General features: G+C 45.9%; 1 protein-coding gene across 1 annotated transcript; it reads left to right on the forward strand.

Annotated features, from left to right (window-relative positions):
- Nucleotides 1-8,091: 8,091 nt before the first annotated feature.
- Nucleotides 8,092-114,009, forward strand: COPS6 (COP9 signalosome subunit 6). Its single transcript, XM_085638510.1, has 10 exons — nt 8,092-8,230; nt 24,024-24,149; nt 31,457-31,588; nt 33,030-33,118; nt 63,309-63,371; nt 65,579-65,626; nt 92,284-92,398; nt 99,187-99,279; nt 100,323-100,423; nt 113,031-114,009. The coding sequence occupies exons 1-10, from the start codon at nt 8,149-8,151 to the stop codon at nt 113,169-113,171; spliced, it is 990 nt and encodes a 329-aa protein (XP_085494636.1). The 5' UTR covers nt 8,092-8,148; the 3' UTR covers nt 113,172-114,009.
- The last annotated feature ends 30,170 nt before the right edge of the window (nt 114,010-144,179 follow it).

Below are 144,179 nucleotides of genomic sequence, written 5' to 3' on the forward strand. Positions count from 1 at the left end.
GGGACCCGTCACATAGACACGATGGAGAATCTTAAGCTGGACCAGACGGAGACGGGCCGGGATGGCAACCTCCTTAGGGGATGACAGCGCAGACTGCCAGTCCTCGTCATCCAACTCAACCCCATCCCCTGTCCACGCCTCCCGAAGACGCACCAAGAGATCAGCCCGATTATTTATTAGTTTTTTATAAATCAGGGAGATAGTACTGTCGGGCACGTGTCCGTCTAGTATACGGTCCTCGAGAGGCGAAGCAACAGGGACCGTGGTCCCCTCCCCAAAGACAGAGAGTAGGGCGTGCCGAACCTGGGCATAGCGGAAGAACTCCCTTTCACTAAGCTTGTACTCGCTCTGAAGCGCCGCGAAGGATTTAACCGCGCCTTTAACCCATAGGTCCCCCACTCTGCTAATGCCGATCGTATCCCAGTGCTCAAAGCCTTTCGTTGTCCAGAGGCTTCCCAAGCGCTCTGAGGCGAACAAAGGAGTAGCACACGTTAAACGCTCACTCCAGCCCACAGCTACATTCGCCGCCTTCCACACACGTACCGCAATCCTAGTAGGGCCCGTGAGGGTCCTCCCGGCAGATCGGGAGTAAAGCGCTCTGTTATAGTTACCGCCGGGAAGCAGGAATTTATCCATCTCCTATGCCGGGTTCGAACCAGGAGCGTACGTAGCATGGTTAATGGCAGACAGCTGGGAGGCCCAATAGTACCTTCTAATGTCAGGAAGCGCGATGCCCCCGTCATACCAGGGAAGAGTCAGCTTTGCCAAAGCGATACGCGCCCGACCGTCCCAAACCAGTCTCCTCTGCAAACTCTCCACTTCCCTAAAGTAGGCCGCCGGAATGACATCGAAGGAGTTCTGGAGTGCGTAAAGAAATCTGGGGAGGGACATCATTTTAAACAGTGCTGCGCGACCAAGTGGAGACAAGGGCAACTTACACCACCGAGCCGTATCCACCCTCAAACGCCGGAGGGGAGACAGGAGATTCTGCTCGTAGCGGACCGCCGGATCCAACGAAACGTACACCCCCAAGTATTTAAAGCCGGATTGAGATGTTTGAATCGGAAGCCGAGGCGGTAAGAGAGGAAGGCCACCGGAGATAGGATACACGCAAGATTTGGACCAGTTAATTATCAACCCCGAATTCCTCCCGAAGGAAGTAAGGACATCAAAAAGCACATTGAGCGACTTCCGCTGCGAGGTGAGGTACAAAAGAATGTCGTCCACGTACAACGAGACCCGATCCTCGAAGCCCGGGGCCCACCAGATCCCTCTGATCGAGGGCGCCCAGCGGAGCCAGGCAGCGAGCGGTTCCAAGGCGAGAGCAAAGAGCAGAGGGGACAACGGACACCCCTGCCTAGTACCCCTCCCGAGAGCGAAGAGCCGAGAAACCCGCCCATTGACAACAACCTGAGACATTGGTCCAGCATAGAGGAGCTTAACCCAACTAATAAATCCCTCCCCAAAGCCAAACTTCGCCAAGACGGCCCAAAGGAATGGCCACTCGATGGTATCAAAGGCCATCGTGGCGTCTAAGGAAACCAATATGGCCGGTTCAGAGAGGTACTCCGCCCTAGCGAGGACGCCGTGTAGACGCCGCAAGTTGAGAGCGGTATTCCGATGAGGGATAAAGCCGCATTGATCCGGATGTATCAAATCACATATAACTCTCAGCAAGCGATTAGCGAGGACCTTGGCGAGGATTTTCGGTTCGGCATTTAGTAGGGAAATAGGCCTATATGAGGCACAACGGTCTCGTGGCTTACCGTCCTTGGGAATCACAACTATAGTAGCCAGACGCTGGTCGTCGGGGAGGGAACCCCGCTCGAGCGACTCCAGAAACATACGACGGAGGAAGGGCGCGATTTTATCCGGGCGTAGTTTATACAGTTCAATCGGCAGTCCGTTGGGGCCCATAGCCTTGCCCGAGCGAAGGGAACGAATCGCGGTAGCAATCTCGTCGACAGACAGTGAGGCCTCCATCTGCTCACGGTCCTCGACGGATAAGCCGGGCAAGGCAATATCCCGCAGCAAGAGACGAGAGTCATCCTCATCTCTATCAGACACCGGGGAGTACACCGCCCGGAGGTGGTCAGCAAAACACTCCACAATCTCAACAGGGTCAGTCACACACACTCCATCCAAACTCCGAAGCTCCGGGACCACACGATTCACTCTCTCCTTCTTATCCAACCAAGCAATCAGTTTACCCGCCTTGTCCCCGGCATCATACAACCTACCCTGCTGCTCCTTATACATGGTCTTGGCAGCGTCCATAACAAGAGACCTATATTCAAACTGCTTCAAGCTGAGGGCATGAAGCCCATCCTGAGTGACACCCGTCTCCAAAGCTGCCTCCAGCCCCGATATTTCAGTCTCCAGCTTCACCACCGCCTCATTCTTGACCTTCTTAGCCTCCACTATCTGGGATAGGGCATGCTCGCGGTATTGTCTTTGTTTAAACTATATATTAATTACATTGCCTTAATCCTACTGTGCATTTAATTATAAAACCCTCTTGCACCGTTCGGGAGCCATATTCAATGATCCCGCCCAGCAAAGCTTTTGCTTTTTCTAAAACAAACTTCAAAAGCATGAATTTATTTTTGAACAAGAACAAACTGTCACTGGCACACTCACTGGGAGTTTTCTCCAAGTGTGAGTAGGTTGTCTATTTGTTTCCTGTTGGGGACTGCCAGACTTTTCCGTGCTGTCCAATACAGAAAACAATATGTCAGACCACCCGCCATAAATAGGATGGTCTGAGGTGCTCATAGTCAGTCGGGCTGTTGATTAAATGCTTTCACTCTACATAGGGAGGGGAAACTGAGTTTGGTTGACAGGTACCCCACCACATTCGTGTCAGAGTACCCTGTTCAACAAACTCCAAATAAAACCCTTAGTTTTTAATGCCTCACTTCTTTAATTAGTTTGTGTTTGTATATGATTGGGTCCATGGATATCAGCTCACCTGAATCAGGTAGGAGACTGACGATTTTTTAATAAAAAGTGTTTTTATTTTACCTTTCTCCTGCCTAAAATTGCCTCAATTGAAAAAGCAAGTTAATGGGGGGGAAAATCACTATATATTTGTTTTATTATCCCGTTTGTTTTCAACTGTTGGTGAGTACAGGGGCTATTATTTTGGATCATGGTGACAAATGGGGTTATGGTTTGACAAATACAGAATGACCATAACAAGACACAGATGAACTCAAGTCAGTCCTCAAGTCTTTGTGCGATGAAGGTGTCATTGCTCCTTGCAACTCCTCTGAATGTGTCTCCCCCATCGTTATTGTCCGTAAACAATCTGGAGAGGTCAGATTATGTGTGGACTTGCGCACCTTGAATAAAAACACCTTGATTGATAGACACCCCCTTCCCAAAATTCACGAACTTTGGCCAACTTAGGGGGGGGGCAAAAAAAATGTCAATCATTGACCTGCGGTCAGCTTACCACCAGATACCTTTAACTGAAGATTCTCACGAGTTCACCACTTTCGTTACACCATTTGGCGTTTACAAATACCTCAGACTTCCCTTTGGCCTGGCCTCCGCGGCCAGTGTTTTTCAGAAGATTAGGGATAATCTTTTTCGAAACATGATGGGGGTCCAGGCTTACCAAGACGGTATTTTGTTTTTTTCTGACGATTGGAAAACACACTTGGCTAACTTGTTTTCTGTTTTGACTAAGTTAGATAAGGCAAGAATGACAATCAGGGCTGACAAATGTAAATTTGCCACACAGCAATTGGATTACATGGGTCATACTTTGTCTCCAGAAGGAATTAAGCCTAAGGTGTCACTCATCAAAGCTATCAGCCACGCTACCCCTCCCAAAGACAAAGACTCACTTCGATCGTTTTTGGGCCAAGCAAAATACTACGCCCGTTTTGTTAAAGGATATGCACAAACTGTTGAGCCATTGCGTGCCCTTCTACGGAAAGGCTCAAAGTTTGATTGGTCTGAAGAAGTCTCTTCTTCATTTGATCGAGTTAAAAAACTCATTGTCGAAGCTCCTGCCCTACATCCCTTCCATGACTCTTCAAAGTGTTTTATAATGGTGGACGCCAGTCTCACGGGATTGGGGGCGGTCCTTGGCCAATGGGTCTCAGGAAAAGAACACACCATAGCTTTCTCTTCAAGAATGCTTAAACCATCTGAGACCCATTACAGCACCATTGAACGCGAGGCCCTTGCATGTGTTTGGGCCATCGAAACATTTTAAAATTACATTTGGGGGCGTGAGTTTGAACTGTTTACAGACCACGAGCCCCTTACGCAGTTACTCAATGGTAATGGGCTTGGTAAAGCCTCAGCCAGACTTGTTAGACTCCTTTCAAAGTTACAAGAGTTCCACTTCTCCATTAAACATATTTCTGGAGGGAGAAACCTCATGGCGGATTGTCTTTCACGTATGGCTTTCACGATCCTTCAGAAGTTGAGGATTTAGAAGATACAGAATGCGTGTATGCTGCTATAGATGCTGTTAAATTATGTCCCAGCATTACTGAACAATCCTGGCTGGAAGCTCATAACAAGGATGAAAACCTCAAACTTGTCTCTGATTATATTATTAAGGGTTGGCCAGAAAATAGGAAACTTTCCAATGAGTTGAAAACCTTCGCCATGGTAGCATCTGAATCATCCCTAGTTAATGGCATGGTCATGAGACATGATTCTTTTGTTCCCCCTGCCAGTCTCAGAAATGACATCATTAAATTTGCACACCAAGGACATGTAGGAATTTCAAAGACCTCACAACTCATTAAGTTGTACTATTGGTGGCCATCCCTAGAATCTCAGGTCAAGTTTTATGTTGATGCATGCCCTGAATGTCTTTTATCTGATAAAAAATGGAAGGTTACGAACACACCTTTACATCCTGTGCCTTTTCCCATTAAACCTTGGAACAAAGTTGGTTTAGACTTTGCTGGACTTTATGATCTCTTGCCACATGACCTTAAATATCTTATTTTGTTGACTGATTATCACTCCAAATGGGTTTTTACCATATGTTCTGTGACTCTGCTAATTCCACCAATGCCATTAAAGTTTTGAAGAAGATATTTTCGGTGGAAGGCTCACCCTCTGTTATAGTCACAGACACTGGCACGCATTTTATTTCCCAAAAGTTCAGATCATTTTTATGTGAATGTGATGTCAAACATTATAAAGTCGCTCTGTTCTCACCAACCTCAAACGGTTTGGTTGAAAGGGCAAACAGGTTAGTCAAGGATGCTATTCAAACAGCTCTCTCCTCTCATCAAGATGTACAAGATTTTCTCGAAGCCAAGCTGTGGTCTTATGATATTTCTCCTCATTGCACCACAGGTGTTTCCTCATTTTCTCTTTTAAGGGGTAGGACTGCTCACACTAGTTTGTGTCCACATTGGTTATTTAATAAGAACAACAAGAGCATTCATGGCAATCAAGACTTGGCATCTAGAGTTTTACAAAAACAAAATCTCATGAAGTCTATGCATGATTCTGCATAAAAAGTTCAACACACTAGAATTGAGAGTAGGTGATTGGGTCCTCATTAAAAATCCCAAAAAAGTATCAAAGGGTTTATCCAAATTCTCCCTGCCGGTGCAAGTCACCGGTGTCAGCAGAGGTTCAGCTTTACTTTGAAATAAGGGATGGTGGAACCAGAGATAGCTGGTACACCTTTTGGAGTCACATGCTGGTTCCTTACTCAAATTAACCAAACAGGAAGTGGAGCATTCTGATTGGTCTGATTGGTTACACCATCCAGCATTTGATGTTGAAAGTCCCTCCACCTATCGGTACCTCATGGTACATTCCAGCCCGGTATGTGCATCTGCCCCCGGCCCTGTGTTGACATCTGAAGTTGAAAGTCCCTCCACCTCTCGGTGTCCCAATGTACATTCCAGCCTGGTTGGTGCATCTGCCTCTGGCTCTGTTGTGGTCACTGCTGACACCTATTCCTTACCACCGGAATTGGGAGTTTGTTGTAGAAAATTACCTGTCAAGTTGAATGACTATGTTTTGTCTTGATTTTGTATTTTATGACAATGCTGTCTATTCATTTTCTTTAATTGCCATTGCATCATCCTTTCTTAAGGTTCTTGGTTTTATGTTTTTGCCTTTCCACTTTGTTCCTTGTGGAGAGGGAGAAGTAGTAGTGTGTAGCTACTGCGGGCACCGGGCATCCTCGTGCCGGCACCCCGGCTCGAGGATGCCTCGCTCTTGTGATGTTTTATTTTAAAATGATTCCACGTTCGGGCACTGCACGGCGTGTTCCAGGGTTCTGACAACGTTAATCAGTTGTCGGTGATAGAGCGCCACGTTATTCAGAAAATTGTAGGGGTGCATCATATTCACTGTTAGTCCGCACCCACATATTAATCAAAATTGTATTAAGATGTGACTTAGAAATGTATTATTCAAATCTGCTTATAATAGTATGATCAGATATGTAATCATGCCTTTCGTGAAGAGCAATGTCGTAGTTCACTGCAAATGCATTTAGTCAACTTATAATAATCAGTTTTCATGTAATATGATGTACTAAGTTTAAACGTGCACCATATTAAAGTCTGCACATGTAGTTTGCTTATTCATATATAAAGTGTAATGAGGTTAATGCTTGTAGTGTGATTTTAGAAGTGTGGGTTTAAACTGTGTAAAGGCCTGATCACATATATGTTTAAAGAGAAGGGCCTGTTCATTTCTTATGTTAGCTAAATATTGTAGGCTGAAAATGATTTCCCTTGGTAAGGCTTTGGGGTTTCAGGACGATAGAAAATCTCGGAGAAGTGGAAAGTTTCTCGTTCTCATGTTTCTGTTGCAGGTGCAAGGACACTTAGCTCGTTAGAGAGACTAGGCCTTTGTTTTAGGAGTTAGGATGGTACGAGAAGCCAATATGGGAGTATACCGGAATGTAGGGATGATACTTTCGGCAGAGAAGGTGCCTGGGACCCAAGGTCAAACTAACCGTCGTTGGATGGGATACAAGTTTCACTGGAAAATTACTGGAAGAAGACCTGGCTGAAGAGGTGTGCCGGAGGGCGTGTTCTATGTTTTTGGGATTTTGTATTAGGGACAGTGCCCCGAGTGTTGAGGAGTTGAGGCTTAGATGGAAAGCTAGAAGGAGCATCTTAGAGCGAGCTCTGACTAAGTGAGTGCACTTCTAAGGAAGTCTTCACTTCTGGCACCTTTTACTCTCTTGCCTGGGAGGGAAAATGCTAAGTAGGGATGTCACCGCAGAGAGAGAGTAGGGATAGACTAACTGATTTTCCTTTAGGCTAATGACTTCTAATGTAGAGACTGGAGTAATTATCGCATTTCTGATGTTATTGGAATTGATTATTCTTCTTATTCTGAGTCGGGTGAGACTGCTGCATAGAATCTCATTTGTATTAGTGCCCATTTATTTTCTTCACCTTGTATTGAGGTGTTTGTATGTGCAGTTATTCTTGGTTGTAATAAATTCCTAACATTTTAGATTTGGAGTCAGTGGTCCTTTCAAAGAATAAATTCAATTATTGATTATGTGTTAAAGTTTGACTTCCTCCCCTCTACACTGTTTAGCAGATAAAAAGATCCTGGCGACCTGAGAGGATTCTTGGTGATGGTAAGGTAGATAAGAATCCGGCGTCATCATCGGCAATCCTGGTGCGCGGCGGGGGTGTCTGGTTGTGGGTGCTGTTTTCCTGGAAATAAAGAACAGCTTTCTTACCTGCAAAAGCTCTTGATTCTCATTACTACACCCGCCCCCTTCCAGTTATACAATAATGTAATACTGACGTGACTAAAATGTACAAGTATTCTGTATTTTATTTACTATGACATATAATCTCTGTATCATGTACTGAAATAAAGAAAGGCACTGGTCACTGGTCCCCGGTTGTGTGGTTTGCAGCTTGAAGTGATTTGCATTCCATTGAGTGGATTATTAAAATCAAGTGCTTAGCCTTAGCCTAAGCTTCATAACCGAGTGAACGTTACTTTACTTATGCATCAACGCTGCTGCCTGTCTCTCAAATGGCCGCCACCTGTTTGCCCATGCGCAGTAGGAATGCCTGACCTGTCATGAGGAAATGGTAGCGACATTATTGAATATGACGCTCCCTTGCCGCAGTTCATCTTCCGTCGCTCGCGTACGCGTCATAGCACAGAAAGATGGCGGCGGTGGCGGGTGCAGCTGATGCCGCTGCGGGAGCGACTGCTAACGGTGGCGGTGGGATGGAGGTGGACGCCGCAGGTATTCGACCGGGGGACTGGGCGGTAGTTAAACGCTAAATTGTAATATCTTTGAGAAATAAGTGAGATCCACGGTGAGTTTGCCATAGCTTGCTGTTACATAGCGAAGGCAGTATAACTATCTTCAAAAAATATCACCTAAACAAGCCACGCCCGCACAAGGAGATTGCATGTTCGAAGGCATGACTGAGTGCAGAAACTACTCGCCTTGTGTCATGAAAAATTCGTTCGTTTTCTTCTGTCATACTGGGGTTTTAAGTTGGGTCTCTGAAAAGGTCATGGCTTAGGAAGCATAACTAGAAAACCTTTTCAATAGGTTTAGCCTATATAATTAAGGGTGTGGCTTAAGACATGTAAACTAAATTTTTGCTCACGTATATCTACTACCATACCGGTATTTTGGTGTGAGCTTGCATCAATTACATGCCACAAAGTAACTAACATGCACATAAAACAAGCCAAACCTATTGTGTTTCCTAGTGCTTGTTACCTGTTTCGGATAAACGAGTAACAACAAAGGGCTTGGAACGAGTAATTAGAATTGAAAGTGTCTCGATTTTAAAAATGTGAGGTAAGCATTGTGGTTTGTGGAAGTGGTTGTAGTCTTCAGAGTGTCTCAAACACTCGTGTTATTCCGTTTACACTACTTTACTCTGTAGTCACTCTGACACACACATACTGTCTTCTCCCCACACCCCTCTGGAACCCTTCATCTGCATATTGGATTCCTCATCTCTTTCCTCTTCAACACCCTCTTTTAAATCTTCCCTACATGTACTTCATTGCATCTCCTTCACTTCCCCCACCCCCCTACTCACACAGTACACCCACTTATTTGCAGGCACTGCTTTTTTCTTTTACTCTGTCCATATTTAGATAGTTTTGTACCTCCTTAATACACGTTTGCATAGAATTATAATTGGCACAATGAACGTTGCTCTGCGCAGTATGTAGCGAGACCAACGTTTGGTTGAGCGTGGATTCTGAACACCTATATGACCCATTGACCTTCACTCCCTTCAGCATCAACTGTGCCCTACCGGGCCCACCCGATTCCCACCCTGAGCTCACTCAGACACCAAGAGGATACTCAGTTCACATAAAGCACTGTTTCACAAGGTTAGGGATCCCAGGTGGGAACCCTAGGAGGGTAGAGGGGTCCTCAAAGAAGAGGATGGAAGGGATTGTCCTCCGTGTCATATACTCAAAAAACCAAATGGTATCCCCTCTGGAGCCAAAATAGTTCCTATAGAAGAGGTGAAGAGACTGGGATGAACCGTACACCAAGTGATAGCTGACCCACTATTGTGGGTAGGAAGGGAAAGAGACCCTCACTCTAATAGCGACAAGCTTTATCATCGGGTTCAACCCAACTCCTAAAGGTCGGGGTGGGCTCAACCATGTTTCAGGGAGCACTTATGAAGACTAGGTGTATGGGTGTGTAACTTTAAAGATAAAATTCCTCTCCCACTTCAAAAGTAACGTTTATTCGTGGGGTGGGAGGGAAGGTTAAAAACAAATGTAGGGCTAGACGATGTAATGGTCCTAAGACCCTAGAACATCAACATGGTTCAGCCCTTCCTAATGGCCCATATGAGGTCCTGGGCTTTCGTCAGGGTGGGTAGTGATGAAGTCACTTCCCCCAAAGAAGTGACTGACGTGAGCATGCAATTTGCATGTGAAAGAAATTAAAGAAAGGCATGTACTTGCCGCTGCTCCTTAGAGGAACTACCCCAATTTAACTGCCCCTACCCCTTTTACACTGCCTAACACGTGCCTGGCCACTGAGGAACACATTGTTACAGCGTCCTGAAGTCTTGAAACGGGCTCACCAAGCGATCACTGACTAACTTGCTCTGGATGACATCGCTGAAATCTTGGTTGCCATGCTCTGGGAGGCCCTTAAGGCGGTCATCCCCTGAGAAATCATTGCCATTTTAGCAGCAGACAATAAAATGCTCAAGGAAAAGAGACCATTAATCCAGACATGTGAAAGAGCTAGAAGGCATACACCAACACACAGGATCGCCGAGTATTTGGCATCAGTTGCCAGCCGTACGCACACGGTTGGCAAGCATTGGCCTAGACAGGGCCAAGTATGCAACAGTTCGTCTGCGCCATGCTTTTAATGTAGGGGAAGATAAGGTTGGCCACCTCTTGGCTAACAAACTGCGCATCCAGCTGGAAAACCTGGGAGTGCACTCACCCCAAGATGTGACAGGGACGCGAATCACAGATGACAATTCTATTGCTGACTTATTCAGAAACTTTTACGCAGAGTTATATACTAGCCAATAGTTAGAGCCCACAGATAGCGCTTCATATCTTGGCGAAGCCCACACGTCACTGCTATCCCCAGACCAAGAAGATTCTCTAGAACACGAAATTTGGATGGAGGAGGTAATTTCAGCGATTTACTGACAAAAAGACCTCGAAATCCCCGGGCTGGGCGGATTCTCATCTGTCTTTTTATAAAAACGTTTTAGCATGCACTCGCTCCTAACTTAACTCTGTTATACAACTCCTTCTGTGCCCCAGGGGCCACCCCCCCTTCAATGCTGACAGCTTTGGTGGCAGTTATTCCCGTGGCAGTTATTCCCAAGACCAGCAAAGACAGATAACCGTGCCCAATATCTCTCACAAATGTGGACCCCAAGCTGTTCACTAGCATCTTAGCAGCTAGACTGGGCTCGCACATACCATCTATTGTACGCCCAGATGAGCGGGCTTTATTCCCCTACGCCAGATTAGTGACAACAGTAAGCGCGTCTTGCACATCATAGAAAAGGCCTCGCGCACGTCGGATGAGTTTGCTTTTTGCAATTGACGCAGAAAAGGCCTTTGACAAGATTCATTGGCATTTTTTTAAACAAGCTCTGGTCCATTTGTGGAATAGCGGGGTGTTCAATTGATACCAGTTCCCCCTCCGCGTCTGTCAGGGTAAACGGCTGTGTGTCTGCTCCCTTCTCCATTAGAAGGGGTGCCTACTGTCACCCCTGCTGTTGGTTCTTTATATGGAGCCCTTGGCTCAGAAAGTTAAAGATAACCACTGGATTACCGGAACCATATTTGGTGGGGGGGGGCCTCACACATGATTAGTCTTTACGCCGATTACGTGCTGATGACCCTAGACAAACCGACCGAGGCACTGCCAACTTTCTTGTCCGAGCTGGAGGCGTTTGGCCTCGACCTTCCGAGTCAATGTTGCTAAATCCCTGGGCCTGAACTTATCCCTATCCCCGAGCTGGAAGCACAACTCTCAGCACAATATCCCATCCAATGGATCGATACTGCAGTCCCCTACTTTGGAATCCGGCTGGCTTCCTCTATACAAACAACCTCCTCAATTAATTACAAGTGCCTACATAAGCACATCAAACTTGAGCTCATTTGGATACGTCACCCAATATCTTGCAGAAATTCCACCCCTCTGGCAGAAAATCACGAGCCTCTCCGATTGCTGTGATAAGGTATTTTTAATACGGCAGAGAAAAAGTAACTTGTTTCGACCACACCAGAGGTCTTTGTCACATGACCAACTAATTCAGTTGAATCCTTTTGAAGCAACTTACGCGCCACACACAACACGACAACAATAGACATAGTGAAAATATGTACATGTGAAAATACTTTATTGGTTGAAAACAAAACAATTTCAATAAATTGCATAAACTGTTACAAACTTCCCAGAATCTCAGTATAGTACTTGCATCGATCATGTGTCAATGCAACATGTCAATCAATGGTACAATCCAACTAGTTTCAAAGTAGGCTAATGGTTATTCCTATGTGATCAGCTGTAATCTTACTGCTACTAAATCTGTGTTACTGAAATCTGTGTAACATATTATTTGTGACATAATTTAAGTATTCGTTACTCCTAACAACAATTCAGTGTGATAGTGTTCATTCATATATATGTTAATAGCATAACATTTGCTTAATACTTGGCCTCTTGGCACTTTTTGTGGTGTGTGCAACTGGGTTTATTAATTGGGTGGGGAGGGGTCGCCATAGAGAGTGTGGGGTGCAGGCTGAATATCTGGACAGAGTGGCTTTAAGTTCCCTGCTCTCTGTGGTCTCGTTCACCCTTGTCTCTGAAGGCAGCTTATTACTTTTCTACTAGATTTCGCTTCTGATGGTCACAATCCACAGCTTTTTTTGTTCAAGTAATTTCTGTCCTCCGACTGTCCTGGTCCGAGTCTCCTTGAGCCACTCTCTTAGAAATTACTTAGTTGTCTTGTTTCTTCTTGTCATAAATCCTTTTCTCCGAGACTTACTGAGGTCATGTGAGATGAAAAATATGCCATTATCCTCTTGATGGGAAATTTCAAGATCAGCCGAACATGCTCAGCCATATCAAAAACAGCAGACTTTCTGCCTTCTCTCAACTTACCTGTAGCCGCAGAAGCCCACCCCTCGAGGGCAGATAGTGTTGCTATTAAACAGACAGCATACTTGGCACCTCAAACTTCACATTATTTTCTGCCTACCAGTCAACGAACTGGCCCGCTGCAGGCTCCTCCTGCTGCCCAGTGAAGTCTCCCAATCCCGTCTGCTAACATTTCAGCGGGTGTTTTCATGTGACAGGAGGGAAGCGAGACCTGACATTTCCAATGTGATACAGTGGCGGATGGTCCATTAGGGGCGCTGGGGCGGCGCCCTACAAACCCAATCCCGTCTGCTAACATTTCAGCGGGTGTTTTCATGTGACGGGAGGGAAGCGAGACCTGACATTTCCAATGTGATACAGTGGCGGATGGTCCATTAGGGGCGCTGGGGCGGCGCCCTACAAAAGAAACTGCTCACAGTTGCAGCAGCAGTTCGGCCAACAGGAATGTAAGCAGACGAATTGACAGCTTTTACAGTTCGTCTGTTTACATTTCCGGGCCGGCCTGTGCTTCAGGGGTGAAGTGCGCATGTGTCAAGGCACAGCGCACGCAGGCGATAGCAGGAGTCTACATGGACTGTCTGCGCATGTGAGAGAGGAGCAAAGCCCCTCACTCACATTAACAAAGCATTAGGCATGCTGCGCATGCCTACTGTAGTGCAGGAGTCTGGAGATAGGCTCCTGCTCGGGCGGTGACGTGTTTTTCGTCAAGTCACCCCATGCCCTATCAAATGCTAGCCGCCCGGCCCCCCGTCGCATCCAGTCTCCCGATTTGGCAGTTGGTATTTCCTGTTGAGCGGCAAAAGAAAGAGCTGGGAGAAGTTTGTTCCACGGTCCACCACGTTGCAGAGGGGACGTGATGCAACTTGGGACTGGACTCACTGGAGGAGGAGGAGATGCCTGGTAAGTTTTATCATTAAATTAAACCCCCGCCCCCCGCCCCCAGTCATGCCCGCCACCCGCAATTGTTGTGTGGTGCTCGATGTGTATGGTGTTGGCACGCTTGAGGCCGGCACCGTAAATACATTCATTATTATTTCCCAAGCGAGAGACACTCATTTTAACGACTTCGCGCGGATGAAAGGCTGTGACTGCTTGCGTGGATTCCTCTCTGAAATTCACAGGTTTGCTGAAAGGTCGCTTCAGCAGGCACAACAGCCTCGACAAATCTCACAGGGGTGGCATGGTAGCTTTACACAGAGATGTCTGCAGCGGGGCACCAACCTGCCGAGGTGTCTTAATAGACTTTATCACTTTTATCTGCCGGAAAAAGGACCCGGTGTATTGGAAAATAATGTGATGCCACTGTTGGCCCAGTGGGGAAGTCGGGGTTCGTTTTTTGTGCCAAAGCTTGGCAGAATGCCCGTGTGTAAACCCTGCCCCTCGGCGTGCTCCAATGGGAACAGAACAGCCTGTTTCAAATGGCACACACACACAGGAGTCAGCGTGGGGTCGGGCACACTGGGTAAAAAGTGATCTGCCTGAGATCACACGAAACGCCAGCTCTTTAATTATACACGCGGGTCTACACGCATCAGAATGCCAGGAGCCCGCCTCACGCAGCGCAGCGTTGATTCCGTAGAGACACAAAGTACTCTGCCAGCGATCACACACAGTGCCAGCTCTGATTATTAATGCAGAACTACACGTGCCACCAGCAGCCAGCCTTTGCCTTATAGAAGCGCTGATGTTGACTGTCTTTGATCCTAATAAACACAGGCTTTCAATAAGAGGAGGGCAACCATTTGTCTGTTGGTAATTTTTAAATGCTGATAAACTGAATTTTATGGGAATAGCTCAGTGGTTTACTGCGTCTGTCTCAGAGATACTTGTTACTTGTAGTTCAGAAGTTACTATCCTAACATAGGACAGTGACCAGTGAACTGTCATCAAAGAGCTGCCTACAAACTTCATTTTTTTGTGTTATGATATAGTTAGAACTTCTCCATTCTTTCATTATTCTACTAAAAAGAGTTTGTTCGGGCAAATATACATTTATATCAGTAAAGCCAACCACTGGAGTACTCTTTAAATCCTGAGTTTAGGGTTTTGCCAGATCAAACCCCCGTAAAATATATTGCCCACCAGTATGTATGACGTGATTTCTACACCTTGTTATCCTCATTTGTTTATGTGACATTCCGCGTAAACAGATTTGTCTCTGTATAATGTGTGCTGTTATGTAACGTACTGTGACACCCTACACTCGTATGAGTAGCGCTATACAAATAATGGAATGGATATGAGAGAGGGGCAACACAGAGATGAGGGGCACTAGTGGAGGGTGGCAGTGAGGGAATCTGAGGAGAAGGTCATGGATTGTGGGGGAGCTACGGAGAGATGAGGGGCACTGGTGGAGGGTGGTTGTTAAGTTATCTACAGAGAAAGAGGTCAGAAAGACTTTTGCACCAGCACTAAAGCCGGCCCTGTCATGGCCTTTCTGTTTTTGTTTATTTAATTAATAGTCAGGTGATTAGGACAACTGTGGAGCATACTTTAGCATGCATGCTAATAACATTTACTGCTATATTCAATGTTTCAAGTTTGAAGGTGACTTTACTATTGTTTTTTACTGGGAATAATGAAAGTGAATGATATGGGGCTGGGGCCCAAGGTCAGCTGTGAGATAAGGTGTAATGTAGAGGGGTGGTAGAAAAGTGGATAATCAAGCCTGTAACGGAGTGCACTGCAGAGTCGGGGGTCAGGTGGAGGTAGTAATGAAGAGGCTTTCTCCCTGAAGGCTCGCACAGAGGGAGCCCGAGTAGAGTAACTTGCTAGATACTCCCACCTTAGAAACCTCCTCTTCCCATCAAAGGGACATTACATGGAAGAAAAGCACTTTTTGAGAGTGATAACATTTAGAAAGAGACTGTATTGCATTATTAACCTTCCTGCTTCCTCATATTTGCTTGAAAATGCTACATTTATTCACAATCTTTTCAAAATTTTCTCGGGGGAGAACCCCCGAACCCCCCGTAGGTTGTTTAGGCTCGCTCACTCGCCTCAGTGCAGTACTGCGATAATTTTACGCCTCACCACTTTCAAATGTCACCAGCCGCCACTGGTCAGTACAAAGGTGCATGGTTCAGGACACTGGCCACCAGCAGATGGAGGCAGCTTTTGTAGAGACTGATATTGTAGGTCAGAGAGCATGAGTGATTTGTGCTTACCTTTGCTTCTTGCATTGTGTCCCTTCTCGAGATATCCCTCAGGTAGCCAAATGTGATGTGCAACTCTTTGCAAAGTCCAAAATAGATATACGCTTGTTTCTAACCAACATGTATGTATGTATATAGGCATGGGGGTGGGAGGTGTGTGTGTCTGTGCAGATGCTCAGTATGCATTATATTCTATTTTATTACCGTTGATTAATGTAGGGGCACACGTGCTAGGACTCGCGCAAGGCGATATTTCTAGTGAGTCATGGTGCCCCTCCCCCATATTATACTTTGCATGTATGGTATAAGGCATGACATTTTTTACACATGTCCTTGTTTTAACAAGATATTTAACTAAAACCAGGATGCAAGGGGTTGACAGTGCAATATGGTAAAATCACATTGACTAAGACTTGTTTCCTTGTAAATTGTTACATGCAATGTTACAATGTTGTAAATCTTGTTTTACTCATATTAGTTTTGCTGTAGTGTGGTAATCCATTCGAATTTGTCCTGCGCACTGTAGTAATAAATGTGACTGAGTTTTTATTAGTACAGTTGCTCTAAACGTCTTATTGGGCCACATTTCTTTTCACTGACCTGGATATAAAATACATGTTACTTGTTTTTCTGTTGCTTGTGGATTCTTCTATAGGAGAAATTAGTTGTGTTGGTGCAATATGGAGTGGTTACTATTAACCTGTCTACAATAAACAAAACCTTTTCTTTAAAAAGTTGAGAACAGTTTTGCAGCACCGTGATAATGTGAATTTAACAATTACAAATGTTTAGTCCTACACCAGGAAATGACATAGGGTTCTGCAAAGCTGAAAAGAAAATGGGAACATTTTGAATAAAAATGCAAATCTTAAATTCATATCGCAATAAAATACTTCTAGAACCTTCTAGACCCCAAGAGGGAAAGAAAACAGAGTGTGTACCTATGAGGAAGAGGTACACAAGTTCTACCGGTGAACCAGGGGCATTAGTTGGAAAGGAAAGAAAAACAGTTGCATCAGAAAAGGCAAGATAAAAAAAAAAAGAAGACTTCAAAATGTTCCTAAAAACTAAAAGGTTCGATATTGGGCTGATTCCATTAAGCATGATCATTACTGCTAAGGAGCGACTCTGTAAAAGACTTGGTTATAATATATATATTTTTATATTTTGATCTACCAGTTTAATGGTACTAAATATCTCCACCTAGGTAGGCTAGGTGGGTCTGCTGGTATTCAACCATGTGAAATTCAGGTCCATACAGGTATGTCAACTGATTTGTTATGTTGTCATAATAAAACTCATCTGTTACTCATTGGGTGTTCTGGTCCTAGCAATAGATCTGACTACTGATGCCAGTTATTTGGGTTTTGAAATACATGTTTTGTTCTGTCATTATGGAAGCTGAAACACACATAAGGTGATGGGAAGCTGCTTGCAAGCTTCCCGTCACCTTGCGATGAGAATCCATCTCATCCTAAGGTTAAATCTAACCAGTGGCAATCGCTCGGGTTAACACTCCACCCATCATTCCTTTGCTCACCCTACTACCTGAGTTTGGAACCAGCCGTAATTAAATCAGTCCTGACCTTGTTTCCCATGGCCTGAACTGCCCAGTCAGGTCCTACCGGAATACAAGCAACCCAAGACCCGTTTCACCCTAGTTATGGGCTCATCAGCCAGGGACAGCTTGGTTCCAGTGACACAGTGAGGATGGAACCCACATCTGGGCATATCCATGCCACTTGGGGTGGTACATGAACCGCACAAAAAGGTGGTGGGAGACTGCTTGCAATAAGTCTAACCAATGGCAATAGCTCAAAGTATCACTCCAACCAATGTGTACCAGCTGTGCAGCTGCACAGGTAGACAGACTGACAGATGACTACATAGGTAAGTGGGTAGACTGACTGGCAGTGTCAGGCGGGTAGACTGACTGGCAGTGTCAGGCGGGTGGACTAAGACTGACAGACGGGTGGACTGACCAACAGACTGGGAGGTAGACAAAGATAGAACAGAAAATTGGAATAGATGGCACATGTTCAGTTAGTAATATTATAGTTAAATGTCTATATTCTAGCACGGCAAGCAAGTGCACTGAAATCAGACTAGAAAGCCATACAAGTAGGACTAAATTGATTAAAAAAGGAGTCTTCTATTAAATGCATACCAACATGACACATGGGAGTGCAGTTATAAATGCACTTAATTGTGTGCATACGAAAGAGGACACCTTTTTATAACGAACAGTTTCAAATTGACTCAATCTGGTGGTATTCTATGAAATGGCAGTATTCAGTTAAACTAAGGCCATTCCAAACCGAATTTACATTTTCTGCAGGTAGTGTGGTCTGCATTGATAAAGTGCCAGATTAGTAAGGCAGATACTTTTAGCAGTATTCTTTTTCTTATATAAACGAGTGTAATTTTGTCAGGTATGATGAAATATGACCACATCTGGGAAACACAAATATAGGTGATAAATTCTGTATTTGTTACAGTTTAAGAAATGATTTGTTGGACGCTTCCCAAAGAAGGTAATTACGGTAGTCTAATCTGCCTGTGTTGCCAGTTTTCTGCATTTTTGTGAGGAAAATGGTGGTGGGAATCACTTTATTCAGGCATGTTTTAAAACTCTAATCAAGTATTGGCCAAGCCACTAGGTCTCGCCTTCTGGACCTATTGGCTTTGGCAAAGATGTTTAGTGATGCTGTGCCCCATGGGTACTCACAAACATTTTCCCTGGGTCCAAAAAGTATAATCTGTGGTGTGCCAAGGGCTCCATTGATGCCATCAGGGTGGGGCCATAGGGGAGGCCAGGGGACTGGTGGATATAAGATGGGCATAGGTGGAGCATAGCATATACATGGTGTGGACTAAGACATGGAGTGATTGCGAGGGTTTGATTCCATACTGTCCTCTAAGTAAATGTCACTTGTTTCTAGAACGGACACAGATTTGACAGTGCTCTGCTGTGTTTGCGTCGCTGTTCCACTACCACACCCTGAAGTAACTCTTGTCTGCTTGCTATTGCTATCTTTAGCAAGTCATGTGTGCAAAGCATAATGCAGTGCAGGTGCAGCCGACGCTTTTCACCCTGAATAGGGCTTCCTCGGGGCTGCAAAAATAAATACAGTCAAACAACAATAAATGACAAGACATACAGGTCAAAACACAAACATAAAATTTCCCAAACATGCCAAGATTCTTTTATACTTTTATAAGTAGAATAAATATCTCTACTCAATACTCTTGGACAAAGGCATTTACATATTCAATTATGTGCAGTATTTTCATAAAACGATGGTTCAAAATACAAAAGTATCTGTAAGCAACATGAGCTGGAAAGAGAAGAAAGATACCAACCACCAAGCAAGAATACAAAGAATTTCAGGGAAGAGCCACAACAAGAGACCCGTGTCAAGAAAAGAACCCAAAAGTCAAATCCACCTAATATAATCAAAAGCTTTTGGACAGATAATTTAAAATTCGAATAAATCATCAGACGCACACACTTGTGTATTGTACGCACCCACAAGTGTCTGTCATTAAGTCGAAACCACAACTCAAATTATTTACTCACTAATAATGTACTGTACTCTGGAATGTACGCAGATTGTTGAGAAGTCCGTGATCACTATAAAAGAACACACCCAATATCAATGATATGGCCTAACTCCATTAAAAGGCATGACAAACTTTTTTTGCGCGCGCATTTCAGCGTGAAAAAGACAGCGAAAGGTAGTGCTTATTTCCTCAAATTGATGTTAATTTCCAGATTGTAAAAATCAAATTCATTTCCTGATCCTTAAATAATGGAATAGAATTGTAATATTCATTTATAGAATAAGGTTTCATTTGCAGGCTCAATTTGACAATGTAGTATATGTCTAATTGTCCTTTTGGAAATATTCATTGGGAAATAACAGCTCGAGTTTGGCAGGTAAACCGACGTGATGTGATGTTTGACACGGAGTAATTTAATAAAGTTGATTGTGGTGAAGTTTAGCCAGACACGCTCACACTGGAGTATCAATGACAAAGTAGCAAAGTTGTTGTGGAGCGGCAAACTTCCGGGGCACGGACGTGAAACGAGTACGTAGTGAGATAGCAACGAATAATTGGCTTGAATAGCCATGTGATCAGCTGCGACTGCCTTTAGCCATCGTTCGAAATGTGCTCACTGTGCACTTTGCAATAGGATAACGAACGTAAGTAGATGCCTGAAATGTGTATATTAGATGTTAGTGGGAGCGTATACGGCTACTTTGTTGCATCTTTAGTAGCACTTAATTATACACGAGGTGGTTTCACGCGGTGCTCATACTGGTTTATGTGAGCGCGCGTGTAAACTTTGTTTTGTTCTAGCAAAGTATGGGCCTTTCATCACAACTTTTGATAACTATACGTGAGGAACCTATACGCGGTGCTCATACTAGACTATGTGAGCGTGCGTGTAAACTGGGTTCTGTTTTAGGAAAGCATGGGTCTTTATCATCCGGCAAAGACCGGAGATGTTTGTCTGTTGGTTATATCGAGGCCGTTTATGAGCCTGTGCATGTACTATTAGTGATGTTTTGTTTTATTTAACCTTATGGCGGTTTGCTTACAATATATAGCGGTTGTCCAAAAAAACGGACACTTAAGAAATATACTGTGTGATAGTAACAGTTTGCAGTGTATGATTTACGTGACATAAACCACGAGTTAAATATGAGCAGTGTTGCGTCATGTTGGTACTGTGTGATACTATCAGTTTGCAGTGCATGATTTACTTGACACAAACCGCGAGTTAAATATGGGTTATGTCATGTAACTCATATACTGCAAACTGTTACTATAACACAGTATATTTTTTAAGTGTCCATTTTTTTGGACAACCGCTATATATTGTAAGCAAACAATGATAATGCGCCCGTAATGGTGTATGCACTGCCTCCAGGGCAGCTGCGACCTCGCGCTGTTCTGGGGGCAGCGCATTCATGTGAAAACACGGAGCAGCTGCCCTGTTTTCACTGTGCAGGCGGCACCCACCTTCACTTTCAAAGGGGATGTCTGTTGGCCCTTTTGCCCCCTGCAGAGGGCTGCTCTCGGGGCGCACTGACAGTGCGCCACCTTTTAAATGGCGCACTGTTAGTGTGCCTTGTGAGGGCTTGTCTGACTCTGCGTCTGTAATATGGCGCGGGCGCAGAGTCAAATTAATTCCCTCATTTGCGTAGGGCAGTTTCCTAGGAAAATGAGGGAACACCCTCTGAAGGTGGCGCTGGCGCTTTAAATGCGCCAGAGCTATTGGTATTATAGAAAGGGATGCACAAGCATCTGCGCCCCCTTCTATAATGCCAACGTGCCCTGGGGGTGCGCCCCCAGAGCACCTCTGTAATACGGTCCATGTTGTCAACCACCTCCAGAATGGGCCTGCACCAGCTCCACATCCATAACAGAAACCCTACTGATCAGGTAGGGAGAATGAAATGATAAATGAGAAGGAAGGGAGTTAAAGCAATGTTTAATCGCCACAAAATTGTGTTTTGGCATATTTTTAAAGCTCCTGCTGTTCAGGCTCAACGTCTGAGGTCTCTGCCAAACATCTATTTTTCTTATAGTTTTTCTGTAAATGTGGCTACCAGGGTATTGCTATGTTTATCTGTTTGGTTTTCTGTTAGATGACTTTGGTTGCATTCACTTCTAATCTAATCCGTGTCATCTCACCAACGATAGTTTGAACAACCCTTTTTACTGTCTTAGCTAAAACAGTTCTATCTAGTACAAAAGAAAGGAACAAAAATGTATATTTGTAAGAACATTTGTGAAGGGAGAATTTCAATATGTTGCTAATGAAGAGACTTGCACCCAAGTGGAGTCAGAAACTGTACTCCTACAACAGAATGAAAAGGAACTTGAGCAGGCTGACAGAAAATGTTCTCACCCACTAACCAACTGCAAATTTCGACAAGTGAGATCTAGAATTTCCCATGATTTTGAGTGGAGACCATACCAAGTTGCTTTGCAGTTGAAAACTGTGCCAATATGGTTTTGTTATGACAGAGGTGCAACTCACACACAGTTACTCCAACCAATAGGATTTATCAGGTTGGATCTCTAGAAGCCTGTTACCAAATCTATAGCGATGAGAGGTTCTTGTTCGACAACTTGGTGCTGTGCCACGTTTTATATAAAAGAATCTCAAACTTTATCCTCTAACAACCATTTTGTGTCATGAAGCATCTGCTGCTGCTTGTATTTGACTTGTGCTGACTGAGAAAAGGTTCACTGCTGTCCTTTTACACTTGTCTTAGAGGGAGGCATGCATCACTGATGCTCGCCACCTTAGCTCCGTGTTGGAGAATCCTTTACTGTTACTACTTGTTCCGTGCACTCCGGCAGAGGCTTGCTATGCAGTTTCCTGGGCTTTATTTGATACATTCTCTAGAGACACTAACGTCTGTTTTCTAGACCCCTTGGCACTAGGGACTCTGTCAATGTGCCAGCCTGACTCAGAAAACCAGTCCTACTGCAGCCATTCCATAACCCAACCAGCCCTATTTGAGCAAGATGTGTATCCTATAACCATGTATTCCTGTGACTTTATAATTAATGGAACTCCCAAACCTTGCTTGGCATTAAGGAATAACACTACAGAACACGAAGGATACATTCGTTTTATTTTCAATCAAAATCCTAGTCAAGTGCACACTATGTAAATTGTCACTACAATGAAGACCAAGTGGCAGCAGCTGTTATACGGTTCTTTCAAATTAAGTAGGAATGTGAATCTGGTCAACATAAACTAAAGAATATGGGGACTGTTGGGCCAATTCCTAGGTAGGTCTCAGCTCCCCACCGAACCCCTAACCTGACCACTGCACCAGAGGATCTTGGCAACTTTGAAAACAACCACTCTTATTCCCCAAAGAAATAGTGGAAACTGATCTACCCTTTCATGGTTTACTTTTAAATGCCCAAGCTAAACACCAGAACGATGCAAATGGTTTTTTTGTGTGAAAGAAACCATTGTAATCTTGTATAAAAGGCGTGCGCTGCAATTGTTAGGCAGATTAAACCAAGTATTGTAACCAACATAATTCAAATTGTGAAAAAGAGAAACTGTTCAATCATGAGTGTTATTTTGTGATTACATAATTCTACTCGCACCTAACACTCGCACCTAACACTACCCATAGAGAGAAACCCATAGAGAGAGCATAGTGGAAGTACCCTCTGCCAGATCCATTGGGATAACCTTACCCCCCCCCCCCATACTTGTGCATGATGTAGGAGGAAGCTGGTCTGTTGTAGAGCAGCCTACCGTCCTTTGCAGGAAAGAGGTCAGAGTCAGCAAGGCTGCATCTCGATCACAGTGCTTCTCGTTCCAGGATAATTCCAGCCAAATGTGGCGCAGAGGCTTGTTTATATCCTAAAAGCACAGTTCTAGTCGCACTGTCGCCAATGTGATGGTTAGTCTAGAAGCCTATAGCTGTCTCCAACCGGACAACATAAATTCAAGGGTAATGCGCATTCTATGTGCCTAGCCTTGGGCAGGGTGTACGAATAACATGTGACAATACTAAGAAATGTGCTGCATGTATAATCATTTCTCAGTACAGTGTCGTGTAAGTGCAAAGCATGTAAAAAAACACTATTTGAAAAGATGTCAAGCTAAAACATGAAACTAAAATGAAGACTCGGAGGAGGCCATTTTTTTTTTCTTCAACCTTAGTTAGTTGTCACAAACTCTTGGCATAGACAATTAACAGAAAGTGACCTGTTTCCCTTCCTCTTATTTTCATTATGACACTATGTTCTTCTGAATAACCACTGTAAACAAGTCAAAAAATTGTCAACCTTCTAGAAACTTTTGAAAATGAATACTAAAAGAAAACCGTTAGCATTTGGATTAAATACTGTGAATATATTCACGTAAGCTTGATTAATGTATTGCAAACCATAATTATCATATTGCAAAACATTCTAAAACAAAGTAAATTGGCGTCAAATTAAGCATAATTTTTGCTTTTGATTGATTGGCATATGCAACTCAAACAAAGGCGTATCCGGAAAAGACAAGCTTCATAACAGTATGTATGTAGTAGGATTTTTATAGGACGAACCAAGAGGAACGTGTGTGTGAAGGGAACCTTCTTCACTGATACATTTCTCACTTTTCATTCTCAAGCAGAAGCCTGTGGTGACAGATTTTCCTGGAGCTTCAATTCTTATGTTATTTTTTATTCTCTTCTTTTTCTGTTCAGTTCTTCCCACCGTCATGGCCTCGGGCGTCACCGGCAGTGTCTCTGTGGCACTGCACCCTTTGGTTATTCTCAACATCTCAGACCACTGGATCCGTATACGATCCCAGGAGGGGCGCCCCATGCAAGGTATGAGCTAAATAGAAAAGACATCCTCCCCATTTATGTTTTAATGAGAAATATTGTACCAGAGGATGGGCATGGAGTGTAAGATTTTGGGATTGAGAACATAACATAAATTCCAAAGTATATTTAATGTCAAGACTTAATTGTGCATGTTAATTTTCTTCCTACCAAACTAAATGGTATCTGGATTTTAAATGTTTCTGGGGAGTGAGCTGAAAGCATTGTTTCCTTGATAGCTTGTTGAAATTACATCCTAAAAATATCCCTTTAATTAGACCAAGCATAGGAAAATAGAGATAGATATTTGGTTGACAAATGCAGGCCTTGCCGGAGTGCCCAAGTCTGCTACTGTCCAAGGCTGCTGCATGTAATCGCATGCTTGGATATGCTCCATCCTAATTTATTGACTAAGCCACCCCCAAGCTTAACAGTACTCCAGAAGTGAGTTAAAAATGTCAGGACTCTCGTAGCTGCACAGGAGATGCAGTCCCATGAGGATGCAAGCCTCTCAAAACCATTAGATGTTACCAGGCCTACAGGTTTAGTGACCTGAATAATCTACTTGACCTAACTGTAATACGTTTTAACCAATAAGCTGATCTTATATTTCCATGACTTGCCTTTTGTTTCATTAGAACAGGAGAGCATCTTCAAGTATGTGAAATCAGCATGCCTGCTGTATAAACATGTTTGTTTAATTTATTAGGCTAAATGTTTTCTCCATGTATAATAAGAATCTAGCCCACATATAGATTACACATGATCTCTGACTTGCCTGTTAGTTTTCTAATAGCATTGGCTTTGTGGGGGCAGGGATGTTTCTCAGTTCATTTTTAAAAACAAACCCACTTTTTAATGCACATATTACTAAAGCATGATGTGCTACTGCACTGTCATTTACAGACAGCATATTTTCTTGAAATGGCTATAAACCTTCCCACTGACATACAGTTTTACAGATAAAACCAAATAGCATACAAACGATAATGTGTGGAAAGCGTGCTTCAGAAAATATTTATGATTTGCTCATCACCATGTAAAGTGCTCTGATTTGTTTTAATCTGTTAAAATATTTGCTTCCCTCGCACTTCATAATTACCAAAATAATGTGCTTTCTTAACTGCTTATTTTTTCAATATTTGTGCAGTCCATTTACAAACTATTGAAATGTGTGTTTAAGATAAAACTTATATACCAAAAACGGGGTCCCTGCTCCTAATGGGGATAGGAAGGAGGACTCTAGGTGCTAGACAGATTGTAAGTAACAGTCAAGAAGATATGTCTTTTTCTTGTTGCCCACACACATCCCTAGGGATCTCATGCTTCATCATCGTCGGCTCGGTGCTGCAATGCCCTACGGGTCCCCCGAAGGGTCACTTTAGTGGAGATCTTTTAGTTTTTCTTGCCTTTTGATGAGTGTGAGAGTGTCCTAGTGGTTTGGTGAGTGATGTGTGTAAAACACATTAGGTAAAACTGGCTAGGGGATATATAAAACTAGTTTTAATGTATAGATTCCTCTGTCGGATTAAAAAACCTGTTAGGGTGGTGCCACTGTGGGAGTAGCATTTTCCCCTTGTACCTAAATGTGGGGTCTGTGGTCAGGTAAACAAAACTGGTCAAAACGATCCTTGGTGCTTCTTCAGGACCAAAACTGAGGGATGGGAGTAATCCAAGCCCACGTGAAAAAAGAAGGAAAGAAACGAAGACCAAGTACAACAATGTTGAAGTTGTTTCTGGCATAAGGCCTCCTTATTGACCAGAAGGTCCCTTAGCGTAGACCACTGTGTGTGTCTGGAGCTGGAGTAATCACCAGACGTAGACGGGTATGTCTACAACACAACATAACAACACAAACACAATTGTTACTATAATCAGTATGGCGTCATCATTTGATAATGTGTCAAAACATTCATCAGTTATTAATTGTTCATTATTCCCGGTAGTATCGTCATGTTTCAGGGTGCCATACACAGGACAGGGTACACTCAACACATGCCCTGTGGGTAATCGTTAGTACATTCAGTGCTGTGTGGCATGCTAATATTGCCACATAAATCATTGTAGGACTTAAAATATTAGAGGTACTATAGTCTTATCTAGTTGTGATTGTAATCAAATCTCATAGGTTAATGTAAAGTGATACACTCAATCACGGACTAGGATTTGATGACAGCCCAGAAATTAATGCTAAAACACGTATGTTTTTGCTAGCGCGGGCGGCGGTAACTTACAACACCTATCCCATGCGTTGTGGTTAACTTTGTGAGTTCTACTCACGATTTCGATGAGTGCGCTTCTCGTGGCACATACACTTGTCCCTGTATAACCGAGTGGTGGCCGTGTGGGAGACCGGCGCTAGCTATGTATTTTCTGTCAGCTGCCGTACTTCTCGACACAGGGCTATTGCGCATGACTCGCCACCCATCTTGCAGCGGACAAATTAATGTGAGTTCTTCAGATACAATGTGCTGATAGTAGATGCTTTGTAAAACTTATGTTCATTTGATATGTATAATCTCATGCTGCCGATGTGCCCGATATTGCAGTCAATGGATATCTTGACCAGAGTGGTCTAATTATAGCGGGTGTAGCGTATTGGTGGCTCCCTCTTGTCTGAGTATAAGCCTTAATTCATTGATACATTGGGGTCATGTTAGACATGTGCAATATGGATACCTGTATAGGTCACAGCGGTGTATTGCTTATATACTGGGCTCCTTATTTTGGTGGCAATTGTCAGACTCACTGGGGTGAGGACTGCCTTACACCTGTGGGTTTATTTTTGTGAGGGAGGTATATGCCTAAATTAATTGATGCGTAGGGGGCATTTGGCACGTGCAATATGGATACCTGTACAAGTCACAGCAGTGTATTGCTCATATAATCGGCTCCCTACATAGGTAGCAGTTGTCCGACTCCTAGGGGTTAGGACTGACTTGCACTGGTGGGTTCATTTTAGTAAGGGAGGTACTCTTGAAAATGTTAAAAAAAAAAAAACGGTGTTTTCGTTTTTCTTTTGGAATCCCAGAGTCTATATTAGAACAAACTAGTGGTGAGAGACTGAGGTGGACACAAGCTGGTTACAGTTCAGTCCACTCCTGTGCGTTTGAAGGCGAAACACCCAGTGTTGTTCCCTTCTGAATTATGTGGTAGCACTTCATGATGGACTGGCCTCTAGAACAGTCCATGTTACATCCTCTGCGGAGTGTTTTAATTCAGTGAAGTGGGTAAACATCCTCAGACAAGAGGTAGCCACTATCACTCCACACCCTCTATAATTAGACCACCCCGGTCAAGATATCCATTCACTGCACTATCCGGCATATCGTCCGCATTAGAGGATAAATATATCAAATTAACGTATGTCTTACGAAGCAACTACTATCAGCACATAGTCTTTTTGAAGAACTCACATTAACTTGAAAACTACACGATGGCGATGAGTCGTGCGCAATAGCCCCGTGTCGGAACAACCTAAAAGTACAGCATGCAACAGAAACTACATAGCCTGCGCCAATCTCCTGCACCGCTACCACTCTGGTATTCAGGGGCGAGGGTAGGTGCCTCGAGACGCGCACACATCGAACCCCGAGTAGAACTCCTAATGTTAACCGCAACGCATGGGCGACGTGTCATCAGTTACCACCGCCCGCGCTACCAAAAACCTATTATTTTATTTTAACATGAATTTCTTGTCTGTCATTAAATCCTATTCCACTACAGTGCGTATCGCTCTGCATTAACCCATGAGATTCGATTACAATCACACTGGGTAAGACTATAATACCTCTAATATTTTAAGTGAATCAATGATTCATGTAGCAACATTAGCATGCCACCTCGCACTGAATGTACTAACGATTACCCACGGGCCATACGGTGAGTGTATCTTGTCCTATATACGGCACCCTGAAACATGACTATAGTACTGAGAATAATGAACAATTAATAACTGATGAATGTTATGAAACATTATCAAGTGATGACACATTCTGATTACAGTAAAAATTGTGTTTGTGTTATGTTGTAGACGTTCCTGTCTTTACGTCTGGTGACTACTCCAGCTCCAGACACACACAGTGGTCCACGCTAAGGGACCTTCTGGTCAATAAGGAGATCTTCTGCCAGAAACAACTTAACATTGTTCTTCTGTGTCTTAGTTTCTTTCCTTATTTTTTCTTGTTCTCTAGGTCGGACAACCAGTGACCTTAGTCATGAGTCGGTACCACCCTATTAAAGGGGTACCACTCACCCTAAGATTACACGTGGGGTCGGTTTACCACCGTCCCTCGGTTTTGGTCCTGAAGAAGCGCCAAGGATCTTTTTGACCAATAGGGGCACGAAACATGTTGAGCCGTGGTGTTATTTTTTTTTTATTTTTTTTTTTTACCTCACTACAGAAATGAGATTTAGCTACAAGGGGACATTGCTACCCCCACAGTAGCACCAACCTACCAGGTCTTTTAATCTGACAAGGGAATCTAAATGTTTAAACTAGTTTGATATCCCCTATCCCGTTTAACTCACTTTTTTACACACATCACTCACCACCCCACTAGGACACTCCCGCTCATCAAAAGGCGAGAAAAATTAAAAGATCTTTACTAAAGGGCTCTTTCGGGGACCCGTTGGGCATTGCATCGCCGGTCCGACGAGGAGAACCTGCCCGATGACGAAGCATGACATCCCGAGGGATGTGTGAGGGCAACAAGAAACAGTCTTGTTGACTGTCCCTTGCAATCTGTCTAGCACCTGGAGTCGTCCTTCCTATTGGGAACAGTGACCGCCTTTTTGGAATATATGATTTTTGGAGCACGGGCACTGGACCTTCATGAGCTCCTAGTCCCCCGTCTTCCTTTTTGCTACACATTTAAGATAAAACTGACATCATATAGCCTTTTATTGTATACTCTCTTGTCAGTCAGTTCACTTTACAAAATCCTCTAACTTTACAGTTCGAAAAAGAAAAGTAAACGCCTATCTCCAGGACTGACTAAGCCACATTTTGTAAGACGACATAACTTGGCATGTGATCTGCTTTAGAATATAGGACGAATGTGACAAGATTAACATAAGATTTAAATACATCTTTATTGCTCATTCACTTTCTGAATTAACAGACACCTATCGGTCTGCTCAAGCTCACTCGCCAGAAAGGACAAGTAGGCTTTAAAAATTGTTCGACCTGATAAAATCTGACTCTCCATAATGAGTAGATTTTTCAAGGCCTGTAATGACCATTTTAACCAGCACCATAGATGTGATTAAGGCAATCTAAAAGTGGATAGTCTAGTCAAGCCTGGTAGATCTACCACATTCTGTAAACCTCACCCCAATCATGCCCCCTCACATGGCAACACCCTCCATACCCTGTTAATCACTGTACAGCTAAGTCTATGTTGAAACTACACCTCCATCCAACTACAAGAAATGCCAAGAAAAGATTTGAAAACCATCATTTGCAGGATAATTGTAATCCACCCATAACTGGTTACAATAGTAGGAGATCTTGGTTACCCTGTGGCCCCATGCTCACCAAATGGGCCCCGCTGGGAAATAAACAAAGCTCAGAAAATGAGGCATGCTAGTGTATGCTTTTTCAACACCAGCACTGGCATGATCCAAGCCATTGAGTACAACCTGGAACAGTTTAATGTATTAAAACATCTGTAGGTTCAGAATTCCCAATCCTCCTTCAAACTGTTAAAATGCAGGGTACAGCTAATCACTATCGGAAGGCTTTCCTCCTGACTTATTTTGTAGCTATAAATGAATCTGCATCCCCTAGAATGTGGGATCTGAAACAGAACATGTAGGGAGAATGTTTCTCTAAGGCTAGGTTCCTCCTATTCTCACACAGCATTTTACATAATTATAAATGACGCAATACTTGGCAGACGTTAGGATCTAATGATTTTAGGGTCTTTTAATATTTTATTTTTTTAGTTAAGGTTTCACTCTGTTCGCTTGCATAATTTAAGTACTGATCCTGGGTCAAAGAAATAATAAAATTGTGCGGAATTTGTTCATTGAAGAGTGGTGTAAGGAATGACTAAGGAGAGGAGTATTTATATTTGTCCATGGCCAGGCCTTCCAGTTAGAGATGGCTGCACTTTTTAAATGACTAAATTACTCCTGTTTTGAGTAAACATTCTTAAGCTTTGTGGCCTGAATTTATGGGATTTCTGCTGGCCTCTCCCTCTGAACAGAGACGTTTTAAGGCATGGGCATCGTGAGTTCTGGCCCAGGGCTCCACCTTTCAAAGTTGTCCCTTATTTGGTCAGGACAGAGCCCCTCATTAATTTATTTGAATCGTCAAGCTGTAGTAACTACCTATAACTCTTTTGATCATAGAATGTTTTCAAATATATCACAGCCTCATACAGGGCTGCCCCTTAGTCCTCTTCCAAGCCAATCTGTGTGCTGTAGGTGGATCAAGGCAATCAAAGGACAACTTGAGAAAAGGAGGGATGTCAAAGAGTACCGGTGTTGATTTTAAATAAGCCGTTGATCATTTGTTTTTTTTCTTATACTGATGTTCAACTTTTAAGATATGATCAATGGGCGTGTTTTACCTTAAGATGGGTCATAAATCCAAAGGTGTTGGGAACAGGGATCCTAAAATCGGTTTGGCCCAGGACTCCCAAAATCATTATGATGTCCCTGTTCTTGGGACCTGTTTAGGTTAGCTCACAGGGACATTTAATGGTCTCTTCTTGCAAACCATAGCATAGTCATGAAAAGAAAAAGGGGATGGAAGAGTGAGCTTCACTCTGGCAGGAGAGGCCAGGCCATTTCAAAGGAGAGTGACCTGAATATCGCTTCAGGCTTACCTAGTTTCAGGAAGAGAGAACAGTAATGTGTACGTAAATAGACTGGCACTTACAAAAAACACCATTCCTGTTCTATGGTGCCCACCATCTCGGACAGCTCTTATAAGTAGAGTGCAGTGGACTCCAGTAGTCACCAGTCTTCTCATAACCGGGTCAAGTCATGCAAGCTCCATATCCAGAACAGGCAGTCTTCATACATGTCCCAGATATGATAATGGCATGGGACCCCGGTTATAGGAGACTGAGCCAACCTTGGTAGGAGGGAGACCTTTTACAGGCCCCTGCCCTGGTCTACAAAATATGCCACCACGATACAGCTCCTCATGACCTGTTATACGAAGACCGTAGTCACTCCAATGGAAAGAGGGTGCGCTTTGGATGCCCATTTGTTGTCACTGCTGAGCATATTTCTGGTAACCTTGGTGCTTTCGCCCCTTTCCCTCTCACCTCCAAATCCTTCCTTTTCTATCCCCACAGTAATAGGAGCCCTTATTGGAAAACAGGAGGGACGCAACATTGAAGTAATGAATTCTTTTGAGCTTCTCTTCAGCACGGTGCAGGACAAGATTGTGATCAACAAAGAATATTACTACACCAAAGAGGAGCAGTGTAAGTATGAGAAACAGGATAGTGCCACTAATGTGCAGTATTTGATATTTGCAAGAAGTGGATGAGTAAGCAAAACGATTGTGCATGGTAAAAAGCATGGTTCAAAAAAGGGTGGTGAATAATGCAATTAGGAAAGGTGGTTGTTTGATGGACATTAGAGAGGATCAAACTGAGAACTACCCGTGTGAATAAGGAATGCATGCTCCAAGGGTAGCTGTAAAACACTGTGCACCAAATGGGATTACTGTGACCCCAAAGAAAGGGTATCTGGAACTACCTAATTTACGGAGGCTTTAACAATCGGAGAGAAGTGCAGTAGCAAGAATGGTGTTTGCTTCTAGCCAGTATTCTAATATTTCAAAGAGACTGATATTCAAACAAAACACTATGGCCCTCCTAACAAGTAGGCTGGAGTGGTTTCTTTTAGGTGGTGCCATGCTTGACAGTTCTGAGAGGCTACGCGCTCTCACACCCTAAATAGGAGTGCAGGGCAAACATCAGTTTTACCATCTGTGAAGCCACACTCAGTTAAACCAATGGGGATGCAGGGCAAGCAGACGGCATAGACACAGCCTTGTCCCCACACAATTCCCTTCAACAGCAAAGGAAAGCATAAAGTGCTTCCCCCAACCGCCCCTGAGCCTGCTCTAACAGCCTTCGCACCCCCCTGCTCACACATATACACACATGCACACTTTGCTGCAGCCCCCAGCCAAATTTACCTGTTTAGACCAGGTGGTAAAAAGGAATGAAACTCTGTGGAATTGGGGAAATAACCTGCAGTTTTTGATCACATAATACCATAATTTTGGGTCATATGGATTACTGCCCATTGCCAAATTGGCTTCGTAGTGAGGTTGAAAGGAGGATGAAGACTGGTGCCCACTTCTAACTGGCTCCGTATAGGGAAGCTAGTGCACCTGGAGAAAACAGTCAAGGTGTGACGAGCGGGTTTTTGATCATAAGCCAGCAGTAGAGAGAGGGTTTAATACTCTAAGCAGGAGCATTGTAAATTTAAAGACTGCTTTCTACCCATCCTAATCTGTTTTTAAATGAACACATATTGTAGTAGTTAGCGGTCCAAGAGTTGGTTTCTGCTGAGTTATCGAACTAAAGGGAATTTCTTTATCCTGTAACACCTTTGTGGTTGCGTGCTATTGGGGGAGGGTCCAAAAGCATATTGACAAACAATCCAGAAAAATGGGTGTTTTAAGGGTATGACCAGATCTGTAATAGTATCCGTACCAGATGGGTAAGTGCTCACCACCATAGGAAGTATCAGTGTTAGAATAAGCAAACAATCCTTTATTTGTTTCTGCCCCAGCGGAAACAAAGTGAGTAGTCGGGCAGGGGCTTCTGCATGGTTTGTAGAAGGAGCTGTGACATAACTTTAAAATTGACTATTTCCTTTTATTGTTTTACTCCATTTTATACTTTACAGTCAAGCAAGTCTTCAAGGAGATGGAGTTCCTCGGCTGGTACACTACAGGTGGACCCCCAGATCAATCTGACATCCATGTCCACAAACAGGTGAGGTATGAAAGGGGGCTTCAAGCATGCTAACAGCACTGGCACATACATCTCCTGTGCATGTCACCAGAATGATAATAAATAGAGAACATTCTGCTTTGGTTCTGTTCATGAACTCAAGAACATGCATTTGGAAAAGTTCCTTGTCTGGCGCAAAAGAGAAACTCTAGAGAGAGTGCAGTCTTAAAATTAAACACTCTCAGCTGTAAAATAAGTGCATAACATGTGATCGTAGTATAAAATTGTGCATGTCTTCTTCGGGTTCAGATTCTTGGGGGGAATATGTTCATACGTTAGGAGGATCCAAAGACCTGGTTTTAAAATGGCTTCTGTCAGGCCAATCCACATCTAAGGCTATAAACAAAAAACGCCCCCCACGCCTCCTGCCAACCTGTAACTTTTTTATTTTACCTTTCAGAGTTTGATTCTTTTTCTATCTATGGCAATTTGCGAGCCGTCAATTTCTAGGTGCCAGACGATAGCTTTTGTGTCATTCATGGCCAGCTACTGTATCCAATATGCAAAGAAGGGATTTCGGAGTGGCAGGCGACTATCTGTAGAGCCGAAGCATCCTCACCCCTCCCAGCTTGCCTGTAAAAGGATAGCATCAGGGATATTTGTGCTGCAGTGTGGCTGAAGAGCAGACTTTAAGGGTTGTATTTATTTTATCCCTTGCATACTACACATTCCATGAAAGTGCATGCTTTGGCACACAGACGGTTGTGGCATTGAGGATAGCTAGCTGCTGCACTCATATAGCTGGCATCTGAGGCAGAAGGTTTACTTGCCACAATAATTCTTGAGGCCCATATATTTGAACCGGGGTTACCACAAAGGAACAAATTAAGGCCTTGGCAGGCATTTCCCTTTACGTTCTGGTTCTTCTTTGTTTTTAAATTCTGTTCAAAGTTTCCTGAATAAAACCTATTTAAAACTAAACTATGATGTTTATATAGATTGAAAACATTGAATTAAATGGATAGTTTTTATGTACCATACAAATGTGTTTGCTTTTGCTCTTTTACTTGGAAATGCTTTTTTCTATGACTTTAAAAAAAAAAAAAAAAAAAATCTTTTTTTTTTTTAGTACTATTTTAGAGGCAGAGATCGTCAAAGCCAACAGCTTGGCACACTCACTGTAGGGGCAAGGCGTACTGTCTCTGACAGTGCTTGTTTATAGGTAGTTTTCTCCTTGTATATTGGACACCATGTTCTTGGTCCATAGCTTCCTTGTAACAAACTATTGAATTGTGGAGATTGTAGTCTTCTTTTACTTAAATTAGGCTACACATTTAGTAACAATGGTTTGTAAAGAGATCTATGTATACCTGTGTGTATATATATATGGATGACTAGCTTCTCAAAGCCAGCAACCCACCCAAATTAAAAAAGACCTTCAAGTCACAATGTCCCTACTTCTCCTGAGTCTGCAGACCAACAGTCAAACGTGGACCAAAACACCAGTTCAAATCTAGTTTTATTTGGGATCGATTCTAGATGCAACAAAAGTTTCTTTTGAAGGACAGTGTCATTATTTTGGTAGAAATGCATGTGTAAGAAATTGGATTATTATTTGGGGTGAGTAACTACCCACCTCAAGGAATATACATGACCCTTGTCAGACTGAACCTTCAAGTCCCCTAATTTAATCTGAGCTCATCCGCCGGTTGCTATGAGACAGAGTAGACAGGCTTAATTTACAGCAATGTGTATTGTATTTACGTAGTATCCAAACAGTAATAAAGTTTAGTGCAAAACAATACAAATCTGAAACCCAAATTCAAAAAATTGATTAAAGTTTAATAAACAAAATAAGCACCAACATCCAGCAAGGGGGACTGGAGATACGAATTTTGTAAACTTTTAAGTAAAAATAACGCCAAAAAGCACAAATTGCCAATCATAGTCAACGATTGCCGTTGACCGCGACTTAGGTGCAATTTGAGGCTGACCACAATGGAGCGCGGGTCGGGTACACCAACCAGGTTTGTCCTGGTCAAAGAATGTACCGTCTGACTTAGTCCTTTAAGTCTCAGTTCCCCACTAGAGACCACTTCTGAAGTTCCCCAGGACCTCGGGTGAAACACTGAAAGAGGCTCACATTGTGTAAGGCAGAGGCCAGCAACCGGGTCCAGTCCAAGTCCAGTTGCCACTGGTCATCTGGGTTCTTCCAGGAAAAAAGCCTCTTGTAGCTTCTTGGGTCCCTGTAGCTTCAAAAGGAGGTCAGCCTCATGACCTTTTGGTCACTCCTTTGTCTTGTACCAGAGGTAGCAGGGCCAGTCCTCTTCTGATCTTCTGCAGGTCCAGAAGCTGTTCTGAAGTGGGTGCCTGAAGGTACCAGTTTATACCTGGAACTAGCTAGTGTGTGGGAATGATTCCTGGGCTCATCTTAACCAATGGTCTAAAAGAACCCAGGACCAAGTCTACCCACTTTGGGCATTTTTAACATGGCCAAAGTCTATGGCCACTCTAAATGTGGGCACTGGACTGTATGGGGTGTGTGTGTGTGTCGGGGGGAGGGTAGTGTACTATGGTCATCCTAGTGTCCTCCCACATCCAACAATGACATCCAGTTTGAGGCAGCCACTATACCCACAACCGGCCAAAAGACAAGAGTCTGGTAGGACAAACGCAGCATACTTCTGCAAACAGACAGTGGATTTATAAGAACTGTTCTAGCATAATGTTCTCTCCCCTTTCTAGTTTGCCTCAAGTGTTACATATGAACCTAGCAGACCTGTCGAGCAGGATATGAAACTCAAGCAGGTTTGACACTTGAGTATTAAAACGGATACTCCCAGCCACCACATATTCTGCTGAGTTCGGTAGAGTCAACTCTGCCACTTCAGGTCAGCCTATTTTTGCCCTGGGAGGCATTCCCATCTATTCAAGGTTAATTACTGGCTGGGAGATGCTTGAGAACCATTGCATAGTAGTATCCAGGAACCGCAGGCAGGGAAACTGTATGAAAGGTACTTTTTCTTTACATTGATTGAAAATGTGACTTCGTCATTGAATTGGATTTTGAATAACCATTAAATAACTTTTTTTTCTTCTTCTAGCGGGTTCCATTCCCGAGATACAGTATTGGTATTTTAATCTGTACTCTAGTTTTTGACATAGGACAGCTAGGCCTGCCACAGTGGGGATAGATTTTGGTTGCTAGTTGCTGTAAGAATGTCCTACTTTCAAATACCATGCACTCTGTCTTGTGGGCTACAAGATCTACTTGGAGGTGACTTTTAATATTTAAATTGGGGGGGGAGGAGCCTAGCGCTTGACCAAGATGGCCGCGTGAGCTTAGAGCTCCCGAGACCCTCGCGCCCTCCGTCGACTATCCTGTCTCTAATCCTGATGGTATGCATGGCACCGTGTTGCTGAGTTGTCAGGGAGGCGATTGATGCTACCCACGGTCGGATCGCCCATCGGGAACCGGACTTACGACTGGCGGAAGATTGCGGCCTAACTCCCGGGGATGCCAGGGGCTAGAGTTGGCAGGATGCCCGACTCCTAGTGGATCAACAACGGCCTGGCGAGGTGTGAACTGTCGGACGGAGGTCCTCGCTCTTTCACTTTCGGTTTCGTTCCCTTTGTCTGCCCGGACACTGTAGAGCTCTGGGTGGCTTTATTACCCCAAGGACGCTCGGCGGGCTACTCTGGCAGCACACGGCAGGCCTGCTCACTCCTTATTCCTCTCTCTGAGAGGGAACAGTCTTAACTGCATTGGACTGCCTGGAGTCCATTATGTCGGGCAAAGCAGAAGGGGATCGGCTGAAGACTAAGTCCACCAGGCGGGGAACGTATTCCCAAGTCAACAGTATGGACCGCTACGCCCTCCTGAAAGCATCGCCGAGTGGATCGAGCCAGGCGCCGGATGCCCAGAAGGAGGACTCGCCTGGGACACCGGAGCTCTCCCTACAGGATGTCATGGGCGCGCTCGACGGGATGCAGTCCTCGATGGGGAGACAGTTCGAGGCCCTGGCGCATAAGGTGGATGCCATCCTGGTGGATGTCAATCTGATCCGCTCGGACCTGGGCAAGACGAACGAACGCGTTAAGAACCTGGACCACAAGACCACGGGTCTCACTGATGATGTAGCGGATCTGCAGACCGAGGTTCGGAAGTTGAGGGCCGAGAGTGACCTAGCCGCCCGCCAGCTGGAGGACTTCGAGAGCCGGGCCAGGCGCAACAACGTGCGCGTCATCGGGGTCCCGGAGTCCTCGGATGCGGCTTCGGCGGACCTGCTGGTGGAGGATTTGGTCCTCAATCATTTGAAGCCTAAGGGCCTTGGAAAGTTTTTTGCGGTGGAAAGGGCCCATAGGGTGCCGGGCGGGCGGCCCAAGGCGGGTGCCCCGCCGTGGCCGATTGTCGCCCGGCTCTTTCATTTTCGAGATCGGGACGCTATCCTGCAAGCTTCGAGGGTGACGGGCCCAGTCCCCTTCCAGAATGCGTCGGTGAATTTTTATCCGGATTTCACCCAGCAGGTGCAGAGACAGAGACAGAGCTTCCTGGGGGTGAAGCGGAGACTTCGGGAACTGGATCTGAAGTATGCCATGCTTTTCCCTGCCAGACTACGGGTGGTGCATGAAGATCGGACATTCTTTTTTGACTTTCCTGTTATGGCCGACGAATGGCTGGACGCTTTGCCCCGGCGACGGACGGGGGACGACACAGCCGAGCATGGAGACAGTGGCCGGGATGGACAGGGCTGATATCCCAGAGCCGGCCTGACTTGATTTGACCATCCTTGAAGATTTGAACAGAGTGCAGTAACTGTGGAGGGTTGCGGGAGGGCGAGGGGTGCTCTTTTCCTCCCTTAGGGTACTTTTTGTAGATTTTTTGTTTTTGTAGGGCGACAGGCACACTGCAAGTTGGGGGGGCTTTGTAAGCTGCAGCAGGGGTGCAGGGTGGGGGGGAGTTTTTGGGATTTTGAGTTTGTTGTTGGGGGGTTTATTTTTGCAAGGCATGATGATTATCCTCAGGGCTGTTCCATGGTGGCTCCTCGGGTGTGGGGTGGGCCTCTTTCCGTTTGAGGATGGGGGGTAGAGGCTTAAGTGTTATAAGCTGGAATGTTAATGGTTTGGGGGATCGCATCAAGAGGGGGATTGTTTTGCAATTTTTGAAACGCTCAATGCCAGATGTTGTCCTGCTGCAGGAAACTCATCTCATAGGTAATACGTGCTATGCCCTGAATAGGAAGGGGTATAAATTCATTGCACACTCGGGATTCTCTTCTGGGTCCCGGGGTGTGGGCATCCTCGTTAGAGCATCGTTGCCTTTTGAGGTGGACTCCACCATTGTTGACGACAGGGGGAGGTTCGTGGCGGTGGCGGGGCGGTGGGAAGGAAGGACTTTGGTTTTGGTTTCGGTTTATGTCCCGCCGGCCCTGCAGGCCTCCACATTTGCTGAACTGGGCAGGGCTTTGCTCACTCTCCCGGGGGGAATGCTGGTAGTGGGAGGGGATTTCAACGCTGTGGGCTCCGGACTGTTGGATAGATACCCGCCCAGGGACACAGGGGGGGCTCAGAAATGGCTTCCAGACTTCCTGGATACGTTTGGTCTGATAGACTGCTGGAGGCTCCGGCACCCCACACAGAGTCAATACACGTTTCACTCCGGGGCGCATGGTAGCCTCTCCAGGATAGTTTACCTGCTCACTCTGGCCGCGCATGCCTCGTTGATATCCGAGGCGAGGCACATGGCACGCGGTATCTCTGACCATTCGCCAGTGTGGATCCGGCTGGATCTAGGTCGGGAGGGAGGAGGGAGGGTGGCCCCCATCAACCCATGGTATTTCCGAGACCCCAAGATGCGCAGCGCCCTGGTAAAGAAGGTAGATAATTACTTTAAGGACAATCTGGGAACCGTGGACTCGGCGGTGTCGCTGTGGGAAGCTTTTAAGACCGTCCTTTGGGGGGAAGCCCTCTCCCTGGTGGTGGCTGCCAAGAATCGGAGGGATGGCGAGGTGCGGCAAGTGGAGGAGGAGATCGCGGCCCTTGAGGGGGCTATGGAGGAGGAGGTTACAGAGTCCTCACTGCATGACCTTTGCTTGAAGCAGGCGGAGTATAGGGACCTGGTGACGAACGCCGCTAAGACCCTCAGTAGGGAACAACAGGGCCGCCTGTATGACGTTGGTGATAAGGCAGGGAAACTCCTGGCGTGGTTGGACAGGAAAGAACGGGTCAATAGAGTGGTGCCAGAGTTGACGGGAGAGTGGGGAGAGGCGATTGTGGAACCTGAGGGGATTGTGAAGTGTTTCGCGGAGTATTTTCGTAGGGTTTATTCCTCGGTGTCGGACAGGCCGCTCGAGGACTCGTCTGATCTCCTCCGTGATATCGAGTTGCCCTGCCTTTCTGACATAGATAGAGACGATTTGGATGGTGACATAACGGTTGACGAGGTGGCGGGGGCGATTCGCGCTTTAAACTCGGGTAAGGCCTCTGGACCGAATGGACTGCCGATCGACCTGTACAAACTGTTCCCGGATAGGGTCGCCCCTCACCTGCGCGCCATGTTTTTGGAGGCGCGGGGGGATGGGATCCTTCCGTTGGATCAGCGGCTGGCGCCGATCGTGGCCATACATAAAGAGGGTAAACCCCGAGATAGGTGCGCCTCCTACCGGCCCATTTCACTCCTCAACGCTGAGCCGAAAATTCTGGCCAAACTCCTGGCTACCCGTTTGATCAGGGTACTTGGCGATTTGGTCCACCCGGATCAATCTGGCTTCATCCCGCACCGAAACACAGCATTAAACCTTAGGCGTCTTCATGGCGTCATCGCCAGGGCGGGCACGCTGCGTGAGCCGGCTATTGTGGCATCTCTTGATGCCACGATGGCCTTTGACACGGTGGAGTGGGCATACTTATGGGCCGTGCTGGCCAAGTTTGGTTTCGGTCGCGGTTTTGTGAGTTTGGTTCGGTTGCTGTACGAGGGGCCACTAGCGAATGTTGTGGTGAATGGTCGGGCATCTACTCAGTTTCAGCTTGGTAGGGGTACTCGGCAGGGTTGCCCCCTGTCGCCTCTGTTGTTCGCCCTCGCCCTTGAACCGTTGGCTGCGTGGATACGTTGGCACCCGGATATACGGGGCCTTCGGTGGTCGCCTGATCACGAGGACCGTATTTCGCTTTATGCCGATGATATCCTGCTGTATCTTGCCTCACCTAAGAAGTCACTTATAGTGGTCTGTGATGTACTCGCATCGTTCGGTAGGAACTCGGGGCTTGTGATTAATTGGGGCAAATCGTACTTGTACGTTCTTAGTGGCGAGGTCCCACCGATCCCTAGAACATGTTCGATACAGGTCGCCCAGCAGGGCTTCGTGTATTTGGGGATTTTTATATCCATGGATCCTGCTGTGCGCTATTAGAAGAATCTGCTCCCCCCCTTGGCACGCTTGAGGCGAGATGTTGAAGGTTGGCGGAGGCTGCCGCTCTCCCTGGTTGGGCGTGCGGCCCTGTTCAAAATGATGTCTCTTCCCCGCTTCCTCTACGCCCTCCAGAACACCTTGGACTGGGTACCGGCCAAATACTTTCGGGAGGTCGAAGGCCTCCAACGGACGTTGCTGTGGGATGGGCGGCCGCGAATAGCTATTTCAAAGTTGACGCTCCCATGGTACGATGGGGGCATTGCGCTCCCAGACATCCGACGGTACTATTGGGCCACGCAGCTGAGCGCGATCAACCATGGGTTTTATGGCCCTGCCCTCAGCCCTGGGTATGCCATGGATAGGTGGCGGCAACTACTACAGGGCGTTGTATTCGCGGTCCTTAGACTCGTCCCTCACGGGGCCCACAGGTGTGGCGATGCGTGTATGGAAGATGGCGACTGACTCGTTGGGCTGGAGGGATAGGCTCACCCTCGCTACCCCATTGTTTGAATCGGAAAGATTGGGAAGGCTCTGGCCTACGAAGGGCTTTGATAAGTGGGACCTGATAGGTATATCCAAGGTGGGAGATGTGCTGCATAAGGGGAGGGTGAAGTCCTTCGAAGAGTTGCAGACTGAGTATGAGCTAGGGCCCTCAGAGTACTTCAGGTATATCCAGCTGCGTCACGCCCTCCGATCAGTCCTCGTGGAGGGTGAGAAGGTGCCGGAGTCCTCTCCCCTTGAGGACCGAGTCCTTGATGGTCATATGCCCGAGAGCACGATCTCGCTCATATATAAGAAGTTGATTAATGTCCGGGCAGATATGCTTTTGGGGCTGAGAGAACAGTGGACTAGGGATGGCCTTGAATTGGATAATGAGGACTGGCAGTCAGTGGTTTCTTCTCCTAAGGAGGTTGCGATCCCGTCGCGTCTGAGGCTGGTGCAGCTTAAAATACTGCACCGGGTGTATGTGACGGGGCCACGGCTGGTCCACATGGGATTCTCGGAGGACGGCCTGTGCAGAAGGGGATGTGGTATGGTGGGTACTTTCCTGCACATCATCTGGGAATGTTGTGTCATTGTGGAGTTCTGGAGGAGAGTCCAGGCAGTTATGGGGGAGGTGACGGGCACTGCGCTACAGCCGGAGGCGCGGTGTTGCCTCCTGAACGTCTGGGGGCCCACTGACCTCGATGAGGCGCAGACCCAATGGGTGACTCTGGGTAACATGGTTGCTTAAAGGGACATCGCGCGATTGTGGGGCTCCTCGGGGCCCCCTACCCTGACCGCGTGGAAGGAGAACATGGACTGGAGCATGTTTAGGGAGAAGACGGTCTACTGCTCTAGAGGTCGCCCCCGGAAGTGGCATGCCATCTGGGGGCGGTGGAACCAATACAGGGGGGGAATATGTCTTGCCCCGGATCTGGAACCTCCCGAGGAACAGCTTTCCCCCTGACCTACTTTCCAGCGCAGTTGGGTTCTAGGAACCGTTTTGGGCCTCTGCTGTCCCCCTTCTTCCTCCGTACACAGTCTTGTAACTAGTAGATGAGTGGGGTCCGGCCTCCCCTGGGGGCTTTCGCCATGGGCTTTCAATGTCCTTGCCTTGCTGGGGTTTGTTGTGAGTTTTTTCTGTATTTACTAAAAATTGGACCTTTGCATTACTCTTTGAACTGTATTGGGGACACGTCACTGTATCCAACTCTCAATGCTGCCGAACCTCCGGGCTGTCGGCTGAATAGCTGTGTCCTGAATTTTGAAATAAAGGTTTTCAAAAAAAAAAAAAATATTTAAATTGGATGTTTTGCCTGTCAAAAGGGTCTATTTGGGCAGGTCAAATTGCAGTTTTTACACTACTACAAGCAGGCTACAATTGTACACCTGAAGCAGTTTCTGCACTGCCAGTGTATTGGATGGCACAATAGATGCTGCAGTCCTCTAGTGGCATGAACTTCCAGGCCCTGGGTACACTGTACCATATACTAGGGAACTATAGGCAAGTTAAATAAGCCAATTAGAATGATGCCACTTCAACCATGTCAAAAGGGGGAGCAGTGACACTTTACTACTGGATAGCAGGGCTGAAGTCCACAGTGTTCTAAATCTAGATAAACTTTAAGGTGCATCACGAGGCGACAAATCTGGGGTAACCACGCAGAAAAGGTGGATTTCTTAGAGTGATCTTGGAAAGTCACCAAAGCCAATAGTCCACCAGAGTTTATTACTTCTGTGGTCGATGGACTCCTGCATCGCTGTAGTAACAAATGCAAGACTCCGCATGAAACTTCAACAGTGCCTAGAAGAATAATGGTTGCAGGGAGATGACAGATTAACTTAAGTTGTCACTGTGCAGCCAGACAATATGTACCCTCATGGTAACATAATGCAGCTAGCAACATTCCTTTAGAATCATCCTGACTAATCAGTTGAATCAGATGCCGCCTCCCGTATGTTTGGGCACACTCCTAAGAGAACTAACAGTAAAGACTTATGGAATCCAAAAGATGGGGGGCTTGTTGAGAGACAGAGTGCCTCTTGGATAGCTTTTGGGAAGGAAGATGGCGGGTTGTCTCCGCCCTTGAGAGCACCTCCGCCCACTCCCGGCTGAATGGCCGCTACCTACCGGCTCCCGCTCCCGCTTACCTCCGCAGCTAGACCGATGAGTTGATACCAGGGATTACTATGGAAGAATAGGGAGAGCTACTTTGGAAAAGAATTGTAAACGAAAGGACTTCGTGCATCACTCATACCGCTCCTTGGATATCCCAGCCGCTAACTGCCGCCACCGATGTGCCGGGTAACCGAGATCAGCTGCGCGGTGTTTGGGATCCGCGCAGCAAACTGGTTCGCATTTGGGACGCCACGAAAGGCTCTCCTGACACTTTCTCCCCGACGACCCTTCGCTTTGTTGGACGGATGTTTGCGTGGCTGTGAGGAGAATTCTGGCTTTCACAAGGGCTCGCCTGGCAGTTCAGGAGCTGGGTGCAGGCAGTGGTCAGCAGTGGCGCCCCCACGAGCGACTCTCCGTCAGCGAAGACATCAATGGCTCAACCCAACCCGGCAGGAGGAGCAGGAGTGGCAGAAGCGGTCAGGTCAGTTCATTCAAGTCCTGGGGGAGCATTAGAAGCGACATGCAACATCAATGGGGCACAAGGGGGGGACTGCAACTCTAAACCCACAGTTGGGGAAGCCTATGCTAAAGTTGCTCCGATCTGGCAAGGTATCCGCGCTGCTGCGCTCCTGTGAGTCGGATTCGATCGCTCCTACTAATCAAATGGCTGACGTACTCAATGCTGCAGTAAATGAGGGCTGGGGTGAAGTGGAGGAGTTAGCCGAAACATTTATTCCTTTTGAGGAGAACGTCAATGGATGCAATAACCACCCTGCTCTTTGTAAGGAAACCTCTTCTCTGGCTGTCACAGTCCTTCAGATTCAACCTAAGGAGCCACTCAATGAGGTTCAAGATATCAGTCGAATATATAGTACCATCCCCCTCTAATGTAAATTGTGGAGGCTCGTCTTTTTCACCGGAACAGTCTAGCGTCGCTCTTGCCCAACTTGGCTCTGACCCCGGCCCTAGTTTTGTGAGCCTGGAGTCTCCACATGACAAGGCCCTAACTGGGATCAGTGGTAGACCCACTATTGGAATGAAGAAGATTAATGAGTGCTCCACAAGTCATCCGATGCTGCCCCCTAGTCCTAATCTATTTATGGATATTGTAGAGTCAGGCCGTGGCGTTACTAACTCTACTACTGAGAGTTGGAGGATTCAGAAAGGGAAACACCACAAACCATGCAGGACGGGAAAAGGCGGCAGAGGACGGGGGGTGCGAGTGGGGCTAACACCAAGGCCCATCTATCAGAGACACTTGAGCGGTTGAAAGGGACAGCTAGCAACACAAAATCAAGTTTGGAGCTGAGCCCTCTTCGGAAATGGGTATCCACAAAGGGGGAAGTCAGATCAATTGTCTCAAGGTTATCTAACTCAGGAATTTCTGCCCCTCTCCCTACCATAACCAAAACCACTCCGATTCTAAAAGATCAAACGGATCACGTCTCAGCTGGTCCAGTTGGCCTTTTTTCTGTTATACCAAAGATTATGTCTGCAACGGAGCCAGCTTGTCCACTCTCTGATAGTTTGGTAATAGTGGACAGTCTTCAGGATAGTCTTCAGGACGGAATTCAGACCTTGTACTGAGACTTGTGTGCCGAAGCTGAAATTGCAACAGAGAAACTTCTTGTGGAATGTCCTCAGGATAGTACTTCTGATGAGGAACCATCTCTATCTAGGATTATGCTAGCACTTAAGACCCAAAGATTTGAAGCCCAGCAACACTACCAACAAGTTAGGCCTGATCGTTCTGAAATCAAAAAGTCACTGGCCGAAGTTATCGGTAAAGTATCTCACCTAACTGCAGAGGTTTCCCATCTTCAAGATAGGGTGGCTGTTGTTGAGGAGGAAAATTCTCTTACTATGAAACAGGTTGGCATACATGAGTCACAGTTGACTAGTGTCCAATTAAAGCTGGAAGACCTTGAGAATCGCCAGAGGCGCATGAACTTGAGAGTTTTTGGAATTCCGGAAGGCAGCGAAGGGAATGATCAAAGAGCATTTATTGTCGGTCTTTTCCAAAAAGCATTTCCCGATTTAGAGGACTGGGACATGGACACTCAAATCCAAAGAGCACACAGGCTACCACTTTTTCTTTCACGAGATACTCAGTCCAAAAGAAATTTTGCTAGGCCTATCCTAGTTTTTTTGGGTAATTTTTTGTTACGGCAGGCCATATTTTTGAAGGCTCGTTCAACAGTGCCTGTCAAAGTGGGCCCTCTTTCAATATTTGTACGCTCTGATCTTTCAAAACCTACTATGGATAGGCGCTGGCTTTTGCGCCAACTTATGGATCCCCTTAAAGCCATCTGTTCTCAGGTCATACTACAGGAACCTGCTCGTCTGAAAGTTATTAAAGACGGCCATACTCCTTCTTTTTTTTTTTTACGGAGCAGGAGGCAAAAAAAGCTCTCCATAAATGGCAATCTTTAGCAACGGCCTGAGAAGTATTCTTTGGTTTTCTTATTTTCCCTTGACGATGCATGTTTGTTTTTTTTGTTGTCTGTGGTCTGGCTGGGGGGTTGGTGGGATTGGGGGGGTTCGCATCCAGGAGGAGGGCGTTTGGTGTTCTCTTTTCGCTGTCATTTAGGACAGCTTAGTGTAAGGGTTGATTCCTTTCTTTGGACACGGGGTGGAAGTTGCATTTGGGTGGGGTGGGTAGGGAGATGGGGGGGTTAAATAGTCACAGTACACAAAGTAAAATAATTAAAGTTTGGTTGCAAATTCACTGTCAGTTTGTTTACAGTTGGATTTAGTAATTGTGGAATTAAGATGAATTTATTTTATGACAAGCAGAAAACTTAAAATTATGAGTTGGAATGTATGTGGACTGAACCAAGCTAATTAAAGAAGACTGGTTGCGGAAGAGTTGAAGGTTTTTAAACCGGATATAATTGGCCTCGTGGAAACACATGTGGCTTATAAAGACAAACTATTTTAAACAACTTGGTTATGACTTAATTATCTGCACATCACAGGCAGTGTCTATTCGTGGGGTAGCATTAATGAAAGCCAAGCATTCTCCGTTTAAAATTTTACGGACCTTGGCTGATCCTAATGGGAGATGGGTTATAGCTCAGATATCTGTTTTTAATCGTAAAATGACAATTTGTACAATATATGGCCCGAACAATGATTCTCCTGATATTTTTACTTTTCTTAGCTCGGAATTATTAGACTGGTCTGGGGACCTGGTGGTGATGGGCGACTTAAACTGTATAATGGATAAGAAAGTTGACACTACAAACACTAAAATTAGGAGTAGAATGAGTCGAGTGAGGTCAGCAATTCAAGATCTGCTTTACTTACACCAATTAGAGGATGCTTGGAGAGTGCTATATTCTATACAGCCCGGCTTTACCTATTTTTCATATCCGCATAAACATTACTCGTGGATAGATATGATATTTGTTAAATACAAGCTGTTGTAGAATGCTAGTATGGCTGTATGTCCCAAGATCACCTCGGATCATAACCCTATAATGCTTATATTCGCTTTGGGCAAGGTCGAGGGTGCTAAGATCAGAGATTTTTCATTTCCAAAGCATCTGCTCAACAACTCTGACTATATAGTATGTTCGAGGCATATGAGCTGCAGATTGTACACTTAGCATAGGTCGCCATCTGGTGTTGGGCCCGGATGTTTGCAGTTTGTTTTTCTTCTTGGACAGTCTTTGGAAGTCACGAGTTTGGTGACTCCTCCTTCGGTCCGTACTGCGCATGGGCTTCGGCTCCATCCTCAGATTGTTTTTTTCCGCCATCGGGCTCGGATGTGATACTTCGTGCTCCGGCTTCGAACTTCTACGGTTCCAGCCTCGACGGAAAATCCTCGATTCTTCGAGTTCCTTCATCATCTTCATCTCTCGAAGCGGCACTTTTCTCCATCCCGTACATCGACACCGGCCTTCGGGCCATCCGCGACTCCGGTCCCGGCCGATGGAAAGGACTCCGTTCAAAAAGTGCCCAAAATGTGGGTCTAAATTTCCCCACACCGACCTCCATCAGGTGTGTAACCTTTGCCTCTCTCCGGAACACGAGGCTAGAGACTGCCCCGCCTGCAAGTCTTTTCGATCGAAGAAGACCATCCGAGATCGAAGAGCTCGACGCACCATGGCGCACTCATCCTCGGCAGCTCCACCGGACATCTTCGGAGACGACGCCGAAGCTTCGGGGCAAACACACACCGAGCAGGAGGAAGACGTCGTCAGCGCTTCCGAGGCTGACGACTCCGACGTGGAGGACGTTACACCAGCGCAGCGGGCCGTGAGTACTATGCCCCCTCCCACCCCCGCGCCGAAAACCAAAGAGACTCAGGTTACTCCCTCGCCTGCCGGCCTGGGCAAAACCAAAACTTCGATCACCCCACCTTCGGGCCCGGTGTCGAAGCACCCAAAGTCTCATGGCAGCTCGGGATCGAGCCAGCCGACACCCGGTGCCGAAAAACAGCATCCGGCACCGAAGACTGCAAAATCCAGCTCGACTCCGAAACCACCGGTGCCGAAGCCTGGACACTCGGTGCCGACCAAACACAAATCTGTCGGCACCGACGCTCCGGCGCCGAAACATCATTCGACGCCGAAACACCCGGAGACCTCAAAAAAGCATGGCGCACACAGACCATCGAAACCCCCGGTTCCGAAATCACCGGTGCCGACAGACGACTCGACACCGTTGGCTCTGTTTACACCAGACCCTTTACAAAAGACTTTGTCCAAAGATCCAAAGACTGGGCTTTTGACTTTAACTACCAAGAAAAGACGCCTTGATGCTCCGGCTCCTCCTCCTCCACCCAAAAGGAAGGACTCTGCTACTTCTCCCCTCAGAGTGCCCTCCCCACCACCGCCTCCCCTACCCACTCCACCTCCTCCACCGCCTCCACCTCACAGGTCTCCGCCACCTTTACCTCACTACGATCCGGCCCCATCCCCAGATCCGGATGATGGGGATCCGGACAATTACCCGGCGGACGCCCCAATGGATCCCACTCCACCAGGGACCCCAGATCCATGGGAGGATTACAATAACCCTGATATACCCAATGTACCTCAGGACGACCTATACCCATCAAGGCCGTCTCCTCCAGAGGACTCCTTAGGGTTTCATCATTTAGTGCAGAGATCAGCACACTACCATGGGGTGGACATGCACAGTGAACCAGTAGAAGAAGACTTCCTACTGGATACATTTGATATACAAGACAAATCTACTTCCATTTTACCCATGCTTAAGGGTGTCACCAAGCACGCTACAGAGGTGTTCAAAGACCCTGTCAGAGCCAGAGTACTGAACCCTAGAATAGAGAAGAAGTACAAGGCGGCACCCACAGACCCTGCTTACATCAAGGGCCCTGCTCCCCTAGATTCCCTAGTTGTCTCCACAGCTAGAAAGCGGGCTAACTCCCAATCCTCAGGAGATGCCCCACCGCCAGACAAAGAATCTAAACTTCTGGACGCGTCTGGTAAACGCACCGCCTCCCAAGCTGCAAACATGTGGCGCATTGCAAACACACAAGCACTGCTTGCGCGATATGATAGAGCACACTATGACGAACTAGAGGCTCTTATGCAGCACCTTCCAGAAAAATACAAGCACAAGGCTCATGACCTCATACAGGAGGGTAAACTAATCACAAACACCTCCATTAAGTGTGCCCTCGATGCAGCCGACACTGCTTCTAGGGCCATAAATACCAGTGTCCTGCTTCGTCGCCACGCCTGGCTCAGGATCTCAGGGTTCAAACCTGAAGTCCAGGCATCCATACTCAATCACCCCTTTGACCAGGAAACACTCTTTGGGCCAAAGGTAGACGAAGCGCTCGAAAAGATGAAGAAAGACACAGACACAGCAAAGTCTATGGGGGCACTCCAAACACAAGCCTCCAAACGTTCCTTTCGACGCTCGTCCTTTCGTGGCACAGGTAGAGGCTCCTCCACCGATAACGCCTCTACCTCCTACAAGTCCCCTCCTCAAAATACCTTTTCAAAGGGCAATCAGAGAGGTGGTTACAGGGGTAACCACAATAAGGGCAGGGGCAAAACCAACAACACCCGTTCTGCCACCCCCCCCCCCCCCCCCCCCCCCCGCACAATGACTCCCCTCCGCTCCCCCCAGACCATTCCACTCCGGTCGGGGGCAGACTACAAAACTTTATCCACGTATGGGAGTCCAACACATCGGACAAATGGGTGACCCAAATTATTCGGTCAGGGTACTGTCTAGAGCTAACATCTACCCCACCCAATATCCCACCAAGGCACCGTCCAATGTCTCCAGAACATTCCACACTGCTCAAACAAGAGGTACTTTCACTCCTGCAAAAACATGCTATAGAGCAGGTCCCCGTCAACCAACGAAATCTAGGGGTCTACTCTCTATATTTCTTAATACCAAAGAGAGACGAGACCCTCAGACCCATTCTGGACCTCCGGCCTCTAAATGCCTACATACACTCAGACCATTTTCACATGGTCACTCTACAACAAGTCCTCCCACTCCTCTGCCAGGGAGACTTTCTCACAACCTTGGATCTGAAAGACGCATACTTTCACATTCCAATACACCCCTCTCACAGGAAATACCTCAGGTTCGTGGTGGACGGGCAACATTACCAATTCACGGTTCTCCCCTTCGGGGTCACCACGGGTGTTTACCAAATGCCTAGCAGTAGTAGCAGCACACCTCAGACGTCCACATATTCACGTCTTCCCTTACCTAGACGACTGGCTGATAAAAGCCGCGTCCTACGACCAATGTGTGCAGCATACAAACAGCACCATCCAACTGCTCCACCAGCTAGGCTTCACGGTGAACTACCAAAAGTCCCACCTCATACCATCTCACACAAAGCAATACCTCGGGGCCACTATAGACACCTCCAAGGGTATTGCCTATCCAAACTCAGCCAGAATCACAAGCATTCAAGCCTTACGCAAAACATTCCTTCCTCAGCACTCTCTTCCAGCAAGAGTGTTTATGAAGCTCATAGGAATGATGGCGTCTTGCATTTTCATAGTGCCCCATGCAAGACTCCACATGCGTCCACTTCAAGAGTGCCTAGCACAACAGTGGAACCAGGCCCAGGGTCAGCTGACGGATCTGGTGTTGGTGGACGGCCGCACACATCACTCTCTGCAGTGGTGGAACACCACAAACCTTTCCAAAGGGCGGCCGTTCCTGGACCCGGTTCCTCAAGTGACTCTAACAGCGGACGCATCGCTCTCCGGCTGGGGAGCGCACCTTCTACACCTCACCATGCAAGGTCTATGGACGCCACAGCAAAAATCGCTCCACATCAACCATCTGGAGCTCTTGGCGATCTTTCTAGCCCTAAAATCTTTCCAAAAACAGATTTCGGGCAAAGCAGTCCTCATTCGCACAGACAATATGACTGCAATGTATTATATCCAAAAACAGGGGGGGACACACTCTCCCCAGCTCTCCCGCTTAGCCCAGAGCATATGGAGATGGGCAATTCCTCAAAACATCTTTCTCCTGGCACAGCACGTTCCAGGCGTACAAAACACCATGGCAGATCTGCTCAGCAGACAAACGCAACAAATACACGAATGGGAACTGCATCCACAAGTTCTTCACCCATTCTTCCAACAGTGGGGGCATCCTCAGATAGACCTCTTCGCCACCCACGAAAACAAAAAATGCCCAAGCTTCGCCGCCAGATACCCACACCCATTGTCCAAGGGCAATGCGATATGGATGAACTGGTCAGGCAGATTTGCATACGCCTTTCCACCTCTCCCACTAATTCCATTAGTGGTCAGGAAGCTACAACAGCACTCCCTCACACTCATTCTGGTAGCTCCGACGTGGGCCAGGCAGCCGTGGTACACCACGCTACTACAACTGTCAGTGGTACCACATCAAAAACTGCATCTATCCCCATGCCTCCTAACCCAGAACCATGGAGAAATCAGGCACCCGGACCCAGCTCAGCTCAACCTGGCGATCTGGCTCCTGAAATCCTAGAATTCGGATACCTTAACCTTCCCCCTGATTGTATGAACATCATCATGGAAGCCAGACGTCCTACCACTAGAGCATGCTATGCCGCAAAGTGGAAAAGATTTGTAATTTACTGCCGCAACAATACAATCAACCCTCTAGATGCATCCATACAGCACATCATATGCTATCTGCTCCATCTTCACAGGTGTAACCTGGCATATTCATCCATACGCCTACACCTAGCAGCGATCGCTGCTTATCTACAAAACAGGCAGCATTTATCACTCTTCAGAGTGCCCGCTATTAAAGCCTTCATGGAAGGCCTTAAACGAGTAATTCCTCCCAGGGCACCACCTTCCCCTGTATGGAATCTAAATTTAGTTCTTACACGACTAATGGGTCCGCCCTTCGAACCAATGCACAAATGTGAGCTACAGTTTCTCACCTGGAAAACAGCTTTCCTTGTAGCTATCACTTCCCTTAGAAGGGTTGGTGAAATACAAGCGTTCACCATACAGGAACCCTACATACAAATGCATCACAGCAAGGTCATACTTCGCACAAATCCGAAGTTTCTGCCCAAAGTCATTTCCCCCTTCCACCTCAATCAATCAGTGGAATTACCTGTCTTCTTCTCGCAACCCCAATCTGTTGCAGAAAGGGCCTTACACACACTTGATGTAAAAAGGGCATTACTATACTACATACAAAGAACGTAACCCTTCAGGAAGACTAAACAATTGTTCGTTTCCTTCTCTCCACCACATAAAGGCAACCCCATTTCAAAATCAGGGATAGCTAGGTGGATTGTAAAATGCATACAAATTTGCTATCAAAAGGCAAAGAGAACATTATCTGTTCCCCCTAAAGCCCACTCTACAAGAAAGTTAGGGGCTTCTATGGCTTTTCTAGGGAATATACCCTTAGATGACATCTGCAAGGCAGCCACATGGTCTACACCGCACACCTTCACAAAACACTACTGTGTAGATGTGCATTCCAAGCAGCAAGCTAGGGTGGGCCAGGCTGTACTAAAGACACTTTTTCAAACAGCTGCAACGGATACCGGTGGTCGCCGCTAAGGTTGGGTACTGCTATATAATCTATGCTAAGTGTACAATCTGCAGCTCATATGCCTCGAACGGAATATGCTACTTACCAGTATGCATCTGTTCTTGGCATGTAGAGCTGCAGAGTTGTACACGCCCACCCGCCTCCCCGGCTACCTGTATCCGTTCCAGTACATCTTATTTAGATACAACACATGGGTTTCTCACTGTTATTACTACGCTCCATCATTTCCCTGTTGGCGAAAAATCTGAGGATGGAGCCGAAGCCCATGCGCAGTACGGACCGAAGGAGGAGTCACCAAACTCGTGACTTCCAAAGACTGTCCAAGAAGAAAAACAAACTGCAAACATCCGGGCCCAACACCAGATGGCGACCTATGCTAAGTGTACAACTCTGCAGCTCTACATGCCAAGAACAGATGCATACTGGTAAGTAGCATATTCCTTATGCAAGATGCTCTTAAGGAATACCTTGCTAACAACTTACACTCTACATCTCTGGCAGTTGTGTGGGACTGCCTGAAGGCATATGTAAGGGGGTCCACACTACAATATATAGTTAAAATCGATCTCATTTTAATCTAATGGATAGTGATCACAGGAAATATATGGAGCTAGAACAGCAACACGCCCAATCTATTATTCTAAAAAAAGCTGAGGAACATCAAATATATTTACAGGTTATGGATTTGAGAGCAAAGCTTGGTAGAAGGCTTAAAGATAAAGTGGGTACTGATTTTATTAAGTTCAAAACACGGCAGTACGAGTACGGCGAACAGGTTGGACAGGTACTGGCATACCAGTTAGCAGATCAAAAAGCTAAGGTTTATATAAAAAAGTTATGGGGCTTAATGGCAACATTTTCTCAAAACTGCAGGAGATTGTGGAACAATTTTGCTTATTCTATACTGAATTGTATAGAGAGGAAACCAGTCCTAATACACAGTTAGCTATTACTTACATACAGGAGAGTGATCTGCCTTTATTGGACTCATCTCAGATTTTAAGTTTAGAGAGAAACGCTGATCTTGCAGAGCTCAATTTTGCAATTGGGGCGCTGCCCGCAGGTAAAGCAGTTGGGGAAGATACTTTACCACTTGAATTTTATAAAGTATTCAGGGACCTTTTAGCTCCAATTTTTTTAACGAAAGAGGAAGGTGCACCAGTAAGAAGTCCAAACATAATAGAAAGTCCTTTTACGTTTCTTTAATTCTTGTATGTATTCTTAAAAACAGACATCAGCCAACGCGTTTCGTTCTAAAAGACAAGAACTTCTTCAGGGCTGAAACAAGTAACAAACAAATATACAGACATAACTACATTGATATAAAGAATATATAGTCATACACAATGATGCAAACGACAATAAAACACATAGGACCATACGAAACGACATTGATATATACACAAATATTATTACAATACATATATTTATATACAAATATACATCAGACCATTGTACTATAAAAACATAAAAATACATTCAAATATCATGAATAGTATAAAATCCAATAGAAACCATTAATTCAAAAAATAAAGTGCATTGTGAATACTACTAAGCCATTTTGGACACTCATATATTTATATTTTTCAAGAGTATATATAGTGAAATTGATTACCCATAGAATTAATTGGTGTGCAGCCTATCGAATATGCCCCAAAAGTAAGGATTAAATGGGGGAAGAAGTTTATAGTAAAAGGGGTCTCACCTCTACTATGACGATGTGGGATACCTGCGAATATCAATCTGGTTCCACACGATCAATAGATCAGTATTGTCATACGATTCAGTATAGAATTCAATGATGTGTATTCGAATGAGTAATAAGAGTATCTTTCAGAGGTCTGACATATAGTAAACGAGAGAAAAAGGAAGAAAAATGAAAAATTTCTAATAGAAAAAGCGTAAATACGAAAAATAAACAAGAACAATAAAGTTTGCTTGAAGGTATTCAACAAAATAGTTGTCAATGATCAACAAAAAATAATGAGCAACAAGACTAACATATGTTAGATCAATTAAACATTACCGGCGACTCAATTTATATGAAGCATGCCAAAGTCATGTATATTTTGAAAGAGATGTCAAGTTAATTAGAACATATAATGGTCATACTAAACCATAGTATCAAATAATATCTCACCTAAAATGTTTTGGGAATTCAGTTGAAAAATATAAATGAGACCGTCGATATGAAATACGAATATGTCCTTTTAGTCATGACGCCAAGTGGCATAAATCTTAGTGTTGTATGAACATTCCAAAGTGCTAGAATGTAAACAAAGCAAGAGGAAAGCGGTGAACGAAGGAAAAGCACAAGAGAGTAAAAAGCAGCAACAAACGAGAAAGCAGAAAAAAAATTCTCAAACTAAAATAAATAACTATAAGTATAAGAGTTTGCATATCCACAGCGCTAGTAGTCACAAGTAAAATAGGTCCTCCTGGAGTTTGATAAAGCTTAATCTCCAAACACTGCTGAAGCGCTTGATCATAGGACACAATCGCGATTTTAAAATACTTCAACCTGTCAACCCTATAAATACTAGTAATCTCGAATAGCATAAATCCCCATGAAGCATGATATAAACTTATCTCCAAAGGATACTGAAACGCTGATTCACAGACCCAAATTAAGACGAAACATGCTTCTGCCTGTCAATCCGTATTAATATTTAGCCAGAAATGCAGGTAGCAAGTAAATTAAACAGAATTACCAAACACCAAGATTCAAAAACCCGTGATGCAGGTAAAAAACAGCTTACCTTTTCCAAATACGAAAAGCGGAGAAAAGAGTAACGAGGTCAGACAGCACACCTGTGTGTTCACAGGTTACCGCGGAACTGCTATTTGAATCAATCACCGGAAATGTGGTGACGCCTCCCAAACCATTAGTAAGGGGGCATGTAAACAAAGACGCCATATTGGAATGGCGTAAAACAAGCATCGATGTGTATAAACATCAAGGAACGGTTTGGAATATATAAAAGGAATATAAAGAAAACTCTAAAGAGTTACGTGAAACAAATCACTAAGATATTACCTCCTGCCAGTATGTAGACAAAAAGGAAAAGATACCAAAAAATATAACACGAGAAGATATACATAATTGTATATATATCGCGTCCCACATTTACCCAGAGCTCAAAGAAATAATACACTTCGTCACAAGGCTGAAGGCGAATCGCAAGGCCGGGATAATACTAGTGGACCGGATATCTGAAAACACGGGCGCATATAACACGAAGTCGAGCGCAATGCGCCATATTTAAGTGATGTATAAATCGGACATTGTTGTATATGCAGTATTTAAGGAACCAACAAAAGTAATAGATTCAAGACTGAAAGAGAAATGTTGATGTTGTATATATCATAATTGATTGGAGGTAATATATCTCCACCTGTATTGACGAGATAGATGTCTTTATAGAAAAAAATATATATATTATTTGTGCCACATCCTAAATATATACTAAAAGTGAGAAAATAGACAATAGCACTATGGACATACACAAAAGAAAAATAGAAAAATAAAATCAAAAAGTATATATGTAAGGGACGCATCAGACAGGTATGAACTGATCCCAGATCATATCTAAATGATTATATACAAATATTAATGATGACAGTGTATCACCACAAACATAAAGCAGAGGCTCAGCTTGGATGAAAAATTAAATAGTTCAATCATCATAAAAAATAATGCATCTCAGTATCAGAATTATGTCCCAAGGTGGCAGCTCGTAGACGACAAATCCATTTAGATTCACATTGTCTCAGTATCAATTCTCTATTTTGTCCTCTTTTGCCTCCAGGAATATGTTCAATTCCATGGAACCAAAAAGAAGAAGGGCAGTCTGTATGTTTCATCCTATAATGTTCAGTAATGGGATATCTTGTATCATTATTTAATAGGGCTCTCCTATGTTCTTGTATACGTGTTTTTAAAGGGCGAATGGTACTACCCACGTAAATGATGTCGCAATCACATCCCAGGATATACAACATGGGTAGTATTACAATTGATGAATTGGTTGATGTTAAATGTTCGTACACAGTTGTAAGAGAAACTTTTAGTTTTATTTTTACCCATGGGGCATACATTACAGCTACCGCAAACAAAGAATCCTTTAGGTTTTTTTGGAAGCCAAGTACCACTTGTTTGTGGAGTGGTAATATAACTGGGACACAGTTCATTTCTCAAGGAGACGCCTATTTTGTATGTAATACTAGGCATTATGGAAATACTGTCTTTGAGTCCATCAACGGAAGTCAGAAGATGCCAATTCTTCCTTAAAGCTCTAAATATACCATCACTGTGTGTAGTATATTGAGTAATAAATCTTGCCATATTATTAGATTTGTCACCAGTTTTGCATTTGTCCAGAAGGGTCGCATCCCTGGTTGAGGACAAAATTCTTTTTTCAGCGTTATCTAGAATCTTCTTACTGTAGCCTCTGGTTTGAAATCTTTTTTTTAGTTTCACTGACATTTGAGAGAAAATTATTCTCCTCACTGCAATTCCTTCTAATGCGTACAAATTCCCCAAAGGGGATGTTCTTAATTACTGAACTTGCATGGGCACTAGAGGCATGTAAAACTGAATTGCATGCAGTCTCCTTTCTATAGAGTTTACTTTGGATCTTATTATTTTCAACATAAAAGTTGATATCAAGAAAATTAATACTGCTATTATGATAAGACATAGTCAGTTTTACATTGAACACATTATCATTTAGATATGTGTGGTATTGCTCCAATTTCTCAACAGAACCGGACCAGAGACAGATGATATCGTCTATGTACCTCCCCCAGAATACAATGTATTCGGTCCAGGGGGAGGCACATCGGGCCCAGGCATGCTCCTTCTCGTACCACCCCATAAAGAGGCAGGCGTACGAAGGAGCAAACCTGGAACCCATCGCAGCGCCCTTGATCTGTTGATACCAGTGGTTATCATGCAGGAAAAAATTGTTCATGAGTATAATATTGACCATCTCAATGACCATCTCGTTATGTTCGTAGCGCTCAGCACCTTCCCGGTCCAAAAAAGAGCGTAGTGCCATTATACCAAATTTTTGGTCAATACACGTGTAAAGACTCTCAACATCAAATGTTACAAAAAGTAATTCCTCAGACCATTGAAAGTCTTTGAGTTTGACAAGAATGTCTTTACTATCCTTGACGTAGGATGGTAAGTCCAATACATATTTGCATATTTGAAGATCTACAAAGTGTGAGAGTTTTTCTGTGGGTGAACCAACCCCCGAAATAATAGGTCTTCCTGGGGGGAATGGTCCCACCTTGTGTATTTTCGGTAGAATATATATATACAAGGGAAAGATGGACATTCAACCTTTAAAAATCTATATTCATCCTCTGATAATAATGAGATATCCCTCCATTCGACCAGTGTGGAATTGATCATAGTAGAGAGAGCAGGTATTGGATTATTTTTAACCTGCCTATAACATGTGTTGTCATTTAGTTGTCTGTTGATTTCATCAAGATATTCTGTGCGGTTCATAATGACGACATTTCCCCCTTTATCTGCCTCGCGTATCACTATGGTATCATCATCTTTTAAACGCTGCAGGGCCTGTCTTTCTTTAAGGGAAATGTTCTGCGTTTTACGTGGTTTATATTTATTAGGTGTTTCGAGTGCATAGAATTCTTCAGTCATTTTTTTATAGAAGATATCAATATTTGGATCGTATCCAAATGTAGGTACAAATTTGGATTTAGGACGCAAACCACTATCATTATGGGCATCTTGACAAACATTAAATTCATTCAACAGAGAGGGTATATCACTTGGACAATCATCACAAATAGACAGAAGACATTGGATATTCTTAATGTCCGCAATTGTATGAGAACTTGACTCAGTAGTTGTTACATTAGTGTCCTTTTCATGTGGTTTGTTCTGCTATCTTTGATTAATGGGATACTTATGGGCGGGGACCTCCCCCCCCTCCTGGAATAAGACTAATTGTTGTATTTCTTAAAGATAAGCCGCCCGACAAGCTTGGCTCATATAGACCTATTTCTTTAATTAATTCAGACTCTAAAATATTTTCTAAACTTTTAGCATCTCGCCTTGCCCCTTTGATGCATTACTTAGTGTCTGAGGTACAACATGGTTTCATTCCTGGTAGGGATACTACTGCGCATATTAACACGGCTATAGTCGCATTTGACGTTGCAAATCAGCTGGATCAACAGATTGGGATGATCATGTTGGATGCCGAGAAGGCCTTCGACTGCGTGGCCTGGGGCCCCTTGTGGTGCACGTTGGGCTCTTTCGGCCTCGGTCGGAGGTTTATCTCGGCTATTCAGAAACTTTACTACAAACCTACTGCCACGATCAAGAATAGCGGTTTTGCTTCGTCTGTGTTTAGTATTTCCCGCGGCACACGGCAAGGGTGTCCGCTTTCACCTTTATTATTTGCATTATATATTGAGCCTTTTATTAAACACTTAATTCACAATACGTGTATATCATCAGTTGCTCTCAATGGTACCTCTCTGAAAGTTACCACATACGCTGACGATATTGCTGTTTTCACCACTAACCCTGTAGAAACTATCTCCGAATTAACTCAAGAAGCACAGCGGTTTGGATCCTTCTCCGGATACAAACTGAACCTGAATAAGACACAGTCTATCCTAAATTTTACGTTGTCATATGCCCCATCTACACTTGGTTTTACAACTTCGGCTAAGTATCTGGGGGTATGCCTTAGTGCCCGTACTGAAGATATCTTTGACTTAAATTACACACCCCTTCTGAAAAAGGTCAATAATGATTTACGTAGGTGGCAAAAGTTCCCGCTGACTATTGTTGGGAGGTGTAATATAATAAAGATGAACATACTGCCTAAATTTCTTTACCTCTTCCGCGCCATTCCTTTAAGGATTCCGGTCTCTTTTTTTAAGCGTTTAGATAGTGCCGTTGGTAGCTTTATTTGGAACTATCGGAGAGCAAGACGGGCGCTCAGATATATTAGGTTATCCTTTAAGCAGGGAGGTTTTAAGCTCCCAGACTTTAGAACTTATTTCTGGGCTGCCTTCATTAGTCGAATTCAATCATTAATTAAGGGACCGGATGTGAGGAAACCTTGGTTGTCCTATCAGTTGGCAACTGGCCCAAATACGGGCTTCTTGCTTTAGTTTATGTCTGATCCCAACTATTCTAAAAGAGTCCGATTTAAGACTATCCGACATATCTTTCATATTTGGCAAGACATTTGTAAAAAGTTTAAACTCCCAGATTTGCATGAATTTACTTATCTCTAGGATAATCCTAAGTTTCCCGATATCTTTTCGGATTCAGTTACGCAAGTCTGGCAACAACAGGGAATTACAATGTTGGGGCAGCTTTATGATGAAAAAGGTTTCAAGTAATTTCAGTCGTTACTAACGGAATATGGGCTTACGTATAATTCCTTTTTTAAATATCTACAAATTAGGAACTTCTTTATGCAAGGTAAGGGATTGTTGGCTCTCCCTCCTACAACAGAAGTTCTTCGTGTAATTTTCAAGAATGGTAATCGTGGTCTTATAGGGAGAGCTTACGGCTGTTTTATGGGTGAATTTGAAGATGATTTGCCTCAGGTTACAATTAAATTAAATAACATGTTTGGTATAGAGGTGACTTCTGATGAGGTCTCAGATTCACTTGTTAGAATCAACTCCTCCGTCACCTCAATCAACTTAAAACTACAACAGCACCGCATTGTATTTATGCTGTATTATACCCCAAAAGTGATCTCTAAATGGTCTACTTCAAGCAATTCTATTAAATCGTATTGCCCTAAATGTAATGCATTTGCTGTAGGTTTACGGCATATGTTCATTACATGTCCCAAGCTTGCTGATTTTTGGTGTAGGATTGCCCAGGAATTGAGTAAGCTAACTTGTAAAACAACAGTATTATCAGAGAAGGAAATTTTACTGGGGTTATTATCAGATACAGGCAATGTTTCAATTTTTTTTGTGTCAATTTTTATGGCTTGTGCTCGGCTGACTATTGCCAGAGTATGGATAGAAAAACATAGCCCCACTATTAACGAATTTCGGTTGCTACTGAGGGGGGGTCTACGAAATGGAATTGGCACTGTCAAAAGCAAGGGGCCCGAGATCTCTGGTCAAATTTGGTCGGCTATGGTCCAGTCTACAGTGGGACTAAAGTATTTTTCTTCTTCTTTTGTAATTATTGCTGAAACTTGGTTTGGTTATGACCTGATATGTTAATTATTTTGCATATATCCATCTGTTCTTACTTACCCATTGTAATTGTATTTAATGTAATTTAATAATGCCTTTTTTTCCTTTTTTGTTATGTGACTAATAAAGTTAAATATGAATAAAAAAAAAAAAGGAATCCAAAAGAGCTTGTATCACACCCACTTCCTGGCGCTCTGGACAGTGCACCTAACTGGCATCCTGCCATCCCTTTCAGTGTTTCGAATTCAAGTGCAGACAGACAACACACCTATGATGCACTACTTAAACAAAGCAACAGCCGATCAAGACCACTATCTTTGAACACTCAAAATATATGGTTAAGGCTCCTAGCCAGAAACTTGCTCATAGGACAACAAAATCAAGAAGCATATTTCCTCAGCCGATTCTTCAAACCAAGCCATAAATAGGTATTGGACAACAAAGTACTGCCGGTAATCTTCCAAAACTGGATGTTTCGAAATTATACTTATTTGCCACAGCTCAAAATGCCAAATGTCGACACTTTGCCTCCACAAGATAGGAAAAAGCTTCTCTGGGCAATGCCTTTTGTCTGAACTGGTCAGAGATATCACAAAACACTTTTCTTCCAATCCCTCGAATTCCAGCAGTGATATTGGAAGTGCAGAACTCCAGAGTAACATTAACACTTATTGCCTCTGACTGGCCTAGACGTTGATGTATAGCAGATCTGTGACCCACCAATTTCATCACACAAGAGGCTGGTATCCAAACTGAACCTTATTGTCCAGGTAGTAAGGTCAGTGAGATGTAAGCTGTTTCAACTGTTAAACCGTATACTGTTGTCAGTACTATTGAGATTGTGGAATAAGGTCATTGCATTATCGTCAGAATAACTTGTTTTGGCCATGTTTTCTTGCTCATTCTAACTTTGCTCGCTAGAGGTGCATTCTCTGATCCCAGTCTCTGCACAACTGTTTGTTCCTGAGTAAAGAAAATGAAAACTAGTTTGCTCAGCTGAAATGTTTTCTTATTCTTACTATTTGAAGGTTGTTTCATGTTTTTTTTTTTTTATGAACTACAATTATACAGGACTATATTTACAAGCACTGGTGCATAAATATATGCTTTGCCATTGGTGAGCAAGTTTGCTCCACCCAGCCATGTTTGTGGAAATTCTGGCCGGTCGAGTCCGTGATTCACAGGCTATTCATTTTGCTTTTGTTAATAAACCTTTTAGACTTCAGTGTGCGTACATTTTCCGTGACCATGTTATGATGAGGGCTCCTCTTTACTTTTTACCCAAGGTATTTTACGTTTTTTATAGCAATCAGATTATTTCCCTACCAATATTCTTCAGTAACCCAACTGTGCCTCCCAAGCGCTCTCTCAATAAGTTAACTGTTTTCTATTTGAAGGCATGAACAACCCTCTCACCTCTCTGGCCTTTTCTTGGCCATGTGGATAAAGTCCAGAAAGCTTGTTTTTTACATCTCTATTTTAGCTGCCAAACTGAACTGGCCCTGAGGGGCAACTGCCAGTAAAAGAGATCGTGGGATGGAAAGCCTCTAATTTAAGTGTATTTGCCTTTTATATTACTCTTAAAATATTAGGCCTACCAGGCATCCTTTTTTTCTTATTCATTTTCGATACTAGGGGAGCTGTTTAGAGTTTAATGTTCAATGTAGTTTGGAGTAGCGAGATTTAAATTGATTAATAAATATAGTTTAAGTGTGCTTGGATGCCGGCATGCAGAAGGGAATTAGTCTGACGTTTGACTACAAAGAAGAGCACTACCAGGATTACAAGTAAGTAACCAATTCTGCCTGGATCCTTGCGTCGGTCTCTGGGTTCACGGAGGTACTTCTGGGAAGCATTGTGGATAGCCAGGATTCTTAATTCTGTACCAATTCAGGGGTCTAATCCTGTGTACAAATTTACAATAATCTTTATAATCTAGTCTACAATATGTGATGTAAATAGAACAATCTTGTAAACCGATGTGTGTTAAATATAAATGAAACTACTGAATTGTAGTGCGCCGTGTGAATGATTATAGCAAAGAAGCAAACAGGGTAGTGATTGACTCGGGATGGTGATAGAAGTATTTCATAAACCTGTAAAATTGCTTTCTATAGCAAGTAGTCATGAGTTAGTTAGACTTTGACCCAAGCTTTTCCTCTACGTTTTGTTTTAATGTGTGTAAATAAGTGGACATGCAACTTTCATCCAGACATCCATCTATCATTCGTTCCTCTCCGTCCAACCATCCTCTTAACTCTCTGTGCTCACTTGCATGCAGTCTGGATGTGTGTTGTGTGGGACAGTATGTGTGCCAGCATGTTCATGGTCCATGTCCATGTGTGTACATGTCGACCTCTGTGTCTTGATTTATAGACATGGGCACCTGGTTCTCGTTTGGCTTGCCCTGGCATGTCTCCATCTCCCAATTATCCATTAGTTCCGGATTGCTTACACTGCTAGCATCACACCCTTTATATATTGTTTATCTCTATTCTTCCTTCCTTTGCTGTGGAAACCAGTTTTTCTTTCGCGAGTCCTCAAGCCCAACACTATTGCTTGTTTCCTGTCGCATTTGGTATTGTATAATCGTGGGGTTTAATTGGTTGAATTGCAAAGCAAGGCATGAGTCTTTGCTGCAAGAGGACATCTTGCAAGCACTTGATTCTGTTAAAAAAACACTAGAGTACAGAACTGATAAATAAATTGTAGAACTGTAAACTGCTCTAAAACAACAACAAAATTATGTCAAATGACATGCAGCGAGTGACCACCTGGGGTAGTAGCACTGGAGTATTAATTGAATTAATGGAATTGCTTATAAATCTTTGCTGCAAATACACGAAATGCGTGCACCACACACTTCAAACGTCCTCTGCTGCCTCTCTTGTTCAGGTTGCAGCCTCTGTTAGTTGATCTTTGACTGTTGCTTAACCCCTTTGTGTATCTTTTTTTCACCCAGGTGTGTGAGATCATCGAGAGTCCGCTGTTCCTAAAATTGAATCCGATGACCAAGCACACAGATGTGAGTAATGCTGTAGAGTGCTGCTGTGCATGAGGATCCAGTTTTTGTAAATGGTTTAACAACCTCTTCCTGCCAAATGAAGGACAAGGAGGGGTTGTCGATAGACACTGTAGGTCAGGAAGTTACGTAAAATACAAATGGACCTGCTTGTCTACAATCTGGAAGGCTTGTGTGTCTTTCAAGGTCAAGCTTGTGAATTCCTGATCAGAAGGAAGAGTGACGGCTCCTCTTTGAATGACTTCATAGTGTGCAGACTGAAAGAATCGTCGTTCAATGGCCAGTTTGGGAGGAGTGGGCATATAAGACTAAGATGGCAAGTAATTTTCACTGGGATTATTACTCCACTGGAGGCTAGGACCATGCAGAATAAATGCCTTCAAACATGAGTGTGTCCTCAGAGTATTTTTCAGATGTTGAATGCGGTGGGTGGAGCTCAAGGTTGAGCTTTGAGAAGCAGCAACATTTGTTTTGTTCTGCTAATGTAGAGATTTAATGCGACCAGTCATAAGTATCGGACTGGGAATTATGGAACTAAAAGCTAGATGTGCAGCCATATTGAGACTTGTGTACAGTGAACTGGGTCTTGACTTTCATTGATCCGCCCACAGTGGAGGGTTTGTGTTGCTGGCCTTGTATCATCATGGTGTCGAAGACTAAATAAGAGCTGGGACGAATGGCTTCGAGCATCCCTCAAGTTTGGCAGGTTCCTTGTTGTTGACTCCTGTGTTATCCTACTATCACCAGCTCTCCTAAATGATCAGTTACCTCACTGAGGAAACAGATCTACTTACAAGAGTGAAGAGAGGTCCTATAAAATTAATCTGTAGTATATGTGGGAGTCTGCTCTAGGTGAGGATGTTTATTGATCGTAATATCTACAGAACCTGTGTGTTATTGAAGAAATACCTTGTCTGCTTAGGGCTGTGTGGGGAGACATAGAGAATCCGGATATACATGGTTGTATTATGGTGGATCTGGGAGATGCCTTCTGTACAAAAGGGGGGGGGGGGGGGTGTATTCTGCTGTGCATGTGATAAAACGGGATTTCCTAGATATCACTGCTTTGTGGTTCATGTGGCAATTTCTGGTGAAGCTTTCCCTTTTGACAGTGCACATTAATGTAATCCCTTTTGCCTGTACAGGATTAACCCCTTCGGTGCTCATGACGGAATGGTTCCGTCATGACCCACGGTTGAGCTGTGCTCATGACGGAACCATTCCGTCATGACCCCGCCCGCGCAAGATTCCGCCAGCACAGCGGCGGAATCTGCGCATCATCGAAGGGGTTAAGTGTATATCCTATGTTTTTATTGTACAAATGTAACTACAAGCAAAACAGAGCACTGTATACAATATTCAAGCGGTCACTGCCCACAGGGATCATGACTACCTTGGAGTGGCTGGTGCACGCAGGCATATCATTGCTCTCCACGCAAGGGAATATTGTAGCTGTTGTTTCACCTGACTCTTGTATCTGCTGTTGTAAATTGAGCATGGAGATCGTAATATGCGACAACCGCTAAGCTCTCCCTAACCATCTGTATGTCTTAGCTCTCACGTGAGGTTGTGGAAATTGTACATTTTGCTTTGGAGTAGCATGGAGAACTTTCTGCATTGAGAGTTGAAACTACAACCAGTTCTATTGGTTGCAGTTAGAGGTTACTCTTTATGTTGTGTTAAGGGAACGTGATAAATTAGAATAGATCCATTGATGATGCTTGAGTGGGATGGTTGACTGGGAGGATGTGTTAAGCATAAAATTCGAAATGGACACTACAGATTGCGTTCAGTATTGTCCCGGCCTTCCTCCTTGCCAACAATCTCGATTGCAGCTGGATCCTCCTATAATGTATGCACTAGAGCAGTTCCTTACTTGAAGGACTGGCTCCTGCTGCTCTTTTCATGGCTGATTGTCACAAAGCCTAGACTTTCTTCTCATGCTCAATTACACACCAGCTGGATGCATTTTAATTCATCATTAGTGCACGCCTAAAGCAATAAAATGCTGTCCAGGGCATATTGAACTTGCTTAAAAAAAACTCCCAGACCCTTGTGAATGTTCGAGGATAGTGATAGTCTATTAAGAATGAAGAAATACTGTTGCAGACACCCGTAAACTTCATATGATCACTGGTTAAGGCAGATGTAATAATTCAAGCAGCTCCTTTCATTCTAATTTACTTTCCTCTTTAATTTTCTCTACACAGCTACCTGTCAGTGTCTTTGAATCTGTAATTGACATCATCAGTGGAGAGGTGAGTGATTCCGGCCATATAGCTGTGCCTGCCGCCTGAAAAGGTGAACCATGCTTTGTCTACAGCAGAGCCTCCGAAGGTAGAGCATTTGGCCATAGCACATGTACACACAACTTTCCTCACTTGTGCTGGATTAGTTCTTGCACATTCATTCCTACTGAGCATTCTGCTTCCACCATAGTTGTACTGTTCTGACAGCGGTGTTCAGTGTACAACAGATAATACATTCACAGAGTCTGTGTTTGTGAGGCTTCTGTTTACTCAAACTGAATGAGCTATTTTCTAGCACTAGAAAACTCTTCTCATCACAACAGTATTTCCTCTACTGTTCTCTGCATTTCCTGGTGATAAGACAGGTGGCTTTCCGTGTCAGTGCATGGTGTTCTACACCTAATCTTGGGTTCCATCTTTGTGAAGGGGGAGCTTGTATGTTTCTGTAGTTGAGCTATCACCATGTCTGCTCTTAGTGTTTGTTTTTGGTTAAGAAAAAAATGTGTACTAATGCTGGCTGCTGCAGATTAATGTTACTCCGGTACATGTTTGAGCATAGGGACCTCTTATGGTAATAAACGTTCATTGAGGATGCAGTATCCGTTCGAAACGGAGAGTAGGAGAACGCTGTAGAGCACCATCATCTAAACTAGCTAAATATTTTATATCCATGTGAGCTTGAGGTTTACAGACCACTTTGCTAAATTAGATGCACACGCATACAGTAGTTCCCACTGACATACATTGTAACAGGGGTGTGGAATTTAATAAACTATCTAGTTGTCCATGGGGCAGGTTGCTTCATAAATCTACTTGTCCTGTGACAAAACCCACTTGTCCCTTTGGTGCCATGTAGTGCGGTGACAATTTATGTCAGCAATCTCATTATATAAGAGCTCCAATATAGCTTATCTGATTATGCCAGGGCTCATACCATAGTAGTGCTTGAATACTTGCAATCCCCTTATGTTGCCACGTTTCTGCAGATCTACATACTGGGGCTGAAGGTAGTGGTAAGCAATAGTTCCAGGGTTAGAATGCCCTTTTGAGTCTGTACAAACCTATTAACTTGCATGTTTTAAGGGTTTTCAACAACTCTTCCCTAATCTTTTCCCATACTGAGAAATTTTGGAAATTTACTCCTGACAATGGGAAACATAAACCTTCTTCCAGAGTTGGGGAAAAAAGTGGTTGGAGGGAAAGTGCACTTGCAAACTCTCAGATTTTCGCATGCGCAAATCTACATACACATGCATATTTGCTCATGCTAAAATGCAGGTCACAAATATTTTCTACGAGTACTATTTCTTGTCCAGCTTCTGTAAATTCTTGGGAATTAACGAAAGCCATATAGCTGCACTTAAATGCAAGGACATATACCATGGGTGCACTTTTGAGACTTTCTTTAATAATTGGGCCACTAATTTGGTCTGGCGTTGACCAAGACTTTGTGCGTTTATTAACATTCTGTCTCTCTCTGTATCGACTGGCTTCACTGTGACTTAACCGCATTCTGCTCTTTCACAAGGAGCATATTGGCACACAAACTAGTTTTGTTCAGCGCCAGTAACTACTGTGGCAGTGTGTGTTTTTTGAGACCAAAACAATTTTTGCTTTTGCCAATGTTTGTTATAATGGGGAGGGCCTGGCAGCTCCCACACCAATAAGGTTTTACAAAAACCATACCAAAACAAGTCGCACATTGACAAAACTAAAAAGCTGACCACCAATTTCAGACCGCCTGACTTTGCCAATGCTTGTTTATTTTTGTTTCCCTCAATCTTATTGAAACTGGTTACACTTTCTATTATGAATATTTTGGGGAAATACTAGCATGCATCAACACGTTCAACACGCTACTAAATGATGCTGCAAAGAAATGGTACCTGACATTTTAGAGTAGTTTAGCTAAATGTTTTCTTTCATGCTTTCATTTTTTTATCAACATTTTATTTTGAAAACAAAGAATCCTCAATCTTGCTTTCAAGCTGCTGCAAATATTTGTATCAAATCGGAGAACATCCAGGGAGCATTATGCATAGCCTCATATTGCTAAACTTTGAAAACATGTGTGTTTTTATACTGGGCCCACTGCCAGTAGTGCAGTCAGAACTTGAAACATTTACTTAGAGCGCGCACCCTAATAATAAAGGTTTTCAATTGATGAATCCTAAATACAAGTTTGAACAGCATTAACATATGGACAAAAATATTACCTTAACTGCAGACAGTGCCCTTCCCTGATCCATAATGTGGTGCTGCAAACTGGCAGTCAAAGGGTTTGGGCTGCAGGGGGTTGGGCCTATTTGTCCCAAGGACAAAATACACTTAAACTTGTTGCCCTTGACCCCAAACAATATGTCCTGGGCGTCTGGCTATAGCAATTCCACATCCCTGTTGTAAGTTTACCAACCTCAGTATAACCAGGACATTCAATCTCTCAATAAAAAATTGTAAAACTTTGTTTACAGTAAAAATAAATTATTGAATCAAATGGTAGAGTGACAAAAAAGTTGAGGCTGTGGCCCCTATAAGTGTTTCGTTAATGTGGTGCTGTAAGAAGATGTGGATGTAGGAAGGCAAGGGAGATGGTATACTAATGCTCGTGCTCCATCCCGAACTAATACCTTAGAAGTACATACTTGCTTCAGACATGCCATTGTCTTATTGGGTTTAACTTCTCTCCTTATTTCACTTCTGAAAGCTGGAACCACTTTTTATTGTTCTTTGTATCGCTTTTAAAAAATGGACATGACCATTTTTAACCCCTTCTTTCAGTCTGCTAAATGTGGATGTTGGAGCTGTTATGTTGAATTCACCATGTTTGATGGATACTTCTAACAGCAGATTCCTCTTCCTGTGTATATTTCCCCCAAGCGTCGACTGGATCTGGTAACTCAAATGCATTACTCCAGCGTGCCCGTAGTTGGTGTTGTGCTGCTCCGTATCGACTATGTTCCACTCCGGAAGTGACAAGCCTGATTGCTTATAAGCACCACCCAGGCATATTGACGTCACTTCCTATCTTTCCGCGCCTTCGGACGTGGATCCGAAGCTCTACTGCCTTTGTCTCAGATGAGTAACTTTCTCAAATTCTTTTCACTAGTGTGTAAGGAATTAAGCCACCTCCCAAAACGACTGTGTTCAAATCTCTTATTGACTTAAAAACACATTTCCGATAGTCTTCTAACCGCGGATTCCTCACCTTTTTGAATATTCCCCAGGCAGCAAACTAGATTGGGGAATGTGTTCATCAGTACCTTTGTGCACCACTAGGTGGTGCTATGCGGCTCTGCACTGAAGTAGTTCTACTCCAGAAAAGACATGCAGAATCTGTATATGTGCCACTCCCGCTTGCTCACGTCTGTTCATTTCTTTCCTCACCACCAGAAGCAGATCTGAAGCTACTTCTCATCTCTTCGAGACAATTTACTTAAACAAGTTTTACTGTATGCAAGAAAAATGTCACCTCCCAAAACAACCAGTTTTAAAACCTGTAAGGACTGTCGCAATGAAAGGTCTGTGGCTGATCCCCATCAGGTGTGGTGCCTTAGTCGGACTGCGACTCTAAGGCCTGCAGCGACTGCACATGGATGATCCTGAAGACAGAGGCCCATTTCGATTTCCATTGGAGCACAACCTCTCATTCTTGACATACCACCTTCACAACCCATACCTTGCATTACTTATTTGGTATAGATTCAGACTATGACGAGGGTGATGAGATAGGTTAACCATACCACGAAGAAAATTGGTATGGTGACCTCCAAAATGTTAGTAGCCTTGACACTTGTCCTGAGTCGGGATTCCTCTAACTCCCAGGCCCTGCCACTGAGGAGAGTATATCTTTTGCAGTGGTCATGCATGGGGAAGTCAGTTATCAACCTCCAGCTCCCACCCTAGAGGTCAAAACCAATGTCTTGACAGAAGTTCTTCAGCCGGGGAAAATATCTACTGTGCCCCAACTACTCCTCAGTGAGGCACTCGCAGATGCTCCAAGGACCCTGGGCCGCATTGTGCTCGGGCCTTCCAGCCAATCGCCAAATTGTAGACTCAACACCCTCCTCCGAGCGACCCTGCATTTTTGTCTCTGCACCCCTCCCCTGATAGCCTGGTGGTGCAGGGGAGAACTCAAATACTTTTCTGACTATTCCCCCGATAGGGAGTCCAAAAGAGTGGGGACCTTTGTGAAAGAGGTTCTTTTCTTCCACAACTGTGGCACTAAAGTCTGTTAATGTCTGTTGCTTGCTGGGCCACTATTTCCACCCTGAGATTTGGTGGCTCAAGTCCTCCCAGGTGTCCTTGAAGGTCTCCCACCTGTTGTGACCCAAGCCATATGGGACCGTCGTGACACAGCCAAGGTCACAATTCATTGTGACTTTGATGCCACCAATTTCCTTTGGACACTGTCACCATTTGCCGCTACGATCTACGGGGTTCGCGGGCGATTTTTAGTCAGCCTTTATGGACATGCCCTTTGACTGGACTCTCCTCTTTGGGTATAAGGCACAATCTGCTCTGAAACAGTTCAGAGAGCACGCTCCTAGGGATTACATTCCCTATCGCGCTAGCTGCAGCAGCTCCCTTCACGGTTTCGGCAGAGGTACCCTATACTACTAGCCACTTCAGCCTCAGAAAAGTGCCCAGCCATTTTGCAGCCAAGACTGTGGCAATGACCGTCCCTGCCATTTGAGTCAGCAAGCCAATTTGGCTATTTCATCCCCAGGGCCCTACCTACCAAACCTCTTTAGCATGTCCTTAGTGGAGCATCGTGACCTGGTTAGAGGCAAGATCAGTGAATCTTGCCGTATAAGCCTCAGTTCTTGTTTGGCACTAGAAAGTAGTGAGAATAAAAACCACAATTCACTTCTGGTGCAGGCACCCTATCGGTAGCCCTTTTGGCCAAAAGGGCTTGCACTTCCAGCCGCAAGATGGAAAAGTTCACTGTCAGTTGATCCAGGGATTGCAGAAAGTGCAGGGAAGTGGCTGTGAAGGGTAAGGTGTATTCCTTCCAGATAATCTACAGAACACACCTGTCTGATAGTGTAGCCTGTTTTCGCCCTGTTCCAGATGAGTGCCCCCTCGACACCTTCCTTCAGATGGACAATTCAAAATGCTCACGACCCAGGTAGCACTGTACCTGTAGTATGCATATTTGCATATTCCCGTCCTGCAGGCCCATCCGCGCTACCTGGGGTTCGTGGTGGGACAGGAGCATATTCAGTTTCCTGTGCTTCCCTTTGGTCCCATCTGCACCCCTCTGATCATATAAGTGATGCTGGTGGTAGCAGTGCACCTTCAGAAGTCTCCCCCCCCCCCCCCTTCCCCCCCACCTCGGCAATCAGCTTTTGACAGCAGGCTCGACCAAAGCAGACGCTCCCTTTCATTGTAGCCATTCTGGACACCGTTTGGTTTCATGCCTTTCCCCCAAAAAGGAGAGCCCATGACATCCAGGCTATGATCCCAATCTTTCAGCCTCAGTCCCTGATTTCAGTGAGGGTAGCCTCTGAGCCTGCTGGGACTGATGGCCTCCTGCATCCTGCTGGTCAAGCATGCCAGGGCATATGTGGGCTCTGCAGTAGGATATGAAGTCTGTGGGTCCCAACATCAAGGGTACCTCTCTACCCACACCCAGATCTTGTAGGAAACTGCAAAAGATGGTAACTGGACCACAACTAGGTCAGTGGCAGACCTCTTTCCATACCCCGCCTAGAGCTGACGGTGGTGATCGATGTTTCACTCCTAGATTGGGACTGCCATCTGGGAGAAGTGGAAGTCTGAGGCCTTTGGTCTCCGGCGGAGGCCTGCCACCATTTCAACCTTCTGGAGCAGAGGGCCATTAGCTTAACGCTAAAGGCCATCCGCCCAATCATCAAGAAGGTGCTGGTACAGGTGTTGGTTGCAATACCACATGGCAGTGGTTTTGTCTGTGAACAGGGTGCACATTTTCCAACCTCTTTAGGACCCATATGTTTAGTTTGTCAAACCTTCAGCCGAACCCTGGGTAGCCGTGGCTCTGAGCATTAAGGCAAAAACGGCACCAAAACGATTCGAAGAAGAAATTGATAAGACCGCGGAGACATCCAACACCAATTTATACAAATTGACTATTTTTAGACACCACAATGAAAGTGATCCATCAGAGGGTTCCGGGGATATAGAATTTAAGGTATAGTATATTGGGTTAATTCACTGAACCGCGAACAAGCATTGGTAAATTCAATTAATTTTGCACGTAGAATCCTTTTAACCAAAACGTTTGGGCTAGTTGGAATGCAGTTTCTTAAAGTAACATTAAGTGATCAAGTCCAGTAGGTAGCCAGTCGGGGGAACCAACCTGGTTCGTGAGAAACCGTCTGCAGTCCATTCCAGGCACTTTTATCCTTTGCAAAGCTTTCCTATGGAATTGGTCCTGATAAAAGGGATGAAGGATGCTCACAGGATGGTTTGATGGCGATGCGATTGTAGGAGAGTAGGCTTCTTATGGTTACCCCCCAGCCATGGGCTCTCCTTTTTGGGAGAAAGGCATGAGACCAACCCAGATGCGATGCTTAGCAGGAAGTGGTCATCGGGAGGGAGGGAACCAGCTAGACCATCGGCTATCAACCAGATCCTGCCCCGAGGGCATTTTCCAAGCATAAATAGGGTGCCGTGAAACTATCGGAGGCTGCACAGTCGTGGACTGCACTTGCTGAACTTGGTGGATAGCAAAGGAGAGAGACTATGCCTCCTGTGTCCTTATCAAGGAGATGCTGCCTACAGAGCCCAGCCAATGCCAAGAGACTCCAAGGGTCAATGAACTGGCCTCCTGTTTACAGCACAAGAACACAAAAGCTGAGAAGCCTTTTGGGCTAAGTTGGTAGCCCAAAGTCTTCAACTCGCCACCAACTGCTGCCGTGCAGCATAAGAAACCAGGACCTGATGCACAAAGTTATGCCCAAGTTTTTTTAGGCTGGGAGTGTCAAAAAGCAGCTGGGACTCCCTGAGGATGAGTTATTGACCCAGGAAGAATTGGCCTGTGAAAGATTCTGGGTGACTGGTAGTCCAGTGGCCATTGGGCTTCTGCCAGCACGAGAGGACTTTGAAGGACGTTGACCCTGTGACCAGTACTGGCTCACTCCCTTCGCAAACCGAAGAGTTTTCACAGCAAAACCCCAAATGATCGCTGTGTGAAGTTGGCCTGTTATATGCTGTTCACTAGTTATAGTGGGCACCTTGCACCAGTTCAAACAACCCTTATTGATGATAGGTTTAAAGACTACCTTTATTGAAAGCTATCCTAGTGGTAGCTATGGAGAGTAATCTTCAGGCTAAGGAGTGTAAAGCAGCTTGGTTTACCAGATTATAACCTCTTGAATTACTAAATGAAAGGAAAACCACACAAGGTGTGTGTGTATATATATATATATATATATATATATATATATATATATATATATATATATATACACAATATGTGTATTTATTTCTAAACACTCACTACTAATCTTTATATGAGATTAGAGTCCAAGATACACAATAAAACAGTTCTAAAACGACAATAAATAGCACAATATACAATGAGCCCCAGGGGCGGACCAAACAATATGTTAAAGTGGTATAGGAACCACAACTTGATTAGACACAGTGTCTAGCGCACGTAGAATCGCTGGGACCCCAAGGAACCACCCAAGGTAGTGACACAGGAGACCCACGGGGGACGTGTGCAGTGTGAGAACACAGGTGCGATTCCCCATACTATTCTATGGGAAAGTCGCTGTTGGAATTTTAGAAGTTAAGGACACTTAGGAGAGGACTGTGAGCAAACCCCTTTAGACTTAGGGGGTTCTAGGGCCAGCCACCACGGGAGCACCGGAGTACTTGAGTTACCTCACCCAGGGAGGCCGGGTGCATAGGTGTCAAATGGTGTCGGGAATCGTCGTTGATCAATGGCGATCTGCTACAATGTGCTGCTGCCTGGAAGAAGAAAAGTGTCTGGTGTGATCCAAGCCTGGATCGAAGATCAGAAGAACCTGAAAGCAGAGAGGACAGAGTCTGGGTCACTTGCCAGTGACAAGGGGCACGATAGACAAATGCCCACTGATGTCGGGTGTTTCAGGTGCGAAGAGGTGAAGCTTGACTCTGCAGCCACAAGGACCAGGAGGCGTCATCGACGACCAGGAGCTGGATTCGAGCTGACCCACGAAGGATGTAGAGTCCTGCGGTGTCGGTGCTCAGATTGAACCAAACCAGCCTTGGCAACAGCAACCCACGCAGGAAGAGAAAAGATGCTTCGGTGCGGACCAGCAAGGTTCTGGGGACTCCCCAAGCGATGGAGAGTCGGGGCACGTCTGGAGCAACCAGGGAAGCCCAATGTTAGTTGCCTTTTCAGGGACCCACCAGTCAACGGACTAGGGATCGCGAAGGGACCTCGAGAGGAATCACTAGATTTATGCTCGGAAAATGCCCTCAGGGCAGGATCTGGTTGATAGCCAATGGTCTAGCTGGTTCCCTCCCTCCTGATGACCACTTCCTGCTTATCGTTGCATCTGGGCATTCCAGGATGCCCCATTCTGCCCACTTCCAATTTGGCAGGACGCCCTGCTCTTGGCGTATGGCGCTCCCTAGCCCATCCAGGAGGTGTTGCTACAAACTGTGCTACACTCCCCTGGAAGTTTGGCAACTGGTTTCCCCCCTCCTGTCCCAAATGTAAGCTTGTCTGCCTGAACAATGAAGCAGCCCCTCTCCCAAGTGTTGCACATTGGCCCTTCAAAGGCGGCTTCTACTTTGGAGCTAGCCTTATGGGCCAACACCCGTGTAGCTTCCTGCAGAATGAAGTTGACACCCCCTTCCAGAGCAGGCCCCGATTGTAGCATTACCTGAGAACCATTAGCACATCTCCACAGGAGGGCACAAAGCTTTCTTGGCTACAAGATCCCATGTGTGGCCAGTATGGGAATAGAGAACAAAAGCCGACAGTGGCAACTTTGCTAAAGTTGCACACTGCAACTTGTCACATTAATCTCTGAGAATTAAGTAGGGCTTAACGTAACTAGGAGTTTGATACCTTGAATGACCCACTTTGGTTGCACAATTCCTAAATGAGTGCAGCGGAGGGGTCGTCGTATAACTCTGCACTCTCCAATTAGGCGACTAAGTTTTTACACATTAAAATCAGTTCCATATTTTCACTATCAATGTAAAGTTACAGGTTTTGCCCGTGGACTATGTTACACCCTGCCTTGGGACTCGTTCTGTCTTAGGGGTGATTTACACATATACCATGTGGAGGTCTGGCTTTGCATTTGCTTTCAATGGCATAGTCGGGCAGGCAGTTAAACTGCTCTTCCAGCCTGAAAATGGCAGGCTGAAAGTCTTTTTACTCTGGTCCCACCCAGGGTGGCACAACCAGTGCTGCAATCGCTGGGCGAACCCTCTAACTTACATGTCTTTGGAACCCTTTATTAGGGACTTATAGGTGAGCTAGCTCAGCCAATTGGGTTAAAGCCAATTCAACATATCAGTTAGGGTAAAGGCACAGGCACTGAAGTCTGGTTAGCGTCCTCATTGCACTCTGAGATAAACAAAAAAAACAGCAGCATTCGTCCAAAAACTTGGGCATGACCACACAAAGAGGCATTGCCTTACATTTGTTAAGATCCGGACCGACTGGACCCAACTGATTTTAATGTCCCATTGAGCCCTGAGAACTGCGAGGCATTAGCATCGTTTGTGTGACTGAGCTACCCCTCAGGGAGGATCTCCTGTTGCAGCTACTGGGCAGGGTTCCGCACCCAGGACTTTGCAATCTCCAGCGTCATGCAAGGAGATAGAGCTGTGACAGCTGAACACCTTCGACCTTCCTCCAGGGGTGGTTGATGTCCTATTGGCAGCCAGGCATCCCTCGACAAAAACTGAATACCCATTGTTGGGAGAAGTTTGTAATTTGTTACAGCACACAGCAAATAACCGCCTTCCAGGCAAAGTTATGAGGTTTTGTTTTTGTCCATTACGGGACAAGGCTTTGCCCTGGGTTTAGTCTGCTCTTTTGACATATTTTTGGGGTTGCTGAATTGGCATGCATTTAAATAAGCTGTTGCGATGTGTTTTTGAACCGCCTGCAACATGTTTCCTCCCTCTACCTTTGTCATGCCATAGTAGGACATTAACTTGGTTCTCACTATATTGATGTGCTTCCCCTTTGAACCGCTTCACAGCTGTCCCTTGCAGTTTCTCACCAAAAAGACTGTTTCTTGGCGCAGCTAACGAATTCCATGTTGGTAAAATCAACCTCTGCCATGCCCCCAAATCGGTCCAAATGTCCTGCGAGGAGGCAAAGCAGGCTGTAGAAAAGGGCAGCGGCAATCGGACCCAGAGACAGGAGGGTGAGCCTCCGCCCGGCTCTTTAGCAGCCTTCCGGAGAGATCACAGAGGCATCAGCTACATAGGAACGGGTTCCATCGAACGTTGTTAACCAGGAAATGAAGAGGAAACGGCGGGGGAATACGACGATCAACTGAGTTAAGAGGGGAGCTATGCCCGGCTGGGTAGATGTCGGCGCGGCGAGATAGCTGGGCCAGACTATAGCTGAACAGAGCGGCTCCATCGGCCATGCTGGCTCTGGTATTCCACGGGAGAAAGCCTCAAGCGCAAATTCTGAAGAGAATCTCAGGCTCAGAAGCGCAGTAATGGAGCATCGAGGACCGCAGTTGAGGACGGAAACCCAGGTGAGTAAGTTTATCCCCGGAGGAGGTGGGAATCCAGGGATTTTAGCCAAAAAGGCTATGTCTGGCCGGGAGACCCCAGCCGGAGCTACTCACCGGGCGGCCATATTGCGTGGATGATCGTAATAGTGATTCCCCTGTAACTGATGTTATTTGTAACTCATTTGTCCTCATGTAAAGTGCTCTGATACCTCCGGGTCTAGCCAGCGCTATATAAAACTCAAGTAAATAAACCTGCCGGCGTACTGTGCTGTGGCTTACCCATTTGGGGAGGAGAGTCGCCATCACTTGGACCTCAAAAGGGCACTGACCATTTACATAGATCGTACCAAAGAACACAGGTGGACGATCACCTCTGAGTTTGCCAGGGCGAAAAAGCTAGGACTGTTCACAAATCGACCATGTCCTGAAAGAACATGCTCTGTATTAAGATCAGCTATGGCTGCTACCACCATGCTGGCCCACAGTGTTCCTATCCTGGACATCTACTGGATGGCTACGTGGACATCACTCATATGTTCATGTAGCACTACTGTCTGGACAGCCAGGTTCACCAAGAAGGGCATTTTGCCCGCTCTGGTCTATGGGATTTTTTTGTTTGAACCTATTAACGGACCCACCACCAAATAGGCACTGCCTTGGTATCTATTCAAAGGGTGAGTTATCTGTGGTTAGAAGTCTCCACCAGAAGAACAAATTACTTTCCTTCAGTAACGCCCTTTCTATCTCTAACCAGTTTCCTCACCGATCCTCCCCACTCCATATCCATTAAGATCTCAAGTCTAAGAATTTGCACATTGGTCACAATTTGCTACTGGGCCATGCGTCTGGGTGCACAGACAGCCTTGAAAGCAGCTGAAGGCAGCATGCGAAAGTAGCATCTATTTCCGCAGCAGGGCGGCATCAGTGCATAGTCGCATGGCACCACATACCGGCGTGTGAAGGTACTGCTGAAAAACTTTTCAGAGCCTATCTGACACCTAGGAATATTCAAAAGGTGAGGAATCTGCAGTTTTTCTTCACCCTAAAGAGCGCTACTTAAGGTAAGTAACTTTTTCGTCTGTTACTGATCCTTCATGATATGTACTAGTGGTGCGTTGGGCCGGAGCGTGACTTCAGAACCTGGGACTATGCTGCCTAGATGCACCTGAAGACATTTGGGACTGCAAGGCGAAACCCTATGTTGCCAAGCATCTGAAGAATCTGTGCCGTGACCGGTCAAAGGTGTTCAGGGACAGGTCCTTATTGTGATAGAAATGGTTGGGTAAGGCTAAGAAGAAGCATAAGAAGTCAGAGTGGGAACGCATCCTTCCTGTCACTCGAACTCCAGAGAGAGCACATGGGTGTCAACATGCCTCTTCGTCTCACTCCTGAAGAGTCGATTCTGAGTTTCGTAACAATACAACCCGACGTTTCGGGTCAGTAGCCAACGGCCAGGCTAGTAGAGGCTGTAGGAAGCTGGCTCATTTATGCGATGTATCATTAATCTGATACACCATGTAGAGTGTCCAAGAGTTCCCTTATAAGTTGATAGGGGTAGTGTGGTCGAGCAATCCTTAGGCTTATCCGAGAGGAGTGCAAGACATCTGCAAATACACTCGATCAATAAATGGCACACGACTCCAGGAGGAGATCCACTCCAATTTATAAGAATAGCAAGTGTCTTTTATAAATGTTTAGACATCAGAGAGAAATCGTTCAGGTAAGTACTTTTCTAAATATAAATTCTTTTCAGTTCAATAAGTGAATACCTAGTCAAATATTTGAGATCTGCAAAGTTATCCTATGAAAGGAAGAACAAATATTGCAAACAAGTATAGTACAGCGACTTAGAAGACCAATGTTAAGGAGGTAAGGGCAGTGGTGGGCAAGGTCCAAGCCAGCACCAACAGTACACCACCAGTGGCACCAGGGCGGCAGGGGGCAAAACAACGTTGGGAGACCAATGTTGTTCTATAGAGATGGTCACTGCAGAAAGAGACTGCAGGTACTGGCTGGAAGGACAGTCGGACTGAACCAACAGGAGGGCTCATGCCTTGCGATGCTAGGGGACTGAGAGACACCTTTGGTCCCTTTCTCCACGCCCCGGGGGCAACAGATGCAGAGGTGGCTTTAGGCATCCGTTTTTTTTACAGGAAGCCATCACAGGAAGCCATCACGGTAGAGGGAGACTGCTTGCAGAGGCTGCAGGCGACGTCTGTGGATCCACGAGGGGTGAAACCACAATGGACCCGGGCTCTTGAGGGCTGGGGGACCTTAATGACACTGTTGGCTCACTTTGAGTCGGGATGGGAGTGACTGGTTCAGTGGTGACTTCAGGTGTCTGGTTTTGGCAGTTCCAGAGTCCTGAGTCATCTCTTGGAGTTTCTGCAGGATGCAGGTAACAGTTCAGCTGTTCTTCGGGAGGTCTTGATCTTTGTTGAAGGCTGGCAATCTTCCCAGGTTCTGGAGGCACACAGCTGTATGACAACATCTTTGCCTCAGTTTAGATGTAGAAGGGCAGGCAGGTCAGCTGGGCTGGGGCCAAGTCAGGGGCTCTCTTCAGTCTTCTGCGGCTCTTCTTGTTGTTGTTCTTCATAGGTGATCAGGATATGGTCTTCTGATGCCAAGGGCTTCCCTAAATACTGAATTTTGGGGTGTTGGGCTACTGACCCTTGGAGGTCACTACATCCCCTATATGACATTTTCTAGTGGTAAGTGGGCATAACCCTGTCCCAGAATTCCTAAGTATGCCATCACAAAGATGGCTGCTTCTGAAAGTGTGTCCTCCTCACTTTAGCTCACCTTAGGGGTAGTAATAGCCTGCATGCCTACCTGACTAGTTAATTTTCGCACCTGTCCAGGTGCAAAGGGTACCCTGTACTCAGGGGGTTGACGCCCTATCCTGTAAGGGAATAAAGATTCACATTTCAAAGGAGGCAGCTCTTTGAAGCTTGTGCCTAGGAAGGCTAATTGGCAGGTCATCCTGTGGGAGTGGGTGTTACAGCCTCTTCCCGGACAGGCTTTTTTCTGGGTCTTCTGAGAGCAGAGGCTCTCAACCCTAGGAAGTCAGAACAGTGTCTCAGGTGGCAAGCTGACAGAAACCACTCTGGGAGCACACCGGAGACTGATAGGTTTTGAGGGGGCACCTCTAAGGTGGCCTCTGTGTTATAAAGTAAGAATCGACAGACTCCAAGACTGGTAAGTCCAAATCCTTTATTACTGATCATCCACTCTCCAACTGACAGGGGAGAGTCCCCAACATTCTAAGATGAACTCCAGTGGAAGGGACCACTTACGGGAGAAAGAAGGGGTGCGGGACATACCAAGGATACAACAAGTGTGATAAAGAGGGAAGGAACTACACACTTACAGTATTGATAACAGTATTGATTAATTACAACACATCTCCCTCTGTGGGGAAAACAAGCTTGACATCTGTAACATTTCATAGCTGCGAACCCCTCAGGGTTATGTTGCCTTCACCACTCTATCCTTACTCCATGTCTGTCCACTTTCCAGACGCACTACATTTTTTCCTGTCTTTTCTACTTTCGTGGAGTCCCCGTACTTACTCGCCCCTGGTGTTACATGAGTAGGTTTCTTAACCCTTACGAGCGTACCTTGCTCAAACTCCACATCCTTCACCCCATGTTTTCCATCATACCATGCTTTATACTTTTGTTGATGAACTTCAACTTTCCTTCTGCTCTGTTCTAGATCATGGCCAACACATTTACCACTGCCCAACCACCTGGGATGCATCTTAGTACCTGGCTCCCTCCCTCTTAGGAATACAAAGGGAGACATTCCTGTAACCATATTGGGCGCAGTATGGTATGCCCACAACCATTCTCGTAACGAGTCTTCCACATTGAACCCATTGGTGATTGCTAGTTGGATGTGTTCCTTCACCATCCTGTTCACCCTCTCCACTAGGCCATTCGCCTTCGGACAATAAAGTGCAGTCCTCTCGTGTCTTATGTTGAGCTCCTCCAAAAAATCCTTCATAGATTCCGAGACGAATTGCACCCCATTGTCCGTGACCAAGGTGCTAGGGATACCTTCATATACAAAAATGTTCTTCAAGAATGTGATGAGGTTATTGGTTGTCGTAGATGCCGTGAACTTGAAATTGACCCAATGGGAGGTATAATCCACCAGGACAAACATGAACCGCTTCTGCGGGCCTAACTTGTCCATGGGCCCTACGATGTCTACAGCTAACTTTGTCCATGGGATCATAGGGACACTGACGGGTGACAGAGGAGTTCTGTGGGGGATCTTACTTTTGTCACTCCTAGCACAGCTAATACACTCTTTCACTTTTACCTCAATCATGGAATCCATCTTTGGAAACCAATAACAGCTCCTGACCTTGTTCTTCGTAAGGCTTCTGCCCAGATGCCCCTCGTGGGCCAAATCAATTATTTTGCTCCTCATCTCCCTTGGAGGAATGATCTTATCCCCACGGTGTATGCGACCCTCGAGGATGCACAATTCTAGCCTCACTTCCCAAAAGTCTTTGATACTGTCAGGAACCTCCGCTATTTTCTCTGGCCATCCTTTGATAATGAATTTCTTTAAAGTTTCCATGGCTGTGTCCTCCTTCATTCCTTTTTCCCACTCACCATTAGTAATGGACGTGAGATGGATTGGGAATATGGGAACATCTAGCACTTCTTCATTAGGACCTCCTTCTACGGGTGCCCTCGAAAGGTAGTCTGCTATGACATTTTCCGGGCCCGGCAAGTACTCTACCTTAAAACAATAGTTTTCTAATCCTAGGACCCATTTACTTATGCGAGGCGATACACTCTGAGCCTGTTTGGGGGAAAACATGAAGGTGAGAGGTTTGTGGTCTGTGTGTATTACAAACTTCGTTCCCCACAAAAAAAACTTAAAATGTAGCACTGCCCAAAAACAGGCCAATGCTTCCCTCTCAATAACTGAGTAGTTGCGCTCAGATGAAGTCAACACACGGGACGCGAAAGCGATGACCGTTTCTTCTCCATCTCCTTTCTGTGACAGCATGGCCCCCAGTCCTTTATTAGATGCATCTGTTGTTAAAATGGTTTTCTTTTTAGGGTCAAAAGTGCCAAGGGCCGGGGACTCGACAATTTTCTGTTTTATCCTTCCAAACATCTCCTCATGTCTACTTTCCCACACAAATTCTGCATTTTTCTTGAGGAGCTCCCGCAACCCTTCACATAACTCTGAAAAGTTTCTCACAAATTTTGACATATACTCCACTAGACCCAGGAACGATTTAAGCTCCTCTTTGTTGGTTGGGTGTGGGGCATCCTCAACTGCTTGAATAAGGCTGTATTTGGGTCTAAAACCTTCCCTGGATATAGTGTGGCCTAGATAGTCAACAGAAGTAACCTTAATCTTGCATTTGTCCAACCGCACTGTTAGCCCCGCTTCTGAGAGTTTACAACACACCCTGTTGAGCGTGTCATCATGCTCCTCCTCTGTGGCCCCATACATCAGTATATCATCTTGGAAACAGAGTGTGTTCCTAACTCCCTGCAGCACCTGTTGCATTATTTTCTGAAAAACGGACGCCGCCGAAGCTAGGCCAAACGGCATCCTCTTGAACATATATGCACCAAACGGGGAGCTGAAAGCAGTTAACGGTCTAGAATCAGGGTGCAGTTCCACCTGGTGATAAGCCATGGACAAGTCAATGACCGAAAAGAAACTGGCCCTCCCCATGGTACTCAACATTTCATTTATATTGGGGAGAGGGAACCTTTCCACCCATATGTTGTCATTAAGAGCGCGGAGATCCACACATAGGCGGATGCCTTGCCCATTGCCTTTAGATGCTAGAACCAAAGGTGCGAGCCATTCTGTGGCCTCCACAGGTTGGATGACTCCCATCCCATTGAGTTTGTCCAACTCTTCTTTAAGCATGTCTCTGAGGCGAAAAGGGACAGGGCGTGTCTTATGCACCACAGGTTTTGCACCTTGCCTGACCTTAATCTTGTGTTGGAAGTCCCTTAATTTGCCCAGCTTATCTGTGAACAACTTCGGGAAAGTCTCTTGCAGGTGTCTATTGTTAACCGGCTCCTTGACCAGCAGTACTTGGTTCTTATTATTAGGATCCAAAATGATCCCCAACTCCCTCTGATGCTGCCACCCTAGCAAGTTGGCCCCGCTCTCTACCACATACACTTTACCTACTGTGGTCCTTCCCATAAAGTTCAAATGGCTGTTTGTCATGCCCACTAAGGGAATGGGCTCTTTAGTGTAACCTTCTGGAGATATATCTGGCATGCATAACTTCATTTTACATCCTTTTAGCAAACCCTCAAAATCCTTAACATTTATCAACGTAAATGGAGAGCATGAATCAGCAAATACTTCAAGAGGTTTGTTATCAAATAACACAATACACTTAGGATAGTTAATCTCAGTACTTGTATCACTGTCCTTGACTTGGAACACATATCTAGCCTGTGGCTCTTCTTGAGTGCTGACCACACTGACTGTGTTACTTATGCCCTCTCTACACACCCTTGCCAAATGCCCCCTCCTGTTACATTTCTTGCACAGAACCCCTCGTGCAGTACATACAGGATTGTTTGCCAAGTGGTTGCTGCTACCACATCTAAAACATTTTAAAACATGCCCCTCAGTATTATGTCTCACTATGGCATTCTCCTTACTATTTTTTTTTTCTTGGATCTTATGAACACTATTTTCACCAGACTCGGCTTGTACCACTGCAACAATCTCCTCCTTGACTTTCATCTCCTTTACACATTTAGCTGTGTGCTCAACAGATTGCGCAATTGAGATGGCCTCCCTTAAAACAGGATTCTTAGCTAGCAGCTTCTCTTGTACCCTGCTATTGTTCGTGCATCTGACCAGTTGATCTCGAATGAGCGAATCATTGAGGTCCCCAAACTCGCACAGTTGCGTAAGACCTCTTAAGGCTGCAATGTAATTGTTAATGGACTCATTTTTCCCTTGTGCTCTGGTGAAAAATTTGTGACGCTCCAGAACTACATTTACTTTGTCCCCAAAGTGTGTTTCCAACTTCATTAAAGTGATATCGTAGATATCACATTCATCATCAGCCTCCACCTCAGGTTCCGGTAGAGTTTCATACACTTTGCGACCATGTACCCCCAAATTGTGCAATAGAATGTGTTGTTTCCTGAGGGCAGAGAATCTTTCGCCCCCCATTGCGATTAGGTAGGATTCAAAAAGTTTTGTCCAATCCTTCCAATGTATCTCCGGGTCCCCACAATCATTGAGGAATGTGGGTGGCTGGCTGATTCCTGGGGTACCCATTTGAAAACGAGCGCAAAAGAAAACCCTCCACACAGCAAAATCTGCACACTGAAAGTTGGTTGCTTTAGCCCCGGTGAGTTGGGGTTAACCAGGTAGCCCCCGCACTGCAGGTATGGAAAGCCCGTAAGATACCACTGATGCTCCCCCACCCCAAACGTGGGGCAAACGCCACTCACACTGAGCCCTAGCTTCTGGACAAGATTCAAGTAAGCACTCCAGCCTTACTTGAGGGAGCGCGATTATCTTAGCACTGCCACAGAAACGCCTGACTCACCACCACACAGCCGTTGAAACTTGGTGCATCGGAGACTGAAGGAGCGGAACCCAAAATCTTCTCCCCGCACTCACCGTGACTGCAGGACCACAGGCTCACACAACTCACAGGCTCAGAAGGTGGAGACTGACGAAAATCACGCTTCAGATTCTCGAAGGCAGAAGCTCCAGGAAACCGAAACGCCGATCCGAAGACAGCGGAACCGCCCACGACACACCCCCGGGCTCCAGGGGTGGGGCGATGCCGTCGGAGGGTTCTCGGGTGACTGGAGCGCCGGAAGGTGGAAGCTGAGGTGAAAAGGAACACACCCTCAGCCTCCTGGGTGGAGCCAACCTTCAAGGCGAGATCCCCGTCCTCCGCTTGCTCCTCGCACGTCCTCCGCTTGCTGCTCGCTGGGAGTCGGGTGGAGATCCTGTCTTACTCACGGGGTAACCCTCTCGCAAGGGCGCTGAAAAGTCACGCTGTACGCTTCTCACAGATAGGAAACGAAGGGCTTCAGGGACGCTGTGGGCACCTCCGGACACAGCGGCACACACAAGCCTGCCTCAGAAAAGGCGAAGAATCCGTTTTCCGCTCTCTGACCGGGCAAGGAAGGATGCTGAGTGCAACTACTCCACTCCCTCAGTTCGCTCAATCAGGGAACCACTGAGCACCAGGCCGAGTCCCACGGCGGGTGAAGGGCTACCACTCAGCAACACCGGACCGTAGATCGACGTCTGTCTCCTCAGACAAGGTGTGCCAGGACCTCCACAGCATCCCAAAATAGCCAATACCAATAATTCGATGGAGAGAATCAAAGGGGAGATGATCAGCTGCCCCCTACGCAGTTCTGCAACTCGTCGCCAGTGTTATAAAGTAAGAATCGACAGACTCCAAGACTGGTAAGTCCAAATCCTTTATTACTGATCATCCACTCTCCAACTGACAGGGGAGAGTCCCCAACATTCTAAGATGAACTCCAGTGGAAGGGACCACTTACGGGAGAAAGAAGGGGTGCGGGACATACCAAGGATACAACAAGTGTGATAAAGAGGGAAGGAACTACACACTTACAGTATTGATAACAGTATTGATTAATTACAACACTCTGGTTGCATGTATTGGCAAATCCTTCACTGGAATCAGTGTGGGTTTATCAATACGAGATGCTTGATACCAAACATCCCTATTTTTAAGAAGCAATAATGTAGCTGGGGGGGCTTTTTTCAGCGGTGTCCAGCACATGTTTTAAAATGGCTTCCCTTTTCGCTTGTACTGGCAGTAATAGGACTGACCAGCACAGGGGCGTATCTGCTCATGCAGATATGCACTCGCATGTAATACTCCGCATCCTGCCTTAGGGCTGTCAGGCCTGCTATAGGGGGTGACTTACAATATTATATGCAGTGTTGAGGACAAGGCACACAGATGTGTACATGTTGTTTTTCACTTTTGTCCGCACCAAGACACGTAACCTGCAATGGCAGCCTTGCATCTGCTTCTTGAGGGGTCCCTTAGGGTGGCACAATTTATGCTGCTGCCCTTAGGGACTCTCTTTAGTACCTCAGGCCCTGGGTACCTGGGGTACCGTTTACTAGGAACTTACAGAGGGTGCTAAAGGTTTTGCCAATTGGGGGAACAATTGTACAGCTTTGAGAAAGAGCTCTGGCACTAGCGACCTGGTTAGCAGGAACCCAGTGCCCTTCCAATTGAAATCACATCAGTTACCAAGGAAAATGTTGGGGTTACCATGTCCAAAAGGGCTACTTTCCTACAGAGGCCATTAGGGATACCATTCTACTTGTATTTGGCACGATTCTGGCTCCTTGTGGTATGCCTTAATGATATTCCAGTTGGGGTCCCACCAGTTGGTTCGCCCTCTGCGTCTTTTGTGCCTCATGAGCCCGCTTGAGGTTCTAGTTGGGCTTCAGTGCCACTCCTGGCGTGGTTCATTTCACGTCGATACTGGTGTCTACTCTGACGGAAGAGGAACAGTTGCCTATACTAGTCTGCGACACTGAGACAGCTTCATCTGGACCACGGCTGTGCTCCAATCCCACTGAAGCACAGCCTATAGCCAGTCCTTTGGATGCCGATTCTTTTCCCACGCGACAGAGCTCATACTCTACATCAGCTCTTTGGATCAGATTACAAAAATAACGACTCCGACGAGTGGGGGTGAATTCGCTAAACAATACGATGAGAACCATTTGTATGCCGAATTACAGGATGCCAGAAGTCTAAACACTCCAAGCCACTGGACTTGTCACCCCCTGGTTTTGCCACTGAGGAGAGTCTCTTTTGCTGTGGTCATGATGCAGGCTTTCAGATGTCCATGACCGGTAGCTCCCGACAGTGGCGGTTCTGATGTCGGTTCTATAGCCTTGCCAGGCACCTCCTGAAACTCTCCTACCATTCAGTGAGGCCTTTACGGATACCCTCCCAACCACTTGAGCAAAGCCATGTTCTTGTTCCCCAGTCAACAGAATGGTAAATCGTGGTCACAGATTTGCACCGGTGATCTTAACTTTTTAACACCCACTACACAAGCCTCGAGGTCCAGGTGTCAACCAGCAGAGTCTACCCAAGCACCTACCCCATAACTTCTAAGTGCATAGAAACTTTTGGCAAGCCCCCTAGTATTGCTTTGGATTCAGTTAGTCTCTGCTGCCTCCTAGGCTGCTGCAGTCATGCTTTAGGTAAGTGGTTCTTAACTGTTAGAGTTCTGTGAACCCTTACTTAATCATTACTGGAAACCGTTGACCCCTACAGAATCTTTATTGGAATATTGTAGCCCCCAAGAGTCATTACTGAAAATAGGGACCATGGCCTAAGCATTTTCGATGATTTCTACTGCAAAACAATGCACACAAAATACAGAAATGAGCATTCATAAAAAAAAAATACAAATGATGAAAATTTTTGTTTAATTTACAGATTTTAAAAAAATCTAAATTTTAATGAGAAACCTGGAGCTTCTCTAAATTCAGTTAAGGGCACTCATTTGTTGTACGAAATTCTGTTTGATACACTTGCTCTGTTCCAACAAATCAATCTGTGAATTAAAGTTTAATTTTTAGACTCCAATTTCGAATTCATTTACAGAAAGTTTTAAACATTTAAATTTAACATTTTGCTTATTTATATGCACTTTATTCCGCAGTTGTGGACCCCAAATGGTCCCCGGACCACATGTTAAGAACCACTGCTCTAGGGGATATTGTTAGACAAATTTTGCCGGCAGTTCCAGAAGACCTAGAAAAGTCTTTAGCACAAACCATACAAGACAGCCGCTATGCACAAAATTGGATACAAGTTCTGGTCTCAACACAATTGACTGCTAGGATCGGTAATGGATACGAGTGTGGTGCCATGGTGCCCCGGCGCCGTGCCTGGATGAGGTCCACAGGCTTCTCTGGGGATTTCCAGGCATCTCAAATGGACATGCTATTTGATGAGAAAGCTGATTTAACCTGGAACGCTTTAACAGTTGTTCCACAACATGTTCCTTGGGCTTCCTGCCCCTACCAGACTTAAGCAGTTTCACCCCCTTTTTAGGTCTCGCCTGGCGAAAGCTGCGCATGTGCTGCTCTCGCTATTGCGAGTACCTTTTGTAATCGATTTTGGCGAGGGCTTTCGTGCGCGCGTCTGCATGGACAAACACGGCTGCTCTTGCCATTTGTCCATAGCAGACAGCATGCGCGTGTCCGTACAGACTGTGGACAGTCCGACGCCATCTTGAAAAGAAGCTTTTGTTGTCATCACGAAGATGCCGCTTCGCGTATGCGGCTTTCTTCACAAAAATCAATAGAACACTCACCCTCGTGGCCTCCTCGGACCGACAGCCATGGCAACGGTACGCTCCCGTGACGCACCCACGACGCTCGGCTGCATCACTGCTCTGCGCGCGCAGAACAAAATTGTGCTCCTTTAGAATTGCAGTCCTTTTACAACGCGGCCCTGCCTCCCGAGAGCGGGTGGGCTGAACTATCTGTGCGGGGGGCGCTCGGTACTGAATAACTAATCTGTTCTGGGTTATTAACTGCGGGCCTGAAATCTAGCCTGTCTGTCCGTGTGACAGACTTCAAGCCAGCAGGAAGACACCTGTGACTGGTACGAGAGGCAAACTCGGTCGGTCTTCTTTCAAACACAGCTTCGCAGCGGCCTCCCTGACACTCTCCTCTGATCGGAGCCACGTGGCCTCTACCTACGTGATGGGACATCATCTCCTGCTGCCCCCGGTCTTGTCTGCACTCGTTGCTTGTTGGGTCTCAGACATTCCCTCCCGCTTCATAGCCCGCCTCGCCGCAAGTGTTCCCGTGCGTGCAGGCCGAACACCGCCCAGCCATAGGCTCTTCACAACCCCCGTGAGTGCTTCTCTGTACGTTTGCCGACCTGCACCGCTCACCTCTCCTGTGCCACCCTGTAGCCTTCACGTCCGGCCTGCGCTAGTGCAGCTAAGGATGAAATTGACCGGCCGGGAAGACCTGCCTCTCAGAGATAGAATGCACCAAGTTATGGTGATGGTGTTGGGCCCACCGAATTGCTCCACTGGGCTGCGTACCCTCCACGATTAAAGACTGTGGCTTGACTGTTTTCACAGGCGCTCCCAGTTGCTGCCTTCCAGGGTCCTGGCGTATGCTTCTTAAACAAAGCGTCCTTATGCACCTGTTATTTCAATGTTTGCCCTCTTAAAGGCAATATTTAAAACCAGCATTAAAAATGCAATAGGTCTCGGCTTTAATTAAGTTAAAGCCATTTGCTTTGCTATACAATACCATTAGCAAAGCAAATGGCTTTAACTTAATAAAAGGCGAGACCTATTGCATTTCAATGCTTGTTGTTCATGCTAGTGGTTTCTTGTACCACCAGTGTCTGATCTCTCTGCCGCCACCACCATCTGCTCAGCCATTTCTCGCCATGAGCCGCTGAACCCAGAGAAAACCTTTGGTGCATCACTGGCAACGCGCAGCTCAGTCCCTTGCCCCTCTGGCAGCCACAACCCTCAATCACTTTAGTATGTCTTTTTTTGGAACGCACCCACCCTGTCGAAGACAATATCCGATATTTCCTCGAAGGGTAGCAAGACTACCTTTGCATGGATCTTCCAAGGTGTCATGTGGGGCTACATCCTCCAATTCTTTCTACTCTTCCGCACCTGCCGCCCCCAACTTGGTTGACAGAGGAAAACGTGCCTGTTTTGCAGCAGGACATGTAGGCCCTTTTGAACAAAGGAGCCTTGGAGAGGGTTCTGGCCTCTGAAATAGAAATTGTATTCTAATCCCTCTACTACCTTGTGCTGAAGGACGTGGGCCTTGGTCCTATTTTACATCTCTGCCCTCTCAACACCTTCCTGCAGGAGGACAAATTAAAGATCCTCATGTGACCCAGGTCTTGTCTGTCCTGGATCCCAGAGCTTGGATTGTAGCGTTGGACCTACAGGATGTGCATCTCTATTTTTCTGCTCTACAGGCCCACATTACCTGTGGTTCACAATTGGCGAGGAGCATTTCTATTTTGAAGTTCTCCCCTTTGGCCTTACCATTGCCCTTTTGGTGTACACAAGTGAGAGCGGTGGTCTCCATACACCTTCAGAGGTCAGGTGTACCAGTTTTCCCATACATAGACTGACTGCTGAAGGCAGGTTCGCCCCAGGCAGTTGTAGACCAACTCCAGATGATGGCAAACCTCCAACCTAGTTGAGGTTTACTATTAAAATCATGTCACACCCGATTTCTTTGCAGTAGCTCTCATCTGAGCTATACTGGGTATGTTACAGCTTTGTGGCTTTCCACCCCCCACCTGAAGAGGAGAATTTGGAACGTTCAGGGTATGACCCTGATGTTTCAGCCTCTGCCCTGAATCTCATTGAGGATGGCATTGAGGCTGCAGGGACTCTTGACCACCTCCATTCTGCTAGACTACTAGGCCTGATGGCATATGCAGGCTCTACAGTGGTCACGGATGTATTACCACTGGACTGGGGAGGCCATCTTGAAGAGCTGGAGATCAGAGGACTGTGGTCTGTGGTAGAAAACTGCCTCCAAATCCGCTTGCTGGAGCTGCAGGCGGTCTGCTTGGCGTTGAAGGCCTTCCTACTATCCATCAAGAGAAGGCTAGTGCAGATTCTCACAGACGAAACTAGTGCATGTGATACTGCAGCAGTCTGGGCGGAGTGGGGTCTTGGATCCTGTGTCCTGAGGCTTTGCGTCTCTGGAAGTGACTGACTCGCCAGGGCATTTCTCTTGTCATGAACCTCCTGCTGGAATCTCTAAACCCCAGGACAGACTAACTCTGTCACCGACACCTAGTGGCTAACGAATGACTATTACACCCCGGAGGTGGTATGGGGCGTTTTCCAGCAATGGGGAAAATGTTAGCTCAGTCTTTTTGCCACAGCTGAGAATGCACAAGATCAGCATTTTTGCACACTAGAGTTCCTAATATGGTTCACTCAGAGATGCATTCTACCTAGAGTGAATCTCTTGACTCTTGTATGATTTTTTTTTTTTTTTTATTTCACATCAGAGAGGCAATCACTCTTCCAACCTTCTTTGCCCTGCCTCACCCCTTGAAACGGGAGAAAGACTCCATCGCTTGGACTTCGAGAGAGCCTTCCGTTTCTACATTGATCGTCCCAAGGATCATCAGGTGGGCATTCAACTCTGTGGGCTTCATGAGAGCAAAGAAGAGCAAGGTAAGTGCAGAAAAGAACCATCTCTAGGTGGATAGCCTTGCATAAAAATCTGCTTGCAAAGAAGCAGCCACCTGAATAATTGATGGCTTATCCACCCCAGCCAAGGGTGCTACTACGGTGCTAGCATGCAAAGTGCCTGTCCTAGATTTCTGTCGGGCTGCTATGTGGGCATTGGTGCATATGCTCGCTAAGCACAATTGCATTGACAGTCTAGTCTGTCAGGATTGGCATTCTGTTGTCCGGTCTTGCAGCACTTTGGTCTGAGACATTCTGATGATCCTCCACTCTGGGAGGTACTGCTGTGGTAGCTATTCAGAAGGTGATAAATCTGTGGTTGGAAGTATTCATCAGAAGAACAAACTATTTCAGTAATTCTGTAACCTTCTTTATGGTGTATGCTATTGTCTAACCGTACATTCTTCACTGGCTTTCACCTCCCCATTCTGTGGATTGGACTCTCTTTATTTATTTTTTTCCTTTCCCCATCTAACAAGGTCCCAACCTAAAGATCTTCCTATTGGTCAACCCACTTTGCCAATGGGCTCTGCATCTTAAGCTGTGAAGCTTTAGAAAGTAAATACCATCAGTGTGCCTGGGCGACACGGTTATGCATCATTCCTAGTTATATTGGCACACAGGAATACTGCTTTTGAGTCTGATGCCTAGGGGAATATTCACAAGGGTAGAAATCGGCGGCTAGGTACAGTATCCACCAGACAAAGCATTACTGATGGTAAGTAACTTGTTCATTTTCTCGATCTGTGGAATCTTTGTGCTGACACTTGAACGTGATACTGTTTGCGGCCCTAATCCCCTGGTATTTCCAGATCTAGCTACCACCAATCCATTTATGGTATTAGGATTTCTGGAACTGTTCTAGAGAAAGATGTGCAGGTTTCTGGAGCGTACAGTTATACAATACAGGACGATAGACAAACCGTTTCAGTGTAGCATTTGGTTAGAGGGCACTGGGAGGAAATTGGGAGGATGGGCTTTGTAAACTTCTGAACACCAGCAAAATAAGGAATTTGGACATGCATGCCCTCCTACCATCAGATGAGACTCACAAACAAGATCTCCTTGTGAAAGCAGTAGTTGGGGAGTTGGGGGAAGCGGGGATTTATCACTTGGGACCTTGTAGTTGTAGCAGAAATGGAAGACTAGGCACTACTGCCAGTGGCAGTAGAGGTGGTTTGGCATACAATCTCTAGAGCATACATTAGATGTACAGGACCTGCCTACAGCAATAGAGGGGATTGTTGGGCGCTTAGTGATATAAACCTGGGTTCAAAACCACAGAGCAGAGTGGGAAGCAGGGCACAGAGTGCCTGAAAGACCCAGTAGAAAAGGTGAATGGGACACAGTACCTTAGTTGCAGAAAAAAGGAACATTGTACACAGCATGGTAGTAAAGGAAAATGCTGGGCACACACAACCTTAAAAGTGAGAGGGTTTACAAAAAATGGTGGTAGGAGGGTGTAGGAGATCTGGAGGGACAGAGTCCATGATAGATGTTACGATGTTGTTATTCCCACATTCTGGCATAGAATGATGGTTGTTTTTCCAGCTTGCTATAAGGCTTTTCATTGCAACATAAAATAAGGTGTGATTATTGACCCCTACAAGTTGATGGCATTGTGTGAAGAGGGGATACTTCATTCAGTTTTGCCCACATTTTGATGTTTTGGATTTGTGTTGCTACTGGTGAATGATCAACTTTGCCTCTTTAGGCGACAATGCTATTCGCTGAACTGACATACACACTGGCTACAGAGGAAGCAGAGCGCATTGGTGTGGATCATGTGGCACGAATGACTGCCATGGGGAGTGGTGAGAATTCCACAGGTAAGGACTTCTCCTTCTCCCAGTTACCATCTTTCCCTTTTCCCCTCCACAGGACAGACATGGTTGCATAACCAATCACAAGCAAAACCACCTACCTTTCGAAGAGCTGGCTGCCTATGGAAGCACTATTCTATTCATCCAGCCACATGCAAGATTTCTTGCTCTACTATCAGAGACTACCTTGTGATTGCACATAGTGTTTTTCACATTCTGTATTTTGATACCAAGTTTCAATATAGCATGCTGTTAGTTTCCTTCAAACCTCTACCACCTAATGAGCCTTTGTACATCTGTTGCCCATCATTAAAGCAGCTAAGAAGGCACAGCTACTACAAAATATGTCCTCTCTGTAAGATCAAATTGCAAAAATGTTATCAGTGGTATAATGTGTTTGAGGCATATGAGCTGCAGATTACACACTTTTGCATAGATCACCATCTGGTGTTGGGCCCGGATGTTTGCAGTTTGTCTTTCCTCTTGGAAAGTCTTTGGAAGTCACGAGGTCGGTGACTCCTCCTTTGGATCGTATTGCGCATGGGCTTCGGCTCCATCCTCAGATTGTTTTTTTCCGCCATCGGGCTCGGATGTGATCTTCGCACTCCGGTTCCGAACAGCTTCCAGTTCGACGATCGATGCGCAATCCTCACCCCAACCGCTGCATTGTTTCGATCACGATCTCTTCAATCATCGCGCCTTCTCATCGACACAAACCTTCGGTTCCAGTAGTCGACGGCGGCCTTCGGGCCTACCCAGGATCCGGTCCCGGCTCATGGAAAGAACTCCATTTAAAAAGTGCCCTCAATGTGGGTCCAAATTTCCCCACACCGATCTTCATGAGGTATGCAACCTTTGCCTCTCCCCGGAACACGAGGCTCGAGACTGTCCGGCCTGTAAAGTCTTTCCGATCCAAAAAGACTATTCGGGACCGAAGAGCCAGAAGGAACATGGCACACTCCTTGACGTCCATTCTAGTCGACATCTTCGGAGACGACATCGACGATCCGGAACATCATCGTACCGAAGAGGACCTCGCCAGCGCTTCCGAGGCAGACGAGTCAGATGTGGAGGACATCACCCCGGCGCTGAGGGTCGTGAGTACCAATCTACCCCCTCCCACACCCGCACCGACACCCAAAAAGGCTTCGGTCACGCCTTCGCCTCCTGGCCTAGGCAAGACCAGAGACACTGCTTCACACACCCCACCTTCGGGCCCGGTGAAGAAGCCAAGTAAGCCTTCCGGCGGCTCGGGCTCGAGCCAGCCTGCCAGCGGTGCCGAGAAACACACTTCGGCACCGAAAAAGAAGACGGCCTCCACCTCGACACCGAGCTCTGCATCGAAACCCAGCCCTTCGGCACAGGCGCCATCTTCGATGCCGACCAAACCACACAAGGCCACCGACACTTCCAAGCCGAAGCACATCTCGGCGCCGACCAAGAGACCGGCGGGTTCTAAACATCAAACCGGCACGGAAAAACCTAAAAAATCATCGGCCCGACTGCTTCGGCGCCGACGGACCAAATTACCTCACCGGAGTTATTTACACCGGATCCCTTGCAAAAAACTCTTACCAAGGATCCAAAAACTGGACATCTGAAGCTCTCTACTAAGAAGAGACATTTGGAGAAGCCTGCTCCGCCTTCACCTCCAAAGAGGAAGGACTCTGCTACCTCTCCATTCAGAATACCTTCCCCCTCCTCCTCCACCGCCGCCTCCTTCCCCACCTCCACCCCTACCTCATCGTTCTCCTACTCCGTCTCCAGACGATGATGATCATGGGGACCCATATTATGATACAGGGGATGTGCCACAAGACCCCACCCCAACAGGATCTCCAGATCCATGGGACGATTGCCATATACCAGATATCCCCAACGTCCCACAAGACGATATTTACCCTTCTAGACCACCTCCACCTGAAGATTCACTAGGGTTTAACCATCTTCTGCAAAGAGCAGCACATTATCATGGGGTGGACATGCATAATGACCCTGTGGAGGAAGATTTCCTCCTAGACTCATTCGATACACATAGGTCAACCTCCATACTGCCCATGCTCAAAGGGGTGGTAAAGCATGCGGCAGAAGTTTTTAAAGACCCAGTTAGAGCCAGGGTCCTTAACCCACGTATCGAAAAGAAGTACAAATCTGCTCCCTCAGATCCCTCTTACATTAGAGGACCAGCGCCACTAGATTCCTTAGTGGTCTCTACGGCACGTAAAAGGGCAAACTCGCAAGCGTCAGGCGATGCACCACCACCTGACAAGGAATCAAAACTGCTAGATGCTTCAGGCAAACGCACAGCATCCCAGGCCGCCAACATATGGCGTATAGCAAACACTCAGGCACTGCTGACCAGATTGGACAGGGCTCATTATGACAAATTAGAGAGCATAATGCAATATCTCCCTGAAAAATGTAAAAGTAAAGCCAACGAGTTGATTCAAGAGGGTAAAACAATCACAAACACCTCTATACGTTGTGCCCTAGACGCAGCAGACGCAGCCTCCAGGGCCATTAACACAGCGTCCTTCTCCGTCGTAATGCTTGGTTAAGGGTATCTGGGTTTAAACCAGAAGTACAAGCCTCCATCCTTAACCATCCCTTTGACCAGGAACATCTATTCGGGCCAAAGGTGGATGAGGCCTTAGAAAAGATGAAAAAGGACACGGATACAGCAAAATCCATGGGGGCCTTACAGTCTCACCTGCCCAGACGCTCCTTTTGCCGCTCATCCTTTCGGAGTGCATCCAGAGGCTACTCCTCAGACACAGCGTCCACATCGTACAAGTCCCCTTCTCAGACCACCTTTACAAAAGGTTACCAAAGAGGCGGCTACAGGGGTAACAACAAGGGCAGAGGCAAAACAAACCACGCCCGTTCTGCCACACCTACTACCCAATGACATCCCCCCCGCTCCCCCCAGACCATTCCACTCGGGGGCAGACTCACACATTTCCTTCATGTCTGGGAGACCATCACCTCAGACAAATGGGTGACCCAAATAATTCGGTCAGGATACTGCCTGGAATTAACATCTACCCCCCACCCCCCCCCCAAACATTCCACCCAGGCAACGCCCGATGTCACAAGAACATTCCACATTGCTAAAGCGGGAGGTAATCTCCCTCCTACAAAAACAGGCAATATAACACGTTCCTGTCAATCAACAAAATTTGGGGGTTTACTCCCTATATTTTCTAATACCAAAAAGGGACGAGACTCTGCAACCTATTCTAGATCTCCAGCCCCTAAACACATACATACACTCAGACCATTTTCACATGGTAACGCTTCAGCAGGTACTTCCGCTCCTCTCCCAGAACGACTTTTTTACCACACTGGACTTGAAAGACTCATACTTCCACATTCCAGTACACCATGCTCACAGAAAGTACCTCAGATTTGTAGTGGACGGACAACACTACCAATTCAAAGTGCTCCCGTTCTGAGTCACAACAGCACCACGGGTATTCACCAAGTGCCTAGCGGTGGTGGCAGCACACCTCAGAAGACAGCACATTCACATCTTCCCATACTTGGACGATTGGCTGATAAAAGCCACTTCATACAACCAATGTGTACACCACACCGCTACCACAATCCAACTACTTCACCAACTAGGCTTCACGGTGAACCACCAAAAGTCCCAGCTAACACCATCCCACATAAAACAATACCTCGGTGCCACCATAGACACCTCAAAAGCAATAGCCTACCCCAATCCGACCAGGATTGCAAGCATTCAGGCTTTGCGACAAAAATTCGTACTTCAACACTCCCTTCCAGCACGAGTGTTTATGCAACTGATAGGGATGATGGCCTCTTTCATTTTCATAGTGCCTCACGCAAGACTCCAGATGCGTCCACTCCAAAAGTGCTTAGCGCGCCAATGGAACCAGGCTCAGGGGCAACTGACAGATCGCTCTCTGCAGTGGTGAGACACCACAAACCTTTCCAAAGGTCGACCGTTCCTGTACCCGGTTCCCCAAATAATACTAACAACGGACGCATCGCTCTCCGGTTGGGGAGCTCATCTATTACACCTCACAGTGCAGGGCACATGGACGCCGCAACAAAAGTTACTCCATATCAACCATCTGGAGTTACTAGCAATCTTTCTAGCCCTGAAATCCTTTCAACCATGGATTTCAGGCAAGGAAGTCCTCATTCGCACAGACAACATGACGGCCATGTATTATATTAAAAAACAAGGCAGCACACACTCTCCAGAGCTCTCTCAATTAGCACAGAGCATATGGAGATGGGCAATTCCCCACAATCTTTCTCCTAGCTCAACATGTCCCAGGAGTCCAAAACACCGTGGCAGATCTGCTCAGCAGACACACAACAGATCCACGAGTGGGAACTTCACCCACAGGTTCTTCATCCGGTCTTTCAAATGTGGGGGCATCCACAGATAGACCTCTTCGCCACCCACGAAAACACAAAATGCCCAAGCTTCGCCGCCAGATACCCACACCCATTGTCCAAAGGAAATGCGATATGGATGAACTGGTCAGGCAAATTTGCGTACGCTTTTCCGCCTCTCCCACTCATTCTATTAGTGGTGCGAAAGCTACAACAGCACTCCCTCACACTGATCCTAGTAGCTCCAACGTGGGCCAGACAACCGTGGTACACCACGCTGCTGGAACTCTCGGTAGTACCACACCAAAAGCTACACCTCTTACCATGCCTCCTAACCCAGAACCATGGAGAGATCAGGCACCCGGACCCAGCTCAGCTCAACCTTGCGATCTGGCTCCTGAGATCCTAGAATTCGGGTACCTAAACCTTCCCCCTGACTGTATGAACGTCATCAGAGAAGCTAGACGCACTACCACTAGAGCCTGCTATGCTGCCAAGTGGAAAAGATTTGTTGTTTATTGCCATAACAACACAATCAATCCTCTAGAGGTGTCTATACAACACATCATATGCTACTTACTCCACCTACAAAGGTGTAATCTAGCCTATACCTCCATTCGGCTACACCTCGCAGCAATTGCAGCTTACTTACAAAACAGGCAGCACCTATCACTTTTCAGAGTACCTGCCATTAAAGCCTTCATGGAAGGCCTGAAAAGAATAATTCCCCCCAGAGTACCACCCTCACCTGTGTGGAACTTAAATATCGTTCTCACAAGGCTGATGGGGCCTCCCTTCGAACCTTTGCGTAAATGCGAACTGCAATTCCTCACATGGAAAACAGCTTTCCTTGTAGCCATCACTTCCCTTAGGAGGGTCAGTGAGATGCAAGCACTTACCATACAAGAACATTTTCTTCAAATGCACCAGAACAAGGTTGTTCTCCGTACCAACCCAAAATTCCTCCCTAAAGTCATTTCCCCTTTACACCTAAACCAATCTGTAGAATTACCAGTATTTTTCTCGCAACCTCAGACCGTTGCAGAAGGGGCTCTGCACACGCTAGATGTCAAACGAGCCTTACTTTACTATATCCAAAGAACACAACCTTTCAGAAAGACCAAACAACTGTTTGTCTCTTTCTCTCCACCACACAAGGGCAACCCCATCTCAATCGGGGATAGCTAGGTGGATTGTAAAAGGCATCCAGATTTGCTACCACAAAGCAAAACGAACGCTTTCCGTTCCCCCTAAAGCCCATTCTACACGGAAGATAGGGGCTTCCATGGCTTTTCTAGGGAACATCCCACTAGATGATATCTGCAAAGCAGCTACATGGTCAACACCGCACACTTTCACTAAACACTATTGTGTAGATGTGCAAACCAAGCAACAAGCTAGTGTGGGCCAGGCTGTACTAAAAACACTATTTCAAACCACTGCAACAGATACATATGGTCGCTGCTAAGGTTGGGAACTGCTATATAGTCTATGCAAAAGTGTGTAATCTGCAACTCATATGCCTCGAACGGAATATGCTACTTACCAGTATGCATCTGTTCTTGGCATGTAGAGCTGCAGATCTACACACGCCCACCCGCCTCCCCGGCTACCTGTATCTGTTCCAGTTTATCTTATTTAGATACAACACACATGGGTTTCTTCACTGTTATTACTATGCTCCATCTTTCCCTGTTGGCGAAAAACAATCTGAGGATGGAGCCGAAGCCCATGCGCAATACGATCCAAAGGAGGAGTCACCGACCTCGTGAATTCCAAAGACTTTTCAAGAGGAAAAACAAACTGCAAACATCCGGGGCCCAACACCAGATGGCGATCCATGCAAAAGTGTGTAGATCTGCAGCTCTACATGCCAAGAACAGATGCATACTGGTAAGTAGCATATTCCTTCTTTAGCCTGTTTATTCAGCCACTTTGTGTGTGCAACTATGGACTTGTGCGACTACATTTGGGATTCCCGTGGCTAATGCCCTCTGTTTTTAGCTTGGGTTTTTTGTACATGAAGAACGTAGAAAATACTTCTGACTCTAATAGGGTCCAGAGTACTTTTTACAGCTTCCTCGTGGTGAGGCATATTTGGTTATTTGTAACCCTAGGTTGAATTCCCATGCTGTCAGAAGTTAATTTCAAATCTCTGGGACAGTTCTTTCCTCTTTCACGCTCTCCTCCCAGCCTGTCTTTATCATTGTTAACTGCAAGCTTAATTCTGTGAGCATGGGTGTTCTTCCTTCTCCCCCAACGTTACCTTTTTTTGTGCTCTTTGAGCTCCCCCACAACCCGCCACCTTCTGTCCTCTGTGCTTGAAATATCTAGATGCACTTCTTTCTTCCCTTTCTGCTCCATCTTCTCCTGTACTCCCTTCCATTCTTTGTACTCACACCTTTCCCCATCTCTTCCAGTGGCAGAGCACTTAATCGCCCAGCACAGTGCAATCAAGATGCTCCACAGCCGTGTAAAGCTCATCCTAGAGTACGTGAAAGCCTCGGAAGCAGGTACGTGCGCCCCTACACCAAGCCTTCCACTCCTTCTCCATTATGGGTTGAACATAGACTTCAAAGCACAAATTTCCCCTGTAAATGTTATTACCACATTTCCTGTAGCATCTCCCGATATGGTTGAGACACCCTCTCTGTTAACCATCTACCTCTTACCATAGGCCTTGTCCACTGATATGACGGCATGGAATAGATGGTCAAAATATTTTGCATTTTGTAGCTAACCACTGTGCTATATAGCCTTCGCGGCATGATAGGAGAATCTCTGGCTGTGGAGACTAGCATAACTAGACAGTACAAATGCACAAGGGAGTGCAGGGACATTCCATCCCACTGTTCATTCCCAACTTTTCTTAGCACTCCAAGTTTTTTCCCATGAATCTACACAGAAGAAAATCCAATCTGGAGCCAGTTAGAGCTGTATCTTGATTGTGAAGGGATAAGATAGATTGTAGTTATTTTTCTGTCCATGGATTGTAGAGGCATAGCAGAAAGATCTGCTTCTGCTCCCACAGCTAGAGGAAAAATCACTGAACTATTCTGCAGCAGGCTTTGGACCACTTCAGCATTGCTAGATCTTTTATCCAGTCAAGGACAGTCTGACAGGAAGGGTAATGGTAACAACCTCTTCTTCTTTTATCCGTTACTATTGACTACCCTCTACCAATCTGAATCGGTTATCTGTGGTTAGTCCATCCTGACTGACAATCTATTCAGTGTGGCAGTTGGCTAGCTGCAGCTCTTTGGACTATTTGGGGAACATTGGCAGCCCACAGTTTTCCCATGTTGAAGCACAGTCTGTTTTTATTTTATAACTGAGCTTCACTCTACAGATTTCTTTCTATTTGCATTTTGGTTAACAGTTCCACTCGTCTTAAATTGTTTGATTCTCTCTATCTGAAATTAAGTGGTTATAAAAGTGTTACTACCAGGTACTTTCACAGCCTTCCTCTACTTCTCATGTGGTAGCTTGTTGCTACTGCCTGTCCCTGTTTTTCCTGGCCCTCAGCCTAACGTTGTGTTCTTCCCTCTGCTGCCAGGTGAGGTGCCTTTTAACCATGAGATCCTTCGGGAGGCTTATGCCCTCTGTCACTGCCTTCCTGTGCTGAGCACTGACAAATTCAAGACTGACTTCTACGATGTAAGTATGCTCTTATTCAGTACAATGGCCTTAGGTTGACTTTGCAGGCTAAACCAGGGCCCTTTTGTGGTCACATGGTTTTGAAGTGACTCTGAAGAGGTTTCAGGAAAAAAGACCTAGAGATGGCTTGTGCATGTTTAGAGTGCAGAAGGATTGTTAAACTGATTTGTTAATCTGTGCGATGCGAAATGGACTGAGGGGAGGGGGGGGGGGGGTAGAGACACTAGGGTTGGGCAAACTGAGGTCCCATGCCCCAGATGCATTCCTCCTAGTCCCTCTTCATGCCCCAGCACTAGGCGCATTACCAAAGCAAAGAACACTTTAAAAGAGAGCAGGATTCGGGCTGTTTAGCTAAGCCTGCTTGATGAGGCAGGGCTGTAGGGGAAGAAACAGAAAATACAAGATGTTAAGAAAAAGGACACTCATATTTTGATGTGTGTTTGCTTGAATACTATTCACGATTCTGTTGCCCTTTGTGTACCCCACCCTGCTAAATAATTTCTACAGACGCCACTGGAAACGGATGGTAGTCTGTCACATTCTAGTGAGAAGGAGTTCTACTACTGTGCGTTTCTTGTGCAGGTGATTTCTTTGTAATGGAAGTTCTTGGATTCTGCAGAAGACCGAATCGAATGTTTTCCAAACAATGGTGTAAGAGGTTCTTGGGGTTCGCAAAGAGCCCAAAAATTAACATTTGTAGCTGCGAACGGCTCAGCAGCCTTCATCCTACTTTGTCTCTTCACAGTTCGACACAGTCTGCCACAAAATCTAAACAGATGGACTACACTGGCTGACGAGGGAATCTGTGGTGGAAACTCAGTTCCTTCATTCATATCTGCATCCAGCAAGGTAGAGTTAGGGGTCCCAAAACCTGCACACCTTGATGATAGTCATAGCACTTCATGGCTCCAAACCCTTTTTCCTGTTATCAAAAATTGACCTGAAACATTTGAAATACCTAATCGGTGCTTTTAACCTCCACTACCAAATGTAAACTGACATACGTAACTGAATATAATAGGGCCACATCAACTGTACCTCCAACTGATTGGGAGCTAGATACATAAGTTACCTCCACCTCCACGGCTACAGGACATCACAAGTCCCTAAAACTGGAATTCCATTTACTTTGGCCTTAAAAATATGTACCTTATTGAAAACGTTTGTAGATTACTTTTTAATGCCCTATTTGAGTCTTTAACATGGTATTTGTAGTCCTTTTTACAGGCGACCTTTATTTTTTTATTTGGCCCTTCCTGGCGCTTTTGTACAGAGGAGCCCCTTGGCTAGTCACGTTGCCTTCCTCTTTCTTTTCTCTGCTTTATATGCCTGTGGTGGTTATGAGACTACTCCATGTGGCCTGGGCACATCTTTTCCACTCAAACAATGTTCTTATGAAATGGTTGTCGGGTTTGTTAGCCCAATTGGTCAAAATTAATTGAAACCTCTACAGCTCCAGGAACTTGCCAATATGCCAAGTCAAAACTCAAGACTGGGAGTGAGCTGTCTCAGTCTTCTGGAGCCATCTTCTAATCATGCCCTTGACCAACTGAAGTGCTTCTTCCTTACCAACTTAGCCATTTCTGCACAACTCCGCACCCTACTTGTGGAAAAGAGAACTTCTCCCCTTCCATCCCTCTCCGCTCCCTTTTTGTACTGCTACACCTCACCTCATTGAACCAAACGCTACCCCCTTCTGTTCCTCCCCTCCTTAACTTTTAGTCCATGACATGCTTCACATTGTATATTGCTCCTGTTATGCACCCTTCAGCCTTTTCCTGTCACTGGAACACTTTTTTTTTTACCCTGTAATGTCCTCATTGCTAAAAATTAAAGTAAGATTTATTGTGGAAGGACATGCTAGAAGGTCAGGAAGGTGCCTCATTAAGTAACCCAGTAAGAGCAATGGTCTTTGGGATCCTTGATAAGTTTTGGGCTCTCAAGAAGGTGGTGGGGACTGCACAAGGCAGGTTGATTAGCTCGTGTGTTAAGGCAGCAACCGAACAAGTGCTTTGTCTCATGTGCAGAATGGCTGGGGCCTTGCCAATGGCCCATCTGTGCTCTCAAGGCTGGTGCCGCTTCTCCTTTGAGTGCCTTTAGGAGCTCGAGAGGGGATTGAGGTGTGAACACCTGCTCAAAATATTGGGTTCCTGCGGCCCTTGTAGAATTTGTAACTTTTATGATTTGTGTAGTTTCTGATAAAGTTGCGAGACTTGATTACTCTTCCACTTCTTTCTTCTACCTGGGGTTTATTCATTCAGCAGTATGCAGTTTCTCTGTGTTGAAAAACAAATGCTTCATGGCTACTGCTGATGTCACCAATTACCATTCTTGCTATTTTGGCTACTGCTGATGTCACCAATTACCATTCTTGCTATTTTGGTATATCTTTTTTTTCTCATTCAATAGAACCTCTGTTTGGAGCATGTCACCATATGGATTACTGTGCCTTCTATGATTATCCACCTTTTTGGTGTACAGGCACTCGAGCATCCCACTAAGCCTGTGGCTGACCTTGAATAATCCTCCTTTATAATTATAGTTAGCATGTGTCTGTCTCTCTCTCTCTCGCTCTCACATACCCTCACCTATCACACTGCCTGGTGCTGTGTCCCATAATGTGATAACCACACCTCTGTGGTCAGGGCACACATGTCGTGCCTCGTGCTCAAAACAAAAGCCACACCCTTTCCACCACACACCTTAAACAAGCTTGCTATCCGCATGGCTAAGCATTTCAACTCCTCATATAGGGCTAGTGTTAGTAGGAGCTAAAAAAAATAGCTACAATCCAATACCCATTCTCACCTCACAGTTGGAATCATCCATTGTCTCCCCATCTCCAATTCTCTGCTTGCCTGCTTGCAAAAGGAGGCAGATACTAGTGCTGCCCCATCATTTTCTATTACACTTATCCCTTAGTTTGACCATCTTCTTAATCATCTGGTACATTTTCTTTTCAACCTCTCCTTGGCTCATTCATGTGGTCCTTCATATTTGGTAGCTAAATACCTTTTGGTTTCTCTTCACTCTATTCTTGCAATTGTTCACTATAAATCTCTTTCAATGAGAAAGTGTTAAGGGAGCTTTGAGTCATAGAGGAAGCGATCTGTGTTTTCTATTTGGGCTCCTACCTCAGAGTTACGAGAAGGCTGCCAGTCTTGAGGGGCGATTCGGCTGAAATAATCCTAAAAAATAGAGACTACGCCCTACATAACCAGTAGTGCATCCACATATGTCTGAGACACACTAAAATTTCTCATTTGTAACCAGAGCAGAGGAGAAGCGACTCAGCGACTGGGCCATGGCTGTGGTGCCAAATACAACCTAGAATGGAACGCCCTTGGTGAGAGCGAATGGTTGGGCCAGTGCTCCCCAGCTCAATTGGCCTGCTGCATGTTGGCAATTCATTTCTGGAGTATGAAGGAGTGTTGTTGCATAGAGGGTATGAAGGATGTTACCCAAGGCTTTCTGCTTCTGGATACTATTTGAGGTGGTACCTCTGGTGTTCATTGAAATTATGTGGACCTGCCTACAAAGTGGCCTTCTGATGGCACTGTGCTGGGGAACTGTTCTTGCTGAGTTGGCGACCTTTATCAGCATGATGCAGTCTTTAAAGCATCTTGATATGAGAGATCGTAAAAAGAGATCAGATTACTCTCTGCGCTTCAGGGTGCTATGTGTTGAAGTTTCCTAGGTGTGCGCTATGCAAGCGTAGGTGGGCCACGTATTCGCCCCTCAGTTCCCTACACATCTACTCTTGAGGGTCTCCGTTTGGTCCGAGGGGGTGGGATCAGAGGTAGCCCTGCAGTGGTTCTCATATATCCAGAGGGAGTCCGGGCATTATTTCCCAGAATTCGGACAGCTGATCGTGGCAGAATGCCGCATCCTTGAGCCTGTCAGTAACACAAGGGCACCTTCTTTGGCCCCAGCACATCGCAATTTGCTTCTTTGCCAGCAATAAAAGCATAGCCGCTAGTTTCCTAACTGCTGTTGGCACATTGCGCACATATCCAAGTAAAGCCAGCAGGGGAGAGCGCTCAAACCTACACCAGCTACTCCTCCAGCACTTAAAATATGCAACCCCAGTATTGTGCGATTTCCGGGCAGGTCCAGGGCAAGTGCAAGAATGACTCATCTGGTGCCTAGCACTGTATGCAGCGCTCATCCTCTCTCGGGCCAGCTCTATGCAGCCACACGGGAGTCCTATACAATCTGTGTATGAACTTAAAATGAATTATCCTCCACCTGTAATTAGGAGACTACTCCTTCGCCTGTGCGCAGCTGTACACCCATTTGTAATACTCAGGGAGATCCTCAATAGCTCCTCCTATTTGCGTTGTGCCAGGGGGACACTGACTGGAGTATAGCCAGGTGATGAATTTACATGGTGACAGGTTCACCAGAAAATTTTCCAGCACCTGGAACGTTGGGGCGCTATCGGTGAGGAGGCAGAGGACGCGCAGCGCTGCTCGGAGCTAGTAGTATGTCGGTCTGTCAAGTAAGCCTGAGTTCTTGCCCTCGAGTGCTCTATCAATAGATATAAAGGTGCCGGCGGGGAACGCATGTCCTATCGCCTGAAGCCGAAGCTTCCTTAGTCTTTGGCATACGCCCGTCTCTGCTGCGAAGGGTAATGCCGGATGTCTAGTCAGAGGTATTGACAGGGCATACATTGTCTCAAGGTGTGCTTGGCGTCTTAGCTCCTGCCATCCCCTAACTGTGCAGCCAGCCGTTGCAGTTGGCAATGCCTTTAGCACCCCCTGTAAGTCCCTAGTAAATGGTGCCCTTGGTACCTAGGGCAGGGAGGTTAAAGAGGATCCCTAAGGGTCGCAGCATGTATTGTGCCACCCTAAGGGACCCCTGAGCACCCTCACGCAAACTGCAGTTGCAGACTTCGTGCCATGGGCAAGGTAAAGTGACGGCACGACATGGCACACCCCCTGTGTGCCATGCCTGCAGACACTGCATTCAGCAGAAGTCTCTCCTAGAGCAGGCCTTACAGCTCTATGGCAGGGTGCACCATACTATATGTGTGGACATCTCTGCATGAGCAGATATGCCCCTGTGATGTCTAAGTCGATTCTTTGATATTCCAAGTGAACAGGAAAGCCATTTTAAGTACATGTGCTGGGCACTGATAATTACGAGTTCCCCAGCTACATAATGGCTTCACTGAAACTAGAAATGTTTGTTATCAAGCATCTCGTATTAATAAGGCCACACGGATTCAGTGATGGATTTATTTATACATGCACCAAGAGGGCACCTTAGAATGGCCCCCTGAAAAACCTACCAACTATTAGTGTACAGGCTAACTGGTTTAGACCAGCCTGGCTCCGCAGAAAGGTTTCTGACCCCCTGCAGGTAAGAGTACGTAGGAACAGTGGTCCCAGAAAGTATAAGTGCAATATAAAAAGTCACCAACATTCAGAACAAAGCATAGGAAACAAGGTATTTGATGCACACAGTGTTTAATTCACACTGGACATAAATTTCTTACTGAAAATATTTACATAATATGTGACAATGTCCTTCGACGGTAACATGGTGGTGAGGGGGCGGGTATTGGTGCTTTAGTGAGGATAGGGAAAGTGATTTAAGAGATATAGGGCCTCATGTAGGTAGCTAAATACCGGTCGGTAACGGCCGAAATTCGGTAAATATCCCGTTACCGACCGGTATTTAGCTATTTGGGATGTAGGAGGCATTATTCAGGATTCGGTAAATACCGAATCCTGAATGTAAGGAGCACTCTAAAGAGTGCAAATTAGAATTAAGAATTCGTTATTTACCACCAAATACAGGTTGGTGATAAATAACGAATACCTTGCAAAACGCAATATTTTGCAGATGTAAGAGTGCCATGTGGCAGACATACATGCCCTTAGGGCATGTATGTGCGCCACATGTGCACACATGCAAGAATCAGGGGTGCAACAGGCTGCCACCCTTGTATATGCTCCCCCCCCCCCCCCCCCCATTACCGAATCGGTAATGGTGACTGGCTTCCCATTGATTCCTATGGGCCTCCAGGCCCATAGGAATCAATGGGAAGGTATGCCCCATTACCGAATCGGTAAATACCGATTCATATTTACCGAATTTTTCCGATTCGGTAAAATTTACCGACTCATTACCTACATCACATTTACCGAATCATAAATACCGAATCGGTAAAATTCGGTATTTATGAATCTGTAAATGTGTTGCCACCTACATATGGCCCATAGTGTCAAATTCGGTATTTATGAATCGGTAAATGTGTTGCCACCTACATATGGCCCATAGTGTCAATCAGGAACAATGAATCACTTGGAGCATATGCGGCTCATACATTGAGCCTATTAATCACAATTTAGCAGAAGCAATATACAGCTATGTTTCCAACAGTAACCTAGTATGAAATATCTGTGCTGGCTAGGTGATAGAAAGTCAACGTTTCGACCCCTATGGAGGTGTAGGCAGTTGTATCCCTAACGTTGTGGTCTTCATCAGGACAGAGGTGCAGGGATGGGTAGGGGCGTGATCTAGGGAAGGACATAAAAAAAGCCTTTAGAGTCAAGATTATGAATCCTAAAGTTTAAGTATTCAAAACAAGGATTCATATTCCATTATTGCCAAAAACCCTCTCCACATGGGCTAGGGGCGTTGGAGGGCGCGTTGGCTCCTATAACGTGAGAGCGATCAAGGCACGTAAAAGGAAATTAAGGTGCAGAATCAAACTAGATTAAAATGTTGCCCGAAATGTGGTCCTAAAATGAATATAGAGCAGTAAGGAAGGCAGAGCATGGTCACTTACTTTTAAATTGATATGTTAAAATCAGGGCATGCCGGTTAAGTCGGTGTGTCTGCCACAAGAAATTGATCTATAAATGGGAGATAACAGAACCACTAATCAGCGTGAGTGCTCGAGCCACCTTGTGGCCAAAACCTACACATAAATAAATGATAACCTGCGCGGGTAAAGAAAATCCCATGTACCTCGGGGTTACGGAAACCTATATTATATCCAGAAAAATCTGTAAAGAAAGGAAAATCTGCTTTAGAGGGACCTATCCACAGTCCATAGCCAATGTACAAAAACAGCGGAAGCGTGACACAGCACGGTGGATTACCTGTGCTAATGAAAGCGTGCCTGCCGGCCCCTCTGCCTCCTCACGTCTGAAATAAAGACGGAGGGAGCAAAATCAATGGGTTGGCAATGCACCCTAACGTACAGTGTTGCATGGAACACAGCATGCACGGGGCCGGGTACACTTACCTCAGCGTTGATTCCTCCGTTGGGAGCGACCGGGAAGACTGAAAGGCAGCTGTTAAATATAGCTGTCAGTAACGCGTGTCACCGGCGGGCATGCAGCAGCTAAATGCATGCCGACGTGCAGAAAGGCAAACGGGGTCAGGGAAGAAAGACTTCCGATCTGCCAATTGGATTATTGTGGGATGTTAATAGGAAGTAAGAGAAATATACGAGTAAAACGTGGGAGGAGGTGGAATCAAGCACAACAAAAATATTAAGATCGCAGTGTGTGCAGAATTCTAAATGATGTAGATGTTAAAGTGGGGCTGGCACAATGGCCTCACTATCAAAGGTGGTCATGTGGCCTGCATAACGCCTTTGCGAATGTTAATTGCCTTTCATGGAATATACACAGATATGCAGTTGGTTTAGCACAGTTACAAATACAATGACATCGATTTAAGAATGGCCTAACGCAATTGTAAACCTAGAAATGGAAATAACATAAGTATGCCCCACGTTTTTTATTATTGTTGCTCATTCCATTTGTCCACATTCGTGGAGCTATCGCACATATATGAAAACTACAGGGGAGCCTTGGATGTACTGGGCTTGTGTCTGTGGTTACAGAATGATGTTTAGTCAGTTGACAGACAGGCAAATTGACTGTGGCTGATTTCAGATTCGTTCAATCCATTCCTGATAGAATCCAGTAGAGACATCCACTTACATTCCCTCAGGTTGAGAATGGCGCCAATGTTGCCACCCCTTGGACCCAGGGACGCTCGCTCTAATACAACCCAACGTATTTAATTTGGACTGTGGTCCATGGTGGCGAAGTGTTCCACAAGTGGTGCTCCCTGTGTCCCACATCTTATCCGGCTACAATGCTGGAGAACACGGGCCTTTATCTTCTGTTGGGTCTGGCCTATGTAGATCAGATCACATGGACATAGAATTCCGTAGATGACGTTGTTCATGTTGCAATTGGAGAAGGTTTTCAGTGGGATCACGTGGCCCCTGTAGGTAAACTCTTTAGTTTGAATAGTAGTTGTGCATGTTCTGCCCTGCACACATTTGAAATGGCCATGAATCTGCGGCAGATTCCACATAGATCTAATTGAAGGTGTATCTGGAGTCTCTAGAAAAGAACGGACAACATGTTCCCTGATGCTCTTGGCTTTTTTTAATGAATGCATCGGAAGGCTGCCATGCTCTATATCATCAGATATTATGCCCCAGTGCTTATTAATGATTTTCTTAATGGCGTGGCTCTGAGTTGAAAATGTTGTGACGCATATCATCTTCTCCATGGGTCCTTGGTCTTTGTCCTTGGGTACAAGTTGGTTCTCGCGTGGGCTATTCCAAGCCCTCTTCTGCGCCCTCTTGGTGAGCCTTTTTGGGTACCTGCGCTCCTAAGACGGTTTCACAGGTCTTCTGATTGCACCATGTAGTCACTCTTCTTGAAACAATTTCTACGGTTGCGCAGAAATTGCCCATACTGGATATTGTCTTGGTCCTCTAGGATGATGGCTATTGTACCTCAATAGCGAGTTCCTCTCAGCGGGCTTCCGGTATAAGGTAGTGTAGAGTCGGTTGTCCTCAACCTTAATAGTTACATCTAAAAAGTCTATTTCGCTGTTTATGGAATTGATAGTAAATTGGATATCAGGGCTTCTCTCGTTGAGCCAGGTGTGTAACATGCTCAGTTCCAAGGTGTCCCTGGTCCAAATCATTAGTATATCATCGATATACCACCTCCATAGGGATACCTTCTCCAGGTAGGGATTGGTATCTCCAAATATGAAAGATCTCTCGAATTGGTCCATAAAAATAATGGCCAACTACCTTTGTTTGAAAGTAGAAAGATTCATAGAAGAATTTTTTTTTCATCATGGCAACGCGTAGAAGGTCTAAGATGAACTCTGTTGGTACTACCATCGGGGCTACTCGTTGGTCAAGAACTTCACCCATTACTTCAAGGGCACTTTGTTGTGGTGTACTTGTGTAGAATGACACAATATCGCAGGTCACGAGTAGTTGGTTGTTGGAATCAAAAGGGCGTCCGTCCACAAGATTTATAGTTTGCATTGTATCCCTAAGGTACGACTGTGTCGTCTCTGCTGTGGGTTTGAGGAAGTGGTCAATATATCGACTCAAAGGCTCTAGCATCGAGCCACAACCTGAGACAATCGGGCGGCCTGGTGGTTTTATTGGGTCCTTGTGTATCTTCGGTAGTGTATAGAGCGTGGGTAGCCTCGGTTGCTTCTGATTCAGATGCATAAATTCATGCTTTGTTAGATATCCATCATCCAGGCCTCGAGTGGTGATTCTCAGAATTTCATGAGCTAGATCCTTGGATGGGTCTGAGGCTATCTTTGTGTAGCTTATTCCGTCCTGAAGTTGGTTCAAAATTTCCGCTTTGTAGTCATTGACATTCTGCACTATAGCACCCCCCTTGTCTGCTGGCGTAATCACTATGTCCTTATTGTTCTTTAGTGATGTCAAAGCGTCTTTCACCAGCTTAGTGATGTTGTACTTCGTGTGCTTATGCTCCCTCAGTGCCTTTGATATATCTCTTAGGACAACACTTTTGTATGTGAGGATCTTGTTGGTCATGCGGTTTGCTGGTGGGACAAACGTGGAAGGAATCCTCAGTCCCGTCTGAGAGGGTACACCAGATGGCGGAGTTTGTTTGAAAAAATATCTCCAGCAAATTTTCCAGAAGAAACGGTGAAGTTCAGTCTTCAGTGCAAATTCATTAGGGCGTGGTGTTGGTACAAAGGAGACATTTGCTCAAAACTTCGGATTCTTCATCTCTGTGTGTAGGAGGAGATATTCACTATGGGGTTCCCCATTGCTCCTACCACCTGTAGACCTTGTGTCGGGTGTGTATCTCTCCGTGGTTCTCCGGTTGAAAACAGACCTTCTTTTGTAAATTCCTTGCAGGTAAGAGCCTGCGCTCTCTGAGGGCAGAAACGGTGCCTGCTCCTGCCGCAGGTTTTGTCACCTCCAAGCAGCATGGCTAAATCAGCATATCGAGGCAGGAGGCTTCAAAGGCCTCTGTCTCATTTGATATGCGACCCAATGCTTCTCCAGATAGCGGAAATGCCACCCCCTGCGCCCATTTGTCACACACAGGCGGGAGAATTAGCTAGTCAGGAGACGTGTTCCCCCTATCTGGCTAGTTCCACCCCTAAGGTGGGCTACCTGATGTGAACCCAAAACGTAGAATTCCACCATCTTGGTTTTGGCCGAATTAGCCTCACTGGGTCCGGGTTATGCCCACTTCCCACAGGAATTAGGCGTATAGAGGGTGTAGTTACCCTAAAGGTAAGTAGTCCATTGGATACTACCGGTCACTCCCATTAATGTCCCTAAATTGAGTATTTAGGGCCCTCCCCCCCGCCCTGATGCTAGGAATTCAGATTCGACGGATCCAGAAGACGAGTGCATAGAAGAGCTGCATGACAACACGAAATGAAGACTGCTGTGGACTTTGGGTGCCAAACCCTGCCTGCTTGCACCAGTCTTGATCGAGTGACTCTTCCCTCAGCTGGCAACTACCAAGAACCCCAATAGAGTGCCAGCCCTTCGCAAATTGCCAGCAATCTCCCTTGGAGTAGAGGAGCTACTACCCTGCAGTCCGCAGATACTGAAAAACCAGAGTCTGGTTTTCTGTGTTGCAGCTTCCCAGCCAGCCCGACACAGCAGTTGCCCAAGAAGAGGTACCTGGGCTTCTGAAGCGCTTTCCTAAATTGAAGGAGAGAGCTGGGTTTAGTCTTCATTTTGTTATAGTGATGGAAGCAGCATCACGTACCATTTGGCTTATACTAACCTGTTAAACCCTATATCTGTTTCAGTAATTGCCCCTGAGCATTAACTCATTTACCTTATTTCAGTAACCTTCCATGAAAAATTCCCTTTCGGCTGAACTTGTGACCTTCCTTATAGTAATTAATGGCCAATTTGCATCAGTTTTGCATCCTCTTTCATAGTGTTTTTGTCCGTGAAGTAATTTGGGTAAAGCTCTACATATTTGAAATAAAGAATTTAATTGATCGGATCAAATCAGATGTTGAGAAATGCAGTGATTATGGATCAATTGTTCTAAATAAATGTTTAGGAAAATAAATTGATTAAGCAGTTTGGGGGGGGGGGGGGGAATCATTCCAGCCTGTTGGTGTCCCCCCCTTAAACTTCCACCAAACCCCAAATGAGGGCATTGGCCATCTGGGTGCTCCAAGTTGAAGAGGAGGGATAGCTTGGGGCCGAGGGTGGATGTTAGATGTTTATGGGCTTTGATGGCAGAATGGAATTTCCCAAATTAGAGCAATATTTTAAGCTTAGTTGATAGTCATACAGATGTCACACATCTCAGGATTGTAGCTGGGGTGGAGGCAGTAGAGGTATTTAGTATGTGGATCATCTATATAGATAGATTACATGCTCTTAAGGGTTATTTCTTCTGGCCTGCCTCTGGCATGATGTTGATTTAAAAAAAAAAAAAAAATCTTTAATGAAAACTTCTGAAAGGGGTCTTTGAGAGAGAGCATCTCCAGCGGGTTCCTTACTGTGACGTGCAGTAGAAAATCTGACAGTTGGCATACTTGAGGGTGCTGGTCTTAGATGGGCTGTAGTTTGGCTCATCTATAATGACGTGGATAGGTTACTAAAGTCAATTGGAAAGTTCAAAGTTAAGTGTAAGGCCTACACTTGCATTGTTAGTGGGGTTCCGAAACTGGCAAGCGCGAATGATTCAAGCATGTGAACCTATGAAGGATACCAGTGCTGGAGAACTGGACATAGAGGTAAGTAACTTTTTTCCTTTTTCTAACATAGAGCAATGTAAGAAATTCTACTCTAAAGAAGGTGCTGTGACTTGCTTTATTTTATAGAGTGTAGTGCTTTAGTTCTGCATAGGGTGATGTGAGTGGATGTTTTATTCTGCACAGTACTGGAAGATAGGGTTTTGATTTCTGCAGAGGGCACTTGCAGTTTTTCTGCAGCAGAAGACGGTCTGAGGGTTTTGGGTCTGCCTATGATGCTCTCATCTACAGAGGGTTAGATGGAGGTTCTTATGCTCTTTGAAGCTGCTGTAAGTTAGTGTGAGAGTAGATTCTGATTACACAAAGGGGTCTGTGATAGATGGGCCTGTTTTCTGTACAGGGGCTGTACACAAGGTTTTTGTGCTCTGTAGTGGCTGATATCAGAGGTGGCCTGTACTAGACATGCCACAGTGGTAAAGAGTCTTGTGTTCTGCAGAGGGTATTGTAAACCAGGAACAGCAGTGCAGAATGCTCTCGTCAGTAGGTTTGCAACAGAAACTACATTTCCTCACCCAATCTTTTTCTCATGTTTCCCCTCCAGCAATGCAATGATGTTGGGCTGATGGCTTATCTGGGGACTATCACCAAAACCTGCAACACCATGAACCAGTTTGTAAACAAGTTTAACATCCTGTACGACAGGCAAGGCATCGGGCGGCGTATGCGTGGACTCTTTTTCTGAACACTCACCACCATCCCTGCCGTGGCATCAAGCACTTCCTTCAAGCCATGGAAGGAGGGTGGAGAAGTTGCAAGAACAGCAGACTTTGCCTTCTGGGATAAGCTGTCTGTAGAATTCAAACTTTGGACACACAAGAGGATTTTTAGATGTGCGATTCTCATGGTGGATCCATTACAGATTGAACTATTACTCTGGCTCTGCAAGCAACGACCCACCACTGTGTTCATCAGGTCTGTTGTAAGGAACCAGCTACCTGCAAGTCTCTTGGTTCCTAGTTGTATCCTCCATGCTGGTGACTTGTTCTGACCTAGTGAACATCACAGAAGTTATTGCCTCGTGTTTGATAGCCCAAGTCTCATTTCCTTTCCTACTGCCTCACTGCTGCTCTCAGCTTTTTCTGTTTAGCCTAAAGGAAGCTCTAGTTTTCATAGCAAATCTCCTTCTCTTTGCCATTATCCCTGGTCCCTGCTGTCAGTGCTGTTTGTCTAACTTCAAGTGTGTGAGGACTTCTGTCCATTCATGTCCCTGCAGCGAGTTCATTGTTTGGTTGTTCCCCTCTTGGCCGTAAAGTTTCAAGGTTGGGTCACCTGTTCACTGAATCCAAATGGTGATGCTTCCAGTTTGTTAAAAGAGAGCGAAGCAGCTTTTTGGAAATTGAATGCCAATGAAAATGCTCAGGTAGGGGAACTCTGCCAAAGATCTCTGCTCATACCCGTTGACTTGGGATATCAGCCATCGTAGCCATGCTCCTTTTGGAATAGATGGCTGCTTCTCAGAGGCACCACCATAAATTTGTGTTTCTGTATGTTTGTCCTTCAATATATTGAAGAAAATCAAACTTCTTGTGTGTTCCAAGTTATGTGGTTAAATATGGTAACAGAATTAAAACAAAAATGTTAGCTATTTGGAAATGTACTCGTGGACATAGCAGATAGAAATGAAGAGCTACGGGTGAACAGGGCAGGTGAGAGAGGAGCAGGGCAGGTGAGAGAGGAGCAGGTCTTTTGCAAACAACTATTGGTTTCTGTTGTGTACAGCTCCTTCGAAAATATGTGGGTTTGCATTCTCAAGCTCTTCTCTGGAACAGGATGTAATATTATGGGGAATCAATGGAGGACTGTTGCTTTAGCTTTCAACTTGTCTTTTGTAGGGGAAATGTGTATTGTCATAACAGTCCTGTATGAGAATGATGTGTTCCTGTAGTGTAATACTAGGAGGAAGAGGGGTGCACCCACAGGGTATGCCTCCCTCCTGAGGGTGTGATGTGCTTTTTAGGTCAGTTGTTACACCTGTTCAGTAGAGTTACTCTTCATCACAAAAGTATTTGAAGTCCTGCTCTTTAGTACTTCATGTATTTATTATGCTGTGTTGATGAGTACAAACCAGGCCATATGCAAGTGTGTTGTGTAAGGGGCAGAGGCCTGTGAAGCGAACAAAAGCCGATATGGGGAACCTATAGATTGTATTTGTAGATTCCTATGCATACTACCTCCATATACTGCTATGTTTGGAAAATTACAAGGTGCTTTTCTCGGAGTCTTAACTTCGGTTTCAGGCGTGTGACTGAAATAACTCCTGTCTCCCTGAAGCCCACAAATTATTAGTACCAAGAGTCCTGTGCTCCAGTTTATGATGGAGTGTTATTTTGAGTACTCCATCAAATATGCAGAGAGGCGCCCAAGCTTTGCTGCCGAGAGGAACTGGAGACCTCTCGCGTAGCTTTTCCCCAGTTCAAGGGAAAAGGGAGTTGGGTCTCAAGACCTTATTAAGTTCTATCCCTATTGTAATATCTGCTCTCCCGGAATGGCTCGCTACTCTTTGCAACCTGTGTTTCCTCAGGGGCCACAGCAAACCCAAGCTTTGACATATCGAGCAATGCAGAGCACAGAGTACAAAAGTGCATAAGACTACAGAAACAAAGACTATGGGCTCATGTTGCAGTGGTAGAGGGAAGCCTCGGCTGCTCCTTCTCACTCTCCGCATCCAAGGAGCATTTACAAAACACTAGACCAAAGGCGAGTGGAGAAAGTGTATTATGGAGCCATCCGTGGTAATTGATGTGGATAAAGTGGATTGGAGCCATCCTTCTTCTGTTGTTTGATCACATCAATTGGCACCACAAAAACCAACCGCATAACTGCACCCTAGAGGTACCACATATACAACCGCTCCACAGGAATCTAATTTGGCACCGTCGGAATCCATCTCCACCAGGTCACATTTCTGTACCCCAATTTTGCACTTCATGAAAATAAGACTCTTCTGGCTTCTAGTAAAGCGTTTTTTCAAATAGCTTTTCCACCTAATCACAGGGCCGTTTTAGATTTATAAGAGTGGGCTAGGGTCTGAGGATACGTGAAGATCTTCTGTATACACCCCAATTACCACCTGCCACATACCCCATGACAAGGACCTGGATTTATACTATATTGCTTTCTGAAGAAACTTCTCCTTTTAGTAGAGCATAGCATCCCAGTTGGTGATGCAGGTGGGGTGGAGGGAAGAAGTTAAGTTCTACTTAGGGTCTAAAGCAAAGATGGAGTGCGCAGATCAGCATTTGTCTCTGCTTAAGATGATGCTGAGACCACACATTGCCTATTTCACTAGTCTAGAATATATACAAGGAGAGGAATTTGCTCTGCTCACATAAGCTGAAGGGTGTCCCTGGGAACACTGGACCCGATATTACTGGTTGGAAAATCCAGCTGCTAATGTCCTATGGGGAAGGGGATATATAGCTTGGTCCTGCTCCTCATCCCCTCTCCAGAATAACCACTTTTTCATTACTAATATTTGGCTACAATTACCATGTACATTGTGGGTGCCAAGCTGGAGTAGCACAATGATCTGTATGCAGTGGTTCCAAAAGGCATGTAAGTAAATAAAAGATTTATAGAGCGCATGAATGCCGAGGCATCTTGGCGCTAAATGAAACCTGTAACGTGTACTGTTTCAGGGAGGGAACTGTTTCATTTCCCTATGAGTGGAATGGCCAGGAATTAAATATTTTCCTAAACTGGGGTCTGCTAGGTTGTAGCCTAGAAGTAACTGGCAATTTGCTCTAGGAAAGTCTTCTGTCCCCTCCCAATACCCCCACCCCTGCCCTCCCACCTGGCCTTTCGAATTTTGGGGACCTGAACTAGTCCTATGTTGGCAGGCCTAAGGGTCTGCTGCAGGGGGAGTACCATCGGAAGAGTTTCTGGATGTCCGATGATTCCCCCCACCATACAGTGCTTTATGCACCAGGCATAGAGCCTTGATTCAGATGCGCGTCTGGACCAGAAGCCAATGAAGCTCCCTGATGCGGCTAGAAATAGGGTGGTATTTGGGAATATTAAGCAGCACCCGCGCTGCGGCGTTTATAGAGACTGAAGTTTAGTCAGGAAAAGCGCGTTGCGGTAGTCAATTCTTGAAGGAGTTAATGCTACTACTACAGTTTTCTTGAGATCCTGGGGAATAAAAGGCAGAATTTTGCGCAGGATCTTAAGTAAAAAGAAGCAAAAGGAAGTCAAGAGATTGATCTGACCTGCAAAGATCAGTTGATGTTCGAACATGAATCCTAAGTTTCTAGCCTTTAATGACAGGTTAAAGCAGCGACCAGCTTCTGCTGGACACCATATTTGATTCCATAGGGGTTTCCAAACTCCATGACCTCCGGATTATAAGTATTTAGTTTGAGAGAGTTCTGATGCATCCACCCCATGATGTGCTTCAGACAGTTGTGAACTCTCCCAGCCACAGTTTCACTAAAAGAAATAGATATAACTATCTTAGTGTCATTCGCATAGACCAATGAGAAACCATGAGCTTTGGTTAGCTTGGCCAAAGGAGTGACATAGATGTTAGTCGGTGACCATGCTGAACCTTGGGACACTCCGCACGGGAGGGAGAACCTCTCAGATTTAAAGTTGTCCCCACACACCATCTGTTCCCAGAGGTAAGGAAAGAGATGAGTAGGGCTAGGGCCATCTCTTTAATTCCTATTGCCTTCAGCCGCTGCGTTAATACCAGATGGTTAACAGTATCAAACGCTGCTGATAGGTCAAGTAGGATATGAACGGCTCTTCCCTCACAGTCCAGCTGTTTGCGTATCTCATCTGTGGCCAGAACTAATGCTGATTCCGTGGAGTGACGTTGTCTGAAGCAGTGTTGGGTGGAGTATAGGAGGTCATTGGAGTCGAGGTAGCAGGTTAGGTGTTTGATTGATTTTTGTAAGATTTTGGCCGCGAGTGGTAGGCAGGATGTAGGCCGATCGATATTTTTCTTTTTTTTTTTTTTTTTTTTTTTTTTTTTTTTTAATAGGATGGGCCTAATGCAGGCATTCTTCCAGGAGGCGGGGAAAGTGTCTGACATTATCACATTGTTCAGGAGTGGAGCCAAATGAGTACTAACCTTGTGCAAGGCCAGATGTAGTGTGCCGGGAGGACAGGGGTCTGTCGGGGACCCCGATTTAATAGATAGTAGCAGGTCATTTATTTTGTCCATAGTTAGAGGAGAAAAAACGGCCAGTTCGCAGGAAATAGTGTCCGGTATGGTATCCTCTATTGGTGACGTTATGGACGTGTTTGGGGCACTCCGTGCAAGTTCGTTGTAGACCGTTTGAACTTTGGTCTGGAAGAAGTTGGCCACTTTGTTACAGAAGGCTTGATCAGGTGCAAATTCTGCAATTTGGACAAGGCGGTGACGGATTTAAAAAGCTCTCTAGAAGAGTTTTGTCCCGCCTCTATTTTGTTTTTAAAATAGTTCATTTTGGCGCTTTTGATAGCTTCCTTATATACAGCTAGGGCATGTCTATAGACAAGTTTACCCTGCTTGCTGTAATCTGCCCTCCAGGTGCACTCTAATCTTCTACATTTTGATTTTAGTAGTTAAAGATCTGAATTACACCAAAGGGCTGAGGCTTAATTTCTTCGTAGTTTATTGGGTTTTTTTCTGGGGCCAACCGGTCAATTGCTGATCTAATCCAACTATCAAGATTTACAGCAGCCCTGTTATTGTCTAGGTCTAGCAGGAGAGGGTTTCAATCAACGACCTCTACTCGATCCTTTTTATTAATTTTATGCCATGGTCGAGACTTAGGAGGGGGCAGCCTATTTGGCGGAGGCACATTTCTCTCCCGGCAGGAGAGTTAGAAGGAAATGACTTTATAGTCCGTACATGTTAGGGCTGTATTTTATCAAATTTAATGTTGGAATTATTAGTAGAAATACCGTCTAGAGGGTGTCCGGCTTTATGTGTGGGCTCTAAGATAATCTGAGTCAGTCCGAATCCTGCCATATTATCTAGTAAAGTGGATGTATCTGCATTCTTTTCGCATTCATGATGAAAGTTAAAGTCACTAAGTATTGTGAAGGTAGGGGAGTCTAGACATGACTCCATAAACGTCTGTAGTGATTGTATAAACAATGGTTTCGGCCCCGGCAGCCGGTGGAGGAGTAGACCAGGGAAGGACAAGTTGTTAGTAAGTTTAATATTGAAGATCATAGCTTCGACTCCTAGCTGCTGATTAGACTGAAAAGTGGCTTTAAAACAGAACCGGTATATAATAACTATGCCACAACCCTTTTTAGATCGAGCACTCGAGACCTCTTGTATATACTTTAGTTTATACTTATTTGTGTATGTACTTTATGGGCTCTGGAGATCAGCCCTAGGACTTATCTGCTCCTGCATACGGACTTTTTTTTTTCCTGTTCAACTGCCTCTATTTACCTGTCTTGATAGAAAACGGCCAGTAGAGATCAGTAAAATACCAGAATTGCTTTCTGCTGAGGCACTTTCTTTTTTTATTTTTCTGGCAACTGCCTTTATTTAACTTTCTTGATCGAAAACGGCCAGCAGAGGTCCGTAAAACTTCAGAATCACTTTAGCATTCTCTAGATTCCAGTCCATAGAATGGTTTTCCTCGAGCACCCGTAGACAATATTTTTTTTCAAATCATGTATTTTCAGTGATATGACCACCAAAGGCCCTGAATTTATATTAAAAACCGAGCTTTGAACTACCATTTTCCACTGAAAGGCAACATTTCTCTCCATGTGTTCCCATACCTGGAGTGTCACGCAGTTTGCTGCTTACTTTCACTCCATGTTAAAGAACAGTAGATGTTTCAGCATGCAGGCTAATGTGCTGCATAGCTAAATACATATAAGGTCCCAAAGGCGAGACCGATTTGCATTGCAAATGCTTGTTTCCTATCCTGACTCTACTGGCCAATTCATAGCCTGCTAGTAGCGCTATAATCCAATGTGGCTCAGACGTTTCATTAGTCAAGGTTTCTGTTAGGAAAACCAGATCTGGGTTTGACGTAACATCAGGCACTCACTCATATTTGTGCTTGATCAAAGATCTAGTATTCAACAAAAAAACGTTTAGCGAGTTCCCAGCAGGATCTTTGAGATTATTTCCCCCACCCCCCCTTAAGGGATTAGGTGAGGGCACAGATGTGGAGGTGGCTCCTGTGACTTCAGTCGCTAAGTCAAATGAATTTTTATTCCCACTTAGGAGGACTAGGAACGAGTGTGATTGTGGGAGTGTTTTTATATCCCTGACCGTTACAGAAAAGTTGCAGGAGTTACACTGAAATGGAAGGTTGTCCCTTTTCACAACCCATGTATGGGAGTTACAGCACTTACCGTTATGGTAAGCCAGTAGCTGTTCCCTAGTGTAGACATGGCATGGAAAACGGGCAGGGGTCCTGGTGCATGGCGCATTCCGGGCGCAGATGGGCTTGCCTTTGGCCCACCAGTGGCGCGTCCACTGGGCGGTCGCGTCTGCATGCTCATTTTATCCCTTGCGTGCTGAAAACTAGCAAGCCGACCTTGTGAAGGGCGGGCCCACTCTTAAATACGGGCACTGCAGGTCGAGGGTCAAACGCCAATGTAGGCTAAGTACCAAAGCCAAACGGCAATTGTGCAATTTAAAAAATTTAAAAATACTAGCAGTCACATTGTAAGCAATTTCATACAGTTTCAGTGGCCAAGTCAAACACACACGTTACAAGCTGCGCGGTCGCGTCTGCATACTTGTTTTATCCACTGCGTGCTGCAAACAGCTAGCATGCCGACCCTGTGAAGAGCAGGCCAGCTCTTGCATACGGACACCGCAGGTCGAGGGGGAAACACCAAAGCAGTCTTTCAGACTGAAGGTATCAAAGGCAAAGTGCAATTTTAGAAAGATTTAAAAATACTCGCAGTCACAACTTAAGCAATATTATACAGTTTCAGTGACCAAGTCAAACACACACGTTATAAACTGCGCGGTCGCGTCCGCATGCTCGTGTTGCACTAGCTGCACGATTCAACGCCAGACCGAATGTATTGTGACTACATTACCATCTAGATAACGTTAACAGTTTTGAGATAGGTGTACAGGTTACCTATTGCAACCCGCAGACTAAAATCTTGACGTCTACCTACAGGCCAGGCCAGGGTTGTATTGGGATTAGGAATCAGCCCGAGCCATCAGGAGAAGTTGATAGTTAATTCAGAACAGGGTGGGAAAATGCTAATTCATATCTCGTAGGCCTTAAAGCAACACGCACAAGGAAGGACTGCAGCAGCCAAAGGTAAATGGGTGGCAGATTGGCCAGAGCCACTTGTGCATAAGGTGTCTGTATTCAAGTCAAGCGGCTATCTTGTAATGCTAGGTTCAAACAAGAGCATTTTTAACTACTTCCACAGGACATACCAAACTCCATTCAAGGTTGGCAAGATACACCCTGGGTGATCTGCAGCAACCACCGCAGATTTTTAGCATATGGTGTGGCGATGCTCTCCCATACAAACATTTTGGTAAGGGGTATTACGTAAATACCAGTCACTAATGGGTAATGTCCATGCTGACGCTCCAGCAATATCCATTAGGCGTGCTTTCAGAGGAAACTAGCATTGACAAAGCCAAAAGGCTAGGTTTAGAAGTGAAACCTCCTGGAGGCTTACATTGTTGTAGTCACTCCCATACATGCGTTTGCTCACCCATCACACACATTCAATCTAGTGCTTTTGCATCAATTAATCCAGCCATTGGCTTATTCTTTTGTTCGACCACACACTGATCCACAAGCTCACCAATCAATGAATGACAAGGCATTTTAAGTTCTAAGCCAGACCTACCACAGAGAACAAGTCGAGTTGAGATTGCACACAACAAATGAAAAACAACACATTCACAGAGTATAAACAATATAGAACATGTGGAATACAAAGTATACAGAGCCTAGCACGGGTAGAGTAGGATACACAGGGTATCACGTGCGCGGACCAAGGATTCATTTAAACAGCGGTGTCTCCTTTAAAAAAGCATGTACTGTCATTAACCCCTTCGCTGCTGCGGACATTCCGCTGCAGCGCTGGGGGGGGCAGCGCGGTGGGCCTGTGCTCATGACGGAGCCGCTCCGTCATGAGCCACGGTTGAGCTGTGCTCATGACGGAACGGTTCCGTCATGACTCCGCCCATTTGCGTTGTCCCCCCGCACAGGCGGGGAAACAGCGCCGCGTAGGCGGAGCGGCCGCCAACGGTCGTGTCATGACGGAACCGTTCCGTCATGAGCACACGGCAACCGTGGCTTATGACGGAACGGTTCCGTCATGAGCGGGGAAGGGGTTAAAGTAAAATAAAAAAAATAAGTTTTTTTGTTTGTTTTTTTCGGTCAAGCCTGGGTAGCGTATGCGCTGTGAGGCATGCTGTATCCAGGTAGGGACTTGGAGCTACACCCACTCTCCGCCCATATTTTTCATTGCCTTGTGCCATTGTGCACTGTAAACTGTGGCTGTTCATTGGTCAATAGGCTTCATAGTCCCTCCTTAGTACTGCCTTGTCTCATTTTGTAATCTCCCATGGCGACAGCCACTGTTGTGTGTTGTTATTCAGTAGGCTTTACTTGCAGCCTCTGAGCACTACTTTCTCAGATAGCTCTGTCCTGCCTACTGTTGCAGGCAGGTCACGCTCTCTCCGAACGCTTTTTAAAAAACAAAAATTATAGCACGGGTGCCTAACGCATTTGCTAGAGTTTAAGCTATTTCCATTGTAAACGACAATGCCTTTTATTTATCGGTTTTAAAAACAGCACATAAATAAAAGGCATTGTCATTTACAATGCAGTAGTTCAAACTTTCGTAAATGCAAGATCTATTGCATTGCAAATGCTTGTTTTTCATGGCCAACCGCAGCTGGTTCAGTTAGGGTCAGGTAGAAGGTGTGCCTGACGCTTCACTGCTATGTTGGTAGGGCTTGCCTAGGCACAGCCCTGGTATCTCATGTTAGAGCAGGTGTTGGCATCTCGGTCTCATCCTTTAAGCGCACAGATTGGAAACAGCATCCGGCCTTTTGCTCTTAAACCCTTGCTTTTCAAAGCAGCATGTCCATCACACGCGGTTTCCCACACCCTTTCCAGTCACGCACGGAGGGGGCGAGATCAGAATGCTTCACTGACTCCACCGCACCTTGTGACGAAGGGGAAAGGGTGCGTCAAGTTATTTGTAACCAGTGATGATGAACACGTTCATTTCATGTTCTGGTCTCATCCAGCTTCACCTTTCATTGATGCATGCACAAGACACTGGTTCAAGCTTAGGCCCCGCCCCGTGTGACGGAACGGCAGTTTAGGCCCCGCCCCGTGTGACGGAAGGGCAGTTCAGGATCACGTGTACCCAGGTTGTAAAGATTAATGTGTCGAGGCACTCGTAACTGCAGATCTATAGACCCCATGGTGCTGGTCTGAAACGCAAAAGCCAGAGACCTTGCCTCAGTTATGAGACTGCATCTGCCAACAGCCTTTTAGTGGAGGGTACAACCGGTAGAAGGGGAAACCCAGTGAACGGGGAGCTCTGTAACAATTTATTACTTAAAAAAGGAAGCTTCGAGTTTTCTAGATGACTGTGAATTCGATGCAATATGTGATGCAGCACGATTTAGGACTAAAGGATTACTTATTTGATATCATAGATATCTTTCAGTGCCCACTGGTGTGTTACGCTGTATTAGGCTAGATGATGCTATGGTGGAAGTAGGCTTGTCTTCCTACTGAAATTGACACATTTTTCGGTCTCGCCTGACCCAGCGCATGCGCTGGTCTGTCGAGACTTATTGAGAAGGCTCCAAAAAGTGCTACCAGGCCAGCCTAGAGCTACAGTGCATGTGCGCGTGCGCCGCGATTACTTTCACTTTCGCGGCCGCAGGGCTGCTTTGATGTTCTCCGTGAGCCAATTTAGATGCCGGGCACCGAATGAAAATGTGCTTGGAAGGTTATTTTCAGGACCGCACAGAAAATGAACATTTACATTGTAACTATTGGGAGCACAGTTCGAAAACCAGAGCAAGTGGCGACCATATCCGCAAAGTGTATGCTGATTTATACACCTCTTAAACTACTAGTACTACACGAAACTATAGCAAACAGCAACGATCCTCCACTCTACAATTAAAACAACCAGTAAAAGCAAGACCTTATATATCAACTGGGACTAGTGCATAACCATGCCTGTGCAGGTTAATGCAGTTCTTATTACCATGGCGGATGGCGCATTCAGAAACTTCAAGTCTCACTCTTTCAAAGTTAGATTCATGCATTTGCAGTTGGGCCGAGCTCTCATTCGCAGCAGGTTAAATATCAAACCTGGAGAGAAGGCCTTAAACCTGGACCTTAAATGCTGCTCAGTTCAGAGCTCTGCATGTGTATCTGAGCCTTTTCTTGCATTCAAGGACTTTTGTGTTACAATGCAGCATGTTCACCATAATTACAAATATTGGGGAGGGCTATTTGGTTTCTGCAATTCTTCATATGCGTGTATGACAAACCACTTTACACTTCTTCCTTGCAAACGTCTTTGGATACCAATTAGAGAATAAAGTTGAAGACGCTCACCTAGACTCATAAGATACACTAATCCTTACGAATCAAATACACATCTGAACTCGAGCAGAAACAAGCACTGCCAACATGTTTCATCACCAAATTACTTGTAGCGATTTCTTCAGGGCAAATACAGTCGCTTGGCACCGGTAGGGGACACCTCTTAGCCTTTCAATCGGGGACCTTATTGAGCCATAGATCCATGTACCAGCTCACTTATTATAGGTCACACCACGAACTCCATTTGTGATTCCTCGCAGTTCATCCGCACTCAGCTGTAATGCAGATCACCCAAGGCCTCACGGAGCTCTGTTTCACCACCGATTGAAAGGCTAAGAGGTGTCCCCTACCGGTGTCAAGCGACTGTATTTGCTCTGAAGAAATCGCTACAAGTAATTTGGCGATGAATCATGTTGGCATAATACTAGGGTATGCACAGTAAGCAACCTTTTTAAGTTTTGAATTGAGTGCACATATAAGGAGGAATAAAGTTGGTCCTATAGAAAGTGCATCCACTTCATTTTTTAACTTCACTTTTCAGTCGCATTTTGGTATGTGATGTTTGCACTATATACCTTCACACTTTGGGTTTAACTTTGTGGACACTGGATTTATTATTTTTTGGGACAAGATGACAACCGATGATAAGTGGGCAGAGCTGGTGAGTACCAATCAGCAAGCTCAATTGGTGTTGCGCACGTGAGGTGTCATCTTGTTTCTCTCACATTTTTTTCAAAGGATTGTAAAAATATTTGGTATAATTAATGTGGGGTTCTTTCACTAAGAAGGTCATTAGTGGGGATTGCCTTAAGTAAAACCTTTTTAATTAGCTGGTCTTTCAAAAAATTACAAAATTGAAGGTGAACGGCTGTTGGTGGCTACCTCAGTGTGAGAAAGGGGAGGAGTACAAAATACCCTAAGATATAGGGATTTGAACCACAGTCTAGTGTGACTATACCTTCTTAGACCCAGTCCTGTTTATATGAATATTGATTGAGAGGAGGGCGACTTGGGTCTTTTCCCTCTGCAGCTCCTCATTGTTTTGCATAGTCTCTTGGATGGCCTGACTTACACCATAGTTGGTGAATAGGATGGAAAATAATCTGTTCTTTTCAGAGACCTCACGTTGCCTTCGCTTTTGCTGGAAAGGGTGAACATCAGAGTATCTAATAGTGTGGATAATGTAGCCAGGATAAATGACCTCAGCACATTCTTGAAAAAAGCCATGAATAGGCGTTCTTTGCATAGATGATGATTGCACAGTCTCTTTGACATCAATGCTTGTGAAACACTATGCTAGTAGGAAGATGATGTTCAAAAGGGGTTCCTACATAATGAATGGTCTCTACAACAATGTCACGCTCCCTTTGGCTCACAGAGTCACTCTTGTTAGATGTTTCTTGTTGTTCACAGAACTGCCTCCTTTCCGATAAACCAAATGAGCAACATCAGGTTCATTGCGACAAGTGTAATTATTGTAATCTTTAATGCTATACAAAGACTATCGGGTGGTGCTGGCATATTCAAGCAGTTTGTGCCCGTGATAGATCAGATCAAGACAAGTTTACTTTTTACTAGGCGGTGCTCCAATCAAAGGTACACAAAAACAATAAAGAAAGTCTATGACGCATCAAACTGAGAACTAGAAAAGAACAGGACTAGTGAAAAGTATTCTCTAAAATTTGATCTCCTTCACTGCAGTATAATCCAACCATACTTAACGACAGTGAATAAGAATATTATTTGTCAATGAAAGAGTAAACATCATTAACGGAAACAATGCACCTGTAACATTGCAACTGAGGATATACGTGTATGTGTTCATGCATGGGTATGTGTAGATATATAAGTTTGTGTGCTCATCTCTCCATATGCTTCTCTTTCTGTCTGATGGGTTTTGCACATTCTTCATTCAAATGAGAGATCTTACTTGTATGTGTAAGTACGTTTGTGCACACGTTTGACTGCCTATCCTTCTTTGTGCATGTGTTTTACTGTGCGTGCATGACTTTCTGTGTTTGCTTACCTTTGTGGCTGAATGCGTTCATGTATGTGTGGCAGTATGTGCATGGCTAAACACTTGTGTGTTCGCGTGAGGGCAAGTGTATGGGTTTCTTTTTCTGCATGCGTGTGACTGTCTACGGTTATCTAGCATGTGAATGCTAAGTGCCGTGTTCAGGATCTCCAAGGGAGTTTTGATCATTTTCATCTTTCTCTATTTCACACGCTATGTCTGTGTGCTTTTCTGTGTGATATGTGTATCTCTGCATGTTTTATGCACGGTTGTGTGTGTGTTCATGGGCAGCACTGTCCTTGCTTGTGTGAGCTTATGTGAATGTGAGAGGGTGTTTTTGTGTGCCTGTCAATTTGCCCGTATTTTATTGAGTGTATTTTTGTCTGCGCTTGAATGCTTGTCTGCATGTGTGTGTGTGTCTTTGTGTGTGCTCCTTTGTGTTCATGTGTATGTGTCCTCTTTCCTGTGCATGAGTGTCTGGTCTATCTATATTTGCAGTGCTTTCAGTGAGCCAGTCAAGACTCTCTCTACACACCTCCCTCTACCCACCTCTCTCTACACACCTCTCTCTCACTCTCTCTCTACCTCTAAGTGGCAGCCGGAGCCTGATAGCACTGCTTGTCCTTTTTTAAAAAAAAAACAACATTGGCATAGCCAATAGGTCTCGCCTTTGGGGCCTTATAAGTGTTTAACCATGCAACAGTTAATGTTGTTGCACCAAGTATATTGTGCTGCATAACTAAATGCTTATAAAGTCCCAAAAGCGAGACCTATTGGCTATGCCAATGCTTGCTTATAGTGACCTCTGCTTGTGTTGAGATGCTTCTGTATTGCGCTGAGACGGCAGGCGTAGTATAAAGGAGGCACTTGGGAAGTCCCATCACTTCTAAAACTGTTGATTTCACCGACTACAGTATTGTTGTTGCATATACTTAGATACTTTTTTATTCTGCACTACATGGCACTGCATGACCCAAAATGCATCCTAGCTTTCCCTATTACTACAACTTGTAGCATAGGGTTTCATAGCATCCACTGCGTCATAAATGCTTATGTTCCCTTCTATGTATGTATGTATGTATTTATGTGTACGTACACTTACCATTCTGGCCATTTTTTATTCAAATGGGCCCACTTAAAAAACCTTTCTAAACTTGATTTTCTGTTACATTTTGTCAGTGTTAAATATCCTGCATCCGAAACCAATGTATTACCCAAATCTGCATAAGTGGCATATGCACTAGCCGTTGGCCAAGTGGGTGCCACCGGACTACAAAAACGGACCGCTTTAAATCTTTATTTATCAAGCACCCCCCCCCCCAACTCCCCCCTCCCCACCCCCCCACCCCCCCACCCCCCCGCCCGGGACCAGCCTTGGTACAGTTGCGCTTTGCTTGGCTCATTTCAGGCATGGGCTTATGCCTCAACCCTTTGATATTTCACCAGCCGACATTTGTCTTAGGGTAGAACATAGAAAATGTGCTTAAAGAAGACACAACTCGCCACGCATAAGATACACATAGAGTATTTGTACAAAATAGAGTATGCAATGTACATGCGTTGTACACTTGGAGCACATTCTAAATGTTGGCACAAATAGCTGCCCTACATAGGGCGCCCATAAAATGGTAAACGGTAATAGGAGATCAAAGAGGAAGGCGACAAGCGAAAGGGCGATGGGAAAAGGGACAGTGAAGGGCAGATGAAGAAGTAGTGGGAGGGAAGAGGATAACTTGGTGAGGGAGTTAAGGTAGACATGAGCAGGGCACCTGAAGATGCTGGTAAGGATCCCACATGCAGGGTACAGACGTCTGCCGGTGATTACTGCAGGCACTGCCTTATTGGTAAGTGTGCTGACTATAAGGGTTTATGGGGCCACAAGAAATAACCCTATGTGACATATGCTTGTCACTTTTATCTGGCTGCCCATGTAAGCCAGGACAATATACAAGGCCGTCTGTATCACCCACGAGGTCCTTCCTATACACGCAACCACTTCTCGCTCCCTAATGGACAAACTTAAGCTATCCGGAGGCACCAGATCATCGCAAAATGCTGCTGCTCGAATCTCTGACCTTTAAACAAAACAAAATGACTTGTGGCACAATCCTTCTCGGAAAACATGACTAGAATATGGAATTCCTTATGCCTGAACCTACGCACCACCTCATTGACTAGCTTTAGCATGTAGCTGACATTTTCCCTAAATGTCCCCTTAGTTTCCAGTGGAAATGTGCTCTCCCATCTAATGCCTTGCATCTGAGCATTACCCTGAGATAAACGCCACTACTTCCGTTTAACGTGACCTCACCAGTTAATAACCTGCGCGCTGCTGCTACTTACACTACCATCATCCTCAAACAACTGAAGTTCTGTGCCTTATGCAATGACCTTCTACTTTGTATCTTGTTAAAAAAAAAAAATGTTTAATTGTAAAGCGCTCTAATACCGTTGGGTAATTTCTGCGCTACGTAAAAATGCATAAATAAGGGTAAGTGCTGGAAGGCTGAAGCAAGAATGAGCCAGCAATGTAGCCCAACAGCTGCATAAAATGTGATGCACTTAGAAGCTGATGAGCACAGCACGCCAAGCCTCGTGTTGGACAACGGTGGCCGCCTTAAAACAGCGCTTCCCTTCATCGAAATCTACTGTTGAGAAGTCCACTAAGCATCATTTAGGATAGGGGAGGCCATCTTAAAAGTTGAGTGACATCTACCTTTTTAAAAGTGTGTATTAGGTTGTTATGAGTTCCAGCACTGCCAGCGGACATCTTACCACGGGGCTTAAAATTTGAACATTGTGATGTAATTGAATCAAGGGGGGTGCAATGCTTTGATGAAACAGCGTGTCTAGGTCAAAGTTGCGCCGCACACACATACTGTTGAAGCAATAAATATTGCATGTTCAATGTCACATTTGAATTGTGTGGGGGGAGATCATCGAGATCATCGAGTGAGCTCAATGAGCATCGTGCCTCCTCACCTATGCTAATTGTGCAATGTCTTCAAAACACTGCAAGTATTTCCTCATGCGGATTGATCCGAAACTGGTGGAGTTGGGCCCCCTCCGGAGGCTGGCACTATAGTGAATGGGTTATGTTACCACATGCTCCGCATTGGACAAGGCCCAAAAACCAATGAAAAAGGTTTTCAACCGTGGCCTCTTTGCCAGGGGCTTGGCGCTTTTGAGGCCGAGCACTAGGCTGTGGATTCAACCAGGCTTCTCGAAGATATTATCAGAGGGGCAGAGGTGCTTCCTCTGGCTCCTCCAACTGATACCCTCACCCGTAACAGAGGAGTTCATGGCCGCACCCAGTGAGGCGTATATCTGGATAGTAACACCGTAACCAATGCCACCTACTCAGGTAAGAGTTGTTTCAGCTTCAGAAGCTTTGGGGGGGGGGGGGGTACAGTTGTACCTACACAATTGGAGGGCTATCACGCAGGTCCCTTCGGTATTGCAAACTGTTCAGGGGCTCAGATTTGAGGTTATGCCAACCCTCAGCAGGAGAAACGCCCACTCCTCCACTTTCCCAAGCAGAGAGGGGTTACATAGACAGTACTTGTGCGCTCCTTTCAAAAAGAGTGGTAATGTGGTCTACACCTCACCCGCAGGGGTTTGTCAGCACAATATTCCTGATCCAGAGAAAGGACTGAGGCTTTCGTCTGATCCTGAACCTCAAACTTTTCAACTCTTGGATCATGTATCTCCATTTAAAAAAGGAGGGCATACACTTGCTCCGCGATCTTTTGCAGGAGAGAGATTGGATGATCAGTCTTGATCTCAACGATGCTTATTTAGCTGTCCCCATCTTTGCCCCCCATGGAAGGTTCCGCCAATTTCACTGGCACCATCAGTGGTACGAGTTTACCGCCCTTCCATTTGGTCTTTCATCAGCTCCCTGGTGTTTCACCAAGTTGCTTCAGCCTGCTTTCTAATATCTTCGAGAGAAATGTTAAGTATATACCTGGACGATATTATTGTCATAGCGAAAAGCAGGGACACAATTCTTCTACTCTCTTGGGCAATCCAACACTATCAAGATGTAGGGCTCGTCATCAACTCGTAGAAATCAATAACCACTCCTTCCCAAACCCTAGAACTTTTATGTTTTCATGTGGATTCTGTGAAGGCCTAACTCCAGTTGCCGTCTCAAGAAAGAGTTGAGGAGAGCCCTCCCTTCTCCGACTCTATCATTGAAGTTTATGGCTTGCCTGGTGGGTCTCTTGGCATCATCCATCCAAGCGATCTTTCTGGGTCCCCTTCATTATCGGGCCCTTCAAAGATTAAAGATCTTACACCTTCGGAAGGAGCTGTCTTATTTGGAGCAAATAGTGCTCTCGGAGGAGGCCAGGACGTAGATGTCCTGGTGGCTGGATCACGTGGAAGGGCAAAGCCATCTTAGCGTATGTTCCTGGAAGTTATAGAATCGAATGCCAGTTGGTGGGGCTGGGGGGGCTCGGTGTGGCCTGGTGGAGCCAGGGAACAGGTGGTCCTCAGAGGAGCGTCATCTCCACATCATTTGCCCCAAGCTGTTAGCTGGGTCCTTTGCAGTTCGCACATTATCCCTACTCAAGGCGAGTTGTTGCATTCTTCTGCAAATGGACAACGTCTCGGCGGTATGGCACATCAACTGTCTGGGGGGGGGGGGGGTTAGGGGAGAAATCTTGTCTTCTGGTGGAGATTGCCAAGGATTTTTGGCATTACTGCCTTTAGCAACAAATTTCTGTGACGGCAGAGGATATCCCAGGCCAGTCCAATGAAATAGTGGACTGGATATCTCGCTTCCTATGTGATTCCAGTGATTGGAGGCTTCACCCATGGGCTTTCCAAGAGCTGAATCTGCTTTGAGGTCCCTGCTTGATAGATATGTTTGCATACTGTCTGAATACCCATCTTCCAATCTTTTGAAGTTGGAGGACAAATCCCTTGGTGGCTAATTCGGATGCTTTTCTCCAATCCTGGTCAATGGGTCTTCTGTATGCATTTCCTCTTTTTTTTCTATGATCCAGAGAGTACTCGCTCAGATGAGGTAGCAAGTGGTAGATTTGGTCCTGGTGACTACTTGTTGGAAGGCCCAGTCTTGGTTTCCTGTAGCAATGTCGCAGACATGAGTGTCACCGGTGTAGATTCTCTCCTTTACGGATCTTCTTATCTGACCCAATGGGTCTTCCTCATCTGTTGAAGACTCTGCGTCTCTTGTTCATCATGGTGTGCAGACTTTTCCAGCGATGCTGGCAAGTGCCAGGAGTTTTGCAAGAAACTATGTTCTTTTCACAGTCTTGGGCTCCCTCTACTCCAAAACAATATGAATCGGGCTGGCGCTGATGGGTACATTGGTGTAGTGAATGGAGTCTGGATTTGATGGGGGTGGAAATTCATGTAATTCCAGACCTTACCTGGCTACTGAGGGTTTGTCTTACAAAACAATAAACCACTTTTGTTACTCTATTTCCTCTGTATGGCAAACCAGTGAATGAACACCCACTAGTCTGTAATTTGCTTTCGGGTACTCAGTTGGTTCGGCCCCCTTAGCCAAAATATTCTATGTTATGGGATGTTGATGTAGTTTTACGCTTTCTCAGAGCTTGGCCCGCAAATTAAGGGGTCTCTGGCAAACAGTTGTCGACAAAGCTGACACTTCTTTTGTCTCTCATTTCAATTAGACGTGTTTCGAGTGTGAAGGCCCTCTATTTAGCAGGTGGAGTATTTACTCCCTCTGGGGTTTCTTTCTCTATATCAAGGCGTACTAAAAATGCGTCCCGGTGTGTTAGTTACCCTACTTTTCCTCATAATCAGAAGTTGTGTGGTTAAATGTCTTATGAGGAGTCTACTTGTGAGTTTCGGAGTGATCCCACGGGTAAACTGCTCATTTCTCTGCTCAAACCTTTCTGCCCGGTGTCAGCGGCAACTTTGGCCCATTGGGTTAAATGGCTGTTGCCAGAAGCCGGAATTGATGTTTTCCTTTTTGGGATGCACTCTTTGCGTGGGGCTATGGCCTCTAAAGCTTTTTCTTCTGGTTCTAGTTTAGAGGACATTATGGCCGCAGCGGATTGGTCTTCTGATACCACATTCAAAGTATTTTATCATAAACCTATTGTGTATGCTGCATCAATGGTGGTAGCTCACATTTAAACTAGCATAATCTGAAGCCTTCGGTCATGACATAGAATAAAGTTTCTAGGTGGTGCGTCAAGAATTTTCAATTCTGTGAGGGACACGGAGGTGAGGATTATCCCACCCAGGGAAATTAACTTGGTTTGAGTTATTTATGAGTGTAATTGCCGTTGCTTGTCATGCACTGTTTGTTACTGCTATTCTATTTGTATGCTCCCACCCATGATGGATTTACCATCCTTAAGTGACTCAATATTATTCTCCAAATTTTTTTTTCCTGGGACGAATAATAAATCCACCTGAAGTTGACGGTGGAGCTACTGTTTGTTGGTCGTTTGAATGGCTACGAAGGGAGTTCATCTCCATCTGTTTTTCTGATACACCTGTGAGTGGGCATGTTGGTGTTCCACCAGATTTTCTTGTGGGACTCCTTATATTGATGTTTGCAAAGAAAGAGGAAGGACTTTTGTGTTGTGTGTGTGTGTGTGTGTATATATATATATATTCACTCACTCACTCACTCACACTCTCTCTCTCTCCTTATGATTGCATGAGACATTGGGATGTTGGGGCACATAGGATACGCAGTTCAAAGTTTTCAAGTGTTTTATTGGCTGCTTTGTTCTTCTCAGAAAAGAAAGAGAAGCATAATCCTCGTCCTTAATAAAAATTGAAAATTCTTTATGCACAAGCTTGATTATTATTATTATTATTTTTGTATGCATATACTGCCAAATGGTCAAGTTTTATGACAAATTAGTGCATGGGAAGGTGTAAGAGGAGGTGCTGTGCCCTTGTAGTGTGCCACCTGACAAGGGTGTAGCTTCCATTTTTGCAGCAGGTGCAGTGCACTGGGGCCCAGAAACCTGAGGGGTCCATTGAGCCCAGATTAATGCTGTATTTTATCATTCAAATGCAAAAACAGTTGATGGACAGAATGCTGAACAATGTCATACATTCACTCCCGTACAGAGATCTGGGCCTAAATCCATCCATCGCTCCGTGCATCATCCCCTTTGGTTTTGCTTTGGTCGCCTTAAGTTGGAAGGGTATGCCCAGACGTGGGTCCCTGGCTCTCCATGCCACTGGCCATGTCTGAACTGGGGTGGCGGAGTGAGCTAAAGAATGATGATGGATTAAACCCAGATCTGTTGACTGGGGGTGAGTGTTTGCATTGCTTCAAGCGTTCCGTCCATCATCCCTTTTGGTTTTGTATTTTATAATTCAAACAGCAGCTAGGGGGCCCATGCCCTTCCGTGTAATAGGGCCCATGACGCACTAAGAACGATACTGGCACATGCTTGAACACTCATTACGCATCCTGGTGGGGCGTCAGGGGAAACTAATAAATAATAATAAAAACAAGCATTAGGTCTCTTCCTATGTGAGAGATATTGGTTTTGCTAGTGTCTTTTAGCCCTGTTGTACCACAGTGTGGCTAAAAGTAAAGTTAGAAAAAAGCTCTGTGATGCACTGCATCATGGCACTGTTTTCTTGTGTGTTGGTAAGAGTGGGGAAGATCGACAATGGGAGGGAGGGGACGGGGCAGTAAAAAAAAAAAAAGTTCTTTGACATGTCTGGCCATGTCATAAAATGTTTTGTGTTATGTCAAGTAGGAGAGGGGGGGAGGTAACCTAGTGAACTGGGGTGGGTTTTCGAAGGGGGAGAAACAACGAGGAAAAAGCAGCATGGGGTTGGGAGGGGAAGAAGCACCAGAAATACGAAGCAGAAGGGAATGAAGCAACAAGAGCAGGATGCAGGAGTGGAAGAAGCAACAGGAGCACGGGGTTGGGAGGGGAAGAAGCCACAGGAGCACGGGGGTATGGGAGGGCGAAGAAGCAACAGCAGCAAAGGGGTATGGGAGGGGGAAGAAGCAACAGCAGCACAGGGGTATGGGAGGGGGAAGAAGCAACAGCAGCACAGGGGTATGGGAGGGGGAAGAAGCAACAGCAGCACAAGGGTATGGGAGGGGCAAGAAGCAACAGCAGCACAGGGGTATGGGAGGGGAAAGAAGCAACAGCAGCACAGGGGTATGGGGGGGAAGAAGCAACAGCAGCACGGGTATGGGAGGGGGAAGAAGCAACAGCAGCACAGGGGTATGGGAGGGGGAAGAAGCAACAGCAGCACAGGGGTATGGGAGGGGGAAGAAGCAGCAGCACAGGGGTATGGGAGGGGGAAGAAGCAACAGCAGCACGGGTATGGGAGGGGGAAAGAAGCAACAGCAGCACAGGGGTATGGGAGGGGGAAGAAGCAACAGCAGCACAGAGGTATGGAAGGGGGAAGAAGCAACAGCAGCACAGGGGTATTGGAGGGGGAAGAAGCAACAGCAGCACAGGGGTATGGGAGGGGGAAGAAGCAACAGCAGCACGGGTATGGGGGGGAAGAAGCAACAGCAGCACAGGGGTATGGGAGGGGGAAGAAGCAACAGCAGCACAGGGGTATGGGAGGGGGAAGAAGCAACAGCAGCACAGGGGTATGGGAGGGGGAAGAAGCAACAGCAGCACGGGTATGGGAGGGGGAAAGAAGCAACAGCAGCACAGGGGTATGGGAGGGGGAAGAAGCAACAGCAGCACGGGTATGGGAGGGGGAAAGAAGCAACAGCAGCACAGGGGTATGGGAGGGGGAAGAAGCAACAGCAGCACAGGGGTATGGGAGGGGGAAGAAGCAACAGCAGCACAGGGGTATGGGAGGGGGAAGAAGCAACAGCAGCACAGGGGTATGGGAGGGGGAAGAAGCAACAGCAGCACGGGTATGGGAGGGGGAAAGAAGCAACAGCAGCACAGGGGTATGGGAGGGGGAAGAAGCAACAGCAGCACAGAGGTATGGGAGGGGGAAGAAGCAACAGCAGCACAGGGGTATTGGAGGGGGAAGAAGCAACAGCAGCACAGGGGTATGGGAGGGGGAAGAAGCAACAGCAGCACGGGTATGGGGGGGAAAGAAGCAACAGCAGCACAGGGGTATGGGAGGGGGAAGAAGCAACAGCAGCACAGGGGTATGGGAGGGGGAAGAAGCAACAGCAGCACAGGGGTATGGGAGGGGGAAGAAGCAACAGCAGCACAGGTATGGGAGGGGGAAAGAAGCAACAGCAGCACAGGGGTATGGGAGGGGGAAGAAGCAACAGCAGCACGGGTATGGGAGGGGGAAAGAAGCAACAGCAGCACAGGGGTATGGGAGGGGGAAGAAGCAACAGCAGCACAGGGGTATGGGAGGGGGAAGAAGCAACAGCAGCACAGGGGTATGGGAGGGGGAAGAAGCAACAGCAGCACAGGGGTATGGGAGGGGGAAGAAGCAACAGCAGCACGGGTATGGGAGGGGGAAAGAAGCAACAGCAGCACAGGGGTATGGGAGGGGGAAGAAGCAACAGCAGCACAGAGGTATGGGAGGGGGAAGAAGCAACAGCAGCACAGGGGTATTGGAGGGGGAAGAAGCAACAGCAGCACAGGGGTATGGGAGGGGGAAGAAGCAACAGCAGCACGGGTATGGGAGGGGGAAAGAAGCAACAGCAGCACAGGGGTATGGGAGGGGGAAGAAGCAACAGCAGCACAGGGGTATGGGAGGGGGAAGAAGCAACAGCAGCACAGGGGTATGGGAGGGGGAAGAAGCAACAGCAGCACGGGTATGGGAGGGGGAAAGAAGCAACAGCAGCACAGGGGTATGGGAGGGGGAAGAAGCAACAGCAGCACAGGGGTATGGGAGGGGGAAGAAGCAACAGCAGCACAGGGGTATGGGAGGGGGAAGAAGCAACAGTAGCACAGGGGTATGGGAGGGGGGAAGAAGCAACAACAGCACAAGGGTATGGGAGGGGGAAGAAGCAACAGCAGCACAGGGGTAGGGGAGGGGGAAGAGGCAACAGCAGCACAGGTGTATGGGAGGGGGAAGAAGCAACAGCAGCACAAGGGTATGGGAGGGGGAAGAAGCAACAGCAGCACAAGGGTATGGGAGGGGGAAGAAGCAACAGCAGCACAAGGGTATGGGAGGGGGAAGAACTAACAGCAGCACAAGGGTATGGGAGGGGGGAAGCAAACGTAGCACAAGGGTATGGGGAACAAGCAACAGCAGCACAGGGGTATGGGAGGGGGTGAAGCAACAGGAGCACAAGGGTATGGGAGGGGGAAAAGCAAAAGTAGCACAAGGGTATGGGGAACAAGCAACAGTAGCACATGGGTATGGTAGGGGGAAGAAGCCACAGCAGTACAGGGGTATGGGAGGGGGAAAGAAGCAACAACAGCACAAGGGTATGGGAGGGGGAAGAAGCAACAGCAGCACAGGGGTAGGGGAGGGGGAAGAGGCAACAGCAGCAGAGGTGTATGGGAGGGGGAAGAAGCAACAGCAGCACAGGTGTATGGGAGGGGGAAGAAGCAACAGCAGCACAATGCTATGGGAGGGGGAAGAAGCAACAGCAGCACAGGGGTATGGGAGGGGGAAGAAGCAACAGCAGCACAAGGGTATGGGAGGGGGAAGAACTAACAGCAGCACAAGGGTATGGGAGGGGGAAGCAAAAGTAGCACAAGGGTATGGGGAACAAGTAACAGCAGCACAGGGGTATGGGAGGGGGTGAAGCAACAGCAGCACAAGGGTATGGGAGGGGGGAAAAGCCAAAGTAACCAGGGGAAGAAAATCCAGACCACGGGGTGAGAGGGGAAGACACGAATAAAAGAAAATAGTGTCTGAATCACAGCGCCAACAATGAGTGAACTGTGAAAGGACTTTAATCAAACTAAACCAATGAGAAGTCGGCCATGCTCCATACAAAAGAAGAGGGACTAAAGCCAGCATATGCTGGTCAATTAGAAAGCTGGAAAGAAGAGTGACAATGATTTATTTGGAGAAGAAAAGGCAAGGACTGGATCATTAAGACCTCAGTGGCCTGCGCAATCTCGTAAACATACTACTTACAACAAGTCCACAAATACCAACAAAAATATGGACTGAGAGAGCAACACCAGGCCGTAGGAAACTTGAGAACTCCGAGATATTGTCAAGTTATCACTGCAGGCTGTTTTATTAACCAACTAAAACTTTTGGGGGCATTTTCTTATGGAGCTATCGCCGAGTTAATGGCACCTTAGCGCAGCCAAAGTCGCGATAAATCCATCGCCTCATTCACAAGCTGGTGCAAACTGCCGATACCACCAGTTTTCCCATGATGGCATCCTCCAAAAACATCGCCATGGATGACCCCAGCAACTATCGCTAATGAGATGCAGAGTAGGCGTTCCTGAGCAAAAAGCTGCGACAATACCACTCCACAACATTCTCAACGACCTGCCTGATCTGCGATAAGAACACAAAACAGTCGATAAGGCACGTTAGCAGCAGGAAATTAACACCTGCTCTGACCTTGTGCAAAGTCAGACGACAACCAGCTGCAGCCAAGGGAGCACAGCCCATAGCCAAGCATGAAGAAAAACAGATGCCCCCCAAGCAACTGAACATGCATCCCGGAGCACCAAGAGGGCAACAACACATACCCCCCCTCTCCCTCCTGACAAGGAGAATGCACATCAGCCCCACGAAACCATGACCCAAACAAATCGCCTGAAGTTGCACAACCACAACACCTAACAGACAGGTGTGGCCACAAAAACTGAAACACACATCCACATCATATAACCAAAACAGAACATTTATTACAGATGAAACAAATAAAAACAATCCTGAAGGGGCACTGTGTGTCTTCTCCGGGCATTCCGTAAGTCACAGCCTGCAAGACAGAAAGACAGATAAGAAGGTGTGTCATGCGCCCATCAAAGGATAGAGAGGGAGAGTGAGGGAGAGAGAAAGAGAGAGGGAGATAGAGATAGGGCGAGAGAGAGAAAAGAGAGGGAGAGAGAGGGCGAGAGGGAGATAGAAAGATAGAGTGCCGACACTGCGGACCCAGGCCCTACTGCTCACCTGCAGCCACTGGTGTGTCTCCAACCACGTGCCGGCACACTGCAGTCCCCCAGGTCACTCATCTGAAACAGTTGCCAGAGACCTGGATGGCAGAGTCCATACAGTAGCACACGCCATCACCACTTGCCCGCTCCTGCGCACACAGGCTGCTGCACCCAAGCCCCTCCTGCCGCCCAGTGGAGACTGCCCGCCCCTGCGCGACCAGGCCTCCCCGCTCACCTTCTGCCACCGGCGTGTCTCCAAGAGGGCCCACCATGTGCCGGTTGGATCTCCAAGCCCGTGCCCCGCGACCATGGCACCCTCCACATCATGCAGCCACTCACCGCGATCCACCAGGTCACACACATGATTCTGGGTTTTGATTTCGCAATGGCAGAGAACATATCAGTGCACAGGGCATCATCGCAGGCTGCACACCCACTCAGCCTAATAGGTGCCACTAACTGTGAACTGTGAGGTGACGCCATGTGGTGGGAGGCACGCACTGCCCGCTGGCTCAGGCCTACACTGTGGTCCAGCAGGGCTCACACCAATGCCACCATTCCGGAACGCCCGGACCGCGCATCATTGCAGGCTGCATACCCGCTCAGCACTGAAGGTGCCCCTATCTAAGTGCACCGAAATACACCATCCCGTGGCGGTGTGGCTGTGCCTGCCGCAGTGCATCCGGTGCCACCAAGTCTGTGCACCGCTAGCCATGGACCCTTTATGATTGAGTCCCGTGGTGCGGACGCCATCATGTCGCCACCGGCACTGGGCAATGTGACGTGGTAGGGCCCTAGGCCCTCATGCATAAAGGATACCTACACGGAGACACCCATTTGGAGAGTGGAAATGGCATCCAGCACGTGCACCAGGCCCTTTTTATTGGCACGGTGACATGTCCTGTGACGCCGGTGCTGAATGGGTGTGGTGTGGGTGTGAACCAGCCGTGAGGGAGTGGCCGTGGCTTGCGGACAACTAGACCTGTGAGCAGCAGATCCCTACAGGGGAGACCTGGGACATGTAGCGTTGTCGTTCCCCCCCCCCCCCCCCGTGAGCGTCAGCGGAGTGGACTGGCTGGGCGTACGCCAGTCCAGCATAGGTGTGTGAACAATGACCCCGGGGCTGTGTGCGTGCTTCCGTTCTGGCCTGGACAAGGAAGTAAGGAATGCGTTTTTTCCTGTTCTAGTGTCGGTACCACTCGGCACGCAATCGGCAATGTGTCACCCTTTGACCCAAGTCCAAAAACATAAGTAACATGGAGGTAAGGTACAATCAATGACTCTACATGCATTCATGCCTCCACACTTGCAAGATCATACACATGACATATCGTTGTGAAAATGAATGTTTAATGCACATTCAATGGAGTGTTGTATGCGGAGCAGTACAGGGCCATGCAAAGCCCACCTTGCAGCGTCGGCCCGTGGCGGGCCATCCAAAGTCCTTCTGTGAATGACATGTTCCTCAGTAGTGGAGGAGTTCAGTCCGCAGTCTGATATCTGTGTCATGGGTGACCAGACAGAATATGGCAGTCCATGTCGAGGTCCAAGGTGAGTGTCGCAGAATGCATCAGGGAACACTGGAAGGGGATAATGCTGAGGGCAGAACCAAGCATTAACAAGCCATATGGCGGACATGGATGCTACCGCTTCCTTATGACTACGAGGCCAGATTCATCCACATCTTCGTCCTCTGCTGTTTCAGGTGCCTCACATGTGGGTGGTGGTGGTCTGTCTCCAGCACTGTGTGGCAGTGACACCGCAGGGGCCAGAGGTGGAATGTCTGCCGCACTGTGTGGCACTGACACATCAGTGGACAGAGATGTGGATGGAGTGGTAGCAGCAGCATGCATCGGCGCCAGGCCTTGTGGCAGCAATTCCATGAGGATGGCCTTTATGGCATTGAGGGACCCAGCCAACTCTTGCTGGTGTGCAGCCATGTCAGCCGCTGTTTCCGCATGCTTACGCTCCCTGTCCTCCATGAGCCTCCGCATGAGTCCCAACTCCCGGGCGAGCTCGCTGGAGGCACTCTGACTAGACAGTCGTTCTTGCATCTGAGTCAGGACCCTGGCGTTGTCGGACATGGTTCGTTGGAGAGCATGGAGCGGACTGTCAGTGTCCGTTAAGGACTGTGAGTAGTCCCTGATGGGACAGACACCCATGTATGGCATCTAGTTTGGCTGCCATGCAGTCGAACCCCACCTGAACCTGTTCGGCCAGCTTCTCCTGGCACCCCAACACAAGGAGTTGGAAGGCCATGTGTAGGTTGTGGGGGTCCTGGGAGTCAGTCGTGGTGGTGGGTGCTACCTGCTGTGTGTACTGTGCAGGGGGTGGGTTCTCCTCGTAGCAGCTGGGCTACCCTGCTCCTGGAGGTGGGGTGCGGAGGCTCTCCACGAGCTGTTGGAGGGCATCGGAGTCAAAGGTCTGGTTGTCCTCTTCGTCATCAGAGAAGAGAGGTTGGGACTGCTCTGCGGGAGGTGTTGTATTTCCCTCTGCAATGTGAAGGGGAGATGCATAAGCACAACAGGGTTCAGCACTATTAAGAAAAAGTCCACTGTGTTTAAAGGAATGTCCAAGACGTCGATGTAATTTTCCAAAAGAAATTCTTTTCTTTATTTCATATTTTTACAAGCATGGAGTATCAAAGCCTCATAGACGTGAAGAAGCCATAGCCGACGCGTTTCGTCTCTTATAAAGAGACTTCTTCGGGGCAAAAAATTGTAGTAACCTGTTTCATCGAGTTTCTTCGCTCAAAGAACAAACCGTGTATCTATGCGAGGACATGTATAAACCTCCGCTCTATAATGTGTAATACCCAGACGGCATGGTAGCCCGTGTCTCTCGGTCTCTTCAATCTCGGAAGGTCAGAAGGGGAGATGCAGTTTAACATTGTGTTCACATGTATGTTGACGCATTGAACATGTTGCATGCAGACTGAATGACAGTGTACATTGTGACTGTTTGTGGAGAGCTGCCTACGTGATGTGGGACAGTGGACATTTCAACAACATCACAGATGTGTGTTTGTACTTGTACATTTGTCAACCCACATTTCCCTGCGATGCCATATTTGATTGGCCAGTTACTGCACACAAGCGGGACCAGTGGTGGCCCCTGTTCTGTTGAGGACGTGTTGCGGATTGTGCCACATCGTTGTCAATGTTGTTGTGCTCTGCATGTGATGTGTGTGCCGCATTTTTGTGGAGTTGCCCCTGCAGCTCTGAGTTGGCTACCCCTGATCCCTTACATGCGGTGTGCCTCTGCCTTCTGTGCTTATACAGTGCTGTGTGTGGCATTCGTGGGTGCATTAGTATCTTAGTGGGAGTTGGGGGTCTGGGGCATGGTTTGTCTGATGATGTGCTGTGCTTAGTTGTGCATGTGTGCCATTGGGCCCATCTCCCCCCCGTCCCCCCAGTCCCTGGTCGTTATTCACCCTGTTGCTGTTGTGTCAGGTCCTGTTGAGCAGTCTCCGGGCCCCCAACTCCTGCCACCGTCTCCCCACTGATGACTGTGGATACCATTTCCTCCATCTCTTCCAGCTCCTCCTGTGTCGCTGGACTGCCACCTCCAGTCTGCATTGCTGCCTTCCGGTTGTTTGCGAGCTTCTGCTTGGTTTTGCGCTTGACATCATTCCAGCGCCTCTTGACCTCGTCCATTGTTCTCTTCAGCACTCCGACTGCATTCACCTTGTCCACAATGGTCTACCATATTCCATTTTTAGTTGCCAGTGAAACAGTGGAGGTGACGAACAGTAGTTGATAGTGTTCTATCACCTCCGTTATCAGGATCCTGATTTCCTGCGGACTGAACCTTTTCTTCCTACTCTTCTTTTCCTTGCCCTTCCCTGACCCTGAGGTCCCAGGCTGGTCCTCCAGGGGGCTTGTGGGGTTCTGGTTGTCCTCTGCACTTGCTCCGGCTGGCTCCATTGTGCTTCGCTGTTGTTTGGCATTTGTATGTGTTTTTTTCACCTTTTGTAGTGCATTTTCCTGCATGTCGCGCGGGGATTGCAGGCCTGTGGCTGATTTTTGTATCGCGATCGGCGTCATCGCTGATTTTTTGGCGTTGGTGTTTCGCATTTTTGCGGCGTCACGTTGGTTTTTATGCGTTAGTTTTTATGCGTTGGTTTTTAAGCGTTGTCTTGGGACTATCGCATGTTGCCGCCGGCTTGGGAATACTACGTTGACACGGAGTTATTGTCCCGCGATGGACTGCGATGTGGTGAGTTGTGATAACCTACTCTTGCGTTAGTTATCACATGCTCTGGAGAATATGCCCCTTGCTTTTTCAACCCTGGGCATCTTTACCCCGGCTGACACTGCATGTGAGCTGGACGAACAATTGCTAATCTGCTTTTTGCTGGACAGACATTTGAAGAGGAAAATAAATGACATTTACAAAGTCAATAGGTCTGGCTTGAAAATGCAAACAAAAAACGTGCTGCCTGCATTCAGTCTGTCTATGAGATAAATGATTTATACACCAGGATTCATTTTACTATTTAGGTGCAGAATACTCCTTTACAATACAAAACTCCATAGGAGGTGGAATGCCTCAATCTGCCAGTAGTCTGAGATGAGTGAAAATTACTCCTTTGGGCAATGCCAAAGCCTTCTTTGTTTGTATTTGAAAGAATTGGTTACAAAAAGTAAGCAGCGAGCTGTACTGTGAAGCCAGATGTAAACAAAATACTGGCAAAACCAATAGTTCTGACTTTGATTACCAGCTGTTTGGCTTTGTCAGTGCTTCTTGGGTTGTATCGTGTAATTCATGGAACTTTCTCGTGGAGGGAACTTGCCCTTTATAAAAAAAAAAAATCTTTTAAATGGCTGAATCGAGAAAAAAAAAATTGTCTCAAAAGGCACACATTGCCATAGTAGCCCTTGGCTCTGACCGAAAGAGAAGCATGCTGTCACTCAAAGCAAAGTTAGCCAATGACTTAAGTGGGCTGAACCACTGGGGTATGCTGTAGCGGGCCAATCAAAAATGTGAAGATCACAATAATAGAGCAAAGGGTGAAGAAAGCGGGTCAGAAGCCCCTATAAGTGAAATAATGTTTTCGAAAAATCAAAAGGCTAATGCCAGACCTAGAATGAATCACAAAAAGTAAATGCACAGGCCAGGGCACATTGAGAGAGGGGGATGGGGGGAGTTTAGAAGAGGGAGTGAGTGTTATGGAAATGATGAGGACTGTGGATGCCGCCGACTGGTTTTGGTGGTCACAGTGGCCTCAGTATGACTTAGTAAGCAAGCAAGTTTTTTACTGTAAGCAGTTATGTGTGTGAATGTTTATTGTATGTATCTGAATGTTTGTGTGTACACTTGTTAGCCTTTATTCATGAGTGCATGTCTGTCTTAGTATGTGCTTGTGGTCCTGAGAGCTTATGCATGCTAATATTTCCCTGTGAGTCTGTGTGAGCCAGGGGTTTTGTTTGCATCTTTGATTGTTGTTCTCTGTATGTGCATGGTTGAACCTTTGGTCGTGGGCTCCTTTCAGTCGGTCCGAGTGTGCCTGTTTCTGAGTGTATTTGTGTGAGCAGACAGTGTGCGAGTTTGTGCTGTGTTTAAATGTAAACTGCAGCTTCACGCGTAAATTAGATGAGAGCAGAAAATGTATATGGACCCACTGAGAAGGCCAAGAGAGGATGTTAGCTGTAAAAAGGTAACTTCTCTTACCGCCTGCTCCTATCAGGAGCAGCAGCGATGCCTCTGCCAAGTGAACAGATTTTCTCTCCAAATGAATACACATTCACATTAATGAGTAAACAGAGGTGGCGCTGTGAAGGGCAGGCAAGGAGGGGAAGAAATGGTACAGGCAAGAAGAGAGGACTGGAAGGGATGGGGACAGAGGGCAGAAGATTGTACCACAACTGGAGCGCCAAGCACAAGCAGCGCAGAACAACAGTAATCAAGGCCACCATCCCATCCAATGCAGGCATACTGAAGAAATACGGATCGGACTTGCACTCACCAATTACAAACAAGGAAAACAAGGATTGGCATAGCCAATAGGTCTCGCTTTTGGGACCTTATACGTATTTAGTTATGCAGCACAATATCCTTGGTGCAACAATATCAACTGTTGCATGGCTAAACACTTATAAGGTCCCCAAGGCTAGACCTATTGGCTATGCCAATGCTTGTCTACA

This window comes from Triturus cristatus, chromosome 12 (genome assembly GCF_964204655.1).
Source record: "Triturus cristatus chromosome 12, aTriCri1.1, whole genome shotgun sequence".
Lineage (NCBI taxonomy): Eukaryota > Metazoa > Chordata > Amphibia > Caudata > Salamandridae > Triturus > Triturus cristatus.

Coding starts and splice junctions, on each gene's coding strand:
- COPS6 (XM_085638510.1), top strand. CDS start 8,149: ATGGCGGCGGTGGCGGGTGCAGCTGATGCCGCTGCGGGAGCGACTGCT. Junction 24,150..31,456: donor GGAGGGGCGCCCCATGCAAG/GTATGAGCTAAA, acceptor CTATCCCCACAG/TAATAGGAGCCCTTATTGGA. Junction 100,424..113,030: donor TCAAGACTGACTTCTACGAT/GTAAGTATGCTC, acceptor TTTCCCCTCCAG/CAATGCAATGATGTTGGGCT.